The sequence below is a fragment of the Macaca fascicularis genome, chromosome 2, assembly GCF_037993035.2.
Source record: "Macaca fascicularis isolate 582-1 chromosome 2, T2T-MFA8v1.1".
Classification (NCBI taxonomy): Eukaryota; Metazoa; Chordata; class Mammalia; order Primates; family Cercopithecidae; genus Macaca; species Macaca fascicularis.
This window is the reverse complement of record NC_088376.1, coordinates 100,899,750-101,030,399: the sequence shown is the minus strand read 5'-3', so window position 1 is coordinate 101,030,399 and position 130,650 is coordinate 100,899,750. Positions and strand designations below refer to the sequence as shown.

Here is a 130,650-nt window from a genome sequence, read left to right as displayed (position 1 = left end):
AGTAATATATATATATATCACAATTTCTTTATCCACAGTTTATTTAATCACATAGTATTCATATATATACATATATATACACACATATATATATATCACAGTTTTTTTATCCACTCATTGATTGATGGGCATTTAGGTTGGTCCCATGATTTTGCAGTTGTGAATTGTGCTGCTACAAACATGCATGTGCAAATACCTTTTTCGAATAAAGACTTCTTTTCCTCTGGGTAGATACTCAATAGTGGGATTGCTAGATCAAATGGTAGTTCTATTTTTCGTTCTTTAAGGAATCTCCACACTGTTTTCCACAGTGGCTGTACTAGTTTACATTCCAACCAGCAGTGTAGAAGTGTTCCCTGTTCACTGTATCCATGCCAACATCTACTGTTTTTTGATTTTTTAATTATGGCCATTCTTGCAGGAGTAAGGTAGTATCGCATTGTGTTTTGATTTGCGTTTTTCTGATCATTAGTGATGTTGAGCATTTTTCATATGTTTGTTGGCCATTTGTATATCTTCTTTTGAGAATTGTCTATTCATGTCCTTAGCCCACTTTTTTTCTTTTTTTTTATGGAGTTTTATTCTTTCGCTCAGGCTGGAGTGAAGTGGCATGGTATCAGCTCACTGCAACCTCCACTCCCTGTGTTCAAGTGATTCTCCTGCCTCAGACTGCTGAGTAGCTGGGATTATAGGTGCCTGCCACCATGCTCAGCTAATTTTGTGTTTTTTGTAGAGACGGGGTTTTGTCATGTTGTTCGGCCAAGGTCTCGAACTCCTGACCTCAAGTGATCCATTGGCCTCAGCCTCCCAAAGTGCTAGGATTACAGGTGTGAGCCACCGCATCCAGCCCTTAGCCCACTTTTTGATGGAATTAAAAGAAATCATAGATGACACAAACAAATGGAAACACATCCCATGCTCATGGATGGGTGGAATCAATATTGTGAAAATGACCATACCACCAAAAACAATCTACAAATTCAACACAATCCCCATCAAAATATCACCATCATTCTTCACAGAATTAGAAAAAACAATTCTAAAATTTATATGGAACCAAAAAAGAGCCCACACAGTGAAAGCAACACTAAGAAAAAAGAACAAATCCGGAGGCATCACACTACCTGATTTCGAATTATACTATAGGGCCATAGTCATCAGAACAGTGCTATAAAAATAGGCACACAGACCTATGGAACAGAATAGGGAGCTCAGAAATAAACCCAAATACTTACAGCCAACTGATCTTCAACAAAGCAAACAAAAACATAAAGTGGGGAAAGGACACCCTTTTCAACAAATGGTGCTGGAATAATTGGCAAGCCACATGTAGAAGAGTGAAACTTGATCCTCATCTCTTGTCTTATGCAAAAATCAACTCAAGATGGATTAAAGACTTAAACCTAAGGCCTGAAACTATAAAAATTCTAGAAGATAATGTTGGAAAATCCCTTCTAGACGTTGGCTTAGGCAAGGATTTCATGACCAAGAACCCAAAAACAAATGCAATAAAAACAAAGATAAATATCTAGGACCAAATTGAACTAAAGAGCTTTTTCACAGCAAAAGGAACAGTCAGCAGAGTAAACAGACAAACAGAGTAAACAGAGTGGGAGAAAATCTTCACCATCTATACATTTGACAAAGGACTAATATCCAGAATCTACAACGAACTCAAACAAATCAGTAACAAAAAACCCCAAACAATCCCATTGGAAAAATAATATTTTTAAAGAGTCTACATTTTAAAAGGCCAGGGCTCTTTAAGATAATGGATTTAGAGGTCTCTTACCTTTTTAAACACACATGTTGCATTTATGTAAACAGTGCTTATTAACTCTAAGTACCTCTCTTATTCTTTGGTCTTCTCTTATTCTGTGAGTCACTGTGAAACCAGACAAGGGCTTAGAATTTCTGATCCCTGCTTCAAAAAGCCAAGCCATATGCTCCATGCCAGGCCAGATGCTGATCCCATGTCTGTGGTTTCAATTCCTCTCCAGAGGACCTGGGTGTTGGCTTAGTAGGGGGAGAAAAGCAACCAGGCATTTTTCCTCTTAAAAATCCACAGATACTTCAATGTAGTGTTTGCTGAGTGTTTTTAGAGCTATTATCGCATTTGCTTCTTAACAGTAAAAAGATTTGAAAGAATTATCATATTTAACACGGAGAAAACTAAGGCTCAGGAAACTCAGTGATCTGTCCATTATCATGCAGCTGAGAAGTGGTGGAGCTGAAACTAGTATTCAGCGCCCCTTGTGGCGGCACCAAAATTTCCTATTTCCCATCCTGCACTACTTTTCCATCCCATAAGCACCTACTTCCTTGTGAACACTCACCCTGTACCCTTTATCTCAGCTGATTGTCAGCTAGTCTCCTGAAGGTGACAATGGCTGATAATAGCTTATGGTGTGATACTTTCCAGGGAGAGTTAAATTTTCCCCAGGAAAAAAAAAACACTAAGAGCTTACTTGGGGGAGTTTTGGGTTGGTGACAGGTCTGCTGTGGAGTTGCCTGGATGACCAAAAGTTCTTCTTGGTACCCCGGTGGCCACCACATAAGCATGCATGTTATTTGTATTTTTCTAGTTCTGAACCCTAAGGTTGATGGCACAAGAGAAGAGAAAGGAGGAGATGCCGAACGGACACCCTGTGAGCAATTCCATATTGTACGGGCCTCAGTGGGTCCTGTGGGGGGTGAGACCCCAGAACCCTGGGTTAGGAGGCCTGCAGCTTAAGTTGAATGCGGAAGCACAATATGGCTTTTCACACAGACTTTTCTGTATTCCCTCACCCACTTGGATGAGGCCATAGGAAAAAAAACAACAACCTGTTTCTTTATTAATGATGCTTTCTGCAGAGTTAGATTAAGCACTGATTAAAGGCAGATGCTTCCAAAGTATAAATGTAAGTACCCTCTCAGTCACTTCTCCGGTTACAGGGTTTCCTACACAATTCTTTAGAATCACTTTGGCTCTCTTCCTATTTGCCTTCCTCCACACTCTCCACCCAGCTTCCAAGCCGCTCCTCCCAGAAGGGCTCCAGACAGCTGCCAGGAGCAGGAGCTCGAACTCTGCTGAGAGACTTGCTCTGGGGAGAGCTTCAAGAAGTATCGCTGGGATTGCTGTCTGGAGCCACCTTACCAAGAAGTCAGGTAAGTCCTCTGGGCTGGGTGCAGGCCTGTTCTGTTCTTTCAAGTCTGGGACCTGCCACCTGGAACTTGGTTGTTTTTCTCATCAGGATAGAGTACAGGACTTTTGTGATTATTTCCTGATCGAATTAGAAGCAGAGAGCGGGTATGAGATATATGGCTCAGCTGGTGGAGCCCATCGGGTTGTTTTTCCTGCTGTCAAATGCACTGAGAGGTCATGGGCTCACAGGGACAGGAGATGGCCAACTGGCCTAATAGGTGCTGGCAACCCTGGACTTTGTGTCAGCAATTGGACCTTGCTAGAAAAGGTCATCTCAAATCTTGTCTCCATCTGAGGCGATGGTAAAAATCCTCCAAATATTTTATGAATTCCCCGTGGCCAATTTATTTAATCAGAAATTGACATGCATGATTTCTTTACTGAAGAGCTAGCAAACTAATCTTGGGATTAACTTTGAATTGAGATCAATTTCATTAAACTCTGATCATGTTCGTTTGCTGTCTGATTTTCTTATGGGATCTATGAAAAGGGAAAGAGAGAAATTTTTTTGGTAACTATGTTAATAAATATGGATTATGTGTCACCAAAATTAAGAGCTTGTTCATGTTACACCTAAAATGAATGAGGAGGCTTTCTATAGGGCATGTCTACCATTAAGCTGTCTGACTTGGGTGGTGGGTGAGAGTGTCATGGTGGGGCCAGTGGAATTCCTGTAGGACTGGCATGTGAATGAGGAGGTGGCAGCGGGCTGAGGTCCTGGGAGGCCATGTCACACATAGTGAGGCTGCCATAGATGCAGACCAGCCCAGTTAGAAGCTTGTGAGGCTTTCTCCTCTTGCCTCCTTTCTCCTATCTCCTTGGGGATATCTTAGTTTTAAGTATGAAGAACTAGGCACGTAGGTGGAATTGCATGGTGGCTAAGAGTACAAGGCCTGCAATGGGATTGTTTCAGCTTGAGATTTTCCAGCACTTATTTATGTGATCATAGGCAAGTTTTCTCAATTTCTGTAAGACCTAATGTCTTCTGCAAAATGGGGATGATGTAATCATGCCCACCTTGTAGATCTGGGGAAATTCTGAAAGATAATCCATTTAAAGCATTTGCCCCTTTGTTTAGCCCATAATTAATAGCTCTTATTAACCTCAGTGTGGACCTCTGGCATTCCAGATTGTGTGGACCACATCTATGCTGAAATGTTCCAGGTGAGCAGTTGCAAACGTCTTGCGATTTCCCTTACTGGTTAGGATAAAATATGAGAATCAGGGCGTCAGTTTGCTCTTTGCTAAAAGAGAAAGCTAGAAACATCAGGCAAGGAAGGTATAAGGTTAAAGACTCTGACCTTAAACAGAAGGCCATAAATAATCCACCTTAATTCTAGATGAACATTTCTTTCAGAAATCCCCAAGAATAATATTTATCTCATAAAATTGTTTTGAGGGTTAAATGAGATAATGTATGTTAGCTAACACACCCCAAATTTCACCTGGAACAGCATAGACACTGAAATGTTAGCTTTCTTTATGAAAATGTTCTTGTTATAGGGTTTAGTGAAAAAGTCACCATTTAAAATTGTTATACAGGACAATGACAGTCATGTGAAATATATGGACAAAAAGACTACTGCAAAGAGATACACCAAAATGTTAAAACTTGCATGTATTAGATGGCTATGGCTTGTGAGTAATAATTTCCTTTTCTTGATTTCTAAATTGTATTTAGTGAATGACTCTATCAGCCAGAGCCCCAGCAGGAAACAACACGTTCAAATTGGACATTGTGAGGATATTTTATTAAAGGGACTTTTTACAAAGGTGTGGGCAGAGTACCGTAACAGAAGCAGGTGATGGTGCATTTCTCAGGTTGGTGAGAGTGAGGTGCCATTACACCCCACAGCAGAAGAGGCCAGGGAAGGGAAGTATGAGTCCTGTAGATGGGCACCTCACAGCGTTGTGGCCCATGGCCACCATCAGGGGAAAGCTGGGGGAGAAATCCCTGCCCTCGTTTTCCTATCATATTCTGGGTCACTTGCTGGATGCCTCTCACCAACCAAACCCAGCCATAAGCCAGAGTGTGAGAGATCCCATGGGGGGCTACATGTGGGTCAGCTTTGCATCACTGAGCAGGGTGGGGAAGGATGGAGAGTGAGCTGGAGGGCACAGTGAGGCTACATGACTTTTATAACTACAGGCGAATTCATAAATAAGAGCCAGGAGCCGGTGTGCAACCCTCAGTGTTTTCACACTACGTTGCCTGTTGTCCAGGTCACCTCCCTCTCTCCTCCCAGCTAAATGACTTCTGATTCCTCGTCACCATGCCCCACTCAGGGCTCCCACAGTCCCAGACAATTGCCTCTGGTGCAGCCGTACACATGGCGTGGTTTCATCCTCCGTCTTTTCTTCACCTGGTCCCCCCAGATTGGAAGACCCTGGAAGGCTGGTGTTTTACATCCCTTTGCATCCCCAGTGCCCACCACATGAATGAATGAACCACGGGAGGTCAGGTCTAAATACTTCTTTTTTTTTTTTTTTTTTTTTTTTTTTGAGACAGAGTCTCGCTCTGTCGCCCAGGCTGGAATGCAGTGGCGGGATCTCAGCTCACTGCAAGCTCCGCCTCCCGAGTTTACGCCATTCTCCTGCCTCAGCCTCCCGAGTAGCTGGGACTACAGGCGCCCGCCACCTCGCCCGGCTAGTTTTTTGTATTTTTTAGTAGAGACGGGTTTCACTGTGTTAGCCAGGATGGTCTCGATCTCCTGACCTCGTGATCCGTCCGTCTCGGCCTCCCAAAGTGCTGGGATTAGGGTCTAAATACTTCTATAAAGCTTGCAGCTTTGGAAAGTGAGGTCTTAGTCTTCTCTCCTAGGTGAGTGTTTGCTTTCTGTCTATTCGGCGGGAGTAGGCCAGGCCTCAAGAAGAGCGGTTGCAGAGTTCCCTGTGACAGGCAGCCCTGGCCACCCTGCAAGACAGGCCCCTTGGCTCATCAAGGTCTTGCAGGGGCTCCTCACCGCTCTCCCAGGCTCTGTCATTCCCCACATCAAGTGGTAACCTACGTGTAGCCGGCCTCCCAGTTTAAGACTGCATGCAAGTTGAGATTCTGCTTGTTTCCTTCATGGCCCAAGGGGATTGGGAGTCTGTCGTTGTGCTTGATATCTCGTCTCTCTAGTTTGAATCAGAAGACTTTTTGATCCCCTGAAGGGTTTTCACAATCCTTTTGCAACCTATAAAAGTAACACAAGCACATAATTCAAATAGCTTAGAAGGAAAAAATGTTGAGAAGGATATAACGTGAAAAGTAAAATGTCTCCACTTTCACCTCTATGCTCAGTCCCACTTCTAACCATTTTAGTTTTTAATTCTGGTCATTGTCTCTTTTTCTTTATGTAATTTTTTTTTTTTTTTTTTTTTTTTTTTTTTGAGACGGAGTCTCGCTGTGTCTCCCAGGCTGGAGTGCAGTGGCGTGATCTCGGCTCACTGCAAGCTCCGCCTCCCAGGTTCACGCCATTCTCCCGCCTCAGCCTCCCAAGTAGCTGAGACTACAGGCGCCCGCCACCACACCCGGCTAGTTTTTTGTATTTTTAGTAGAGACGGGGTTTCACCATGTTAGCCAGGATAGTCTCGATCTCCTGACCTCGTGATCCACCCGCCTCGGCCTCCAAAAGTGCTGGGATTACAGGCTTGAGCCACCGCGCCCGGCCTATTTAATTTTTTTAAAGTTTTATTTTATTTTTTTCTTTAGACTACTATGCCCAGGGACTATTTTATTTTCAACTGACAAAATAATCATCGTATATATTTGTGGAGGGTCTCTCTAACTTTAAATTAGCTTATACTGCTATTTCTTGATTTATCAAGTTTGAGTAGAAGTTTTTGAATTGTCCCTATAGGAGATGGGGAATTTAGCTTATTGTTGGTAATTATTCTGGGCTCCCCATGATTCTTCCAGTTTTTGTTATTTGTATTTAAAATTTGGTTTTGTACTTATCTTTTTTTTTTTTTTTTTTTTTTTTTTGAGACAGAGTTTCACTCTTTTTGCCCAGGCTGGAGTGCAATGGCGCTATCTCGGCTCACCGCAACATCTGCCTCCTGCGTTCAAGTGATTCTCCTGCCTCAGCCTCCCGAGTAGCTGGGATTACAGGCATGCACCACCATACCTGGCTAACTTTGTATTTTTAGTAGAGACGGGGTTTCTCCATGTTGGTCAGGCTGGTCTTGAACTCCCGACCTCAGGTGATCCACCCGCCTCGGCCTCCCAAAGTGCTGGGATTATAGGCGTGAGCTACCGCACCCGGCCGGTTTTGTACTTATCTGTGTAATTTTAAGGAATAAGCTTATTTTTGTATGGCTTGACCAACCTTTCATAGAGTGCCTTGACTCTCTAAATGTTTAAGGTAAGAAAATTGGTATCCTTAATCTTCCCTTCACTTTTTCTCTCCAACTTCAGCTTGCAGTAAAATTTTATAACATTTATAGCATTTGTATTCTACTCTATAATTGTATTAATTCTGCTTTATCTTTATGATGATTGTGAAAATTAAAAACTAATAGATAACCTGAATTATATAATAATTTTGTAGTTACTATTCTCCAAAAGCAAGAACTGTACTATATTTGGACCCGTAATAAAGGTAAAAGGATGGACTCTGGTGTTACTGACTGTCTGCTGCACATTCAATGTCAAGGTCAAATGAATGCTCTCATTTTTCCTATTATACTGAAGGATGGTCCTTACTAAGGTTCCTGTCAAAATGGCAGGGTATAAGGGCTCAAATCATTTAGTTGGCTTTATCTGTAAACTATGACTTTTGAAGTATGTCTTATTTTGATGGAATTTCTCATTGCCTTTCTTTTAACATGTGGAAAAATCATTTTCTTAAACATATTCTTTGTTACTTAAAATTTTCTTTATAGTTTAAAGATTTTTCCCAGGATTCTCTGACTTTTCTATGCAGTTGGAGCAATTGCTTGTTCTTCTTCTTCTTCCTCTTCTTCTTCTTTTTTTTTTGAGACAGTCTCCCTCTGTCACCCAGGCTGGAGTGCAATGGCACAATCTTGGCTCATGGAAACCTCCACCTCCAGGGTTCAAGTGATTCTGCTGCCTCAGCCTCCTGAGTAGCTGGGATTACAGGCACACACTACCACACCCGGCTAATTTTTGTATTTTTAGTAAAGATGGGGTTTCACCATGTTGGCCAGGCTGGTCTCGAACTCCTGACCTCTTGATCTGTCCTCCTCGGCCTCCCAAAGTGCTGGGATTACAGGCGTGAGCCACCATGCCTGGCCAAGATCCCCAACTTACAGCTTTTTTTTTTTTTTTTAAATTAACTTTAAGTTCTGGGATACATGTGCAGAACGTGCAGGTTTGTTACATAGGTATACATGTGCCATGGTGGTTGAGCAATTACTTCTTAAGCCTATTGATGTGTGGTTGACCGGAAATATTTTATTGCACTCTTGGATTAAGGACACAATGTCTTGGATTCCATGCATCCTGTTTTCTGAATTCTCTTTTCATTGTTTGAAAGCATATACTCAAGTAACTTTTTTTTGTAAAGAGTCATTCAATATCCGAAAATTTTACCTTCAAATTTGTTAGCAGGACTTGGAAAATAATTGCACCTACCTAATTTAATTCTTTGATCAATTTTCTAGTAACGCAATCTATTTTCTGTACAGAAAACTTTCAGAATTAAGTATTTCTGTACAAATTTCACCGTAAAGATTTGAGTCATTTCAAATATTACCAATTACAGCTCATGATTTTCTATTAATTTATCTATTTTATCTATTTTGTGGATGCAGCCTTGATTTTCACAGTCTAATTTTCTTGAGTTTACTTATTAAAGAATACTTGATTCTTCCATTAATTTTTTTTTTTAGTAAATAAGGAAATTTTACTGCATACTACATGTGATTTTGTCAGACTTAATTTGAGTTGATGATTTTTATTCAGTTTTCCTTTTCCTGGGTCAATTTTTGCAGTTTTCAATGTTACTTTCTTTTTTTGCCCAAACTCAAGGGCAGTAGCGTGATCTCAGTTCACTGCAACCCCTACCTCCTGGTTCAAGTGATTCTGGTGCCTCAGCCTCCGGAGTAGGTGGGATTACAGGCACACGCCACCACACCCAACTAATTTTTGCATTTTTAGTAGAGATGGGGTTTCACCATGTTGGCCAGGCTGGTCTCGAACTCCTGGTCTCAAGCAATCTGTCTGACTTGGCATCTCAGTGTTGGGATTACAGGTGTAAGCCATTGCACCTGGCCTCAATGTTACTTTTTTCTTTTTTTCTTTCCTTTTTTTTTTTTTTTTTTTTTTGAGACACAGTCTGACTGGGTTACCCAGGCTAAAGTGCAGTGGCATGACCTTGGCTCGCTGCAACCTCCGCCTCCTGGATTCAACCGATTCTCTTGCTCAGCCTCCTGAGTGGCTAGAATTACAGGCACACGCCACCGTGCCCAGCCAATTTTGGTATTTTTAGTAGAAACAGGATTTCACCATGTTGGCCAGGCTGGTCTCAAACTCCTGACCTCAGGCGATCCACTCGCCTTGGCCTCCCAAAGTGCTAGGATTACAGGCATGAGCCACCACACCTGGCTAATGTTACTTTTAAGATGTGGTTCTTCAGGTGTGTGTGTGTGTGTGTGTGTGTGTGTGTGTGTGTTTTATCATCTATAACAAATTTTAATGTGTGCACTTTCAGGGGTTATCAGTTTTATTTTGTGTTATTTATTTTTAGCAAGTTTCTCTTTCTTAAGAACCCAGGCAAAATATCTTCCAGGGTCAAAATGGCAGGGCGATAGTGTCCGGTTGCTTCTTTAATCGCCACATTAGAATGGCAGCACCCGCCACTGGACTCCTTGCTGTAACTGAGCATAGGGTCCAGGTTTTGCCATCCAGGGTCTTTCACAGAGCATCTGTTTTATAGGATTGACTAGCATCCATATGGTGTTCACTGCAAAAGACTTATGCTCTGAATAAAATTTATTTCTTGAGCTCTAGAATCAAATGCAGCAGAGTCTCATTATATGCCCACTTCATTCATACAAATTCAATTATACATGTTCATGAGGAGGGAGGAATTTAAATAGTGTGGGAAATTCAATCATCCAGACCTATCAGTAATGAACTTGACTCTGGATGAGTGTGAGATAGAATGTGATGAATCTACAGTCCTACATTCAGTTTCAGCTGATATATGGCTCTCACAGTATTATCATTGCTTGCCCTAATCATGCTTGATCTAATCATACTTGATTACTATGATAAGTAATTATCATACTTGCCCTTCAAGTATATTAATCATAGTATACTTGACGGGTCGTACATTGCTTTTATCACGGCCCTGAAACACAATCCAACTACTTTGTTTGGGGCTAACCTGAAGAAAGAGTGCCTGGTTCTGGCCCTGGAAGAAAAGCTGGTTGTATTGAACTCATTTAAGTAGTGAGTTGGAATGCCTCTTTAGTATGCTGCCTTCCTGAGGGAGTTTCAAGAGAAATTTTGACTACTTTTCTTTGCTTTCACACTGTTTTCAGAGCCTGGCATGTGTGAACTGTGATTTCCCTATATTTGAGAGCCTTTTAGTTCTCTCCACTTGCAGGTGCCTCAGGCAGCTTCAGCTTCATGTGTTGTAAATCAAATTTATTCCCTCGCAGCACCCTCCTTTTCTTGCACTTTCTGTCTCAGTGTGTGACCATGCTGTCCTCCAAGCTGCCCAAGCCAGGAATCTTGGTAAGGACCATCCCTCAAGTCTCTCTTCCCATTAATCACGTGTCAAGGCTATTTATTAACTCTCAAATCCGTCCATGTCATTGGATCATCCCCTGTGGTTTGATTTGCTGCAACAGTTTCCAAGCTCACTTCTCTGATTTTAGCCTCCCCTTTATCCTCCCATCTCAGGCCTTTTCAATCCCCAACAGTTAGAGGGACTTTTTTTTTTAACTTGTATTTTAAGTTCAGGGGTACACATGCAGGTTTGTTACACAGGTAAACTTGTGTCATGGAGGTTTGTGGTAGATTATTTCATCACCCAGATATTAAGCCTAGTATCCATTACTTATTTTTCCTGATCCTTTCCTTCCACCCTCCACCTTCCCATAGGCCTCAGTGTGTGTTGTCCCCCTCTATGTGTCCATGAGTTCCTATCATTTAGCTCCCACTTATAAGTGAGAACATGTGGTATTTGGTTTTCTGTTCCTGAGTTAGTTTGCTAAGGGCCTTCCAGCTCCATCCATATCCCTGCAATTCCCAATAGAGTGGCTTTTCTTTTTCTTTCTTTCTTTTTTTTTTTTTTTAAAAAAACCAAATCTGATAGCGTTTCTCCTCTATAATAATAATAATAGTAATGAAAAGCCAAATCTTCAGTAATTCCCCATTATCCTCAGGGGAAGTCCATGATCTTTATCAAAGATTATAGGCCTGCCCACTCTCTCCCTCTGCTGAGTAAAGCCCTATTAGCCGTTCCACTCCATGAAATCCCCATTCCTGGCAAACAGAACCAGTTGCTGGACATCATGTTCTTTCTCAGCTGAGGGTTCCTGTACACACTATTTGCTCTCCCTGCAGCATCCTAATGCCCCCTTTTTCTCTTGTCCTAAGTCTTACATCTCCTTCAGGTCTCAATTTAGACATTAAAGCTTTGGACAACAATCCCTGATTCCCTGATGAGATGCCTATCCTATGTTGAGATACCTGTCCTATGCATAGACATAACCCCACTACTTCTCCTTGTAGTAGCATTTGTTCTATTTTAATTTCCTGTCTTTGTCTTTTCTACTACTCCAGGACAGTGTAACTGTTGGACTAGGGACTGTGTTTCTTCACCATTAGTGCCTGGCACCATGCCTACATAGACACAGGGCACATAATTGTTGAACGAACAAACTGGTGATATGTTGGGTTTCTTACTATAATTTCCTGGAGTGGGTGTAAGAGTCAGCCCTAGATTAGCATTCAGTAAATAAGAAAGAAAGAGGATGCCTGGCATGGGGAATATAGGCATTCAACCTGAACACTACTGCTTCTTTTCAGTGTTTAGCTTGAACCTTAGGGCTGTAGAGAAAGTCCTCAAAGGAGCGATTATCCTGTGGTAGAGTAACCCTATTAACAAACCCTTTCCACTTTCTTAGGGTCAGAGTCCTAGAAGTGAGAGGGCTGGCACGGGGTCGCAGTTCATGCCTACGTTTATGGCTCTTTTGTTCCCGTTTTATCACATTGTAAGAACTTTACTGACTGGATGTGAGAAAAGACCCATGCACTTACAGCTTTGCTTTTGCAGCCCATACCTATGGCCCAGTCAATCCCCTATTCCTTTTCCTCTTGTTTGGGCCATGGTGGCCACTTGCTGCTACTTGTAGGTCCCATTTCAGCAGTTCAGCCGGCTCAGCCTTATTGTCTTGCTTAATGTCTGGGTTTCAGTTTTAGAGACGGGGCTTCTTCTGCTCACTTGTTCCTGAACTCAACTTTCCATCTCTTGCCAGGTCCTCCAGGAATGATGCCCTGCTTTGGTTTTGTCTATGCCAAAAGTTTTTGCTATACCCACAGTGGTGGTCATCTCTTCTGATCTTCACAGCCAATCAGCTCGCAAGGCCCCTGACCTCAGCTCAGCTCTTGTAGATCCTTATGACATCATCCTTTAAGAGTGGAGTCCTAGGGCAGGCTGTTTTATTCCTGCCTCCTGAGGCCTTTCTGAGGATCTGTGGCTTATCTCTGTCCTGAGGGTGAAGATGGATGACAGATGCTACCCAGTAATCTTTCCAGATGAGCGGAATTTCCGCCCCTTCACTTCTGACTCTCTGGCTGCAATTGAGAAGCGGATTGCCATCCAAAAGGAGAAAGATAAGTCTAAAGACAAGACAGGAGAAGTACCCCATCTTCGGCCTCAGCTTGACCTAAAGGCCTCCAGGAAGTTGCCCAATCTCTATGGCGACATTCCTCGTGAGCTCATAGGAAAGCCCCTGGAAGACCTAGACCCATTCTACAGAAATCATAAGGTACTTCATGAGGAGGTGGGGGTGTTCTAACCATGTAGTTATAACTGGTGTTATGGGTTCTCCAAACACCACTCTTGGAGTTTACAGCAGGCAGGCTGTGCCTCTTCTTTGCTGTCATCCCCTGGCATTGCCTTGCTAGTCCTGAAAACCCTTTTCAGTCCTCATTTTTTCTCTGCAATGCATGTATTAGAGGAGACGATGAGGATGAGGGACTGCAGAAGGATAAAAGGAAAACAGAGAAAACACAAAATGAAGTCTGGAAAGAGGACTGGACTAGTAGTCCCAGAAGTTAAGTACAGGCCATTTCAAGTGATTGGCTTTATGACTCTGGGCAAGTCACTTTACAAATCTTCACTTTGAAAATCTGTGTAACAGAAATAATGCCTGATGTTCCTACCTTAAAGCATAGACATGCTGGGAAAGCACTTTATCACTGTAATGCATTACACTGATACAAAGGATTAATATCATGGTCCAGAAATGCTCATTTTAGTGACAAGATTGTACCTTAAAAACTCTTGGATAATAGGCTTTCTAGGCTATTAAATGAGACTGATAGGGTTCAAACCAACACTTGATGCATAGTAGGAGCTCAGTAAATGAAACTTAAGAAAATGATAACCAAGTGGGCACATGCAGATTGTGTGTAAACTCAATGCAAATATGTGAAAGCCTTGCTATTTTATCTGCCTGGATGCAGTTCTTGCAGGGAAAGTCTAGTAAAGGTTTCTTGAAGGGGCTCCTGAGTGAGGAAATGTAAACTTTTAGCTCCCACATGACTGTTTTAGAGCCTGAGGCTGTGAGCACACTTGTCCCTTTCAGGAAAGTCTCAGAAGATTTTGCCATCATCACTTCGCAGTGTGATCCAGCAGAGGTTGGAAACACCACCTTGCCATACTGAGGTTAGAGGCCTAGGAGGCTGGGAGCTTTGGGGAAGCCCAAGAAAATATGGGATGCTGAGAGCATCTTTGGCTGGCATCCATAAGAAACTGATCTTTCAAAGAAAGATTGCCTGATTTGCATGTCCTTCAATTGGGACAGACTTAGGGTCATCAGGCCAAATGAGGACCACATGTACAGAGGAAAGCAGAGTATAAGTAGGAAGGACAAGCAAGGGGAAAGAAGTGAAGGAGCAAAAACACTCCAATATTTCTCCTTTTTCTGATGCCCCAAGATTCCAGGGTCTTCTTGGAGGTGTAGCTGTTGGAGGTGAGTTAACTGTAGAGGTCTCCTTCTGCCTCAATGCTGGAGAAGAGGCCCATGAGTCAGGCAGCAGTTTGGTGTGCAGCTGACAGTCCTGGGAGAACAGGACTATTCCAGCCTGAGTGGTAATTCTAGGACCACCACTTCTCGGCCTGGGGCCTCCCTTTAAATCAGAAGACATGATATCTGTTTAGAGCTCTGCACACCCATGAGCTCACATGACCAGTGCCCTCAGCAGTCATGTGAGGTATGTGTGATCATGATTAGCACTCTGCCTCACAGATGAGGAAACCAGAGCCCAGCTGGGAAAGCGGCTTAAGCCAGGTCAAGCAGCCAGTGAGTGGTGGAGCTAGGATGCAAACCCAAGGGTGCTTTTTATTGTCACAGGCTACTTCTCTTTAGAAGCCCCATTTTGAAGAGCAACAGGGGAAAGAAGTAGAGAAGTGTCAGCAAGCAGGCAGGAGGAGCTAGTGCCTATCATTTTAATCATTAAAACCCTGGCACATAGAGTTAAATACACCATTAGTTAAAATATTTAAAGCAGTAAGAAGAGGCATCAATAAAACGTCAAAATCAAAGGGCACAGGAGAGCCATATTGTACCACTTATTAATGTGGGGTAACTTACCTCAAAGAGAGGTTTGTTTCTGCCCTAAAATTGTCTGTCTGTTCAAAGGAAAGGCACAGAATTTCCAAAGCAGGTCTTGGGGTCCTGGCTCATATTTTAAAAAAAAAAAACCCTGTGGCTCATTTCATTATTATGGGGGCAAAGAAAAATATCCTAGCACAGTTTTCTCTGCAGCCAGATGACCATCAGACCAGTCAATCCCAGCAACTCATTAAAGGAAGGTTGATGGTTGGCAGTGGCTAACGTTCTGGCACCTGAGCCAAGGTAGCACTCACAGTGCTGACATTGGGCCTGGGTGCCGAGGTCTGTTTTTCTTGCCTGAGAACATGCTGTATTACATGGCCAAGTAGTACTTTTTTGCAAATCTGAAAGGAGTCACGAGTTGGAGAGAAATGAATGACTTACTTTCTGAAGGCTTTTGTAACTGACAGCCATGGGGACAGATATGGGGACAGCTAGATAACAGTTAAATGGAAAGAGGGAGGTCTGGAGGTGGATGTTAGAAGCCTGTTAGTGACAGGTTGTTGTCCAGGGGCTGCTTCATTCCCAGTGCCCAGGGAGTCATGCTAGGAGAAAATGGGCAGAGGTTCAGTGTTCTTCAGTGGGACTCCATTGGACACCTTGGGGGGGCATAGTGTACCACTGGCAACTCTGTCCTGTTTGGCATCCCTGAGTCTTCCCAATAAAGGCCAGTAGAGCCCACAGTCATTACAGCAGACAACCAAAAATACCCACACACATTTCCAAATGCCTTCTGTAGGGGCAATGCCCACCTCTCCTGCTGGTTAAGGACCATGGGCAGATTTGCCCCTATGTCCATAGAGGTAAAGAAAGAGCAAATCCAGGAAACTTGGTGACTTTTTTCTTGAAGATCATCAAGGTTAGAATTGACTGCTTATTTCACACAGTGCTTCTCAGACCTGAGGTAGCAAACATGCACCCTTTAGGTCACTTACTATTCTAAGATTCTTTACAAAGTTTTCATTAATAATCAAAATAATTTAAAATAATCTGCTGAATCTAAATGTCCAAGCTCAATTTCTGTCTCTTCAAGTTCTCTCCTAGTCCCTTTCCCCATTGATACATACCATGGAGTACAATATTAAGGATTTTGTTTTCCCCAGTTATTACTCTATACTCCTAATTTTGGTATTTTCACGTTTTCCATCTCTGATTCCTCTGGAGTATCCCATTGGATAAATATTCCACAACCCAACAGTTACATTATAATTTTCTCTGAATGAATTCATGATAAATATTGCTTTGTCACTGCGTTTAATTCCTGTTGTGTATGTGTGTGTTTTCTTGTTTTGTTTTGTTTTGCAGACATTTATGGTGTTAAACAAAAAGAGGACAATCTACCGCTTCAGTGCCAAGCGTGCCTTGTTCATTTTTGGGCCTTTCAATTCAATCAGAAGTTTAGCCATTAGAGTCTCAGTCCATTCATATCCTTTCATTGCACCTTTTACTAAGTCCAGATTATTTGAAAAGCACACGTGCCCCACGATGTTCATGTTATTGAATGGAAGCAAATAACTAATTCTTTCTACAAATACTGGCTGAATGCCTACTGCTCAGGCAGGGACTGTGCTGGATGTGAGCAAGACGTCATCTCCTTCTCTGGGGTGCTATGACCTCAGAAGGGCATGGACTAAAAGGCAGGCAATTTCTTTAGTGAGATTGGTAGTGTGAAAGTTCAGTGTTCTTCAGTGGGACTCCATTGGACACCTTGGGAGGGGTGTAGCAGGGAGGGGCACTGCTCTGCTTTAGAGGCATCAAGGATGGCTTCTTAGAGGAAGGCACATCTAAGCTGACACGTAAAGAGTTCTAAGCTGGCAACCTGTGCACCATATTGAGTTGATAATGTGTTGTGTTGGACCTACACAGTACTTAAAACTTTATAAAACACTTTGTAATGTGAATACTCCAGATTTCCAGCTTTTCTTGAAAGATGGAAACTGGCAAGGGTAGGTTCACATTTCTGTTAATACCTGGCAAAAATCGGTAGAGTAAGAAATTGCTGCCTCTTTGGAGGGGGCATGTAAGCTCTGTCTCATCACCTCTGCACCCCTCTTGTGGCTGAACACCAGCCCATTTTACCCATTTATATGCCTTTTCAGGCTCTTAAAACTTAGGGTTTGCAATGTCAGTCTTAAAGCGTAAAGGCAGGTAGGAATTATGAAGCATTTCTGATGTATGCAAGGGTTGGGGGAGACACTAGGAAGTTTTAGACAGGGGAATGAGAAAAAGATATGGGTTGATAGATTTAGTAAAATGTTGAGGAGAATGGCAATGAATAACTATTTGGGTTTGGTTCCCTAGAAGCAGAGCCTGATGTGGGCATTCTTATTTAAGTGATTTAACAGAGGAGTGCTTTCTGGAGAAGGAGAAAGGGAAGCAGAACGGGGAGAAACAAAGAGCCAAGCAAGGATATGGTCTCAGCTGAGTCAGCTTCATCCTGATCCCACGAGGAACTCTGGAGCATGAATTGCACCACAGAATTGTCCCACTTTGAAGCAAGGGCCTGTGTCAGTCAGACATGTGGAAGGGGGTGCGTAGCTCTCCAAGTGAGAAGGCTACCATTCAGCAGGGGACAATTCTCCACAGGAGGGGACAGTTGTGAGTTGTTCTCAGTCAATACTCACAGTCAGAAGATAGATGCACCTGCAGAAAAGGGGACCAGCAGGGGTACTCCCAGTCTTACCCAATACCTAATGGCTCATGCCATCCTACAACATATCTGCCTTAATGGATGCTGGCCACATTGTTCAGCATGTTCATAATCGGCACTGTTATCATCAACTGCGTGTTCATGGCTAGAGGGCCTGCTAAAAACAGCAACAGCAACGATACTGACATCGCAGAGTAAGTATTTTTCCTTCACTCACCTATCCTAAGTTTTTAAACAACTATACCTAAGACAGTTAATGATTACACTGGAGGGAAAGAAAAAGTCGCTGATAATTCTAACACACATGTTGGCAGAATCAGTTTTATTTTTGTCCTTTGTTTTTTTACAATTTGTAATAAACAGCACACATATGTTCACATTTTAAGTGGTTTTCTTTGTGTTTACATAAGTTTTATAGGTGTCCATTTTGATGGTTATATAATATTTCATAGGTGAATAAACCATAATGTACTCAACCACTCTAGCATTTTAGTAGATTATAACATTGTCATAAAAATTTTTGAAGGGGAACATCACACACCGGGGCCTATCATGGGGAGGGCGGAGGGGGGAGGGATTGCTTTGGGAGTTATACCTGATGTAAATGACGAGTTGATGGGTGCTGACGAGTTGATGGGTGCAGCACAGCAACATGGCACAAGTATACATATGTAACAAACCTGCACGTTATGCACATGTACCCTAGAACTTAAAGTATAATAATAAAAAATAATTAAAAAAAAAAAAAAGAATAGCAGGTCCTAAAGATGAATTGTAGCTCAGCACTCTTATCAGGATCAATAAATAGCGACTTTCAAGATAATTCAATACAGTGAGTTGCTGTTGAAATAAAAAAAAAATTTTTTTTTTGCATAAAGCTACATTTATGTATTTATTTATTCTTTGTTTTTGTTTGTAAAAAATTTTTATGCCAATTCACTCTGCCAAAAATAAAGCTATTCTTTTTTAATTTTAATTTTTTTTTAAATTTTTTGAGACAGGGTTTCGCTGTTGTTGCCCAGGCTGGAGTGCAATGGTGCTATCTCAGCTCACTGCAACATCTGCCTCCCAGGTTCAAGCGATTCTCCGACCTCACCCTCCCAAGTAGCTGGGATTACAGGCGCCTGCCTCCACACCCAGCTAATTCTTTTGTATTTTTAGTAGAGACAGGATTTCACCATATTGGCCAGGCTGGCCTCAAACTCCTACCTCAGGTGATCTGCTCACCTCAACCTTGCAAAGTGTTGGGATTACAGATGTGAGCCACTGCACCCAGCCCTATTCTTAAATTATTATTTTCTTGAGATATTCTCTTAGAAATGGATTTTCTAGATAAAAAGGTACATTTTAATGCTTTTAATAATATATATAGACAAAATATTTTCCAAAAAGTTTGTATCAATTTTCTCTGCCATCAGCAGTGTATTTTAATAACCAATTATATATCACATTCTTGCTAGCATTAAATTTTTTCCTCTCTAATTTATGGAGTTAAAATATTTGCATTTCTTTAATTTCCAGATGAGTTAGACTTAAGAAAATTTTAATTGACACATAATAATTGTACACATTTATAGGGTACATGTGATATTTTGATACGTGCATACATTGTGTAATGATCGCTCACAGGGTAATTGGGATATCAATCCCAATTGGACATTAATTATTTCCTTGTATTGGAAACATTTCAAATCTTCTGTTCTAGCTATTTTGATATATGCAATAAATTATTGTTAACTAAATAGTCACCCCACTGTCCTATTGAGTACTAGAATTTATTCCTTTTATCTGTTTTTTGTACTCATTAATCAACTTCTTTTCATTACCCACCTCTTGCCCAATCTTTCCCCATCTCTGGTAACCACCATTCCACTCTCTACCTCCATGTGATCCACTTTTTCAGTTCCCATATGTGAATGACAATATGAAATATTTGATTTAGACTCTTTTGATGTTTTCGTTTCTGAATTGTGTTTCCATCTTTGTTTCTGTATCATTTTTATTTTCTAATCAGTTTGAATGAGTTCTCTGTATAACTGAAATGTTAATTTTTTTATCATTTGTATTGGCTTTTCAGACATGTAAATTAGTTTTTTAACTTAGAAGTTCTATATTTGTATAAATACTTTCTTATCAAAATTCCAGTTTTTCTAGTTTAACATATTTGCTGCTTTAATCTTTCAGGAACATATTGAATGCAAATTGAATAAATGAGACCATTTTTTCTAACTCCTATTTAATTATGCAATATAAACCACTGCAATCAATATATAGAACATTTCAATTACCCCCCAAAATGTCTCATGCCTCTTTGCAGTTTATCCCCAACCCCCACTCCCAACCCCAGGCAAACATTGATCTCATTTCTGTCATTCGAGACTTGTTTTGCCTTTTTAAAGAATTTCACATACTTTTCATATGGTATGTATGATACTATATTTTTGTATCTGGTTTCTTTCATTTAGCATAATGCTTTGAGATGCATCCATGTTGTTGTGTATATTTCTACATTTTTTCTTGTTTTTGTTGCTGAGTTGGATTCCATTGAATGGGTATACCACATTTTGTTTTCCCATTTATCTATTGCTGCACATTTGTGCTGTTGTCAGTTTAGGGCTATTATGAATAAAGTTGCTGCGAACATTTCTGTATAAAAATCTTTTGTGGATATATTTTTGCGTTTCTCTGGGATAAATACCTAGGTGTGTAATTGCTGGGCCCTGTGGTAAGTATATATGTAACTTTCTAAGAAACTGCTAAACCTTTTTCAAATTGACAGCATAATTTTACATTCATACCAGCAATATATGAAAGTCTCAAAGTCTTTATTAATTTTTTCACTCAATTTGCTTTGATTTTAATTTGCTGTTCTATTTCTAGCTTCTTAAGTTGGAAGTTTAAATAGTTGGTTTTAGATTTTTCTTCTTATACAATTGTATAAAGCTATACATTTCTGTCCAAGAACTGCTTTAGCTGCATTCCACAGATGTCAATACACTGTGTTTTCATTACCTTTTGGTTCAAAATATTCCCTACATTTTCTCATGATTTATTCTTTGTCCCGTATGTCATTTAGAAGTGTGTTTTTTAATATTTCCAAATATTTTATGCTTTTCTAGTTATTTTCTGGTTGTCTGATTATTATCTAACTTCAGTTCAGTTATGGTCAGAGAATATACTCTGTAAAATTTCAATCTTTTGAAATAAAGAGAAACATCTTTTATAGTCTGTCTTGGGAAATGTTTCACATGCACTTGGAAAGAATGTGGATTCTGCCACATTCTTAAATACTCCTTAAAACGTCAGTTAAGTTAAGGTGGTTGATAGTGTCATTTAGATCTTTTGTACCTGTACTGAGTTTTACCTAGCATTTTTGTGAATTACTGAAAGAGAGGCTTGAAATCTCTATCTATTATTGTGGATTTGTCTATTCTTTCTCTCTTTTTGTCAAATTTGGCTTTGTGTATTTTGAAGCACTATTATCAGGTACATACATATTTATGATTATTATTATCCTCTGGATGTATTCATTCTTTTATTATTATGGAATGTCTTTTTTGTCTCTAATAATACTCATTTAAATATTTATTTTGTCTAATATTAATATAGCTACTCCAGCTTTCTTATGCTCTTTGTTTGCATGGTATATCTTTTTCCATCCTTTTACTCTCAACCTTTTTGTGTCTTTGTATTTGTAGCATATATCTTGTAAACAACATATAGTTGGTTTTTGCTTTTTATGCAGTCTATCAATCCAGTTGCAGACTCTTGATGGACTAAAGTTCATTTACATTTAATATAGTTATATAATTGAATTTTGCTCTGCTATTTTTCTATTGGTTTTCTATTTATCTCATCTTTTTTTTTGTCATTGTTGTTATTCCTTTGCTACTCCATTATTTCCCCATTCCTGTTTCCTTTTGTGTTAATCAAGTATATTTAGTATTTCATTTTAATCCTCTATTGGCCTTTTAGCTTTACTTACTTGCATTTTTTAGTGGTTTCTTCAGAGATTAAATTAGGCATTTTTAAATGGGCAAAATAGAGTTAATGTTGAATTCCTTCAAGTAAAACAGAAACCATGCCACAGTTCAGTCCTGTTTGTTTTTTGTCATATATTTATATTAATGTACACAATAAACCCAACAATACGGTTTATCATTTTTGCTTTAAATGGGCACATGCCTTTTAAAGACATTTTTTTTTTTTCCTGTAGATCCAAGTTATCTTTTGGTATTATTTCTTTTTAGCCTGAACAACTTCCTTTAATATTTCTTGTGGTTCAGTTCTGTTGGCAACACATTCTCAGTTTATATTGATCTGAAAATGTCCTTATTTCATACTCATTTTTGAAGTAGAGTTTCATTGTATATAGATTTAGTGCTTGACAATTTGTTTTTCTAGCACTTTAAGTATGTCCTTTCCATGTTTTCTGCCCCTGTTGCTTAGCTCTCTCTTGCTTGCTTCCAGGATTTACTCCCTAAATTTCCAGCTGCTCTGCCAGCTCTGAACTCCACCCTCAGCCACCTTAAATCTTCAAGACTGCAGCTGTTTGCTAGTGTTGGGGTGGGAGTGGGGAAGTTGGAAAACACTCTCAGACCAAAACGTTAAACATTTTTATAATTCTTATGCATTGCAGGTACCTTCTTTTAAGAGGAACATCTGCCCCAGTTTCTGCCTCCTTTTGTTCATCTTGCAGGTCCTTCAAATAGTTGTCCTTATATATATATATATTTCCAGTTTAATACTCGTTATCTGTGGGAGGGTTTGCCCAACCACTTCATGTCTTCATCACAATTGAAGCAGGCATTAATGGTCTCTTAATTTTGCTTATTATTTTTTTCTTTTCCTGTATTAAATTTAACAAACTTTCCTCTATGCCTGTGGATTTTGATTTATAGTTAGAAATACTTTCTCTAGCCTTAAGTTATAAAAGGATTCTCTCATATTTTCTTATAGTGCTTTTATAGTTTCCTTTTTTAAAAATTTAAATCCTTGAATAATTTGGAATTCATTCAAGGGTAGAGTGTCATAAATAGATCTGACTTCATATTTCCATCCCAGATGTCTATCCATTTGTCCCAACACCATTTGTTAAATAGTCCACATCCTATCCTCTAATGTGAAATGTTACTTAGGTATTCAGATCTATTTCTGGACTTTCTTTTCTCTTCCATTGGTCTTCATTTTCATATGCCAGAACCGCACTTTTTAACTATCAAGATTGTCTAATATTGTAATGTTCAGGAGTGCTAGAGGTTCCTTTTGAGAATTTTTATGGTTCTTGTTGGTTTATTTTTTCATGTAAATTTTATAGTCAACTTGGCTGGTTTTACTGACATGATGAAAGGATTTATAAATGAACCTGGAGGAAATTGACATCTTTATGAGGTTGGAATTCATTGAGAACATGACATATTTTTCATTTGTTAAAATCTTCTTTTGTGTTCCTCTAATTGCTTTAAAACTTTCTTCATACAGATCTTCCACAATTCTTGCTAAATTTGTGAATTTTACTGTTTTTTGTTGCCATTATGAATGTGGTCTTTTCTTTCATTATACCTTGTAACTAGTTGCCTTGTTATATAAAACTATATGTATATATATGTATGTACATCAGTATTATATTTTATATATATATACAATTTTGTGTTATCTTTGATAAAATTTGTTGTCAGCATTTGTTTACTCTCTTGATGACTCGTATGGCTCCCCATCTTTCCCATGTATTGAAATTTTTTTTGTTTGTTTGTTTTGAGATGGAGTTTTGCTCTTGTCACCCAGGCTGGAGTGCAATGGTGCGATCTCGGCTCACCGCAACCTTCTCCTCCCGGGTTCAAGCAATTCTCCTGACTCAGCCTCCGGAGTAGCTGGGATTACAGACATGCACTGCCATGTCTGGCTAATTTTTGTATTTTTAGTAGAGACGGGGTTTTGCCATGTTGCCCAGGTCTTGAACTCCAGGACTCAGGTGATCCGCCTGCCTCAGCCTCCCAAAGTGCTGCGATTACAGGTGTGAGCCACGGCACCTGGCCTTAAATTCTATTTTAAAATATAATATTTTTGGCCGGGCACCGTGGCTCACCATCTATAATCCCAGCGCTTTGGGAGGCCGAGGCAGGCAGATAACCTGAGGTTGGGAGTTCGAGACCAGCCTGACCAACATGGAGAAACCCTATCTCTACTAAAAATACAAAACTAGCCGGCCGTGGTGGCACATGCCTGTAATCCCAGCTACTCGGGAGGCTGAGGCAGGAGAATCACTTGAACCCGGGAGGCAGAGGTTGCGGAGAGCTGAATTTGTGCCATTGAGCTCCAGCCTGGGCAACAAGAGTGAAACTCCATCTCAAAAAATATATATATATATGTGTGTGTGTGTGTGTGTGTGTGTGTGTATAATATTTTTCCCTCTACCTTCTTTTATTTTCTTCCTTATACATTCAATAGGACATAACGTATTCTAAAATATGAATTTGAATGTTTAGTACATGTATTTTCCTTCTTGTTGTAAATAATAAAAATGTTTATAGGGACAATGCTTGGGGTACAGGTTTGTCTCTGTCTTATAGGTTTTAATATGTGGCATTTCAATTTTTAATATCTTCTAAATGTCTTTTGTATTCTTATTTTCTCTTCCTCTTTGGTTCAGTTTCTTGCAGATTCTTCTTTAAGGATGTTTGTAGTAACATTTGTGGTATCTGACTTGGCAAGTTGCAAGTATTGTACTACATCTCTCACATTAGTTAATGTTTGGTTCAGTTTCTTGTAGATTCTTCTTTAAGGATGTTTGTAGTAACATTTGTGGTATCTGACTTGGCAAGTTGCAAGTATTGTACTACATCTCCCACATTAGTTACGCTTGAGCTGTACATTTCCTTTCAGATCCTCTAGTAATTCAAAGAGACTCACTCAGGTTCAGGCAAATATAAGAAGCTTCTTGTGAATGGAATGGCTTAGCTAATATTTCTAAAATGACTGGAGCAATGACTTACTGTTTCTAAGGCTTGAGGGACTTGGGCACACAGGCAAAAAATCACTCCTGCTAGAGGTATGACGGTGAAAGCTGACTAGCAGCTGTTTGTGCCTCTGGTGGGGAGTAGGACTGGGGACTTCCAGACCTTGCAGGCACTTATTAGGGAATACAACATCATCAGGAAAGGGGCTACGTGAGCAAGGTTGGATGCTCCAGGGAAAGATGGACTAATGACCCTGAGAGGCTTTCCTCCCAGAATCTGGGTGATGCTCATTCTCGTCATGCTTCTTTAGAACATGTTTTTATTTTCACATGTTTTCACAGATTTTAAACGGGAATTTGGGAAGGCAGTCTCCAGTCACTTCCACCCTACTTTTTTTCCTGGAATTGTTCTCTAAATCATATTCACATCTATTCTCATTTACTTGGCTCTAGTGGTTTCTGGGACACTGGTTAGAGGTCAGACTTTGAAAACTGCCCTTTCTTTGACTTTAAGTTCTGATTTGGTCTATTTGTCTCTGGAGAACTCTTCTCTCTCCTAGGTGGTGTCTTTGTAGGGACCATCTGTCTCTGTTGCTGGGTGGAACCTGGAACCTGGTTAAGTCTGGCCAGCGGAGGGTCTATGCCTTGAGGAGGGCACAGGTAGCACCAGGAATAGATGCCATCCTGGCAGTGTCCCTGGGAAATGTGGTCTCCCCTTTGGAGATTTGGCTGTTGCATGAGGTGCTAACTTGAGTGCAGGTGCTGCTACTCGTTACTTACTGCAGCTTCCCTAGAAGCCTTTGTGATCAGGAGGGTAGGACCTATGGAGGAGACAGATCAGGAGAGTGCATTGTTTCCACAGCAGCAGTTTGCCCTGCCTAGCCTTTGTGGTGAGATGCAAGGAGACTTCTTTCTCTATTGGGGAAGGTAATTTGCTCTGAGGCCATTTTCACTATTAAAATACCCATAAGGCAGGGAGGAAAACCCCTTTTTAGGCCATAGAGAAGCAGAGAGGAAGGAAGCAAGGGTGGGGGAAGCTGCTGCTCTCCCCTGGCAGTTCTGAACAGTGGATACATGAATGTGGGGTGGAAGGAGGCTGTTAAAAATGTCTTCATACAAAGAGGCATGTAATTTCCTCCTGGTGGGCATGGCTTTATTCCGTATCAGATGTCATTTTGATCTGCCTGTCCCATCATTGGTCAGGCTTCCTCTGGAAAAGAGAGAATGATGGAAGTAAGAGGTGGGAGGCTAGAATGTCAGGCCGAAATAGCAGCGATGGTCTGCTGTCTCATTTGCTTGAGATCTGTATGAAGACTTGAAAAATCCCACAAATATGCAATTACAGATTTTTATAAAAGCACCTATAACTTTATAATTTAAAGTTGATATTAAAATATATTGCCTTTTTAAACTCTTTTAATGCCTGTTTACATGAGGACATTTTTAACAGCCTCCTGCAACCCTACATTCACACACACATAGTTTAGGACAGACATTATTTAATCTGATATGCTCATTTGTCACACAAAAGGTGAGCAGCTCGGAAAAAGCCTGAAGCAAGGAGGAGCTCTTGCCTGTAGCAGCCTCATGACCATTTCTGCTCTTGGACTTGGCTACTTTGAGGTTTTTCAAGTCCTCAAGGCCTTTGTTCTTTAGTTTTCAGGGCTACTATGGCTGGATAGTTTACCAGAAAAGGTCCACTTCTTCTACTTTTAACGGTCAAGTTGTTTAACTGAATTGCTTGTTTCTGTCCCAAGTGAGCGTGTCTATGTGTTTGCGCTTGCAGACCCAGTATTTTTGCAGCTTGGGATTATAACAAAAGATACAAGATTTTTTTTTTTTTTTGAGGCAGAAGAGAAAAAGGTAAATAAATTAGAGAATTGTCTTAGCCAATTTTATGTTGTGATAACAGAATACCACAGACTGGATAATTTGTAAAGAATACAGATGTATTTCTTACAGTTCTGGAGGCTGGGAAGTCCAAGATCAAAGGGTCTGCATCTGGTGAGGGTCTTCTTGCTGCATCATCCCATGGCAGAAGGCAGAAGGGCAAAAATGTGCACATGAGAGAGCAAGGGCAAAGAGGCCTGAACTCACCTTTTATCAGGAAAACATTCCTGAGATATTGGCATTAATACCTCACAAAGGCAGTATCTTCATGGCTTAATTACCTCCTAAGGGTCCCCCCTCTTAATACCATGATAATGCCAGTTAAATTTCAACATGACTTTTGGAGGGAACATTCAAACCATAGCAAGGATAGCATATGATGGAAGATTCAGGGAAGAAAAAGGAAGGGCCAGTTTTTATTAAAATTGTGATAAAGTACATATCACATAAAAGATACCATCTTAACTATTTTAAGTTCAGTGGAATTAAGTATACTCACAGTGTTACACAACATTATCATTATTCATCTCCAGAACACTTTTCATCTTGCAAAACCGAAACTCTATATCCATGAAATACCAACTCCCCATTTCAGTCTTCCCCTCAGCCCCTGCCTCATAAAAGTGGATCACACAGTATTTGTCTTTTTATGACTGAATTGTTTCACCTTGCATAATGACTTCAAGGTTTATACATGTTGTAGAATGTGACAAAATTTTCTTCCTTTTTAAAGCTGATTAATATTCCATCACATGTAAATACCACATTTTACTCTGAACTGACAGGTTGTTTGACTGAATTACTTGTTTCAGTCCCAAACGTGTGTGTGTGTTTGTGTGTGTGTGTGCGTGTGTGTGTACAGACCCAGTATTTTTGACAGCGTAGGAATATAAAAAAAGATATAAACTATTTTTTTTTAGAGATTGTCTACTTATCTGGCAAATGGCATTTGGGTTGCTTCCACCTCTTGGCTGTTGTGAATAGTGCTGCTATGAACATGGGTAGGCAAATATGTCCTTGAGAACCTGCTTTCAATTCTTTTATACATATACCTAGAAGTGGCTTTGTTGGATCATATGGCAGGTCTATTGTTAATTTTTGAGGAGTCTTCATACTGTTTTCCATAGGGATTGCACCATTTTACAATCTCATCAACAGTGCACAAGTGTTCCAATTTCTCCACATCTTCATCAACATTTGTTATTTTAGGTTTTTTTAAAAAATAGTTGCCGTCCTAATGGGTGTGAGGTCATCTCTTTGTGGTTTTGATTTGCATTTTTCTAATGATAAGTGATGTTGAGCATCTTTTCATAGCTCATTGGCCATTTATATTTCATCTTTGGAGAAATATCTACTCAAATCCTTTGGTCATTTTTTAATTAGGTCATTTAATTTTTTATTATTGAGTTGTAGGAGTTCTATTTTATTTCATTTTATTTTATTGTAAGTTCTGGGATACATGCACAGAACATGCAGGTTTGCTACATAGCTGTATGTGTGCCATGGTGGTTTGCTGCTCCATCAACCCATTATCTAGGTTTTAAGCCCCACATGCATTAGGTATTTGTCCTAATCCTCCCACTCCCCTTGCCCCCCACCCCACAACAGGCCCCAGTGTGTGTTGTTCCCCTCCCTGTGTCCATGTGTTCTTACTGTTCAACTCGCACTTATGAGTGAGTGAGAACATGCAGTGTTTGGTTTTCTGTTGTAGGAGTTACTTACATATTCTGGATGTTAACCCCGTGTTAGATATATGACTTCCAAATTTTTCTTCTATGAGTTTTATGTTTTTCAGATCTTACATTTAGGACTTTAATCCATATTGAGTTAATTTTTTATATGGTGTAAGTAAAGATTCTAACTTCATTTTTTCAAGTGGAGATTTAGTTTTCCCATTACCATTTGTTGAAAAGACTGTCCTTTTCCAAGGACATTGCCAAGACTATTCCATAGTCTTGTCACCCTTGTGGAAAATAATTTGGCCATATATGCAAAAGTTTACTTCTGGGCTCTCTATTCTATTCCATTGGTCTATATGTGTCTTTATGCTAGTACCACCTTGATATGCTTTGTCTGTGTCCCACCCAAATCTCATCTTGAATTGTAGTTCCCACAATCCCAACATCTGGTGGGAGGGCCCTGGTGGGAGATAATTGAGTCATGGAGATGGTTTCCCCCATGCTGTTCTGGTAATAGTAAGTTCTCATGAGATCTGATGGTTTCATTAGGGGCTTTCCCCTTCGCTTCACTCTCATTCTTCTCCTTCCTGCTGCCATATGAAGAAGGACATGTTTGCTTCCCCTTCTACCATAATGGTAATTTTTCTGAGGCCTTCTCCAGCCATGCTGAACTGAACTGTGAATCAATTAAATCTATTTCCATGATAAATTACCAGTCTCAGGTATGTCTTTGTTAGCAGTGTGAGAATGGACTGATACACACCTATTTTGATTACTGTAGCTTTGTAATAAATGTCAATATCAGGAAGTATGAGACCTCACAATTTGTTTTTTTTTTTTTAAGATTGTTTTGGCTATTTGGGGTCACTTGAAATTCCATCTGAATTTTAGAATGGATTTATATATTTTTGTAAAAAATGTCATTGGGAGTGTGATAAGGATTGCACTGAATCTGTAGATCACCCTGGGTAGTACGACATCTTAATAATATTAAACCTTTCAATCCCTGAACACAGGTATGAAAAAATTCAGCTATTTGCTTGTCATTTACTCTCTTCATTGTCCTGTTACCATTGTCTCCTTCTGTACATCAGAGTGACAGCTCTAGAATGGTGGTGACAAACTACAACCTCCAGTACTTGGGCCTCATGTTACCTGAAACTATTCTCAAGAATATGGACATAAAGCTGGGTCTTGAAATGTAGTTTCACAATTTATCTCTAGGCCTGTTTCTCTGAAACTCTAAATACCAGAACTTGCTTAAAAAGCTTGCGTTTTTGAACTCTGGTTTGCTGAAGACCAGAATGTTAAATGTCACATTGAAATGGAAAAAAAAAAATCAAGGCCAGTAAGATAGAAGGGCTCTTTACTTTTCATATTGTTCATCATGTTTCTTCCTGTTGTAAATGGTTTGCTTTTTAGGTGTGTCTTCACTGGGATTTATATTTTTGAAGCTTTGATTAAAATATTGGCAAGAGGTTTCATTCTGGATGAGTTTTCTTTCCTTCGAGATCCATGGAACTGGCTGGACTCCATTGTCATTGGAATAGCGTAAGAATGTTAAAGATGTTTTTGAAGAGACTTGGGTGGGAAAGAAGCCCCTTTGCTTCCATCAGAGCTCTGTGTGGATTCATTTGAGTGGCTGAGTATGCCCTAGTAATGCCTAGAGCTCTGAGTGCTGTGTTGGTTGGCCCTGAACAGCACATGCAGCCAATTGACCAGATGCCTCCACACACAAACCCATTTCTAGGTCAACACTCAAGTTCTTGTTCCTTCAGCCATTTACTCACCAAAACTGGCCTGTTATGGGCCAGGCTTTATGCAAGATACAGAGTGTGCCAATGAAATACAAAAAAAAAAAAAAAAGACATGTTTTTCTATCTTATGAAGCTCACAGTCCAGAGGGGAAGAGTGACAATTAATGACCCTTAAAATATAGTATGATGAGTACCAGGATAGGGGCTGTACATGTATTAAGCTGTCAGAGGATATAGGAAGAACAAAGCAAAGCAGTCTAAAAAATCTTTGACTACTACAAGGTTCCAAAGAGCTTTACTCCTGTTTACTTCTAGAAGTTCTGTAGTTTTGGCTTTTATGTTTCAGTCCATGGTCCATTTTGAGTTAATTATTATGTATGGTATAAGGTGTAAGGTGAAGGTTGAGGCTCTTCCTGCAGGAAAGACACTGATTTGGAATCTGAATGATGAAATGGAGTAAGCAAAAGAAAAAACGAGAAATGCAATGACACATTGCCAGCACAACAATAGTAAACCTAGCATCATTTAATCTGTACCAGGCATTATGTTAAGCACTTTGCATATTTTTTCCTATTTAATATTCACAAAAGCACTTGGAGGTAGGTGCTAGTAATTTCAGTTTGATATTTGAAGTTCAAAGGTTGTGTGCTCTTAGTTATTGAAAGGTGGTGAAGCACAGTGGTTTAGAGTGTGACTCTGGAGCTACACTGCCTGGCTGCACATTCAGGCTTGACCATGTAGTGGCTGGAGACTTTAGTGAAGTGCCTTGGGGCATGGAACTTGTCAGCCACTCAGTAAATATTTGAGAGGACTTCTATTATTCATTAGCCACAACTACATGGACTATTTCAAGGAGTCTTCATCTGTGTCCACATATGAAGGTAAACTGAGAACAGCCTCCTCTGCAGTTCATATCAAGAACAGTGGTATGCCAGATCCTAAGATAAAGGTGAGGCTGGAAAGGTGAGGCTGTCGATTTCACCTCGGAAGTCACAAGCCCCAGGCTGAGCTTACTTGTGGCTTTTGTGGAGATGTGCAGTGCAGCTGCAGGACTGAGCAAGCCCATGCTTTCCTTGTGCTTTCTCTTGTAGGATTGTGTCATGTATTCCAGGAATCACCATCAAACTGTTGTCCCTGCGTACCTTCCGTGTGTTCAGAGCTTTAAAAGCAATTTCAGTAGTTTCACGTAAGTCACTCTCACTTTCCACACTGGCTCCTATCTAGAAAGAATGTTAATTTGTATTTAAATTTTTTCAAAATGTCATCATGTAAACCAAAAACAAACAAACCCTGCTTTACAAATTTATCTGATGGCCCAACTGATAATTATTGAGCACCTAATATGTCCAGGCACTGTGCTAACTGCCTGAGATCTAGTAGTAAGCAAATGGATACAGACTCATGGAGTTTTACCTTCTAGGGTAGGGGGTGGGGACACAGACACGAAACAACAACTATAATAAATAAGTACATTATGTAGCATGTGAGCAAGTGCTATGTGCCAGGGAAAATATAAAGAAAAAGTAGACACCATAGAGGCTATGGGAAGTCACAGGGTATAGGGGAAGCAGGTTGCAGTTTTAAACAGAGTGATCAGGATAGTTGTCATTGAGGTGAGACGTGGCAGAGATTTGAAGATGGCAAGGGAGTGACACAAGCAGATATATGGGAAAGAGTATTCGGAGCAGGGGAAACAGCCAGCACAGAGGTTGAGTAGGAAGGATGAAGATGGGACTGGAGGGGAGACAGTGAGGGGCCAGGTAGAGGTGAGATCATAGAAGTGAAGGGGGGCCGGATGCAGTCACTCACGCCAGTAATCCTAGCACTTTGGGAGGCCAAGGCGGAGAGATAACTTGAGGCCAGGAGTTTGAGACCAGCCTGGCCAATATGGTAAAGCCTTCTCTCTACAAAAATACAAAAATTAAGGCCAGGCGCAGTGGCTCACGCCTGTAATCCCAACACTTTGGAAGGCTGAGGCAGGTGGATCACCTGAGGTTGGGAGTTTGGTACCAGCCTGATCAACATGGATAAACCCCATCTCTACTAAAAATACAAAAGTAACCAGGTGTAGTGGTGCATGCCTGTAATCCCAGCTACTTAGGAGGCTGAGGCGGGAGAATCACTTGAACCTGGGAGAGGGAGGTTGCGGTGAGCCTAGATTGCCCCATTGCACTCTGGCCTGGGGAACAAGAGCAAGACTCCGTCTCAGAAAAAAAAAAAAAAAAATTAGTCAGGTGTGGTGGTGGGTACATTTAATCCCAGCTACTCGAGAGGCTGAGGCAGGAGAATTGCTTGAACCTGGGAGGAAGAGGCTGCAGTGAGCTGAGATTGTGCCATTGCACTGCAGCCTAAGGTAAAAAAAAAAAAAAAAAAAAAAAAGAACAAGAAGAAGAACTGAAGGGGAGTTTTGTAGGCACAGGGAGGATCTAGGCTTCACTCTGAAGAAATGAGAGCTGTGGTGTGGAGAATGGAATGTAGGGGAGAAGATGGGAGAAGCAGGAAGACCTCCTACTACAGGGAGCATGGTGGACTAAAGATCCCGGCTTCCACCTCTCTGGATTCCCTACTGCATCCATCCACATGCCAAGATCATGCCTGCCCTGCACAGTGTGTGTGGGTTCTAGTGCTGGCCTATTCCTGAAGTATATGGGATTCTTCTAATAGGAAACTTTGGCTCAGGGACTCTCCAGTGACCTGGCTGAGACTCCGACAGCTGAACTGCAGTCTGAGGTTCTTCCTATCCAGTCCTCCTCCCTTGTCTCTCTCTCGGACGTCAAACCTGAGCTGCAGTCTGAAGTCTCTCCCTGCCACTCCTGCTCCCCGCACTCATCTTTCACAGGCATCCTCCCAACCCCCACAAATCTCTTGCACATCTGATCTCAGAATATCTGCTCCTCAAAACCCAAACTGACACAAGAGACCGTAATCGAAGCAAGGGATGGCGGTGCTCTCTGATCAGGTAGTGGTAGTGGAGTTGGTAGACACTGGTCTGATTCTGTGTCAATCTGAAGGTAGAAACAATAGCATTTCCTGACTGATAAATTGTATACATGGTGTGAGCAAAAGAGAGGAGTCAAAAATGACTTTTATGTCTGATGTCACTGATTGAGACAGAGAAGGCTGTGAGAGGAGCAGGCCTTGGGGTCAGATTACAAGCTAGCTTTGAACATGTTGTGTTTGAGATGGCTGTGAGACCACCAAGGGAAAGGATTCAGTAAGCAATTAGGTGTATATGAGTCTGGGATCCCAGGGATGAGTCAGAGCTGGAGATACCATTTCAGGCATCAAGGGTCTATAGATGATATTTAAAGCCATGAGATCTGAAGAGATCACCAAGGAAATGAGCATTGATGGAGAATAGAAGAGGACCAAGGCCTGAGCCCCAGGGCATTGAAACATGAAAGGGAGAAGAGGAGAAAACAGGGAATGAGATGAGCAGCAGGCACCTGTGAAGTAGGAGGGAAACCAAAGGTGGTCTTCTGGAAACCAGGTGAGGAAGGCACTTTAGCCCTTCGGATCAGGATGAAGCCAAGGTTGGGTGTGAATATGAATTTCAGTTTCTGAAAAATAAGGTTATTATACACACCTTTTTTCTCTCCTCCCCCTTTCCTCCCTTTTGTTTACTAAAACAAACAAACAAAACAGTTTGTTATCTTCCCTCTCTAGACTCCTTTCCCCCCACCTTCCCCCCTTCCCTTCTTTTCTGTTCTATCAGTGGCTTTGGCAAACTATAAAAAGACATGGGAACTATTTAGTTGTGCTGATGATATAGACATAAACTATACCATATGGCCCCAATACCTAAACTCCAGGCAATTAGAGTCCTTTCAAACAGAAGCAGTAGGTTATTTTTTGAAACTTCATGAAAGCAACTGAATAGTGATAAAGAAACTGGTAGTCAGAGGACACTTTATGTATAATTTATGTCTTTTCCTTCTCCTCCTTCTCCTTCTCCTTCTCCTTCTCCTTCTCCTTCTCCTTCTTCTTCATTTCAAGTAGGGCTTTGTTTTCCCAGGTAGATTTAGGAGCTTTCTGCATGAGCTGAGCCCCTTTTATTTTCACGTAAGTAAATACACATTCTGGCAGTCATTTAGCAGCTTTCGTGTCCCCTTCATTATCTCCACACAGGTGAATATGGTCTCTATTTTGGTCCATGAAATGCACTGAGATGCCTGGATGCTTTTTGGAAGTAAGGGTGCAAGGTACAATCTTTTATGAGACTATGAAAAAATGATCCAGGAATCACAATCATCACTCATCCACATTTCTTGCTTTGGAGAAGCCTCTTGTTATAGGTTAAAATCTGCCTTGGGTGATGCTGTAGTAACCTCTAGTTTACCTTCAATTGGTGATATAGTAAGTGTCCCAGCTTAGCCTCCAGGTTCCTGCTATCTGGTGTCATACTTTGTGGGAAGCTCATCCACTGAGGGCTTGGCCTCCCACTGTATGCTGCCATGGGCTCTCACCTCTACACTGATGAAATGAAATTTTGTCACTTAGTGTCATTCCATGCATTGCAATCACATCTGAGAGTTTATCTCTCCAGCTATCTTGAGAGCAAAGCCCATGACTCAGTGGATTGCTGAAGTTGACTCCTTCTTTTTCCAGCTCTGTTCCGTGACATCATGTTGGTAGCTTGAAATCTAGCATGGTAGTGAGTGGGGATCAGGATCTAGACCACAGAATTCAGAAAACAAGGAAACCTATACATGCCATAGATCAGGGCTCTCCTGCCTCCCGCTTGAAGAGCCAGTTTTAAACATCTACTAGCCTGCCACAAGATTATTTATTTTGTAACTTTGGCAGCTTAACAGTGTGCCATGGACATAGTAGGTGCTTAATAAATACTTCTTGAATGAATGAATAAATGAAAAGAAAACACCCTATTCTAACTGGTAATCTGAGTTTTCCCTCCCAGGATACCCTTATAATTTGGGTTTAGACAAAACTCCTTCTTCATCCCCTATACCCCACAATTTAGCTGTGTTTCATGGTACTCATGTACTTTGACAGTAGACAGTATCTACTAAATGTTAAATACAGGTCTTTCTCATTCTCTAGTGTGGCCCCAGCTTAGGTGGTGTCTTTGCAACTGTCCTCAACCTATGCCTTCTTGAGTCCGTGTGGCATGTTTCTACTCAAAGCCTCCTTGCTCCTCATAGCAGCACTGAGGCAGGCATAGGGCAGCAATAGAGAGATTGAGTCTCAAACTTGTTGACTACTTTGAAGACACTCAGCTTCCAAGGCACAGAGTTGGAGCGCACACTAAAGGTATCAGAATCATAGGCTAGGCTGGAGTCCAGTTCCAGCCCGCAATTTGACAGTTTCCGAGACCTCAGTTGCTCCTTCCTTGGCCTTTGTGAGTGTCTGGCTCAGGGGGATGGGCTTCTCCCCATGCCTGTCCTCTTTCTCAGGTCTGAAGGTCATCGTGGGGGCCTTGCTGCGCTCTGTGAAGAAGCTGGTCAATGTGATTATCCTCACCTTCTTTTGCCTCAGCATCTTTGCCCTGGTAGGTCAGCAGCTCTTCATGGGAAGCCTGAACCTGAAATGCATCTCGAGGGACTGTAAAAATATCAGTAACCTGGAAGCTTATGGTAAATACCCAACCTTTCACTCCTTAGTTTTTGCATGGTTAACTTTTCCTTATCCTCACTTGTCCTGCCTTCACACCTCCCTTACAGAGTCTCTTAGGAGCAAGGGAGGACTTCATCCACCCAGGGTGTTCCTGTGGGCAGATGTATTTCCTAGAGAATTGCCTTATTCTTTGGGTTGCCATGGAGAAGGAAAGTCTTGAAACTACATCCACAAGAGCAATTCTATGCTGTCCCATCCCTTTGCCATTTAGATCTCTGCTCACTTCTTTGTAATGATTTGCGGAAGTTTTCAGAATACTTGGATTTGGCCAACGATAATCAACAGCTTCCCAGCCCCGCTCCTCAAGTATTTCTTCAATGACTCTTTTTTTTTTTTTTTTTTTTTTTTTTTTTTTTTTTTTAAGATGGAGTCTAGCTCTGTCACCAGGCTGGAGTGCAGTGGCACGATCTCACCTCACTGCAACCTCTGCCTCCCAGGTTCAAGTGATTCTCCTGCCTCAGCCTCTCGAGTAGCTGGGATTACAGGCCTGTGCCTCCACACCCAGCTAATTTTTGTATTTTTAGTAGAGATGGGGCTTCACCATGTTGGCCAGGATGATCTCTATCTCCTGACCTCGTGATCTGCCCACCTCAGCCTCCTAAAGCTCTGGGATTACAGGTGTGAGTCACCATGCCTGGCTAACAACACTTCTTTCAATGCCCACCCTCTCTATGCTGAGGTTGACCCTACACCTACTCCATCTACACTCTCTTGAGGTCTGTCACAGGATGGGTCTCTGTCCAGCTTCCCCCAGGGAGGATTTTCGGTTCAGTATTATTTACTGAGAGGCAAAGTGGTGGTGGTGATGTCACTGCTTCCTTCTCCAACTTCTGCTTCCTTCTTCTTTTCCCTCCCTTTTTCTTGCTCCTTCTAGAGGTCTTGGGCCCCAGTTTCTCTCTGGACACACCCCCTTTAATCATTTTAGAAGATGTAGAAACATCCATTTTCAAGCATAGTCTGCATACTTACTATTCTCTTTCCTTTCGATTTTTTTTTTCAAATCTGAATTTATGATTTTTTCCTCTCTCAGACCATTGCTTTGAAAAGAAAGAAAATTCGACTGAATTCAAAATGTGTGGCATCTGGATGGTTAAGAGGTAAGAGGTTTATAATCTTCATTTTCCTCCCAAGAAGAGTACCTCTAGACCTTTTAGAATGGTGTGGCAAATAGTCTTTATCTAATGACTGGTGGACACAGTGATGATAGTTCTCATATAATTATTTCATGTGTCTAAACAGGTTTAGACTTGTGTTATTAAATTAAAAAAACATTTCCTGGTGTTTAAGGCAGCTTTCCTCCCTAGTTATGTTAAATTGGAAGCTTGTAAGAAACCTACTGAAACAGTGATATTTCAACTTTATGGAGTAGGTATTCAAGACTTTCAAAGCTGAGAAGGGATGTTATGACTGAGAGCCCTGTGAAGCCCTTGTTTCCTGTTCAGTGGCATTCTCCTGCTGCAAGAGTATCTGAACATGCTTCTTCTCTTTGTTGACCTGTTGACAACTATTGCCTTTAATTACAAACACAGTTGAACATACATCCATGCACACTTGCCCCAACAGCTACTGGCCCTCTGGTCCTATGGGGAAACTCTTTTTCCTTTCAGGATAGCAGTGCTTTCTGTGGTGAAAGATTCAATTCAGTGAAGATTTATTGAGTGTATTTCAAATTAAGATAATATGCAAGGTACTCTGATGAAACAGATGACATTCATTCCTAAATTACAAATAGATAAAAGAATCTACAGAGTGTCAAGCCCTGAGTTAGCCTCAAAGAATGCAATTATGAACAAGGCAGCTCCACGCTTTTGGAATTGATGTCTTCTAGGGAAGACAGATGCACAGAAAATGCAGTTATATGTTGCATAATGACATTTAGGTTGATAATGGATGACACATATGATACTGTCCCTATAGAATTATGATACTGTATTTTTACAGTGCCTTTTCTGTGTTTAGATACACAAATTCCTACCATTGTATTACAGTTGCTTACAGTATTCAGTCCAGTAACACACTGTACAGGTTTGTAGCCTAGGAACAATAGGCTATGCCACTTAGTCTAGGTGTATAGTAGGCTATACCATCTAGGCTTGTGTGTACACTCTATGGTGTTTACACAACAAAATTGCCTAACTACACATTTCTCAGAATGTGTTCCTGCTGTTAAGCAATGCATGACTACTAGAAAGTGTGATGAGTGTTATAAGGGTGATGTGCAGGTACTGAGAGGTATGATGGGGGTGTGACCTTGTCTGGAGAATTAGGGAAGGCTTCTCTCCATTTGCAAGACACAATAGGCTTTAATCTAATATGAGACTTACTGAGTTTTCTAGAATGATTCTCAACAGAACGCACTGCATTGAACTTGCTGAGGATCATTCTAGAAAGAAAAACTGTCTTCCACGAAACTGGTCCCTGTTGCCAGAAACGTTCCCAACATTTTGGCACCAGGGACCGATTTCATGGAAGATAATTTTTTCATGGGCAGGAAGTGGTGGTGGTTTTGGGATGAAACTGTTCTACCTCAGATCATCAGGCATTAGTTAGATTCTCATAAGGAGCATGCAACCTAGATCCCTCACATGCACAGTTCACAACAGGGTTCACACTCTTACGAGAATCTAATGCTCACCACTGATGTGACAGGAGGTGGAGCTCAGGCGGTAATGCTCACTCGCCCGCTGCTCACTTGCTGTACAGCCCAGTTCCTAACAGGCCATGAACCAGTACTGGTCTGGGGCCCGGAGTTGGGGACCCCTGTCTTAAAGGGAGCCCAACAGCTGCTGCGTATAGCACTTCTTTTACCCCTCACACAGGCAGACAGGTGTGGTTACCACAGGCAAAATCCAAGGTGGGGTGTATAACCTAGTCGTGCAGAAGCAGCAGCCTTGTTTCCAACTAGTCCTTTTTTTTCCCCCAAGTCTTTTGCCTCCAAAGTCTCTTATTACAATACTATACTGCTATCAAAGGTCCAAAAAAACTATTTTAGCTGTTGAAAACTCAAACAACACCATGCACAAAATGAATCAAGTGTGATATGTATATGACAATAGAGAGTGGTGGGGAAAGTAGAGAGGCAGAGGACACATGCCATGCTTAACAGCAGTCAAACTTGAGGGTTTTTTTTTTTTTTATTTCAATAGGTTTTGGGGGAACAGGTGGTACTTGGTTACATGAATAAGTTCTTTAGTGGTGATTTCTGAGATTTTGGTGCATGAACTGGTCTTTTTAGCTTTTATTTTAAGTTCAGGGCTACATGTGCAGGTTTGTTATATAGGTAAATTTGTGTACAGATTATTTCATCACCCAGGTATTAAATCTAGTACCCATTAGTTATTTTTCCTGATTCTCTTCCTTCTTTCAACCTCCACCATCCAGTAGGTCCCAGTATCTATCGTTCCCCACTGTGTGTCCATGTGTTCTCACCATTTATCTCCCATTTACAAGTAAGAACATGTAGTATTTGGTTTTTCTGTTCCTGCATTAGTTTGTTAAGGTTGATGGCCTCCAGCACATCCAGGTTCTCGCAAAGTAATAGAACTCTTTCTTTTTATGGCTGCATAGTATTTCACGGCATACATGTACCACATTACCTTTATCCAGTCTGTCACTGATGAGCATTCAGGTTGCCTCCATGTCTTTGCTATTGTGAGTAGTGTGGCAATGAACACTCACGTGCATGTGTCTTTACAATATAATGGTTTATATTCCTTTGGATATATACCCAGTAATGGGCTTGCCGGGTCAAATGGTAGTTCTGTTTTTAGGTCTTTGAGGAATTGCCACAGTTTTCCACAATGGTTGAGCTAATTTGCACTCCCAACAACAGTGGATAAATGTTCCTTTTTCTCCGCATCCATGCCAGCATATGTTATTTTTTGACTTTTTAATGTAGCCATTCTGACTGGTGTGAGATGGTATCTCATTGTGGTTTTGATTTGTATTTCTCTAATGATCAACGGTGTACAACTGATCTTTATAGGGCTCTTGTCTCTAAGTTTATGTGCCAGGCACATCTCTCTCAGTCTAGGTACAATATAAATGCTCCAGAGTTTTATGGTAAACCAACTCCTAGTACACAGCATTCCACACTGATCACAACATGCTCGCTTCTGAGGAAATGGCACTCTGAGAAGGCAGGTCTGTGATGATCTTCCCAGGCAGGCTTTGGTCTGTTCAGGGCCCAGACTAGTCTTCACCCTCCGGTCACTGCTTCCTCCCCTGTTGACTAATTCATAGTGACTACAACTCAGATCTGAAGTCTAAGTAGGAGGTTCCAGTAGATAAAGAGAAAGAGTGAACAATTCCAGACAGCAGGCACAGCAAAGGTGAGCATAAGGTCTTGGAGCACAAGAGCATGTAGGGAATGATAAGAAGCCCAGCAGCTTTTTGGGCAGACAGGCAAGAGAGCAGGCAGGAACAGAGACAAGGGCCAACCATGAAGGACCTGATAGCTCATCAGTGCCAACGATTTTGGTCTTGATCACAAAGGAAGCAGGAGACATGGAAAGGTTTTAGGGCAGGCAGATGACCTGGGCAGATTAGACATATTTTAAATGCCACCATGGCTTCTGTGTAGAGAATGGATGCATAGAATAGATGAGGAAGCCAATTACAAGACTGTGGTAGAAAGAATAAGGAAATGGGCTAAATGCCCCACTTGAAAGGCACACAGTAGAAAGCTGGATAAAAAAGCAAGACCCAATGGTATGCTGTCTTCAAAAGACTCATCTTACATGTAATGACACCCATAGGCTCAAAATAAAAGAAATGGAGGAAAATATACCAAGCAAATGGAAATCAGATAAAAAGCAGGAGTTGCAATCTTAATTTCAGACAAAACAGACTTTAAACCAACAAAGATAAAAAAAATAGATAAAGAAGGGCATTACAAAATGGTAAAAGGTTCAATTCAACAAGAAGACTTAACTAATCGAAAGGTATATGCACCCAAGACAGGAGCACCTAGATTCATAAGGCAAGTTCTTAGAGACCTACAAAGAGGCTTAGACTCCCACACGAGAATAGTGGGAGACTTCAACACAGCACTGACAGTATTAGACAGATCACTGGGGCAGAAAATTAACAAAGATATTCAGGACCTGAATTCGACATTGGACCTCTACAGAATCTCCACCCCAAAACAACAGAATATACATTCTTCTCATCACCACATGGCACATACTCTAAAACTGACCACATAATGGAACATAAAACAAGCCTCAGCAAATGCAAAAGAACCAAAATCATACCAAACACACTCTCAGACCACAGCACAATAAAAATAGAAGAAAAAACTAAAATAATCACTCAAAACCATGCAATTACATGGAAATTAAACAACATGCCTCTGAATGACTTTTGAGTAAATAATCAAATTAAAGCAGAAATCAAGAAGTTTTTTGGAACTAATGAGAACAAAGATACAATGCCAGAATCTCTGGGACACAGCTGAGGCAGTGTTAAGAGAAAATTCATAGCACTAAATGCCCACATCAAAAACTTAGAAATAACTTAACAGTGTCACATCACAATGGAAAGAGTTAGATAAGCAAGAGCAAAGCTAGCAGAAGACAAAAAATAAGGAAATCCAAATAAACACAATTAGAAATGACAAAGGGGATGTTACCACTGACCCCACATAAATAAAAATAACCATCAAAAACTACTATAAACACCTCTAAGCACACAAACTAAGAATACCTGGACACAAACACCCTGCCAAGAATGAACCAGGAAGAAACTGATTCCCTGAATAGACCAATAACAAGCTCCAAAACTGAATCTATAGTAAATAGCCTACCAACCAAAAAACTCCCAAGACCAGGTGGATCCATACCCGAATTCTACTAGATGTAGAAAGAAGAGCAGGTACCATTCCTACAGAAACTATTCCAAAAATTGAGGAGCAGGGACTCCTCCCCAAATCATTCAATGAGACCAGCATCATCCTGATACCAAAACTTGGCAGAGGCACAACAAAAAAAGAAAACCTTAGGTCAATATCCTTGATGAACACTGATGCAAAAATCCTCAACAAAATACTTGCAAACCTAATCCAGCAGCACATTAAAAAGCTAATCCACCACAATCAAGTAGGCTTCATCCTTGGGATGCATAGTTATTTCAACATACACAAATCAATAAATGTGATTCATCAGAACTAAAATCAAAAAACACATGATTATTTCAATAGTTGCAGAAAAGGCTTTTGATAAATTCAACATCCCTTCACGTTCAAAACTCTCAAAACACTAGATATTGAAGGAACGTACCTCAAAATAATAAGAGCCATCTATGACAAACCCACAGCCAACATCATACTGAATGGGGAAAAGCTGGAAGCATTCTCCTTGAAAAGTAGTACAAGACAGGATACCCTCTCTCACCACTCCTACTCAACATAGTATTGGGAGTCCTGGACAGAGTAATCAGGAAGAAAAGGAAAATAAAGGACATCCAAATAGGAAAAGAAGAAGTCAAACTATCCCTATTTGCAGGTAACATGACTCTATATCCAGAAAACCCCATAGTCTCAGCTCAAAAGCTCCTTCAGCTGATAAACAACTCCAGCAAAGTTTCAAGATACAAAATCAATGTACAAAAATCACTAACATTCCTGTATACCAACAGCCAAGCCGAGAGCCAAATCAGGAATGCAATCCTATTCATGATTGTGACAAAAGAATAAAATACATAGGAATACAGCCAACAGGGAGGTGAAAGATCTCTACAGTGAGAATTGCTAAACACTGCTCAAAGAAATTAAAAATGACACAAACAAATGGAAAAACATCTCATGCTCATGGATAGGAAGAATCAATATCATTAAAATGGGCATACTGCCTAAAGCAATTTACAGATTCAATGCTATTCCTATCAAATTACCAATGACATTCTTGACAGAATTTTAAAAATGCTATTTTAAAATTTATATGGAATCAAGAAAGAGCCCAAATACCCAAGGCAATCCTAAGTAAAAAGTACAAAGCTGGAGCATCACATTTCCCAATTTCAAAATATACAACACGGCTACAGTAACCAAAACAGCATGGTACTGATACAAAAACAGTCATATACATCAATGTACAGAATAGAGAGCCCAGAAATAAGGCTGCACACCTACAACCACCTGATCTTGAACAAAGCTGACAAAACAAGCAATGGGGAAAACACCCTATTCAATAAACGGTGCTGGAATAACTGGCTAGCTATATGCAAAAGATTGAAACTGGACTCCTTTCTTACACCATATACAAAAAATCAACTCAAGATGGATTAAAGACTTAAATGTAAATCCCCAAACTATAAAAACTCTGGAAGACAACCTAGGCAATACCATTCTGGATATAGAAATGGGCAAAGATTTCATGATGAAGATGCCAAAAGCAATCAGATGCCAAAATTTGACAAATGGGATCTAACTAAACTTAAGAGCTTCTGCACAGAAAAACAAAAACAAAAACAAAGAACTATTAGCAGAGTAAACAGATAACCTACAGAATGGGAGAAAATATTTGCAAACTATGCATCTGTTAAAGGTCTGATATTCAGCATCTATAAGGAACTTAAACAAATTTACAATAAGAAAACAACGCCATTGAAAAGTGGGCAAAGGACATGAATAGACCTTTTTTTTTTTTTTAAGAAGACTTACATGCAGCCAATAAGCATATGAAAAAAAGCTCAACATCACTCACCATTAGACAAATGCAAATCAAAACCAAAATAAGATACTATTTCACACCAGTCAGAATGGCTATCATTAGAAAGTCAAAAAATAACAGATGATGGCAATGTTGTGGAGAAAAGGGAACACATACACTGGTAGTAGAAGTATAAATTAGTTCAACCATTGTGGAAAGCGGTGTGGCAATTCCTCAAAGACCTAAAACAGAACTACTGTTTCTGGATTCATCCCAGCAATCGCATTACTGGGTAGGTACCCAGAGGAATATAAATCATTCTACTGTAAAGACACACACACGTGCATGTTCATTGCAGCACTATTCACAATAGCAAAGACATGGAAGCAACCTGAATGCCCATCAGTGACAAACTGGATAAAGAAAATGTGGTACACATACGCCATGGAATACTATGCAGCCATAAAAAAGCGCGAGATTATGTCTTTTGCTGGAACATGGATGGAGTTAGAGGCCATTAGCCTTAGCAAACTAAAGCAGGAAACAGAAAACCAAATACTGCATGTTCTCACTTGTAAGTGGGAGCTAAATGATGAGAACTCATGGACATAGAGAAGAACAACAGCTACTGCAGCCGACTTGAGGATGAAGGGTAGGAGCAGCAAGAAGACCAGAAAAAATAACTGTTGGGTATTAGGCTTAGTACCTGGGTGATGAAATAATCTGTACAACAAACCTCTGTGACATGAGTTTACCTATATAACTAACCTGCACATGTACCCCAGAACCTAAAATAGTAGGTAAAAATAAATAAATAGAAAAAATTGTGGAGATTGAAGAGGGGGTGTTGGTTTGTATTTGTGTGTACAAAGCCATGTGTAAGAGAGTGGTGGGAAGCACAAAGGAGAGAAAACTGTTACAAATGTTTCTCCTATCGGTGTGAGTGAGTGATAACGTCATTAGCTGAGATAGGGATGCTGGCAGAGAGGCTGAATCACCTGTATAAGTTGATGAGAAGGTGCCCCCAGAGAGGAGCAGATTGAAAAAAACAGGCTTATATTTTGAATGGTGACCAAGAAATGAGGGAGATTAAATACGATAGGTCCATCCTCAATAGACTCCTAGAAGTTAGAGGGCACTGGGACTTCACAGAATTTCCTCCAGGTCTGGTGAGAAAGAGGGCACAATGGATGCCCTCCTCCTCAGTCACCCTAAAGCAAAACTTACCACTCACAAAGTCCCACTCTGCCCACCAGGCAAATTCCAATCAGCTTGTCAGGTCCTCTGATTAAAACACATGAACAGCTCAGGCTCACCAGGCATCTGAAAAAAATCTTGGGTAAAAAGGAGGCCAAGATAAAGCCATAGAAAATGTGGCCATGAACAAAACAAAGGAACCAGAAAGGGCTCCGAAAACTTTGAATAGTGTCCTTGGTGAAATTAAAAGAGATAATACATACATAAAACAAAAAGCAGCTTGTTGTGAAAAAACAAAGACAAAAAGACAAGAAACTTATTAGAAATTAAACATTATTATACAAAAATCAACATTAGAACTAAAAGATGAAGTTGACAAAATAGCCTCCAAAGTAGGAAAAAGACAGAGAACAGAAAATCTGAGAGTAAATGTCAATCCAAAAGTTCCAATTTTTGACTAAGGGAATTCTAGAACGAGAGCACTGATTAAACTAAAGGGAGGAAATTAGTGAAGAAATGATGCAGAGAATTTACCTGGGACTAAAGATGCAAGTCCCTCAGTGCTCCAGAAAGTACCCAACACAGTGAATGAGAAAGGATCATGCCGAGGACATTATCATGGCATTTCAGAACTTTCTGGAAAAAGATTTTAAAACTAAAGGGCAAAAGAAGGTCACCCACAACGGAACAAAAATCAAACTGGCGTAAGAATTCTTTTTTTTTTTTTTTTTTTTTGAGACGGAGTCTCGCTCTGTCGCCCAGGCTGGAATGCAGTGGCCGGATCTCAGCTCACTGCAAGCTCCGCCTCCCGGGTTTACGCCATTCTCCTGCCTCAGCCTCCCGAGTAGCTGGGACTACAGGCGCCCTCCACCTCGCCCGGCTAGTTTTTTTTGTTTTGTTTTGTATTTTTTTTAGTAGAGACCGGGTTTCACCGTGTTAGCCAGGATGGTCTCGATCTCCTGACCTCGTGATCCGTCCGTCTCGGCCTCCCAAAGTGCTGGGATTACAGGCTTGAGCCACCGCGCCCGGCCAAGAATTCTTAATAGCAACACAGGATAATAGCTGAGCAGCGCTTTCATATTGCTAAGGAAAAATTTGCAACTCAGAATTCTATTTCTGGCCAAACTACCAATTGATTGTGAAAATGGAATAAATATATATTCATATATGCAAAGATTACACAGTCTTCTTAAGAAGCTAATTGAGAGGTGCTCCAGAAGAATGAGGGAGTAAAACATGAAAAAGCAACATGAAAAAGCCAAGAAAAAATGTCTACCATAGCAAGAAGTTAATCAACACGAACTACAATTGATAAATCAAATATCAGTGTAAGCACTATTTAGACATACAGAGGTAGAAGAGTTAACAGTGGTTGAATTTGGGGTATATAAATGACAGTTAAAGAATGATACAATTGATTTCATTATAAACTTTTTGGTGCATGTAATTTTTAAGCCATGTGCATGTATTACTTTGATTAAAATACTATTCATAAAAAAACTAAGAAATATATACCCTTAGTACATTTTATAGATACACTCAATAATGTGTGTTTTGGTAATATGGGAAAAGACCTATATTCAAAGATATTCATTGCCCAAATGTTTGTAAGAATGAAGGACTGTCAATTACTGAAACCTACATATTCATCATTAGCAGAGCAGTTAAATCATAGAACTATAGACATGAAAAGAAATAAGATATCTCCCTGTATGGTGATATGAAAAGAGCTGTAAACTATATTGTTCCACTAAAAAAAGCAAGATGCAGGAGAGTGTGCAAAGCATGTTTCCATTTTTGTGTATTATAAAAGTTGTGTATAGATATAGATGTGCTGTACAGCCATAGCAAACTTCTGGAAATTTACAAAAGTACCTGTTAACTATTGCCTCTAGGAAGTGGGATCAGGAGACAGGGAAGAGAGGAAGACTTAATATTCATTGTATGTGCTTTTTTACTGTTCATTGTTCACGTGTTACTGTACTCAATTTTTCAATGAAAAACTATCTTATATGAATTTATTGATCAGTTCATTAGCAAAAGAGTCTTGTCAGACAGGGCAATGACCACTTTACAAATACTGCCTCTAGGGCTCCTGGTGTGAGCCCATCAGAAAAACCAGTGTTGTTGGAAGGAAAGGGAAGCTTGGCTGTGGCATATATAATTATTTCTCTGTTTCTTTCCAATATCTAGTTCCTGTTCCAAACAATATGAATGTAACCACACCAAAAGTAATCCTGACTATAATTATACGAATTTTGACAACTTTGGCTGGTCTTTTCTTGCCATGTTCCGGCTTATGACCCAAGATTCCTGGGAGAAGCTTTATCAACAGGTTATCTATTTATAGTCTCTCTTTTTCCTCTCTCCCTCCATCCTTTTCCTTCCCCCTCTATCTATCACTTATCTGTTTATCTACCATTTATTTATAACTACCATTCATCCCCCACTTTTATCATCTGTCTCATATTTAACAGTCGTACTGTTAAATTCTGCCTTACTAATTCTGTTAGAAACTTCAAGAAAATTGGCCGGGCACGCTGACTCAATGCCTGTAATCCCAGCACTTTGGGAAGTTGAGGCTTGAGGTCAGGAGTTCAAGACCAGCCTGGCCAATATGGTGAAACCTCATCTCTACTAAAAATGCAAAAATTAGCAGGGCGGGGTGGCAAGTGCCTGTAATCCCTGCTATTCAGAAAGCTGAGGCAGGAGAATCACTTGAACCTAGGAGGTGGAGTTTGCAGTGAGCCGAGATCATACTACTGTACTCCAGCCTGGGTGATAGAGTGCAATTCCGTCTCAAAAAAAAAAAAAAAAAAAAAAAAGAAAAGAAACTTCAAGAAAAATTTAAATGCAATATTTGGAAGAAGACTCCAAAAAACCCCTCCTCTTCCTAGAAATATTAGTCCCCTCCAGATTCCCTACTGCCTGAAGTTTTGCCACTAGCACTCTCTCTCTTGCCACTTTTATTTTTAAAATGCAGATACTCTTGAGAGAGTTATAGATAGTAAAGTCACTGAAACTTCCATATGAAGGTGTGGATAGTATCTCCCCACTGAGAGACAGGGCATCAGGAATTCCTGGGATATTAGGGAAGCTATGGATGATTCTGTGGTCAACTGAGCCCACCAGTGCTGGGGAAGATCAATTTTCTGCTACTGTGTGATCCTTGCTTGAGGTGATGGTCACCCTCCTGTGGAAGAAGGTTTGAGATGCAAGAACATGCTCTGTCCTTTGCAGACCCTGCGTACTGCTGGACTCTACTCAGTCTTCTTCTTCATTGTGGTCATTTTCCTGGGCTCCTTCTACCTGATTAACTTAACCCTGGCTGTTGTTACCATGGCATATGAGGAGCAGAACAAGAATGTAGCTGCAGAGATAGAGGCCAAGGAAAAGATGTTTCAGGAAGCCCAGCAGCTGTTAAAGGAGGAAAAGGAGGTAGGGACATGGGGTCAGACAGTGGGATCTGGTTTGGGGAGGGGAAGAGGTCCCCAGAGGCAATGTGACCTGAGACTCAAGGCTGCCACCCTTGGCCTGGTCTCAGCAGTTTCTCTCCTGGTGCTTTTCTGAGAATATAAGTCCCTTGCAGAATGACTGTGCAGCTATCTTTCACAAAATTGTCCAGGCACCAGGCCCTTGAAAATGGGGAACTCTTGACCTTGATGCTTTTTGACCTTCTGAAGCCTAAGCCTTCTAAGACATGCCCCAAATTACTGACTAGACGATACAACATAAGTTTATGTAAATCCAGACTGTGATCCAGGCTTTCTTGTGGAAATCTGGAGATGTTTGTGTTCGGGGTCTTTGCTTGAAGTGGACTCTAGAACAATGATCACCTCTCCCTGTTTGAAATCCTTGTCATATTTATAGGCCATTCTAATAGTTTCCGTGGAATCTTTAGATTCTTCCAGCTCAAGTCTAGGATTTTCAGGACAGGGACCATGTTTTATACTTGCACCAATCCTCTCTAAGATTTGTCAGAAGGATGCCCATCATAAGTGCTTAACGTCTGCATTATCAGGCATAAGTATTTACTGAGTGCCTAGCACATACTGGACACTGTGGTAAGGGGCAGTGACACAGAGATATGAAAGAGTCAATGCTGCTTTTGGTGGCTGCAATTTCTGTGCAAAAACAGGACATGTTTCCCCAGATAAATAATAACAGAGCTAGCATAGTCCAGATAGATGATGAGCAATTTAAATGTTTCAGAGCTACCAGAAGAGAGATTTTCACCACTCTAAGGTCGGGGTCATTTGCAATGTTTCATGAGGAGGTGTAATCTATTCTTTAATTGCTTTTGTTCAATTTGAAGGCTCTGGTTGCCATGGGAATTGACAGAAGTTCACTTACTTCCCTCGAAACATCATATTTTACCCCCCAAAAGAGAAAGCTCTTTGGTAATAAGAAAAGGAAGTCCTTCTTTTTGAGAGAGTCTGGGAAAGGCCAGCCTCCAGGGTCAGATTCTGATGAAGATTCCCAAAAAAAGGTAAGTCTTATCCAGTGCATTAGTGATACCATAGTGCTGTCCCGGGGACAGGTCTAATTGCCAATCACATTGAAATAATTCATTTATTCATTTACTCACTTATTCATTCATCCATTTGCACATACTTTCATGCATCCATGTGTCTTTTCAATTATCCATTTATTTGTAAACATCAATTTAGAGTGTTTACAGTGTGTACTATCTTCTTGGCACTGGGATAGCTACTAGGGATACATGATTTATACTCCACAGAGTGTACGGCTAATGATGAAGACATACTGATAAGAAGGCAGTTACGAGTCAATGTGATGACTGATGTGCTGATCACTGTGGGAGAACAGAGGAGGAACTATGTGTCAGTGTGGGCGCCCTTGGAAGCAAACCCAAAGACATTACAGTGCAAGTAGATTATTTGGGAAGTGATCCTAGGAAGCACTGGGAAAGGAGGGAAGAAACGCTATATGGAATGGAAGGTAACCAGTGAAGATGCATTATCAAGCCAGTTACCACTGAAGCCAGGTAGTTGGAGTTTAATCCTTTTGAAGTAAGGGCATCAGAGTGTGTAATATATATATGTGTGTGTGTGTGTGTGTGTGTGTATATATGTTGGTATATATACCAACTTTCGTCCATCATAGATTAAAGATTGCTGAAGACTGAAGACAATAATTTCCCTCTAATTTCCTACTTGCCGTGCACTAAAGAAGCGGGGATTTGAGTCATCAGAGAAAGTCCTCAAGTAAGGACATATGGGTGGGAAAACCAAGAGCATCCAGAATTCATGGGGCCTGGGGGAAAAGCAGTAGATAAGAAAAGGGTCCCCAGAAGATGCAGGGATGTTGACTGGATGTATCAGTTGAAAGGATGAATTCACCAGCAAAAGGAAAAAGAAAGCATTACCTGCAGAGAGAACAGAATGTGCAAAAGCCTAGAAGCGAAGGCAAGCAGGAGAACATGACCCATTAGAAAATTTGCAAGTGCGTGTGTGTGTGTGCATGCGTGCTCATGTGTGCACATGTGTGATGAGGCTGGGGGAGAGTGGGTGGCACGAGGCTATAGTGATCAGTTGGGGAAACACAAAAGAGTTTACCCTTTGCAAAGAGGGTAAAGAGCATTGAAAGGTTTATATAAGAAAGAGATATGACTGGATTTATGAAATCTTGGATGCATTGAAGACAGGGGATTGGAGGAGGGCAAGACTGGAGGCAACCAGTTAAGAGGTTGTTGCGGTAACCAAATAAGAGGTACCTGTGGCTTAAACCAAGGTTAGGGAAGTGAGGATGAAGAGCAATTAACAGACAACTGTGATCTGCAGAAGATGAAATTTAGCAGTTCAGTTGATGGACAGCGTGGGGATAAGGCCTGGTTTCTGACATGATTAGCTAACTTGATGGAGGGTAATTTATGGAGACAGGAAAGGTACACATTTTGGGAGTGGAAAGATAGCTCGTTCAGTTTTGAATGTGCCAATTTCGAGATGCTTATGGGACCTCCAAGCAGGGATGTTGATTAGGCAGCGTGATGTGCAGAAATGAAGCTGGCAGGGGCGGTTGGGGGGCGGCGGGGAGGGATGGGCCGCAGAAAAAGTTATTCTTATCATTAAGGTGGGGGATGTTCAGACATATTTTAATTGTCCAGAGAAAAGTCAGAAGAGAGGAAGATGCTAAAGATATAGGTAAAGATGGCAAGAGCCACTTTCCTGAGATAGAGGGAGATGCAGTAGGTAGAAGGTGGATATGTATGCCTGATAATGCGGTGGGGAAAAGGAATCGAGGGGCCTTTGCAGAAGTAGGTAGAAGGATCCCATCCACTGCTATGATCAGTTCTCTGCTGTAGTAATAGGGAGAGAGCTCATAGAAAGACTATCTAGATTGACTTATCACAAAAGGATAGTTCCCTCTGGGGCCCTGGTCAGTCAGAACCCTTGGAAAATAAGCCATTAGGAAAACCCAAATTTTCTGGATAACTGGAGGTTTGCATTCTTTAATTCCAGTAACTTTAGAATGGAGGTGGATGTGAGACAGTCAGCTAACCCTTGGGCACAGCTTGAGAGTGTGCTTGAGGTTTGGGATATAGATTTTGTGATATTTAGTGGGATTGTTCTTTTTAGTTACTGATCGTTTTAAAAATCAGTGTAGGCAGTTGTTCACTTCACAACTGGAGCCAGCACTTCACAATCTGGCTCCAGTCCACCTTTCTAAATTTATACTCCACTTCTGCCCCTTTAAACATTGTTTTCAAATTGGATTCTATATTGCTTTCACACCCTGAACCATTGCTTACTAGTTTTTGTAAAATTTTGTTTGCTCTTTGTTGGAAGTGAATAAAACACAGAGAAAGTAAAATCTCTGTAGATAGGACCCTAGAAATGTGCATGCATAGGAAATATGAATGATCAAACCAGATTTCTCTTATCTGTTAAAAATGAAATAAGAAAACTGAATATTTGGCATGCTGTAAAACAAGGTGAGTAGACCTATAGAAAATGTTGAGCACTTTTGTTATATGTAGCATTGGAACAAAGTAGTTAAGTTTTGAGGAGAGGCAGCCCCTGTCTTTAGAAGGTGCGCCATGCCTTCTCTTACAGCCACAGCTCCTAGAGCAAACCAAACGACTGTCCCAGAATCTATCACTGGACCACTTTGACGAGCATAGAGATCCTCTCCAAAGGCAGAGAGCACTGAGTGCTGTCAGCATCCTCACCATCACCATGAAGGGTAAGTTCCACCTTCCAATCCAAGGGAAAGCCTACTTCAATGACGTCCTTCCATTCTTCTTCTTCCCAATCCCCTAGAAGCCCTCTGCAAAGGAGGCTGTTTTGGAACCAACCCACTCTACTGTCCTGCAAAGAGTGACTTTCTTTGCTTCTTTGGAGCAAGTAAACAAAGTGACTCACAAGAAACAGACCTTTCTTGAGGGCCCACTCTAAACTGGCACTTGGATAGTGGTGGAAGCTGGCTAGACTTGGGATGGGACTTCAGACCAAATGCGTAAACAGGGCCTCACAACCAGGCCAGGGAGTCATAAGAGATCCAAGTGACAACAATAGTCAGTCAAAGAACAGAAGACCTTGGAGTCTCCAGGAGGTGGCAGTTGTTATTGAAGTTAGAGTCAGAAACCCCACTTGGGCAATTGAAGACCTGTGTAGATAGGCTGGAACCATCTGATGGACCAGATTAACAGCAGGTAACAGGACCCCACCCCAGAGGTTGGTGTTCAGGAGCAGAATCAAGTCCCTGAAAGGGGAGTGGGTGTCAAATAGGTCCTCTAGCACTTTTAAGCCTACTGCATCATTTCCTTTGCCTTGCATGTGTCCCTGCAGTGGTGCCAGGGAAATCAGTGGTGTCAGGGAAATCAGGGGTGGTCTGAACTCAACTAGTGGATAGAGCCCCTTTTACTGTTTCAGTGCTTACAGATGCCCCTTCCCTTGAGCCCTGGTTGCTCCTTTTGCCTCTGTTATAGCTGACCTTATGGTCTGTCTTGAATGGACATAACTTGGGCCTGTATCTCTCTCTCTCTTGGATTCACAGCCAGCCAATATTGACTTCCACATCTATATATCTAACAGCAAAGCCCAGTTCCTGGATGCTCAGTAAGAGTGTAAATATTTGATGGATTTGACTGTGCCGCATGCTAGTTGTATGTGGAATATTGTCTCTTCTGCACTATGATTGGTGGAAAAACCTTTCTGGCTACACAAATCAAAGTCTTTCACAACTGATCATGTATCAGGAGGCCCTGGGAAAGAGGGAGGAAGGAATGCAGTCAGGCAAAGGGCATCTGGATTGCTTCAGAGCTAACTCCTCAACCTCTCGCTCATTCTCCTCCAGAACAAGAAAAATCACAAGAGCCTTGTCTCCCTTGCGGGGAAAACCTGGCATCCAAATACCTCGTGTGGAACTGCTGCCCCCTGTGGCTGTGCATTAAGAAGGTCCTGAGAACTGTGATGACTGATCCATTTACTGAGCTGGCCATCACCATCTGCATCATCATCAACACTGTCTTCTTGGCCATGGAGCATCACAAGATGGAGGCCAGTTTTGAGAAGATGTTGAATACAGGGAATTTGGTAACATTATGCTTTTTAAAAATAAAAAACAAATTCCAAACTTTAAAGTATAACTCTTCAAAGTCTAAACATTTTGTGAATGACCTAACCTAACCTAGGTTTTTGGTCCCCTTCAGTGGAGTATAGGGAAAAGATGGCTGTTGCGGTTTTACTTTTACCCAGTTCATTTCAGAAATTGTCCATGTGTCCTGAGTTGGCCCTCTGGTATGTTCAGGTATCTCTTTAGTCATTCAGTGGTAAGCCAGATGCAAGCAGACATCCGAAAAGGTCAGCTCTCTGAGATAATCAAGAAAATGTTAACCATATCCAGAGAACCATGGTAATGACTGCTGTGGTCCCAGTGATATTCATGCCATCATTTGTCACAAAATAATGTGACTACCATTACTAGGTGTTATTCTCCCTGGAAAGATGGATCAGGGCCTGGCAGCTGTGGGAGGTTCACTTTTCTGGGAGGGGTTGTTTAGGGGGTGGTCAGGGTGAGGTGGGGTGAATTTCTAGACTTGAGCCTGCTTCAATATGTTTCTCATTGGATAGATCTAGTCTCAGTTAAATTGGGAAAACTAAGGGGAGCAGACTTTTCAAGGACTGTTCACTTCAGTTTATGGTTCTTGTGGAGGGCATTTTTCTCAAAGAAAAGTTAGTCCCTCGAATATCAGAAACAATAAGTAATTGCCCACCAGATGATCTACCCTAATTAGCTGATGGGTTAATGAGCTAAAAACCTTACCAGAATATCTAGCCTTTTCTTCTTAAACTTTTGTTTTATTTTTCTAATTTAAAAAATAATAAATGCTGTTTTATTTTTTTAAAATAAAGAAAAATATAAATAAGGGAAATAGAATAAACTCATGTCCCATGTACCTACTGACAAAGATGATCATTTTTAGCATTGCAGAATATTTCCAAGCAATATGTAAGCATGTGTGTATGTATGTATTTTTATTTAGTTTTTTTCTCCTTTTTTGGTATATTTTTTGTTTGTGATGTCTTTTTACATGTCTTTAAAAAAATTGTTTTACATTGTTAAGAACCCACTGCGGCCAGGCACAGTGGCTCACACCTGTTATCCCAGCACTTTGGGAGGCTGAGGTGGGCGGATCATGAGGTCAGGAGATCAAGACCATCCTGGCTAACATGGTGAAACCCCATCTCTACTAAAAATACAAAAAATTAGCCGGGCGTGGTGGTGGGCACCTGTAGTCCCAACTACTTGGGAGGCTGAGGCAGGAAAATGGTATGAACCCAGGAGGCGGATCTTGCAGTGAGCCGAGATCCTGCCACTGCACTCCAGCCTGGGTGACAGAGCAAGATTCCATCTCAAAAACAAAAAACAAAAAACAAAAAACAACCCACTACACCTATTGAATTATTGAATCAGGAGTTCATTCACAGAGCACTTTTATGCATCAAGTTTATGATGGTGTGGAACTAGAGGCAGGTCCTGTCATCCTCAGCTCCACATCCCTCCACAAGGAGCAGCAATACAGTGGAACTGTAGTATAAAACCAGGGTGGTTCTCCTCACAGGCAGTCTGCACATAACACATAAATTCCTTTCTCCATGCTGCCTTTGGGAATAAATGCCTTGTGGGTGTGAATGGGTTAGACTAGATTCTATGGTGCTTGACAAACCTAACACATAGTTCCTTTTCACAGATCAGGGTCTCCTGGCCATGTATTCAGCTATCCTCTGCTGAGGCATCCCAGAAATAAGCTGAAATTGTTTCAGTTGAAGGCAGAAAGCTGTGTCCACAGGGGTATGGTCAGCAGACTCCACCTTTCAGCACCTCCTGGTGGAATGGAGTTACTGAATAAGTTCTAGAGAATACTCAAAAATCCAGTCATCTCCGTGGACAGGGCTTCCCAATTGCAGAGGTGATTGTTTTCATCTGCTGGTCCAAATTTAGAAAACGAGAAATACCCCCGTCTCAGATTTCCCACTGACTAGACATCCTGAGTGTGGAGGTGAAGCTACATTTTGCAGTTGGAAACTGAGTGATTGACATTCTTCTTCATTTCCTCCAGAGCAGGAGGAGCCACAGGACCACAGGGACATTGTTGTTTTTCAAGTACACAAGCAACAGCTGCACCCTAGCTCCTAAAAACTGGCAGGAAATATGTAGAACCATATACATAGCTTGTGTTTCCATTCCATGTGCCTAGTCCCTGGATATACAATACCAAAATGGCAGCCACACTATGTATTGCTCCCATGGTAGTAGTGGTGGTGAGAAGCCTTGGAGTCCTGAGTTCCAAGGAACATATCAAAACTTCCCTCCTCTGATATATGGGCCAGGATTAAGTCACTCTGTGGAGTTCTGCAGGACTGGACTAGAAAATTAACTCTCTAGGATAGAGATTGCTCTAATCGGAGGGATATACTGAATGCCAAGAAGACATAAAGAAAAATTGGATTGAATTGACAACACTAATGGTCCCAAGGTATCTGGGGATGCTGTAGAGCTTGATGCCTAAAGCCTAAAGAAGATACAAGAAGGAGGAGTGAGTCAAAAGAGGTGGGGATGACTACACAATTATCTAGGACAGGCATCACTGAATGCTTTTAGATACTGGTGGTGACATTGAGCAGGAGTAGATAGCAGTATTTAAAGGGGGAATATGAAAATAAACTTGAATTTTCTTTGTAACTCTTGATTTATTTTTATTTTTCTACCCTGTATTTATCTTTGCTATCCTTTTGTCTTTAACTTGTGCCATTTTATTTTAGGCATTTTAAAAAATAAATAGGAAATCATTGAATCATTTATAAAAACAGATAATCCATTATTTTTAATAATCGAATTTAGTCATTTATAGGTTCCCCCAGAATTGTAGTAGACAGTTTTATAAAAATCTTTGTAAAGACTTTAATCCTTTGAATATTACCTTATTATTTTTATATTCTTGCTTTTTTCATTTCTATTTATTTGTGTTTGTATGTGATAAGACTGTGCTATTTGCTGTGAAGAAATGATTTGGTTTATTTTCTGCAAAGATATGGAAGACAGATTTAGTTTTTAATTGGCTACTACATTCAACATTTTTACAAATTTCTTAAGCCTTATTTATCTGATTATTGAAGACAAAGACAAAACTGTTTTGCCCATGGAAAATACAAAGTTCAGTACTTTTTGTAATTCCTGCCTCTCCTTTTTATTCTTTGATATTTTGTTCTGGAAGTGTGAGCCCTGCATTCTGAATGAGTTTTTAGGATTGTATTCTAAATCACTAATTCTTCTTTCAACCATAACCATAACCAATCTAAGGCTTATCCCATATATTGAGTTGCTCAAAGACAGTTTTTTTGTCCCTGGAAGTGTTTTCTAATTCTATGATCTGTGCCCCTTTTTTGTTTTTATTTTTAATTTTTTTGATCAAGGTGTTGAAATTAGGTGGTCAGGTGAACTCCTCCTGGATTCTAGTTTATGGGGGATAGTTACCCTTAGTTTTCAGGGCTATTGTATACATTCCTTCTCTCCCTATTTTAATTGTTTTAATTGGTATTCTAAAGAGAATTCATAGGAGAAATTGCCTGACACTTTCTGTCACCCTGCCATCTACCAGTAATACCATTTTGCTTTATCTTCAACAGAATGAGGAGTAATATTCATTTTCCATTCTGGTGTCTTTGAGCTTGGTTACATTGCTCTGGGCACCATGGAGAGGGATGGAGAGAGGAGCAAAGTCACAGTGAGGTTCATGCTACAACAGTAAATGTTTCTATTGCATGAACTTTAGGGTATAGTGTAACAATCATTAGAATACTTTTCATTTCTTTGTAACCTCTGTACTTCCCTTGGGCCATTCTTAAAAGTGTGTCTCTGCAGCTTCCTTCTCTCATTCTTCTTTGTCCCACTCTAGGTTTTCACTAGCATTTTTATAGCAGAAATGTGCCTAAAAATCATTGCTCTCGATCCCTACCACTACTTTCGCCGAGGCTGGAACATTTTTGACAGCATTGTTGCTCTTCTGAGTTTTGCAGATGTAATGAACATCTTTCAAAAGAGAAGCTGGCCATTCTTGCGTTCCTTCAGAGTGGTAAGGCACTTTCTTATTTTACTGCATAAACGTAACCGACTAAGTGGAAAAAAAAGCCTTGAGAGAATTCAATGGTTATCTTGGACTAAACTTTAATTTATCTTACTTTAACCCCAGAACCAAAACTGCACTCCTCTTCCTGCACAGATCTTTGATAGCCTTGCAAGTCCCTGGGGGTCTTCGCTTAACTGAACCCTTATACCCTCAGCCCCTTCCTGCCAGAGATGACCCTTTAGGCAACTGGGTACAAAATTGTGTCTCCCAGTGTGGGGACTCTGCTCCTTGCTCTGTGCACAACCCTTCCAACACTCTTTTTTCCCATGGAGCTCTGAGGCAATAAATAAATAAGGGAAAATATTCCTATCTCTCCGGTCATATTGGGCTCACCGAGGGGGGGTGAAGACTGTAGAATGCATGGGAGGAATGCAGGGGAGCTGACGGCAGGTGCTATCTCACAAGTTTCCTTCTCACTGCTGCCAGTGCCACATTCCTGTTCTGTAGTCTTTGCCCTCTATGCAGTTTGGAAGCATTCTGGAAACCTTTACAGAGTGCCTAATATAAACTGACATGAGGGAAGGAACAAAGATGAGGAAATCAGTGTCTTTCAGAAGTTCGCAGCACAGGAGTGATACGAGACTGGGCTACATGCACAGTACAGTGTGACAGAGTCCAGGAAAGGTATAGACAGAGGACTACAGATAAATCCAATCTGAGAGGGGAAACTAGAAAACCTCCAACGTGGGATTTCGTCCCCTTTCAAAGATATTTACCTTTTCTTTTTTAGATAGGATTTCTAAGCCTATAGAGTAAGATACTTAATTCAGTTACCTAAGTGTACATTTTATTTTACTTTATTTTATTTTATTTTATTTTATTTTTTTGAGACGGAGTCTCGCTCTGACTCCCAGGCTGGAGTGCAGTGGCCGGATCTCAGCTCACTGCAAGCTCCGCCTCCCGGGTCCACGCCATTCTCCTGCCTCAGCCTCCCGAGTAGGTGGGACTACAGGCGCCCGCCACCTCGCCCGGCTAGTTTTTTTTTTATTTTTATTTTTTTAGTAGAGACGGGGTTTCACCGTGTTCGCCAGGATGGTCTCGATCTGACCTCGTGATCCGCCCGTCTCGGCCTCCCAAAGTGCTGGGATTACAGGCTTGAGTCACCGCGCCCGGCCATTTTATATTTTTTATACTTGGGATATAGTAAGAGGTTACACTGCTCAAAGTCAAGTGTTATTAAGCTTTTCTACTAATGTTTTATTAGCACTCAGGTAAGCAAAATTGCGTTTGCTTTATCATTGTTTAGGCTTATTACAGCCAGGCTCTAATGCACGGAAGTCTGTGGCATTGTCTCTGTATGAGAATGGAACCACAGTTTCTTCCTGGGATGCTCCTAGCTCCCCTTTGAGCAGACAATGACCGTCCTCTTCAAGCAGAAGCCTTACTGACCTGCAATATTTCCATCCCCAAATAGGGGATGTGCTTAACAAAATTGTACTTTGGAGTAAAACCGTCAGTTTACATCAAAAGTTAATATAAGAAACAACCTATAAAACAAGTTGCTATGTTTTCTTTAATGTTTGCTATAAAGTCTGTGAAGATCTAGGATAAAATTTATCTTTGGAAAAAGTATACAAGTCTTGAATAGCTGGTTGCCTTTTCTCTCCTGACTACAAATGTCATATTACTGTAATCATTCTTATGAGGCTTAGATTCAAACTCGTGGCCTGAATTATATAATGCAGAAGTTAGCAAACTTTCTCTGTAAAGGGCCAGATGGTAAATGTTTTCAGCCTTACAGGCTATGTGGTCTGTGTTGCAACCGTTAAGCTTTGCCATTGTAGCATAAAAGAAGCCATAGACGGCCGGGCGCGGTGGCTCAAGCCTGTAATCCCAGCACTTTGGGAGGCCGAGACGGGCGGATCACGAGGTCAGGAGATTGAGACCATCCTGGCTAACACGGTGAAACCCCGTCTCTACTAAAAAATACAAAAAATTAGCCGGGCGAGGTGGCGGGCGCCTGTAGTCCCAGCTACTTGGGAGGCTGAGGCGGGAGAATGGCGTGAACCCGGGAGGCGGAGCTTGCAGTGAGCCGAGATCGCACCACTGCACTCCAGCCTGGGGCACAGAGCAAGACTGCGTCTCAAAAAAAAAAAAAAAAAAAAAAAAAAAAGAAGCCATAGACTTTCAAAAACCAATGAGCATGGCTATGTTCCAATAAACTTTATGGATACTGAAACTTGAACTTTACATGATTTTAATGCATCCTGAAATATCCTTTTGATTATTGTCATTTTCTTTTTTGAGACAGAGTTTGGCTCTGTCGCCCAGGCTGTAGTGCAGTGGCGTGATCTCAGCTCACTGCAACCTCCACCTCCCAAGCTCAAGCCATCCTCCCTCCTCAGCCTCCCGAGTAGCTGGGACTACAGATGCATGCCACCACGCCTGGCTAATTTTTGTATTTTTTGTAGACATGGTGTTTCACCATGTTGCCCAGGCTGTTCTTGAACTCTCTGGTGCTCAAGTGATCACCCACCTCAACCTCCCAAAGTGATTATAGGTGTGAGCCACTGTGCCTGGCCTGATCATTTTTCAATCATTTAAATGTGGAAAAGTATTCTTATCTCTGAGGTCATACAAAAATAGGCAATGGACTGGATTTGGCTCTCAGACCAGAGTTTGCTGACACTTGGTATATTATATAGAATTCCAAAACATTCATTTTATATAACAATTATGTAGCTCTGTTACCATGCTGATCCCAAAGTTCTTATGATTAAAAAACTGAGACAAAATATTTCTGTGTGTGTGTGTGTGTGTGTGTGTGTGTGTGTGTGTGTATGATGGAGTCTTGCTCAGTCTCCAGACTGGAATGCAACGGTGCAATCTCGGCTCACTGCAACCTCTGACTCCCAGGTTCAAGCGATTCCCCTGCCTCAGCCTCCCGAGTAGCTGGGACTACAGGCATGCACCACCATATCCGGCTATTTTTTTTGTATTTTAGTAGAGACGAGATTTCGCCATGTTGGCCAGGATGGTCTCAATCTCCTGACCTTGCGATCCACCTGCCTTGGCCTCCCAAAGTGCTGGGATTACAGGTGTGAACCACTGTGTCCAGCCAATATTTCCATTTTCAAATAAGAAAGTAGATACAGGTGAGCATTAGATTATGACAGAGAGTTGATGGCTATGTTCAGGATGGATTTAACTTTGAGAAGAGTTTTGGATGTCATAAGTTTGGGTATATGTCATTTGCTTTATAGATGAACAGATGGAATTTGTCCTTAACTGACTTTTCTTCCATTTTTGTTTGTTGTCTTTTTCTACAGCTCAGGGTCTTCAAGTTAGCCAAATCCTGGCCAACTTTGAACACACTAATTAAGATAATCGGCAACTCTGTCGGAGCCCTTGGAAGCCTGACTGTGGTCCTGGTCATTGTGATCTTTATTTTCTCAGTAGTTGGCATGCAGCTTTTTGGCCATAGCTTCAATTCTCAAAAGAGTGCAAAACTCTGTAACCCGACAGGCCCGACAGTCTCATGTTTACGGCACTGGCACATGGGGGATTTCTGGCACTCCTTCCTAGTGGTGTTCCGCATCCTCTGCGGGGAATGGATCGAAAATATGTGGGAATGTATGCAGGAAGCGAATGCATCGTCATCATTGTGTGTTATTGTCTTCATATTGATCACGGTGATAGGAAAACTTGTGGTATGTTTCTTAGATTTTTTTTCAAAAAAATAAAAGACCCTACATGCCTCTCAAATGCATTACTTCATTTGCAAAACTTTACTAGTAAAAATTATTATTCTCAATATAATGCCAAATAAATATTTAAAATATTCATTCAAATTTTGCTTGAAAAAAGTATGATAAGCATGAAAAAAAAACCTATTTGACACATACTACTCATTTGACTGATGCCCCAAAATTTATTTTATTCCCGATGATTCTTCTACGACAATAGTATTCTCTTCCCCAGTGATTGGCTGAAGTAGGAGTTTGTGAGTTTATATGGTCAATAGGATGTAAAGAGATGTCCACTGGAGAAACTTGGGAACAATCTTTTGTTCTTAAGAAATATATGTTTAAAAAAATGATCCTTTTACTTCCTCTGGACTTTTTAATGACTGTGACCCCTGGAAAAGCCAGATCATGAGCTTGGAACTGTGGTGGAATTGCCCACAGGAATTTGGATCTGACATCCAGGACTGCTGTGCAATCCTCTCCTGTTTGCACAAATTGAGAGACGGTGTACTTTGTGCAGTTTCCTTAGGTCCTGTTCCCCTAACTTCAATGAGGTAACGGTGCCTAGCCAGAGGGGTTTGAACCAAACCTGCAAGCATTATGCAACCATGAGAAGAGCCAGCCTAAAACAAAGCCAATACTGAGGCAGGTAGAGTGAAAAGAGAGAACAAACCTGTATTTGTGTCATAATTCGCCCCCTGTTCTATTTTCAAACTTCTTGTTATGCTAGAGGTTTTTGTTATATAAGCTGGCTTGAGTGTGTTACTTGCAGCTGGAAGCATAGATATTTATGAGGAGGCTAATTAAGTGCACTTCATTGCCTTACTGCACAAGATCTTCAGGATCAAGTTGGGGCTATAGTGCAATATAATTAACTCTCTACACATGATAGCTTTATCCTAAGTACCTAATAAATGGTGTACCTAGACAGTAAGTGATACATACAAAAGCTCAGAAGAACAGGGCATCACCAGTGGGAGTGGGAGGAGAGCACTGAGAAAGGATTTGTGGAAGATTACAGAACTTGAAAAGACCACTTACAAGGTAAGGAGAACTTAGACAGATAGAGGAGAGCTTAAGCAAAGATCCAGAGATGGGAATTCTCACAGTGCAGCTGAGGAACTGTGACTAGACCCATTCACACCCACCGGGCACTTCTCTCCAAAGGCTGTCTATTGCTGAGTTGAAGAGAGCCACAAACAAAGGAATTTGAGGAGGTAAAGACGATGAATTAGAGGGTGTGTAATTATGAGCAAAGAACCCAGGAAGAAGCTATTGGGATTACATGAATTTGAAGTGATATGTGGTTCAACAGAAGAGTTGCATATTTGGTCCAACCCCGTTGGCTTGGCCTCAATACATTACTAAGGTTAGGGCAACAGGACCTAAAGAAACTGTAAAGTACATCATCTCACAAATATGCAAATAAGAAAGGACTGTACATTGGGCTTGAATATCAGATTCATCTCCTTGTGGGAAATTCCAGGAAAAATCAAAGCTCACTATCCAGCTGTTCCTCAAGAAACGTACACTCTTAATTTTGCCATATGGTTATCCCATTCTGCTTTACCTTGGTGAGGGTCTACTCATCCATGTTCTTTATATGTAGGGAAAGTGGACTTGGCTATTTGTACCCTCTAATTTCAACTTTTATTCTGTCTTACTGTTTCCATTTCTTTCTCAATCTTTTATTTATTGGATAGATGAACTTTCTTAGGAGACAGTGGGACATAAAACTCTCATTTGATTCTGTTTTTAGTCTTGGGAAAAAGTTGTCCTGGAAACCCACTATATCTTTTCCTTTGCTAAACTTTCCTTTCTTCTTGCTACCCACCCCATTCCCAGGTGCTCAACCTCTTCATTGCCTTACTGCTCAATTCCTTTAGCAATGAGGAAAGAAATGGAAACTTAGAAGGACAGGCCAGGAAAACTAAAGTCCAGTTAGCACTGGATCGATTCCGCCGGGCTTTTTGTTTTGTGAGACACACTCTTGAGCATTTCTGTCACAAGTGGTGCAGGAAGCAAAAGTTACCGAAGCAAAAAGAGGTGACAGGAGGCTGTGCTGCACAAAGCAAAGATATCATTCCCCTGGTCACAGAGATGAAAAGGGGCTCAGAGACCCAGGAGGAGCTTGGTATACTAACCTCTGTACCAAAGACCTTGGGCATCAGGCATGACCGGACTTGGTTGGCGCCACTTGCAGAGGAGGAAGATGATGCTGAATTTTCTGGTGAAGATAATGCACAGCCCATCACACAACCTGAGGCAGAACAACAGGTATGAAGGTTCACACATTCACACATAGACTTAAAGGTCATACAAAGCTGGAGTTACCACAGGGCACTGGTTGCCTGCCCTTTTCTAGGCACTATGCAAGGATAATAAGGGTACAAAATGTGGCTGCCCTTTGATACCCATGTGCACATCTCAGGACAGGTTCTTTATTGTGGTCCTGCAAGTGTGGCACAGATAGGAGGTGTCAGAAGAGTTCAGAGGGGAACAAAATCAGAATGGGCTGGGATGACAGGGGGAGTTCCTTTGGTTGAACTCTACAAGAAATGTAGAATTTGGATTGGCTGAAAAGTGAGGAGAAGGGATTTGGGAAGTAAACTGAATCTCATGTTTTGTTTGTTGGTTGGTTTGTCTTTTTTTAAAAAAAAGGCAGTGCTGGGAACAACCTCAGTTTCTGCAGAGACCAATCTTGTGGGTGAGGAGTGGTGGGAGATGGGGGCTGTCAGGGAGTGTGAGGGCAATGGATACTGTATGAGTCTGTTCAGGCTGCTATAACAAAATATCATAGACTGGGTAACTTCTAAGCAACAGAAATTTATTTCTTGCAGCTCTGAAGCCTGGGAAGTTTCAGATCAAGGCAGCAATAGATTTGATGTCTGGGGAGGGCCCATTTACTGACTCATAGACAGCACCTTCTCGCTGTGCTCATATAATGGAGGAGTGAACAACTTCCCCTGGGCCTATTTTATGAGCACATTAATAGAAGTCCACACATCTTAATGCTATCATCTTGGGGGTTAGGATTTCAGTATACGAAAATTGTGAGGAGTGGGCAGAAACATTCCAACCTTAAAAAATACATAAAATAAACAAGGGACTTGTTTTGGATGCAGCAGGGGCTGTGTACTTGTTTCCTACCATGGTTGTGACATACTGCATTCCCACCAGCAACCTATGGGCATTCCATTGGCTCTGCATCCTGGCCAGTGTTTTTGTTGTCAGCCTTTTAAATTTTAACCATTCTAGTGGTTTTGTAGTGGTATCTAACTGTGGTTTTAATTCTAATTTCACCAACAAATAATGATATTGTATTGCTTTTTATTTACATTTTGGTCATTTGTATACTTCATTGGTGAAGTGTCTATTGCCCATTTTTATTAAGGGATTTGTCTTCCCATTATAGAATTGTAAGGCAACTTTCCCCACCCTTTTTGGCACCAGGGACCAATTTCATAGAAGACAATTTTTCCATGGATCAGGGTGGAGGGAGAATGGTTTTGGGACGATTCAAGTGCATTACATTTATTGTGCACTTTATTTCTATTATTATTACATTGTAATATACAATGAAATAATTATACAACTCACCATAATGTAGAATCCGTGGGAGCTTGTTTTCCAGCAATTAGATAGTCCCATCTGGGGGTGATGGCAGACAGTGACAGATCATCAGCCATTAGATTCTCATATGGAGCATGCAACCTAGATCCCTTCCATGTGTAGTTCACAGTAGGGTTCATGCTCCTATAAGAATCTAATGCCACCACTGATCTGATGGGAGGCGAAGGTCAGGCAGTAATGTGAGCGATGGGGAGTGGCTGTAAATACAGATGAAGCTTTGCTCACAGCCCAAGACAAGTACTGGTCTCTGGCCTAGGGGTTGGGGACCCCTGTTGTAAAGAATAATTGTGTATTCTGAACACAAGTCCTTTTTCTGACATGTATATTTCACATATTTCCTACCAGTCTGTGGCTTGCATTTATTTTCTTAAGGGTATTTTTCAATGAGTATAAAGTTTTAATTTTGATAATATATGATTTAACAAAATTTCTCCTATGGTTCATGTGTTTTGTTTTCATTCTAAGAAATCTTTGCATAACCTAAACTCACAGAGGTTTTCTCGCATGTTTTCTTTTAGAGTTTTATAGGTTTAACTCTCAGGTTCAAGTCCATGATCCATTTCAATTTAATGTTTGTGTATGGTGTGAGTTGAGGTATTGTTTTTCCTCAACTCACACCATACACAAACATTAAATTGAATTTTAGCCATATATTGAAAAGACTTATATTTAGTCTTTTGTATCCAGTGATTTCAGCCATATATTGAAAAGACTACTCTTTCTCCATTGAATTAACTTGGTATCTTTGTAAAAAAAAAAAAAAAGCAATTGACCATATATGCATAGGTCTATTTCTGAAATATTACTTCTGTTTCATTGATTTATATATGTGTCTTTATATGAATACCACACTGTCTTGATTGCTGTAGATTTATATTAGATTTTGAAAGCAAGGTGTGTAACTTTGTTCTTTATTAAATTTGTTTTGTGTAGGTTCTTTGCATTTTTGTATGCATTTTAGAATCAACTTATCAAATTTTCACAAAAAAATTGCTGGAATTTTGTTTGGGACTGCATTGAATATATGGATCATTTTGTAGATAATTGGCATCTTACCAAAAATGAGTGTCCTGATTCATGAACATGTCTACCTCTCTACTTATTTAGATGTTCTTTAATTTCTCTTAGCAATGTTTTATGATTTTCATTGTACAAGTCTTGACATATTTTGTTAAATTTGTACTGAAGTAGTTAATGTTTTTCATACTATTGTAAATGTAATTTTAAGATATTTTAATTTCCATATGTTTATAGCTAGTATAATGAAATTGTCTTTTGTCTATTGACCTTGTATCTTCAAACCTTGGAAAACTGACTTATTAATTCTAAATCATTTTGTGTAAATTGAGTAGAATTTTCTGTTTATACAGTTTTTTTTTTTACCTGAAGAGAAAAACCGTTTTACTTCTTCTTTAAAAAAAATCTATATATTTTTTCTTCCTTTATTATACTGGCTAGGATCTATAGTATAATCTTTAACAGGATTGGTGAGACAGGATATATTGCCTAGCTCTTAATCTTAGATAGAAAGCATAATCTTTCACTATTAAACAAGATTTTAGTTGAGGAAGTTCCTTTTATTCCTAGTTGTTGAGAGTTTTATTTTTAATTACAAAAATATGTTGAATTTCTGAAATGCATTTTTTGCATGTATTAAGATGATCATTGTGTTTTTTTCTTATTTATTTTGAATGTTAAATCACCTATGCATTCCTTAGATTATCCCTACTTGGTTACAGCATATTATCCTTTATATGTATCTAGATTCAATTTGCTAATATTTTGTTAAGCATTTTGCAGGCAGAGTTTCTCCTTTGTAATGTGTTTGGCTTTACAAAAATTAACATGGGCCTCATTAAATGAGTTGAGAAGTCTTCCTTCTTTTCTATTTCTGAGACACTGTGTGTATAACTGGTATTATTTCTTCTATTAATGTTTGATAGAATTTACCAAATATTCATTAAAGTGGGCATAAGTTGTCTTTTTTGGAATTTTTAAATTATGAATTCAATTTCTTTAATAAATATAGGACTATTCCAGCTTTCTACTTTTTTTGTTCCAATTTGGTTAATATGTATGTTTTAAAAATTAGATAAAGGAATTTATGGGTATAAAGTTGTTTATAGTATTTTCTTATTCTTTTAGTGTTTGTAGAATTTTTATAGTGTCTGTAGATTTCTAGTAGTGTCTGTAGTGATGTTTTTCCTCATGCATATTGATAATTTTTATCTTCCTTTCTATTCAATATAGTTAGAAGTTTATCAACTTCATTGATATTTTCAAAGAATCAGCTTTTGGTTTTATTTTTCCTTATTGTTTTTACATGTTTTTATTTTATAGATAGATTCTCTTTTTCTTATTTTTTTCTTCCTTTTGCTTAGTATGGGTTTAATTTGCTCTTCTTTGTCTGGATTATTAGAGTGTACACTTAAACTAGGGTCTGGCAAACTACAACCTATGGGCCATTTCTGGCTCACCCCTTGTTTTCTTTTTTAAATAAAGATTTATTGACTCACAGCCACGCTAAATTGTTTACCTATTATCTCTGCTGCTTTAATGCCACAACAACAGAGTTAAATAGTCACAACAGAGACTTCATGGCCTGCAAAACCTAAGATATTTGCTAGTGGGCTCTTTAAGGGTAAAGTTTTTCAACCCCTGGCTTAGATTATTGATTTAAGTCTTTTTTTCTTTATTATTGCAAACATTTAAAACTACAAATTTCTCTTTAAACACTGCTTTAGCTGCATTCTACTAATTTTGCGACGCTGTATTTTCCTCTTAACTTGTTTAAAAATATATTCTAATTTCTCTTGTGATTTCTGCTTTTGCTCATCAATTATTTATGAGTGTTGTTCAATTTTCAAATAATTAAAGATTCTCCTGATATACTTGTTATTCATTAAAGTTTTATTTTTTTTGTGGCCAAATAATGTATTTTATATGCTTTAAACCTTTTAAAATTTCTTGAGATATGTTTTATGATTTTTTTGTTTTTTATGTTCCAGCATATAGTCTGACTTGGTGAATGTTCAATATGCAATTGAAAGGAGTATGCACTTTAAAAGAATGATTGGGTGAAGTGCTGTATTTGTGTCAATTAGATCAAGTTGGTTGTTAGTGTTGTTCAAGTCTTCTATGTCCTTATTGATTTCCTCTTACCTTCAAATATTAGGACACCAGTGTTGCAATTTTTAACTGTAGTTGTGAATTTGTTTGTTTCTAATTTTAGTTTCATTAAGTTTTTTACTTCATGTATTTTGAAGCTCTGTTATAAGGAGAACACATACCTAGGATTGTTAGGTATTTCCTTTATCCTTATTAAATGTTCCTTTTCATCTCTGATAACATTCTTTATTCTGGAGCCTACTTTGTCTGATATTAATATATCCACTCCAACTTTCTTATGTTTAGTATTTGTATGGTATCGTTTTTCTTCTTTTATTTTAATCTATGGGTGTTTTTATATTTAAAATGCATTTTGTATACACATCATATTGTTAAATCTTGCTTTTCTCTTGCAGGTAATCTTTTTATTTTAGAATAATTTTAGGTTTACATGAATATTGTATAGTAGAGAGAGTTCCCGTATACTCCACATCCAGTTTCCCTCTCATTAACATTTTACATTGGTATGGTACATTTTTTACAATTAATGAACCAAGATGAATAATTGTTAACTAAAGTCCCTAGTTGATTTATATTTCCTTAGTTTGTATCTAGCACACAGTTTTCCTACCCCAGGAGTCTACTCAGGATACCACATTACATTTAGTTGTCGTATCTTCTTAGGCTTCCTCAGTTTTTCAGACATTCCCTGTTTGTGATGACTTTGATATTTTAAAGTGACATTGGTCAGGTGTGTTGTAGAATGTACCCCAATTTGGATTTGCTCTAATTTTTCTCATAGATTGAGATTACAGGTTGTAGGGAGAAATACCACAGAGACAAAATGCTCTTCTCATCATATCATATCAAAAGTGCATGCTATTACTATTTATATTAACCTTGATCACTTGGCTGAGGTAGTGTTTGTCAGTCTCATCCTCTGTAAACTTACTCTTCTTTACCCCTTTTTCCTCACCATACTCTTTGAAAAGTAGTCACTATGTTTAGCACACACGTAATGAATGAAGAGAAATTTTATTTTCTTATCCAGTCTGATAATTGCTGCCTTTTAATTTGAATGCCTGGGTCATTTACATTTAATGTAATTCTTGATACATTTGAATTTAACTATTATTTGTTCCCTTACCTCACTTTTCCCTGCCTTATTTTGGATTGAGTATTTTTTCAGTATACTATTTAATCTCCCTTACTGGTTTATTCTGTAGAAACAGATACCAAAGTGTGGAGTTTCTCCACACCAAGCAACACTCCAACACTCTGGACACTAACTGAATGTACAACAGTTCAACTCAATTCTTGTTTTGTTCTGGATCTTGGAGAAGAAGCATTCAGTCTGTAACCATTTAAATGTAGTGTTGAATATGCCCTTTAGCAAGTTACAGAAATTCCACTCCATTTGTAGTTTGCTGAGTGTTTTTATTACAGTGTTTTCTTTTGTCAAGTGCTTTCTCTAGATGTATTTAGATGATAATGCTTTTGTCCTTATTTCTATTCACTTTTCAGATGTTAAATCAACTTTTTATTCCCAGAATAAATCCCGCTTGGTCATGGCATATAATCATTTTTATATATTGTTGGGAATTCAGTTTGCTAGTGTTTTGTTAAGAATTTTTTCTTCTATATTTATAAGAGATATTAGTTTATAGTTTATTTTTCTTGTGATGTCATTGTCTAGTATTTATATCAGGGTAATACTGGCCTCAAATATTGCCCAAATGAGTTAAGTGTTCCTTCTTCTATCTTTTTCAAGTCTTAGTGAAAATTTGGTATTAATTTTTCTTTAAATGTTTAGTAGAATTGACCAGTAAGGCATTTGGGTCTGGGCTTTTCTTTGTGGGAATTTTGGTTTTCAAATATAACATTTTTTAGAGCAGTTAAAAATGAGCAGAAGGTACAGAAATTTCCTACATACACCTTCACCCTACATATGAATAGCATCCCCCATTATCAACATTTCCCCCCAGAGTGGTACATTTGTCATAATTGACAAACCTACTTTGACATGTAATTATCACCCAAAGTCCATAATTTACATCAGGGTTTAGTTTTGGTATTGTACAGTGTGTAGTTTTAGACAAACATATAATAAATATATCCACCATTATAGTATTATACAGAGTGGTTTTACTGCTCCAGAAATCCTCTGTGCTCCTCCTATTTATCTCTTCAACTCCCAACCTCTGGCAAACGCTGTCCTTTTTATTGTCTCCATAGTTTTGTCTTTTCCAGAACATGATATTATTGGAATCATATAGTATATAGTCTTTTCAGATTGGCTTTGTTCACTTAGGATTATGCATTTATGTTTCCCCTGTGTCTGTGCATTGCTTGATAATTCATTTCTTTTTGTTGCCCTTGTACTTTTTCCTATTTTTGTTTTCCACTTCTTTTCTGCATTTTGTGGTTTAAATCAAACATTTCATATGGTTCCATTTTCTCTTCTTTCTCAGTATATCAGTTTTACTTTTTCTTTTTACTTTTTTTAGTGGTTGTCCTAGAATTTTCAATATATATTTTCAACTGATCCAAGTCCACTTACAAATAACATTACTTCATGGGTAGTGTGCATAGCTTATAATAATAAAATAATCCCAGTTCCTCCCTTACATTCTTTGTATAATTGCAGTCATTTATTTTATTTATTCATTAGTAAAATAACATATTTGAAATATATATTTAAATACATTGTTGTTATTATTATTTTGAACAAAGTGTTCTCTGTTAGATAAATTAAGAATAAGAAAAATAAATGTGTTTGTCGGGTGCAGTGGCTCACGCCTATAATCCCAGCACTCTGGGAGGCCAAGGCAGGTGAATCACCTGAGGTCAGGAGTTTGAGACCAGCCTGGCCAACATTGTGAAACCCCGTCTCTACTAAAAATACAAAAACTAGTCAGGCATGGTGGCAGGTGCCTGTAATCCCAACTACTCAGGAGGCTGAGGCATAAGAATCTCTTGAACCCAGGAGGTGGAGGTTGCAGTGAGCTGAGATTGCTCCATTGCACTCCAGCCTGGGTGACAAGAGTAAAACTCCATCTCAAAAAAAAATGTGTTTTTATTTTGCTTCACTTATTATTTAGTCCTTATCTTTCTTTCTTTATGTAGATCTGAGTTTCTGACCTATATCATTTTCCTTACCTCTGAACAACTTCATTTAACATTTCTTACAAGATAGGTAAGGCAACAAATTTCCTCAACTTGTTTGTCTGAGGAAGTATTTATCCTTTACTTTTAAAGAATAATGTCACAGGGTACAGAGTTCTAGGTTGGTGGATTTTTTCTCTCAGTTCTTTAAATATTTAACTCTCTTGCTTCACTCTTCTTGCTTGCATGATTTCTGACAAGTCAGACATAATTTTTACCTTAGCTCCTGTGTAGGTAAAGTGTTTTCTTCCTCTATCTTCTTTCAGGATTTTTTATCTTTGATTTTCTGTAGTTTAAATATGATATGTCTGTCTAAGTGTAGTTTTTTGGATCTTTATCTTGCTTAGTCTCTCAGCTTCCTGGATGTGCAGTTTGGTTCTGATATTAAATAGAGGGAAACTCTTGGTCATTATTGTTTCAAATAATTCTTCGATTTCTTTCTTTCTTCTCCTTCTGGTATTGCCATTACATGTATCTTATACCTTTTGTAGTTGTCCCACAGTTCTTGAATATCTTGTTCTGGTTTTTAGAAATCTTTTTCTGTTTACTGAAAAGTTTCTGTTTACTGAAAAGTTTTTGATATTTTCATTGAGATATCCTCAAGCTCAGAGATTCTTTCCTTCAGCATGTCCAATATACTGATAAACCCATCAAAGGCATTCTTTATTTCTGTTAAATGTTTTTTATCTCTAGCATTTCTTTTTGGTTTTAGAATTTCCATTTCTCTGTTTACATTGTTAATCTGTTCTTGCATACTGTCTGCCTTATCCATTAGGGTCCTTAGCAGATTAATCATAGTTGTTTTAAATTCCCTGTCTGATAATTCTAACATCCCTGTTATATCCGAGTTTGGTTCTGATGCTTGCTCTGGCTCTTCAAACTGTGGTTTTTTTGTTTTTTGTTTTGTTTTTGTTTTGTCTTTTGGTATACTTTTAAATTATAGCCAGACAGGATACACAGAATGAAAGAAACTGCTATGAACAGACCTTCAGTAATGTGCTGAAAAGGAATGGGGGAAGGGGAAGTGTTCTATAGTCCTATGATTAGGTCTCAGTCTCTTGGTGAGCCTGTGCCTCTGGGCTGTGAACTTTGTAAATGCTTCTTAGTCTCCCTTAGGTGGGATAGGATGACTAGAGTGGGCTCGATAGGTACTTCTCTTCTTTCACAGGGATGGCTAGAACCAGCTGGAGTTGGGTATTTCCCTTCTCCTAAATCAGTCAGTCTATGATAAACCCCAGCAGGTTAGGCTCTAGTTAAATCATTTCTCTTGAAGGCAGAACTTGTTGGAAAGAATGTAATCCTGTACCAAACATTAAAATGGTTCCTTTTTCAGTCCCCCTTCAAGCCAGAAGCTTGAAGGGATGTTTCTCTGGTATTCTCAGTGAGAACCTGGGAGAGCTCCAAGAGGTAAACCTCACAAAAGTGTGGTGGCCTCCCTCATGACTGGGTACCCTTGGAGGTTTTTTTTTTTTTTTTTTAATCTCTTAGACATACTGAGCCTTTAGCAATTTGTCAGTTACAGTTCAGGTTTTCTTTACCCGGCACTGGTTCCCATTAAGGTTTTGGCTCCGTAAGTTGTGATTCTCTGTATTTGCCTGCATCTCCAGTTTTAGAGGCAGTGTTAGCTCCGTAACTTCACTTCTCTTACATATCTAGGAAGAGTTGTTGATTTTTCCATTGTTCATCTTTTTATTTGTTGTTAGGATAGAGTGGTGACTTTCAAGGTTCTTACTTGATGAACCAGAAACCAGAAGTATCTACACAAAGTTTTTATATTACAAAATCAAGCTCTTTACTTGTAGGGCTATTCAGATTTTCTGTTAATTCTGCTTGTTATTTTATATATTTCTATGAATATGTTAATTTCATTGAAGTTATTTAATTTGTTAACATACAATTATTCATAATATTTTCTTACAATCCTTTTGATTTCTGTAAGGTTAATACTAATCCCCTCCCCACCTTTTTTTTAGTAATTTAGATCTTTTGATTCATGGTTAGTCTAGTTCACATCTTGTCAATTTTGAAAATCTTTTCAAATAGCCAACTTTCAGTTTTGTTAATTTTCCTCTAATATTTTTGTACCCTCTATTCATTAATTTCTGTCAAATATTTATTATATCCTTTCTTCTGCTTCCTTTGATTTTACTTTTCTCTTCTTTTTTCTGTGTCTTAAATGAAAGATTAGGCTATTGATTTGAAATTTTTCTTGCCTTTTTATTGTAGGTTTTTTTATAGCTATAAATTTCTAATCAGTGTTTAGCTGTATCAAATACATTTTATTTTCATTTTTATTTTCTATATATTTAATTGTGTTTTTATTTTATCTTATTTTCTAATTCTTCTTATGATTTCTTCTTTGACCCACTGCTTATTAAAAAATGTGTTGTTTAATATTTATAAATTTCTCAAATTTCTAACTGTTATTAATTTCTAATTTCACTCCATTGTGATTAGAGAACATACTTCATACAATTTCAGCCCTTTTAAATTTTTGAGGCTTCTTTTGTGGTGTAGTGTATTGTCCATCCTGGAAATGTTCCATTTGTACCTGAGAAGAATGTGTACTCTGCCATTTGGAATTAAGCGTTCTATAGATGTCTGCTAGGTTTAACTGGTATATAGTTTTGTTCAAATCTTCCGTTTCCCTGTGGATCTTCTATCTAGTCGTTATTCATTCATTTCTGAAAATGAGGTATTGAGGTCTCCAATGTTTACTGTTGAATTATCTGTTTCTCCCAACAATTATGTCAGTTTTTGCTTCATATATTTTGGGGCTCTTCTGTTAGGTGTATATATGTTTATAAATGCTATATCTTCCCAATATTTTGACTCTTTTATCATTATAAAATGTCCCTCTTCATCTCTAGTAAGTTTTTTGTTTTTAAATCTATTTTATCTGATGTTAATAGAGTCATCCCAGCTTCTTTTATGGTTGCTGTTTGCGTAACATGTCTTTTTCCATTCTTTCATTTTCAATCTATTTATATCTTTGAATCTAAAATGTGTACTCTGCAGACAGTGTATAATTGGATCTTGTTTTCTTATCTATTCTGGCAATCTCTGCCTTCTGATGGGATTGGTTAACCCATTCATATTTAATGCTATTGTTAACACAGTTTATTTATCATATTTTCTTCTTTGTCTTCTATATGTCTTCCATGTTTTTTCCTTTATTATTTCTCTACTGCTTCATTTGCATTAAGTGAATATTTTCTAGTGTAACATTTTAATATCTTTAGTTTTTTTTCAAAATCTTTTTGAATTATTTCCTTATTTGAGTGCTCTAAAATTTGACACATACATCTAACTCATCAGAATCTGTCTCAGATTTATATTAATTCCAGTAAGCTATAGAAATATTACTCATATATAGCTCTATTTCCTCTCTCCTCTTTTTGTATTGTTTTTAATTCTACATATTATATTCATACATGTTAAAACCCAAGCAACATTTTTTTATTATTGCTTAATATAACTAGATGTCTACTAAAGGAGCTGAGAAAATAAAAAAAAAAAGTGTATATTTATAAGATTTACTTTAATAATCTTCTTAGTTACTTTTGGCTCTCTTCATTTGTTCCTGTGAATGTGAGTTACCTGCAGGTGTGATTTTCTTACTCCAATGCAACTTTGCTCCCACCCATATCCTTTGTGCTTTTATTAGCAAATATATTTTTTTATTTCTATGTTACATATCCAGCAACACAATTTTAAACATAATGTTTTACACAATTGCTTTTGAAATCAGCTAAAAGAAGAAAGGAAAAGAAATATATATTTTTTACTATATTTGTGTGTGTGTGTTGGGGGTGCTGTATTACCATTTAGCGTTACTTGTTTTTAGTCTGGAAGATATCCTTTAGTATTCTTTATAAGGTAGGGCAACTACCAAAGAATTCTCTGTATTTATCTGGAAACACGATTATTTCATCTTCATTTTTGAAAGACAGCCTCACTGGATATAAAAATCTTGGTTCACTGTTGTTTTTTCTTTCAGCACTTTGAATATATCATATCACTGCCTTTGGCTTCCATTATTTCTAATGCAATGTCAATGTTAATTTTATCAATGTCACCTTGTACATGATGAACCACTTTTCTCTTGCTACTAAGATTTTCTCTTTTCTTTGTGTTTCAGCACTTTTACTATGATGTGTCTAGGTGTGGATCTCTTTGTGTTTTTTCTACTTGGGGTTTCATTGAGCTTCTTAGATGTGGAGTGCTAGGATTTCAATGTGTCCTCTAAAGTTTATGTGTTGGAGAATTAATTCCCAAAGTAACAATGTTGAGAGGTAAGACCTTTAATAGGTGATTAGATTATGAGGGCTCTGGTCTCATGAATGGATTAATGCTGTTATTGTGGGAGTGGTTTAGTTACTGTGGAAGTGGGTTCCTAATAAAAGACTGAGTTTGGCCCCCTTCCCTTCTTTCACTTTCTTGCCTTGTGATGCCTTCTGCCATGTTATGATGCAGCAAGAAGTCCTTCACAAGATGCTGGCCTGCTGATCTTGGTCTTCCTAGCCTCTAGAACTGTAGGAAATACATCTCTGTTCTTTATAAATTACTAATTTCAGGAATTCTATTATAGCAGCATAAATTGGACTAAGACGTGTAGATTAATGTTTTCAATCAATTTTGAGGAGTCTTCAGCCATTATTTATTTAAGTATTTTTTCTGTTCATTTTTCTCTGTTTCCCTTCTGGTCTGTGTGCTTAATGGTGCACCACATTTCTCTGAGGCTCTTTTTATTTTTCTTTCTTTTGTTTTCTCTGTGCTCTTTAGATTGCACAGTCTCCATTGATTCATCTTTAAATTCACTGGTTCTTTCTTCAAATGTACTGTTGGTCTCTCTAGTGACTTTTTCATTTCAGTTATGATACTTTTCAACTCCACAGTTTGTATTTGGCTCTGTTTAAAATATAATTTCTATTGATATTTTGCATTTGATTGTACCTTGTCATAGTATGTTTTATTTCCTTAAGCATTGTACCTTTTAATTCTTTAAATATATTTATAATGGCTTCTTTGCATTCTTTATCTTTTAGCTCTGACATCTTGACCCTTTCAAGTGCAGTTTCTATTACTGATTGTTTTCCCCTGTATGGGTCATGCTTTCTTGTTTTTTGCACATTTCATAATTTTTTGTATTGGACATTTTAAGTAACATATTGTGGAAACTCTATAACTGATTCACTTTTCTCCTCTCTGGGGCTTCTTTATTAAATGGTAATCTCACTAGACTATTTTAGTGGAGTCTACTCCCTCTCCAACCCATCCCCCTCCATTCACACACAATGTGAAACCTTTGGTGTCACTCCTAGGACAGTACGTCCCTGGATGTGCACACAGTCAGTCTAGGATGACTGTTGTTTCAGCAAGGCTATCTTTGACTGTCTCCTGTGATCTCTCTGTTAAGCTGTCTGCCTCTTTTGGTATTATATTTTGATTTTAGGCTCAACTAATTGCTAGATAATTGCTCTATTTTCCTTGACAATGCCATGGGGCATAAATTGCTCAACTGTCTGATTCAATTAAATTCTGGAAGTGATAGCTTTTAAGCGCAGTCTTTGAGATTTGCTTTGACCCCAGGGGGACTCTCCTTAGCTGTTTCTTTTCATAGTTCCTTGTGCTGAGCTTCCTAACCTATATTTTAGTTTGTTGCCTTTATTGAAGGAGAGCTACCAGTCTCTTCTTATTTGCTTACCAACAAAATACCCATTGTTTTCAAGAGCACTTTTAGACTTTTACTTCCCCACACCACTTTGTTTCAAATAAAGCCAGTTCTATGGAGAACTTCAAAGCTCTTTTTTCTTATGAATTGCCTCCCACTCTGGGCAAAATCTCTTAGGCACAATTCCAGGCACTTGGGCAGGGGCAGTAGCCTCTCAACTTCTCAGTTTCCTTCTTCCTTAATCCTCCCCACCCCCAGAGCTTTCGCCCTACAAGTAAGCTGGAATGAGGGTGATTCTAGTATTCTTGGGCTGCCGCTTCTGGGATAAAGTCTCTGCCCTATGAGTGGAGGGCTAGATGGAAAAAGGGAGCCGACATTTTGGCCACACTCACCAGAAATTTAGAGGCCTTAACTCAGAATTGGAAGAGATAAGAAATGCTGGTGGCCTGAAGCTGCTGCTGCTTCTTTTTTTTTTTTTTTTTTTCCCATAACTCATACATTTTTATTGGTAGACATTTCATGGTGTTGTAATCATTTATGTATTGGAAAATGGGATTATTTTTGATGATAACAGCATTTCTTTATTTCAAATGCATTGAATGACCACCATGTGACAGGCCTTGCACTAAGATAAAATAAATATGCAATAAGTAATTTTTTTTTGAGGCAGAGTTTTGCTCTTGCCACCCAGGCTGCAGTGCAATGGCACAATCTCATCTCACTGCAACCTCTGCTTGCCGAGTTCAAGTTATTCTACTGCCTCAGCCTCCCAAGTAGCTGGGATTACAGGAGTGTGCCACCATGCCTGGCTAATTTTGTATTTTTAGTAGAGATGGGGTTTCACCATGTTGGCCAGCCTGGTCTTGAACTCCTGACCCCAGATGATCCACCCACCTCAGCCTCCCAAAGTGGTAGAATTACAGGCATGAGCCACTGTGCCTGGCCTGCAATAGGTAATTTAACATGTAGGAAGTATTTTTTTAAATAAAAGCATTTAAAAAGATTTTCCTTTTATGCAGATATCATTGATGTGCCTTTCCATTCAAAAGGCTCAATGTCTTTTTTTTTCAATTTCATAAAAAAATTTGATTTCAATAGTTTTTGGGGAATAAGTGGTTTTTGGTTACATGGATATTTCTACTTGGGGTTTCATTGAGCTTCTTAGAGGTGGAGTGCTAGGATTTGAATGTTCTTTAGCAATGATTTGTGAGATTTTGGTGCACCCATCACCACATTCCTTGATTGGGAGCTAGGGTAGAGGAAACCCTATCTTTTTGGCCACCTCTGTCTAAAGTGGAGCCTCCATAAAACTTGCTGGAAGGGCCTGGGGGAGACATCAGATCATGGCTTCAGTGTCATCAATTTCTACCATTCTTACTGAATTTTAGTAGATTTTCTTGAATGAATGTTTCTTCATTTGCTGTACACTCTCAGAATAATTTCCAGAGACTTCAAATTATTTTTAAAACAGTTTTCACCACTTACACTTATTTCCCTAGGGAGAACGTTCACAGAGATTCTCATGCTATCATCCACAGAAGTGAAACTCTATGTGACTTCTTTATTAAATTATAAATGTATTCATTTAAAGACATTTTCCGATTATTATGTTACTTTCATCTTTTTCTCAAGTGAATTCACCTCCTTGTTGTTAATTTTAGGAAGTCTACTGATTTTATGTTTGTTTCCTCATACATTTTGGAATGTTAGCTTAAAAGCTCATCTTTAGTGGGAGGATCTGTCATTCTCTTTGCAGTCTAAGTTCTATGATTGTCTGTAATAAATCCTTCTGTGGCATCCATTTCAGATCCATGTCTTATATTGCCAACTTTGGATTGTGGTCTAATAGTGATACAAGTCATATTGCAGATCAAGTCACTGAACCAGTGGGTACCTTTGCCCAGGTCCTATTTCTGAGGTTGTACTTCTTCCTGTCTCACTAGGTATGCAGCTTTGTACAATTGTAATTATAAGCATTTGCTACAGCATTTTTTTTTTTTTTTTTTTGGCTTTTTTTCTTAAGTGCAAGAACTTTACCTCAGCCCATAGTTTCAAGTCTTAAATATAGCTCTGGTTCCCTTCCTCGTCTTAGGGTACTTTTAGACACCATTACCTGCTATCTTATTTAAATTTTTACTACTTTATATTTCGTTTCTGTGTCTAGTCCATAGACAGGTTACCCCTTTTTGTATGCATATGCTTGTGAGGTATATTTGTGGCTATATTAGTGAGGTGACAATGCTAGTAGCCCTTGCTCACTCTCAGCACCTCCTCAGCTTCGGAGTCCACTCTGGCTGCACTTGAGGAGCCCTACGGTCTGCTGCTGCACTGTGGGAGCCCCTCTCTGGGCTGGCCATGTCTGGAGCCGGCTCCCTCTGTTTGCCGGGAGGTTTGGAGAGAGAGTCGTGGGCGGGAACCCAGGATGCGCTTGGCACTGGCAGGCCAGTGTGAGTTCTGGGTGGGTGCAGGTGCAGGCTCAGTGGGGCCTGAATCTCCGCACGGTGGACCCCTGCTGGGCTTGATGGAGGGATGAGCTCCCTCTGGGCTGAGCTCCCTCTGGGCTGCTGGAGTACCCAGGCTAGGTGCCACAAAGTCCCACCCTGAGTGCCATTGAAAGGTGAAGCAGGCTGGGCTTCTGGGTTGGGTGGGGACTTGGAAAACTTCTCTGTCTAGCTAAAGGATTGTTAATGCACCAATCAGCACTCTGTGTCTAGTTCAAGGTTTGTAAATGCACCAATCAGCGCTCTGTGTCTAGCTAATTGGGTAGGGGACTTGGAGAACTTTTGGGTCTAGTTAAAGGATTGTAAATGCACCAATATGCGCTCTGTGTCTAGCTAAAGGTTTGTAAATGCACCAATCAGCGCTCTGTCAAAATGGACCAATCAACTCTCAGTAAAATGGACCAATCAGCTCTCTGTAAAATGGACCAATCAGCAGGATGTGGGTGGGGTCAGATAAGGGAATAAAGGTAGGCTGCCCAAACTTGCAGCAGCAACCTGCTGGTCCACTTACATGCTATTGAAGGTTTGTGCTATTGCTCTTAGTGATAAATCTTGCTGATGGTCACTCTTTGGGTCCTCGTCGTTTTTAAGAGCTGTAACACTCACTGCGAAGGTCTGCACCTTCACCTCTGAGGCCAGGGACACCACAAACCCACCAGAAGAGAGAAATTCTGGACACATTTTCAGACACATCTGAAGATCTGAAGGAACAAACTCCGGACATGCCATGTTTAAGAACTGTAACACTCACTGTGAGGGTCTACAGCTTCATTCTTGAAGGCAGCAAGACCCAGAACCCACCAATTCTGGACACATTAGTATGTGTGTGTATTTTTACATATGCTATTACATGAGTGGAGAAATGTTTCTGAATCATTACCTTATAATGTCACAGTTGCAGGAGTCTTCACATAGATGTTAGTGTAAAACATTCACCCAAGATGTAACTGTAACCTGCAAAAGGGTCTGGCTGCTAGCTGCTTATGAAAAGAATTTGAAATAATAACAAATTATGATAAGAGCAATATTCCCTTACTATCTGTGCCAGCAAGGGGAAGAGCAGAGACTCATTCTACTCTTCAATTTGTGGAAGGAGTGCGGGGGTTTTTAAATAAAGCATTTGAGATAGAGAAGAGGCAAGGGGGGATGAGGGGGTGCTCAGTGGTGTGACTTGCTCCAGTGGCCCTTCTTGAATTGTTGTCCCATTTGGTGAAGGGGCTGGCACCATCATGGATCATGGATCCTGCCAGGTTACACATTAGTTGCAGTCAATCTTGTAGTCAGTCTACAGCCGGGGATAGGTTCCATTCTTGAAGTAATCTTGTTAGAGAATTCTAGAGGTGTCTGGTCCCTATCAGGATCTGACTCTTGAAGCTTCTAAGAAAATTAATGATCACATAAAAGAGCATGGTGTGTGGTTAGAAAGCATTTAGGTAAATAAATGTGCATAAGGTATGGGAATATAGTATGGGAAAGGAAAGGCAGTGGAGGTTCACAGCGCATTCCGAGGCTGTATTTCAAGATAAGAGGTAACACGTAGGCAGTTTGTCTCAAAGTTGTATCTTTGACTTGGAGGAGAAAGAGGAACAGGAAGAGGGAAAAAAGAAAAAAAAGTTTAAAACACGGTTTGAGGCTCAGCTGCCAAGCTGCTCGGTTACATGACTTTACACATTCTTCTTAGATATCCCTGTAGGTCATCAGACCAAATTTATTTTTCAGTTTTATGTAGTGATATATTATTTTTCTTTATGCCTTTTAGTTTCCTATTTTGCTAAGGAAACTCTGTACCCCACATGATAGCAAGTTATTTTTCAAATTTTCCTTTTAAAATGCTTACCCATTTATTTTTACATCAGAATATCATATGATTATATATTTTATTTTTACTGTATAATGGAATTGTGTACCATTTATTAAATAATTTATCATTTAGTCATTGAATTGAAAGGGTATGTTTAAAATATATTAAATCCCCATATAAATTATATTAAATCCCCACATAAGTTTTATTTATGAATTACTTGTGGAGTTTTGTATCAGAACCATACTGTTTTGATTATGTATCTTTGCAACAAGTTCAATATCTGTTTCCTCTAGTAGTTTTCCCAGAATTATGTTGAGTTTTTCCAGGAGCAGTTTTTAAAGAGAAAAAAGAGTAATAATGTCAAAGGCTTATTCTCATGACGAAGAGAAAACGAAATAGCATTCAAACTTCTTTCATCTTAAGTGACATGTCCAGGAGGAATATTAATTCTATCCTGGGCTCTCTGTGTTAGGCCTATGAGCTCCATCAGGAGAACAAGAAGCCCACCAGCCAGGGAGTTCAAAATGTGGAAATTGACATGTTCCCTGAAGATGAGCCTCATCTGACCATACAGGATCCCCGAAAGGTAATTTTCCTAGGATGTCAGAGGAGCTTGTGGCTCATCCACACACCTTCTCCAGGATAGCTATTATGGAAAAATGGCACAGTTAATGCAGAGAAAATTGCAAGAATCGAGTTTTGAGCAAAAGTCTAGGCCAAGTTTCTCAACTTTACTTCTATGACATTTGAAGCAGGACAATTATTTGTTGCGGTGAGCTTTTCTGTGGATTATAAGATGTTTATCCATATCCTTGGCCTCTATGCATTCAGTGCCAGTAGCATCCCCCAGTTAAGAAAATGAAAAATGTCCTAGACACTGCCAAAATATCTCCTGGAGGGCCAAGGAAATAAGAACTTCTGGTCTAGGCCTATTATTCCAGTAGGTGAGACAGTGGAAAATTACAGTCTCAGTGAAGTAGTCGTCTTATCGCTTAGGCAGCATATCAGGGTTATGATCCATAGGGAGAAAAAGTAGAGGTACTATATCTGCATATGCCTTGCCATTCCTCAGCCATAGAGATGAGCTAGAGAGTTCTCTTCTGAAATCAGACTGCTCATAGCACTTAGAGAAGAGCCCAGCAGGAGGGGTGGTTCTTGACACACCTCATCCTAGAAACCTTTGTCTAGTTCATTTCATCCTTAAAAAATCAGACAGTGAGAAACTCCATACTACCATGGTGAAAGAAGGTCTTAGTAAATGGCTCCCCATTCCTTTTTTTCTGATGTGCAGAAGTCTGATGTTACCAGTATACTATCAGAATGTAGCACCATTGATCTTCAGGATGGCTTTGGATTGTTACCTGAGATGGTTCCCGAAAAGCAACCAGAGAGATGTTTGCCCAAAGGTAAGTGGCAGTATTTCTGCATCCAGTTCACATAATCTTTGGATGGGGTTTCTGTTCTTCTCTGAGGCTCTGTGGTTTTAGTAGACAGCATCTTTCTACTTCTATTGGAGACAAAAGCAATGAGAGGGCACCCATAGATTCTTGGGGCGATTGTCAGGTCTAGGCAGAGAAGATTTCAGGAAATTCTTGCTTTAATTGGGCTCCTCTCACATGGCCCAACATGCCAGGTAAACACTCTAGAAAACTTTCTTAGAAAGCCCACTGGGTCAATATGTCTGCCACTTTTTGTGGTTCCCAGGGCATTCAATGTCAGTGTATATTTGAGGTGAAAGACCAAGAAAAGAGTTCAGACATTGTAGTCAGGATCTTTAGCTTAGGAGCAAGACTGCCTGAGCTCAAATTTTGGCCTCGCCACTTATGAACTGTGCGACTTGTTCAATTTAGTTAACCTCTCTGTGCTTTATTTCTAAAATGAGGGTAATAATAGTACCCAAAGCAAAGAGCTGCTGTGAGTATTAAATGAGTTAGTATAAATCACTTAGAAGAGCATCTGGAACAAAAATAAGCAATCAATAAATGCAGCCTTTCCTAATTCCTTGAGTGGATGTAGTGGCTTTTTCCTATGGCTTTTACTATTTCTTATATTCATTGTAGTGAACTTATTTGCACTGGTTTCCCCCATGGGGTCCTTAAAAACAAAGGCAGTGACTTCATCAGCATTGTATCTCTTGTGTAAGAATAGAAGCCGGCCCAGAAATGGGTTCAACAAATGTCAATGAATATATAAGTGACAACAAATTAATGAATGAATCTAAAAAATTATCTATCAGATTAGGACTAAATTGGGTCCAGAAAGAACACAGATAACAGATTTCAAAGTCACATTCCAGGTTGTTTAACAGCTCCAAAGCTGGACAGGAGTTGGATTAAGGATTTCCAGTAGATTGCAGTTCTCCTGATTTACATTTGCACTGGCCCTTGAGGTGTGCATATGATGTCAACAGTGGAGATGAGAAAGAAGGGTGATTTTATCAAAGAAGGGAGGAGTGGGATAAAAGCCAGGAAAAAAGTGTAGTATTTTAGGAAGATGAACCTACTGACATTCTTGGAAGAAGAAAAGAGGCAGAGTGAAGAGAGCCCATAGTGGTTTAAGAAGATGAGGAAAGGAGCAAAATGTTATAATCATCATGAAGTAAGGATCAGCAGAATTTGTATAAGGGGAGGAGGAGAAAAGGTGGAAAGGGCAATGTGGTCTATGCTGAAGGCCTGTGTGTGTTGAGAACAAATGCTCAGCTCTTTGTAAACATCTCGACATTTGATGAAATTCTTTCGTGTATGACCTGAGAGGTTCGCAAAGCCTGTGACCATTCTACCTAATTCCCTGGAGTCCTCCAGACATGATCTCTTTATGATTACCAAAAAAAATTACTGCATAACAAACAACCACAAAACCTCAGTGGCATAAAATAATAAACATGTGCCTGCAGGATTCTGCTGATCTTGGCTGGCTTCATTCATGCAAGTGTTATCTAGTCTGGGCTCAACAGGGCAACATGGCTCTGCTCCACATGTCTATCAGCCTCCTTCCAGACCCAATGGGGTAGCCTGAATATGCCTTTTTTTATGGAGATGACACAAGAGAGCAAATGGAAACATGCAAGGCTTTTCAAGACCTGGGCTCAGAACTGGCACGGTGTGACTTCCATTCTACTCTATTGGCCAAAGCAAGTCACATGGCTGGGACCAGATTTAAGCGGTTAGAAAAAGATGCTGTACTTCTTTAATGGGAGCAACTGCAGGTCACGTGGCAAGGGATATGAACACAGGAGGGGGTGAAAAGTTGCATTTTAATGCAATTTATTACAGACACTAATGATAGTGCCTACCGTTAATTCCTTTCAGGCTTTGGTTGCTGCTTTCCATGCTGTAGCATGGACAAGAGAAAGCCTCACTGGGTCATTTGGTGGAACCTGCGGAAAACCTGCTACCAAATAGTGAAACACAGCTGGTTTGAGAGCTTTATTATCTTTGTGATTCTGCTGAGCAGTGGGGCACTGGTAAATCATCATGGTCTTGTGGAGACATTGGGCATCAGGGCAGCTGGGGAAGCTGCACTCTTACTTGGCTTCTCATGGGACTGTGAATATGGGAGACCAGGCAGAAGTGGTCTCTGGTGCTGCTGGTTCCCGCAGTGGGCAGGGTTTTGCACAACTTCTGAAGTCATGCTCAACTGGGATATCCCCAAGCAAAGATGCTTCGTCTGTGTGGAAGAGTAACTAAAACCAGCACTTTAAAGTGGCCACTAGAGTCTGGTCCTTGATCATCTACCTCTCAATTTTGGGGGATTTCTAGACATTTTCACTATATCCTCCATAGTTCCTCCTCTAGACAGCAATGCTTTTACTCTCCCTCTTACTGTAAACCAAAGTGCTGTTTTCTGAAAGGTAAAATATTATAGGAGGGAGTTACAGGGACCAGATTAGGATATAATAAGTTGCCTTGGTGTTTTCTGTCATTCATGATCCCTTGAAAGAAAGGACAAGGAGATGTTGCTTTATATGCATGATGAAAGTGTGGTATGAGTCCCAATGAAGTTTAGAAATAACTCTGAACCCATCAGCTTCCATAGCCATAAAGCCATCCACTCCTTTATGCTCTCTCTTCACACCTTCTGGTCCTTCTTGTCTCCCTTTCCCCTCTCTGCTAGGGGGATAGTATCTTTTCTCTTATCATCTGCATATTTCTCCCTCTCCTTTTCTATTTTCTGCTTTTTTCTATCATGTATATTCACTTAAAATGATTATACAGTAATGTGGAGCTAAATAATATGGAACCAAACTCTCTTACTGTTTGACATAACAAACAGTTATGAGTTTGTTATGAGAGTTTGGTTCCATATTACTAAACCCAGGAGTCTTGGGTTCTCCCCTACTAAGAGTGACAGAACATTTCACAGTGAGTCATTAGCAAGTGGAAAAGGCAAGGAAGTATCTTGCTCCTACACCCCATAGCTTCTGATGAGTGTTTTACACTTGTGTGATCTCTAGGTGAAAAGAGAGGAATACATACCAGAGGCCACCAGGGATTGTGATCAACATACATCTCCGTTTGTCTACTTATTACAGTGTAAATTATTCTTCAGACAGAAAAGCAGATTTCTCTAAAACCATCCCAGAGGATTCCCTTGATCAATTTTTATTGTTAATCTTGGGTCTAGTGTTACCTGTACACTTGCCGGTGACTACATTTTGACTGGCTGTCTACTCTTATTCAAGTGGTAGGGTTTTTTGTATTTATTCCACAAATGATACTTATGATAGGCAGTGGGAAAGCAGTGATGTTGCTAAAAGGCCACAGCAAAAATGCCCCATGGTGCCATAAAAAGAAAATTTATGATCAGAAATGTAGCAGAGGGCACACAGCCCCAGTTTTTACCTGCCTTCAGAAAGGCAGGTGCAGGCTGGGCAGAACAAAGCTGAATACACGATGCAGAGGGTGCCAGGAGAAGGACCCAGCCCGTATTTCTCTGTACGTATTTGTAGACAATGAGAACAAGAGACATCAAGTCGTTTGCCACTATATATATCTATCAGCAGCATCAGAATCACCTGGAAGCTTGTTAGAAATGTAGATTATTACATTGTAACAAGCAGTCCATTATAACAAGTTCCCTAGGTGATTTGGGGTCCATTAGAGTTTGAGAAACTCTGGTCTAGGCAACTATGTAATAATAAGAGCTTCCTGTGTCAGAAAACGGCCTAGATATAATGTGGAAGCCTCTGAAGCACAGTTGCAGATATAAGCCTGCTCATCCATTGAGCTAACTACTCAGGTCTGCTGAACCATCTTACCGTTAAGCTTCCCAAATAAGGGAGGAAATGAGCACCTAATACCATTCAGATTTGTTTATCCTCAAGAGGCAAACAAACAAAGTCCCTGACCTCCAGGAGCTTGAAGTCTAGTAGGAAAGATAGCTGGAGCGATTATAGACCAGAAAGTATAGATCAAGATAGATAGAGCAATTAAGTGGCCTACTCAGGGAAGCAGTGGGTGACATGGGAGCATGTAGGATGGGAACCTAACCCAATCCTGCTGGAACAGGACAGTTTCCTGTAGAAAATATCAGCTAGGCTGAAATCTTAAAGCCAAAGAAGAGCCGAAAGAGCAGAGGATGAGATAGAGGGCCTTCTCCAGCCAAAAACCCACTTGGCAATTGGAAGTGAGACTGTTTCACTCTTTTGCATTCTTTTTTTCACCCCAGGACTTTGGGGCTGTGGGCTTACCCTAGTCCCCAAGAGGAAAGGTGATTTCCTTCCTGCCTTCAATGTTGGCGTAAATTTCATGGGCAGCTTTAGTAACAGGCCTTCTTCCTTTCTTTCATTCTCAGTAACTCTGTAAAGGCCAAAAGGACAGCTTATACCCTAGTTATATAGACCCTGTAGAATCACATACACTTTGGGTGAGGGAAGTGTTTGGATGTAGCATTAAAAAGGGTTGCTCTGAAAGCCAGAATTTATTTTTTCATAGTTACACATAACAATGTTCAATACTCAAAGTAATTTACACTGGGAGCTTTAGCCCAGAGTGTTCCAAATTTTGTGTGTCATGGCACACATATGAAATGACACTATTTGTAGGGAATGGTAAGGTAAATGGATGAGGCTGTTTGTAGGGGGAGATGAGGGGCATCAGGGTTGGCAGGATTTAGAGGGTGGGCTAAAGCACTTGGACTTCATGTTATAAGCAACAAAGAGACACTGAATTAATTCACCAAGGCAATTGGGAGGATGAGAGATGGTCTGTGCCACTGGGTGGTCCTGGGAATGTTGACAAGACATATTTGGCAGCAGTTGAAAGTATGAGGAAGCCCAGGAAATAATGTGATCCATTGGGAAGAAGTTTTAATATTCAGGGGACCAGTAATAAGAAGTTGAGAAACTATTATGACAACAGAAGAAAGAGGATTTTCCTTCTTCCATTTTTACTTACTCAAGGAATGGATTCCATTGGAAAAGTTTAGCCTTAATATCTTTTGAGCAAAACCTCATTACCAAGAGAGATACCCGTTTTTATTCACATAAGGAAGAAAAACAAAAAGCAAAGTTACCAAGGAGTTCTTTGCAAATATTCAGTCTGGCCTATGGCTATGCTTTTTCGTTTCAGATATTTGAAGATGTTTACCTTAAGGACCGACCCAAAATCCAAGAATTACTAAATTGTACTGACATTATTTTTACATATGTTTTTATCCTGGAGATGGTACTAAAATGGGTAGCCTTTGGATTTGGAAAGTATTTCACCAGTGCCTGGTGCTGCCTTGATTTCATCATTGTGATTGTAAGTTTACCATCTCTGTGTCCCACACAGGCTGGGGTAGTGGTTAAGGCAGGGATCATATGGGGGCTGCTTTTCCTGTGTGCCTCATGTGGGATGTCTGTCTAAAATAGTTTTTCTTATTATCATTGCCTCTTCGCAGTACTTGGAAGTAGTTGTCATTTGTCTATCAGCCGTTGAGCCTTTTCTAGGTCTCACTCCTCATACACTGCACTTTATATGCTCACCACTCCAACCTTTCCCATGATGGGAAAGGTTTTTTCCTTTCCCATGATTCATTCACTTCTCTGCATAAGCACTGTTTATGTATGATATGTACCTAGAATAACTTTCAGTATCCTCGATTTTTTCTTCTTCCAACTGTGTATTTCTTTTCAAGACTTCTCAAAGCTGGTCAGCAGCCAATAGACTAGGCTAATATCCATCTTAATTGTCAAGCAACAAAAGAGGATTGTTCACATACAGTCTCTCATTTAATATGCATGACAATGTTCTGAGTTAAGCAGCATCGTGTGACGCCTCCCACACTGTATACAAGGAAACCTGAAGCTCAGAGGATTAGCAGTTTGTTTCAGGTCATAGAGCTGATAAGTGGTGAAATTGGAATTCACATGTCTAGCTATATGACACAAAAGCTAATAATAGTATTAGTGGATCACATTTATTGAGTGCTTTCTCTGTATCAAGTACTCTTCCATATGTTCCAAATGCCTTGTGTCTTTTAGTTATCATAGCCACTCTGTGGCAGGTACTACTATTTTTGTATATTCAGAGAAAGAAAGTAAGTCATAGAGAGGCTAAGAAACATGTTCAAGATTGCCCAGCTAGAAGTGGTGGTGAGATACAAACCTAGTAAGCCTCACTCCAAAACTCTTGATTTAACATTACATCCTCTTTTTAAGATTAATTTTATGTTTACTGATATATAGTAGATGGACGCATTTTCAGGATACATGTGATTATGTAATACCTTTAAATAATTAAAAGTGGTGGAACCTAGTAAGTCTCACTCCAGGGCCCTTGATTTTAACATTACCTTCTTTCCATCATGATAAAATTAGTTAAACTTTGTCCCTGCTGTGCAAGGAAGTAGATAAGACAAATGCATGAGCATAAACCATGTGGTCAGCAAACCCCACTGGAGAACCATAATGTTGCTGGTTAGCACAAACAGACTATGTGTTCATTTAATGTGGACATCAATATCCTGAGTTCATCAGTATTACATGACATCTACCACATTGCAAACAAGAAAACCAGAAGCTCAGAGGCAAGGAAAGAGAAGCTCATTGTGGTTCAGGCATTTTAGAAAGGCATCAATGCCATAGAAGCTACAACAGGATTCAAAGATGAGAATAAAAACATCCACGTTTGTCAGTCCTGTTAATTTCTAGAGAACAAATAATTCTGTACCTATTATCTTAGTAGATTATAGTAAAAAGAAAACCCTATAAACTATGTGATAAACAGAAGATTGGTATCTCAATTATAGGGACCTGTGTTTTACTGGATACAAGCCCTACACTTAGGAGCCTGGGTCCTAAAGCTAATTGGTCTACCCTCCTTTTGTGTGACCTTAAGCGAAACACTTCCCCTCTTTTGACAGTAATTTTCTCACAGGTAAAAATGAGGATGTGGACTATAAATTGCCCAAACTGACTGAATACAAAATAGAAAACTAGTGATAGTTTCACTAGAAATCTAGGATCGCCATTAACGATATCAAAACAGTAGTCCAAAGCCACACTGTCAAAAGGTACCAGGCCCAGATGGGTGGGTGGGTTTGTTTATTTATTTATTTATTTATTATATTTCAATAGGTTTTCAGGGAACAGCTGGTGTTTGGTTACATGAATAACTTATTTAGTGGTGATTTCTGAGATTTTGGTGCCCCATCGCCTGATCAGTGTACACTGTACTCAATGTAGTCTTTTATCCCTCACACCCTTCTTTCCCCTGAGTCCCCAAAGTCCATTGTATTATTCTTACGCCTTTGTGTCCTCTTAACTTAGGTACCTCTTATGAGTGAGAACATACAATGTTTGGTTTTCCATTCCTGAGTTACTTCACTTAGAATAATAGTCTCCAATTCCATCCAGGTTGCTGTGAATTCCATTATTTTGGTTCTTTTTATGGCTAAGTAGTATTCCATGGTGTATGTGTATATATATGGCATATACTATATATATACCATATATATATATCACATTTTCTTTATCCACGATTTGATTGATAGGCATTTGGGCCGATCAATATTTTTGCAGTTGTGAATCGTGCCTGCTATAAACGAGTGTGCAAGTGTCTTTTTCATATAATGATTTGTTTTCTTCTGGGTAGTTACACAATAGTGGGATTACTGGATCAAATGACAGATCTATTTTTAGTTCTTTAAGAAATCTTCACATTGTTTTCTATAGTGGTTGTACTAGTTTACATTCCCACCAGCATTGTAGAAGTGTTCTCTTTTCACCACATCCACTCCAACATCTATAATTTTTGATTAGGGCCATCCTTGCAGGAGTAAGGTGGTATTGCATTGTGGTTATGATTTGTATTTCCCTGATAATCAGTGAGGTTGAACATTTTTTCCTATGTTTGTTGGCCATTTGTAAATCTTCTTTTGAGAGTTGTCTATTCATGTCCTTTGCCCACTTTTGGATAGGATTATTTGTTTTTTTACTTGCTGATTTGATTGAGTTCTTTGTAGATTCTGGGTATTAGTCCTTTGTCAGATGTATAGATTGCAAAGATTTTCACCCACTCTGTGGATGTCTGTTTACTGTGCTGATTGTTTCTTTTGCTGTGCAGGAGCTTTTTAGTTTAAGTTCCATCTATTCATCTTTGTTTCTGTTGCATTTGCTTTTGGGTTCTTGGTCATGAAGACTTTGCCTAAGCCAATGTCTAGAAGAGTTTTTCCCATGTTATCTTCTAGAATTTGTATGGTTTCAGGTCTGATCCATCTTGAGTTGATTTTTCTATAAGGTGAGAGATGAGGATCCAGTTTCATTCTCTTACCTATAGCTAACCAGTTATCCCAGCACCATTTATTGAATAGGGTGCTCTTTTCCCAATTTATGTTTTTGTTTGCTTTGTTGAAGGTCAGTTGGCTGTAGGTATTTAGCTTTATTTCTGGGTTCTTTATTCTGTTCAATTGGTCTGTGTGCCTATTTTTATACCAGTACCATGCTGTTTTGGTACCTTTGGCCCTATAGTATAGTTTGAAGTCTGATAATGTGATACCTCCAGACTTGCTCTTTTTGGTGAGTCTTGCTTTGGGTATGCAGGCTCTTTTTTGGTTCCATGTAAATTTTAAGATTGTTTTTTCTAGTTCTGGGAAGAATGATAGTGGTATTTTGATGGGAATTGCATTGAATTTGTAGATTGCTTTTGGTAGTAGGGTCATTTTTCACAATGTTGATTCTACCCATCCATGAACATGAGATGTGTTTTCATTTGTTTGTGTCATTCATGATTTCTTTCAGCAGTGTTTTGTAGTTTTCTTTGTAGAGGTCTTTTACCTCCTTGGTTGGGTATATTCCTAAGTATTTTTGTAGTTTTCTTTGTAGAGGTCTTTCACCTCCTTGGTTAGGTATATTCTTAAGTGTTTTATTTTATTTTATTTTGTTTTATTTTCAGCTATTGTAAAATGGGTTGAGTTCTTGACTTGTTTCTGAGCTTGGTCACTATTGGTGTATCACAGTGCTACTGATTTTTGTACATTGATTATGTAACCTGAAACTTTGCTGAATTCATTTGCCAGTTCTAGAAGCTTTTTGAATGACTCTTTAGGGTTTTCTATGTATACAATCATATAATCACAAGACCCAGATGGTTTTGCAGGTAAGTTTCACCAAACTTACAAGGAGCAATTAATCTCATCTTATTCAAATTGTTACAAAGAATAGACAAAAAAGGGAAAGCTTGCAAACTTATTTAGTGAGACAAACATAATATTGATAATAAAATGAATAGAACAGAAATTAATCAAATAAGAAGAAAATAATATTACAATTGTATATCTTTATAAATCGCAGATAAAGAACTCAACACATGTGGTTTACTATTATTATTATTAGCCTTGACAGCATGCAGACTGTGGTGTGGATCTGAAATTCACCACTTATCAGCTGTATGACCTGAAACAAGTTGCTGATCCACTTAGCTTCAGGTTTTCTCACCTATAATATGGTATATGTTGCAAAATGCTGCTTAGCTTGGGATATTGTTGTACAGATTAAATGAGAGAACGTATGTGAACAATTCTATAATATTTATTGTCAATCAAGATTATATAAAATTGCCATCATAATTTTTATTAGAAAAGTATAAATCACAAGAAGATACACAATTCAACTACATCAAAATGTAGTAAAACTTTTATTTTTGTATTCAACAATACTCTAATTACAGTTAAAAACCAACTAGAGCCTGAGAGACAGTATTTGCCACAACAGATCATTATTATTCACAACATATAAAAATTTCCTACAGATTCACAGGAAAAAAACAACCCAAAGTAAGAATGGGATAAGTATACAAACAGCCAGTTCACAAAAGGAATAAATGTATGATGAAATATACACTAGTTCTATCACCAGTTAGCATAGAAGTGCATATTAAAATGAGAGGCCTCTTTTTACTCATTTGATTGGAAAACAAAATATATTGTTTTGAAACATGGTCTCACTCTGTCACCCAGGCTGGAGTGCAGTGGCAACCTCTGCCTCCCAGGCTCAATTGATCCTCTTGCCTCAGCCTCCTAAATAGGTGGGACTGCAGGCGCCTACCACCATGCCCAGCTAATTTTTGTAATTTTTGTGGAGACGGGTTTTACCATGTTGCCCAGGATGGTCTCAGACTCCTGAGCTCAAGCTATCCTCCTGCCTCGGCCTCCCAAAGTGCTGGGATTACAGGCTTGAGCCACTGTGCCCAGCCATGGCAAAAATTTTAAAGTTGGATAACATCGATATTTAGAAGGATACAGGAAAATGCGATCTCAAACCACTGCTAATAATTTAATTGGTACAGCCACTGTAGGGAACATTTTGCACTGTTAAGTAAAAATCACAAATGACCCAACTCACAATCCACAAATATCACTTGTTATAGATCCAAGGAGAACTCTTGCCTATGTACCCAAGAAAAATGCACACATCTGTCCAGTGTACAGTTGTGCATAATACTGTCCAGTGTACTGTTTTGCCTAATAGCAAAGAAATGGAAATAACCTAGGTATTCACCAAGGAGGAGTGGATCCATAAAATATGAAGATTTATATGCTGTACTATTCCTCAATAGTTACAAGGAGCAAACCATGAGAATATAATCAATATGATGATTTCAAAAACAGTGCAGAGTGATAAATGCAAGTTAGATTTAAAAAATAAGATAAAACTAGTAGATGAATTCTCACTTGAAGAGTGAGTACAGTAGGATGGGAAAGAATATGGGTGCTTCTCTGTGTCTCACTGATACCTGCAAGTCTGATGGAACAGAAACTGGGGTGAGATTTCAGGTAAAGAGGTGTGTAAGGTCCCTGTAGGAACATATCTTCTCACCAACTATGACAATGATTTGGTAAAACAGAAGAATTGCTAAACTTTGCCATCTGTTTTCATCTGGCTAGGAACAAATGGAGTATTTACGCGAAAGCTACTTAAATAACTCTCTAAAAGTGGTGCCATTGTAAACAAAAAGCCCATTAAAAACATTATAAATACACTATAAATTGATTATAAATTTCAAAATCTTAATATTCTGTCATATTAACTCAATTTCTCTTCACTGCTACAATGAGGTTGGCAAGATTTGTGAGGAATGTTTTTAGTTAATAGTGAACTCTGACATCAGCTTAGTCAGGACTAGCCTGATTCACTTTCTATCCAGCTGAGCAACTCTTCTTCCAAGTTGAGCCTCTGAAAACTCTCCATAATAAGAATGGCTGAAGATCTGCAGCAAGCAGCCTCAACTCAAGCTCAGCATTGATTCCATTGTGATAACAGAAGCAAATCCTAATTCCTCATATGAAAGCCAATGCCTTCTGGAATTGTCCTCTACTGAGCATCTGTAAATATTGTTAAGATTTAATTTGGTATACTTAACAGAGCTTTCTAATACTCAATTCTGTCCTATAGAGGAGAAGTGTATTGGGAGAGAAAATAGCATTTAATTCCCCAATAAGGAGTGATTTGGGTTAGGGGAACTATTAGCAAATAATTATTTTTTTCCATGTAACTTTTTATTTTGATATCATTTCAAACTAAGAAAAATGTTGCAAGAAATAGCATAATGAAATCCACATATTCTTTCTTCAGGTTCACCAATTATTGTCACCCATCTGCTTTGTCATTTTTTCTCTTTTTTTCCCCCCTGAACTGCTTGAGATTAAGTTGCAAGCATCAAACCTGTTACCGCTAAACATGTCAATGTATATTTCCTAACAAGGACAATGTCTCACATGATTACAATACAGTGATCAAAGTTAGGAAATTTAACATTGATTGAATTAAAATCCACGTCCATTTTCAAATTTTTCAAATTCACCATAAAGAGCTTTTTTAGGGCAATTGACTGTCATAATAAAGTTCAATTGACTGGCTGGGCGCGGTGGCTCACACATGTAATCCCAGCACTTTGGGAGGCCGAGGTGGGTGGATCATGAGGTCAGGAGATCGAGACCATCCTGGCTAACGTGGTGAAACCCCGTCTCTACTAAAAAACACAAAAAAATTAACTGGGCATGGTGGCGGGCACCTGTAGTCCCAGCTACAGGCTGAGGCAGGAGAATGGCGTTAAACTGGGAGGCGGAGCTTGCAGTGAGCCGAGATCGCGCAGCTGCACTCCAGCCTGGGCGACAGAGCGAGATTCCATCTCAAAAAAAAAATAAATAAATAAATAAATAAATAAATAAATAAATATATTTATTTCAATTGACTGCCATAACAAGATTCTTTATGGTTAATTCCCTCTATGCATCCACCTCCTGCCCCCACTCCAATCCAGGATTCAATTCAGGACCCCATATTACATATGATTGTTATATCTCTTTGGTTTCCTTTAATTCACAACACTTTCTGAGATTTTCTTTGTCTTTCACTAAACAAATAATGTGAGTGCATTGTCCCCACCTTTATGGACTGTAGCTTTGGTAGATAAGGAGAAAAATGGACTTTTGAGCTGGACACCAAGTCAGGTGCATTACCTGTGGCTTCTCTTCCCATCAGGTCTCTGTGACCACCCTCATTAACTTAAAGGAATTGAAGTCCTTCCGAACTCTGCGAGCACTGAGGCCTCTTCGTGCGCTGTCCCAGTTTGAAGGAATGAAGGTACATTCTGCAGAGGAGTGGGTGGAAGTTCAGTTAACAGGGAAAGGTGGAAAGACCAACAGTTCTTTCTGGGCTGAGATTTCCTTAAATTGCCAAGCTTTCCCTGGGTTATTTCCCAGCCTGCCCACTGCTTAGAATTTGAGAGGTAGGGAAAAGCCTAAGATAGTACTTTCTACCCTAAAAGCTTCTGTGACAGCCAAGATGAGTTCTAGCTTCCCTTCAGAATCCTGGGGTAGGTGTCCATAAGTCTCTAACACTGTCATCACAGGGCACTTCTCAAGGTATCCTTAGTGGCAACAGAGAGGACCCATTATGTAGGTAGCTGAGAGCAGGGCTTGTCATGGGGGTGGGGCGCATGTATGTGGAGATTAAGGACAGAGCTCCAAAAGATCCAGCCCTGCGCATCAGGCCCATCCTGAGAATCGAAGAGCCTGGTGCATCCTACCAGTCTGTTATGGTTTTCTCTGGTTTTGTTTCCATAAGGTGGTGGTCAATGCTCTCATAGGTGCCATACCTGCCATTCTGAATGTTTTGCTTGTCTGCCTCATTTTCTGGCTCATATTTTGTATTCTGGGAGTACACTTCTTTTCTGGAAAATTTGGGAAATGCATTAATGGAACAGAGTCAGTTATAAGTTATACCATCATTGCAAATAAAAGTCAATGTGAAAGTGGCAATTTCTCTTGGATCAACCAGAAAGTCAACTTTGACAATGTGGGAAATGCTTACCTCGCTCTGCTGCAAGTGGTGAGTACAATCAGTATGTTTTTCACTCTGAGGAGAAAATACTTCAAATAATCATGAATTGTTTCTCAGCTAAAAAATGCAGTGACTCCATTGTGATAATAGAAGCAAATCCTGATTCCTCATATGAAAGCCAATGTCTACTGGAATTGTCCTCTACTGAGCATCTGCAACTTCATTGACTGCTGAGCCTCAGCTTCCTAGTGATGCCCCTTTAAGGATCTGTACGTCTCACCTTGTCCTGTATGGCACCTTTGCTGGCTCTCCACATCTCCAGGCAGAGAGGAGTGGAGCCTTGGGTGTAGGTCATGACACTTTGAACAGTTCCCTGTTTAAACCACAGTTGCCAGGTCTTGAACAGGCAGTGCAAATAAATATGGCATCAGAAAAGAACCCTTAGCCAGTCTCTTTTCAGCTGTTGGGCCACAGCTTCAGCTTCTCTGGTAACTTTTAAGGTGGAAATTTCTTGTTTTTAAACTTTGTATCTTGTACAAATGAAGAAGAAGAAAAAAAATCCAAGACACACATCCTTGAGTTCTCTTCTACTGTTCTTTTATTTGAGCATCCTGTCCTAGAAAGTTGGGGTATCATCTTATATATTCAGCCCACTGGACCTCACCTGCTTTTCCATGCCACGTGTCTGTTGATGGCAAGTCTACATTTGTATTATTCATGTTTTTCTGCTTTTGCTGCAGGCAACATTTAAGGGCTGGATGGATATTATATATGCAGCTGTTGATTCCAGAGAGGTGAGTCAGTGTTCTACCATGTTCTGGAGTGTTAGGGTCAAGTCAGAGATACCACGGCTACATGGACAGTCCAGAACTTATGGCATCATAGTTCCAGCAGCCAGGGTTCTCTGCCTTGTTTTCTTTGGAACAAAACACCATGAGATACCACCGCCTGATACAAAGGGTTCTTACACATCCTCTAGTGAGTATCTGATACCCACCCAGTATTTTCTAAAATCCAATCCTCTTTCTCCATGGTGGCCAAGGAAAAACCACTCATATAGGAGATGGAGCCAAAAGTGGCCGAATCACAGGATGCCTTGATTTTCCTCTTACCTCTTCTCCAAATGGTTGTATAAGCAGAAACCAAATTTCAAAGAGTATCTGTCTTAGACTGTGGAAAACCTTAAGACTGCACTAAATTTGCAAGGGAGACCCTTCCATAGCTCCAGACTCCCTAGTGATGGCCAACTGGAATTTTAGTTAAAGAAAAAGATAATCACGGACTCCCAAAGTTGGAAGTGTACTCAGTAATCTAGCCTAGCTTCTATTTTCCAGCTTGGAAATTTGAGGGATAAAAAGAAAGAGTTTCCCAAAGCCATAGAGTGAGCAGATGGTTAGCTCAAGAATGGAGTCAATGGCAGAAATTACTGTTTTCTATTGCAGCATATGTGTGTGTTTTGACCTGTTTGGGAGTCAGCAGAGTTGATGCCTAACACCGTATTCAGTACCTGTGAGCTGGTACAGACTGAGTATCCCTTATCTGAAATGCTTGGGACCAGAAGGGTTTCAGATTTTGAATTTTGTAAGATTTGGGAATATTTGCATAATACTTACAGTTGAGCATCCCTGATCTGAAAATCCAAAATGCCACAGTGAACATTTCCTTTAAGCATGACCTTTGCATGTTATGTCAGCACTCAAAAAGTTTCAGATTCTGGAACACTTGAGACTTTGAATTTTCAGATTAAGGATGTTCAACCTGTAGTAGCAGTAGAGGTGGTTTGAGTAGTGTTATAGCAGCACCAAGAGATGAGAATGAATCTTTATGGTGATTCCAGTTGTCATAAATTCACAGATTGGCATTATAAGTTAATATACAGATGATGCATAGCAACAAATCTGAGTTTGCTTACTTCTGTGGGTGTGTTAATAAAATCAACTTTCTGGAAAGGCGGAGCTAACAGTAGATACTTAACTGTTTATAACAATTATAGTTTACATTGTAATGTTTATATATATTTATATGTAATTACAAATTAATTACATATAATTTTTATATGTAATTATAAAATTATGTTGTGTATATAATTATAAAATGTACTTTTATAATTTCATAATTTTAAAATGTAATTTTATAATTATATACACAACATAATTTTATAATTACAATTTATAGCAAAGGAAATATTTTAAAAATACTAATGTACTCATTTGTCTTTTTGAGTACATGACCTTCACTCTAGTTTGGCTTTGACATCCATCTTCGTGGAGGTGGAGATGGGGAGTGGGGAGGAAAGGTTTTGCAGATGTGTAGCAGACAAGGTGTGTGGCTTGCAAATGCTCCCAGAGTGAGTGACAGGTGGGTGGAAATGTGTGGAGGGGTGCCTGTTTTGGTGCTGGTCCTGCTATGTACTGGTTGTTGTATGCTGGCTTCTAGCCTGATGACTCTTGTCTATGTAGTCACCCAGCACCCTGCTGGCCTCAAATATTGAAGTTGTGATTGTTGAAACTGCGGGCATTCTCCCCATCATTTCCTCCTGGCCTTAAATGCTGGTTCTCTGCCATATCCTCCACAGGGTCCTTGGCAGTCTACTCCCATCCCTTGCTACAAGGCCCAACATGACAAGCCCATAGCTATGAACTCCATGTCCAAGCCACATGAGAACTGAGAGGTTCAAGAGACTTCTCTCTGTTCAATTATGTTACTCTAATCTCTTAAGTCAGCCTGCCTGCCTAATATATCTCAGGCCTTCCTACTAGTAATTCCTTCCAGAAAAATGCAGAAGTAAAGCGAGAATACCCTCTCTGCCTTCCATTTCCCTCAATTTACTGGATCCCAACCCCTCTTTCCAGACCCAAAGAGGGATAATCAGGACAGATATCTTGTAGCTCTGATTTTCTGTCTCTGTTTATTTTTCCTACATTTCCTATGGACAAATTGAGTAAGCTTTGATCATTTCATATTCTTGTCTAAACCTCCCTCCAATAAAACTCTCCACCTTCAAACCCTTGATCTAACAAAGAGGGACATGAAGGAGTGTAGACATTCCTATATCTCAAAGCAATAACCTAACTTGCAAGACTATTAGCCTACTTGGCAATTTTATTTTAAATGTCCAATGCTGAATATTCTTTCCATTACATTGTTTCTGTACTAATGTCTACCTTTTGTTCAAATAAATGGATGCCTCAAGCAAACCTGGACTAAGGTCAGGTAGTCTTTGTAGCAAAAGAGAGAAATAATATTTTCAAATAATTAACTTCATTACACTAGTCTACATTGTGAGTGTTGAATAACAAATACCATAAATACATTCAACATTAGTCAGAGCTATCAGCACTTACGTCTTTGATGTGATAGAAGGGAAAAAAGTGAAATTCTTTTGCTACCTGCCTAAAAGTGCTTGACGCCAATAACAATGCGAAGGACTTGAATGAAAGGGATCTCAGATGATTTGGGCGGTACCTCGAACTAGGAGAGCTTGGTTGAAGTCAATTTGTATCCATTTTAGAGCTTGATCATTCATTCATTCATTTAGATATTTATTCCATGTGTGTCAAAAATCTACATATCAGAAGGTATGCTAGGCACAAGGAATTTAAGAGTGAAAGGACATAACCACATATTAAATAAAGCAGTGGGCTCTATATGGGGGACATAGTAGTTTGACAACATTTAGTAGTTTAGTCACCTCTGCCCAAGGTGAATGTGCCCCTCCTCTGGTGGCCTCACTTCCAGTCAGGTTCCCTCCAGTTACATATCCATATGGACATTCCATATGGATGACTTTTTAAAAACACAAATGTGATCATACCACTCCTCTCCCTTACAATCCCTCAATGATTCTCCTTTGCTTAGAATAAAAAGCCCAATTTTCCACCACCCCAGGTCCCCACCACATGCCACCACTCAAGCTGAGCTGGGAAAACTGAGAGACAGGCTCCCAACAGGGTCCATGGCTGTTAGGAAGAGGCTATGTGGTCAATGCTGCTGTAAGAAACACCTTGGTCTTCTAGATAAGGCAGTTCGATGCTTATATTTTTCTCCAGTAATTGTTTTTTTCTCTTATTAAAAAAATTTCTAACAGAAAGAACAGCAGCCAGAGTTTGAGAGCAATTCACTCGGTTACATTTACTTCGTAGTTTTTATCGTCTTTGGCTCATTCTTCACTCTGAATCTCTTCATTGGTGTTATTATTGACAACTTCAACCAACAGCAGAAAAAGATAAGTATCCGAGTTGTCTTGATTTGGTAATTTTATCTCTGTCCTCCAAATGCATTGAAACATAATTCTGGCCTAGAATATTATACAAAGTAGCCTTTATGATCTGCACAATAACAAGGAGGGAGCCTCCCATGTCTGCCTGGAGATGATCCTCAAAGATGAGGCTGAAAGAAGACTGAAAACATCTGGGTTTAGTTAAGTCATTGCTTTTATTCTCTTTTACCTTCTTAATCAATGGACATTGTTACTATTGAGATGAAACCCATTAATAATTGAACCCTAATAGAACAACCACCACCAGGATTAGTATTTATTAAATATGACAGGAGGGTCATATTTTAATAATCTTTCAAATGCACTTTATTACCACAATAAAAATAATATACTCTCCTTTTTCAGCCAATGTATCCTGGCCCCCAGCCCCCAAGCCTCAGCAGATCTATCCACCCTACTTGGAAAGAAGATGATTGGGGAAGAGGCAGGGCTAGGGAGGTTTCCTTCTCCATACACTATAATAAACACATATTTATTTTGCTGATTCTAAAATCCACAGGAGCTTTATAGTGAATGTGAAAATTAAGGAAGATAAAAAGAAATTTTAAATCACCCTAAAGTGGCCACCAAATGGTAATCACTTTAGACAATGCCTCTTATGATTTTGGTATAATCCATTTCAGTCACTTTGTATTACTTTTACACAGTTAGAATTACCTTATAATTTTAATTTTGTAGTTTTGACCTCATTAGTTATAAGCTTATGTCGTAAAAGTATCTTTGCTATAAGAATTCTCAGGGCCGCTGGCAGGGCGTGGTGGCTCATACCTGTAATCCCAGTACTTTGGGAGGCCGAGGCGCAGAGATCACTTGAGGTCAGGAGTTCGAGACCAGCCTGGCCAACATGGTAAAACCCAGTCTCTACAAAAAATACAAAAAAAATTAGCCAGCTGTGGTGGTACAGGCCTGTAATCCCAGCTACCCGGGAGGCTGAGGTAGAAGAATTGCTTGAACCCGGGAGACGGAGGTTGCAGTAAGCCGAGATCGCTCCACTGCACTCCAACCTGGGCAACAGAGCGAGACTCCATCCCAAAAAAAAAAAAAAAAAAAAGAAAAGAATTCTCAGGGCTGAATTACATTGCATATTATGGATAGATCATAATTTATCCTGATCATTCCCCTCTTTGGACATTTATAGGTTGTTTTTAAATTTCATGCTAGATATTTTGCCCTCAAATTTCCAGATGTGAGAATCCTAGCTCATTTTTCTGTTCTTTCTTGCTCAGTAGTGAAAATAGTTAGAACTTTTTTTTCCCTGAGAGTGGCTCTGAACAGATTTTATGCAGCTTTGTTAGTAGTGTTATGTGTATTCATTATTTAAGAGAAATCCAGTTGCCCTTTATGAGATTTTTGTCTAAATTTTGGTACTAATTTCTGTTTTTGTTGCATCATGGTTTGATTTATGCAAGCTGAAATATATCAAATTTTTGTAAAGATTCTGTGTATATTTGCAAAGATTTATAACCTTTCTGTTCTAAAAAATGAAAAATAACTGATGAAACCTTATTTCTCTTGTATACCTTAACTTAAATCTTGTTTCTTTGCAGCATTTCCCTATAGTCCAGTCTCTTAAGCTTACCATTGGAATTTTAGGAACTGTTAATAGAAATGTAATGTAACTTTAAAATTGTGTCAAAAAATTCAGAACTAGATTCCAAAAAAAAAAAAAAAGTGTTAAAGGTAATTAGCTCTTATCTTTTCCATATACTTAGGTGGCCAAGACATTTTTATGACAGAAGAACAGAAGAAATACTATAATGCAATGAAAAAATTAGGATCCAAAAAACCTCAAAAACCTATTCCACGGCCTCTGGTGAGAGCACTTGAATGACTGTAAATATGTAGAACTGTTGAGTTATTGTGAGGAACTCACATTTCTGCAGTGCCATCCTTCTTTATTTTTAAAATTTGCAGGCATTAAGGACTCAACAGAAGTCAAGACATATTCAAACACTTAGGAAAATTAGATACTCAGATTCAAAAGTAAGAGCCTGGACAACAACTTAAATTTATTTTTTAGTGAGCCAGGCAATATGTGCTTAAGTAAATACTTATTGCAACCATATGAACTTAGTGGTCTGTTTGAACTTAATTTTGACCAGTTTTATTTTATTTCATTTCAGTAGTTTTTGGGGAACAGGTGGTTTTTTTGTTCCATGCATTAAGTTCTTTAGTAGTGATTTCTGAGATTTTGGTGCACATGTCACCCAAGCAGTGCACACTGTATCCAGTGTGTAGTCTTGTATTCCTCACCCTCTTCTCACCCATCTCCTTGATTCCCCAAAGTCCATTGTATCATTCTCATGCCTTTATGTCCTCACAGCTTAGGTCCCACTTATAAGTTAGAAAATACAATACTTGATTTTCAATTCCTGAGTTACTTCACTTAGAATAATGGTCTCCAATTCCATCCAGGTTGCTGCAATTGCCATTATTTCATTCCTTTTTATGGCTGACTAGTATTCCATGGTGTAGATATACCACATTTTCTCTATTTATTCTTTGGTTGGCAGGCATTTAGCTTGGTTTCACATTTTTTCCATTGAGAATTGTTCAGCTACAAACGTGGTGTAAGTGTATTTTTCATATAATAACGTATTTTCCTTTGGGTAGGTACGTAGTAGTGAGATTGCTTAATCGAATAGTAGTTCTCCTTTTGGATCTTTAAGAAATTTCCATACTGGTTTTTATGGTGGTTATACTTGTCTACATTCCCACTAACAGTGTGAAAGTGTTTCCTTTTCACCACATGCCAACATCTATTTTTTTTTTTGATTTTTTAAATTATGATCATTCTTGCAGAAGTAAGGTGGCACCCCACTGTGGTTTTAATTTACATTTGCCTAAGAATTAGTGATGTTGAGCATTTTTTTTCTATGTTTTCCTGGCCATATGTAAATCTTTTTTTGAGAATTGTCTGATTATGTCCTTTGCCTACTTTTGGATAGAATTGTTTTTGTCTTGATGATTCCTTTGAGTTCCTCATAGATCCTGAAAATTAGTCTTTTGTCAGATGCAAAGTGTGTGAATATTTTCTCCCACTTGGTGAGTTTTCTCTTTACTCTGCTGATTATTTCTTTTGCCATGCAGAAGATTTTTAGTTTAATTAGGTCTCATTTATTTATTTTTGTTTTTGTTGCATTTGCATTTGGGTTCTCGGTCATGAATTATTTGCCTAAGCCAATATCTGGAAGAGTTATATTCTAGAATTTGTATGGTTTCAGGTCTTAGAGTTAAGCCTGATCCATCTTGAGTTAATTTTTGTACCAGGTGAGAGATGAGGATCTAGCTTCATTCTTCTACATGTGAATTGCCAATTATCCCAACACAATTTGTGGAATAGGGTGCCCGTCCCCCAATTTATGTTTGTTTGCTTTGCCAAAGATCAATTGGCTGTAACTATTTGGCTTTTTTGGAGAGTTCTCTATTCTGTTCCACTGGTCTACATACTTGTTTTTATACCAGTACCATGCTGTTTCAGTAACTATGGCCTTGTAGTATAGTTTAAAGTCCAGTAATGTGATTCCTCCAGATTTGTTGTTTTTGCTTAGTCTTGCTTTGGCTATGCAGGCTCTTTTTTGGTTCCATATGAATTTCAAGAATTTTTTTCTAGTCTTGTGAAGGATGATGGTGGTATTTTGTTGGGAATTGCATTGAGTCTGTAGATTGCTTTTAACAGTATGGTCATTTTCACAATGTTAATTCTACCTATCCATGAGCAGGGGATGTGTTTCCATTTGTTTGTGTCATTAATGATTTTTTTCAGCAGTGTTTTGTAGTTTTCCCTGTAGAGATCTTTCATCTCCTTGGTTGGGTATGTTTGTAAGTATTTTATGTTTTTCTGCAGCTGTTGTAAAATACATTGAATTCTTGATTTGTTTCTCAGCTTGGTTGTTGTTGGTGTATAGCAGTGCTACTGATTTATGTACATTGAATTTGTATCCTGAAACTTTACTGAATTCATTTATTAGATCTAGGAGTTTTTTGGATGAGTCTTTAGGGTGTTCTAAATATACAGTCATATCCTTGGCAAACAGCAATAGTTTGACTTCCTCTTTTCCAATTTGAATGCTCTTTATTTCTTTCTCTTATCTGATTGCTCTGGCTAGGACTTCCAGTGCTATGTTGAATAGAAGTGGTGAAAGTGGGCATCCTTATCTTGTCCCATTTGTTATGGGGAATGCTTTCAACCATTATCTGTTCAGTATGATGTTGGCTGTGGGTTTGTCACAGATGGCTTTTACTACCTTGTGCTATGTTCCTTCTATGCCAATTTTGCTGAGGGTTTTTTATCATAAAGAGATGCTGATATTGTCAAATGTTTTTTCTGTGTCTATTGAGATGATCATATAATTTTTGTTTTTAATTCTGTTTATGTGATGTATCACACTTATTGGCTTGTGTATGTTAAACCATCCCTGCATTCCTGGTATAAAACCCACTTGATCATGGTGGATTTTCTTTTTGATATGCTGTTGGATTTAGTTAGCTAGTATTTTTTGAGTTGGATTTAGTTAGCTAGTATTTTTTGAGTATTTTGCACCTATTGTCATCAGGGATGTTGGTCTGTAGTTTTCTTTTTTGTTGTGTCCTTTCCTGGTTTTGGTATTAGGGTGATACTGGCTTCATAGAATGATTTAGGGAGGAGTTCCTCTTTCTCTATCTTTTAGTGTCAGTGTAACCAGCCTTGCCCTCTGCCTAGTCAGAGCCAACTTATCAAGATGGGGGAATTGCAATGGAGAAAGAGTAATTCACACAGAGCTGGCTGTGTGAGAGATGAGAGTTTTATTATTACTCACATCAGTCTCCCCGAGCATTCAGGGATCAGAGTTTTTAAAGATAATTTGGTGGATAGGGGCTAGGGAAATGGGGAGTGCTAATTGGTCAGGTTTGATATGGAATCATAGGGGGTCAAAGTGAGATTTTCTTGCTGTCTTCTGTTCCTGGGTGGAATGGCAGAACCAGTTGAGCCAGATTATGGGTCTGGGTGGTGTCAGCTGATCCATCCAGTGCAGGGTCTGCAAAATATCTCCAGCACTGATCTTAGGTTTTACAATACTGATGTTATCTCCAGGAGCAATTTGAGGAGGTTCAGACTCTTGGATCCCAGAGGCTGCACGACCCCTAAACCCTAATTTCTAATCTTGTAGCTAATTTGTTAGTCCTGCAAAGGCAGCCTGGTCCCCAGGCAAGAGGATGGGGTCTTTTTGGGAAATATCTATTATCAATTTTGTTTCAAAGTCAAGCCATGAATTGAATTCCTTCCCAAAGTGAGTTCAGCCTATAGCCAGGAATGAACAAGGACAGCTTAAAGGTTAGAAGCAGATGGAGTCCATTAGGTGTGATCTCTTTCACTATCATAATTTCCTCAGTTATAATTTTGCAAATGCAGTTTCATAAGTAGGATTGGTACCAATTCTTCTTTAAATGTCTGATAGATTTCAGCTGTTGATCCATCTGGTCCTGGACTTTTTTAGGTTGGTAACTTTTTTATTACTGTTTCAATCTTGCTACTTTTTATTGGTCTGTTTAGAGTTTCTACTTCTTCCTGATTTAATCTAGGGTGGTTGTATATTTCCAGGAATTTATCCATTTCCTCTGGATTTTCTAATTTGTGCATGTATGTGTTTGTAGTAGCCTTGAATGATCTTTTGTATTTCTGTGGTATCAGTTGTAATATCTCCTGTATCATTTTTAATTGAGCTTATTTTGATATTTCTTCTTTTCTTGGTTAATCTCACTAAAGGTCTATCATTTTTGTCTTTTCAAATAACCAGCTTTTTGTTTAATTTATCTTTTGTATTTTTTTGTTTGTTTCAGTTTCATTTAGTTCTGCTTGATCTTTGTTATTTATTTTCTTCTGCTGGGTTTGGATTTGCCTTTGGCTTGTTTTTCTTTCTCTGGTTCCTTGAGATCTGACCTTAGATTGTCTGTTAGTGCTTTTTCAGACATTGTGATGTAGGCATTTAATGCTATACACTTTCCTCTTAGCACCACTTTCACTGTATCTCAGTGGTTTTCATAAGTTGTGTCACTATTATCATTCAGTTCAAATAATTTTTAAATTTCCCTCTTGATTTCGTTGTTAACCTAAAGATCATTCAAGAGGAGATTGTTTAATTTCCATGTATTTGTATAGTTTTGAAGGTTCCTTTTGGAGTTAATTTCCAGTTTTATTGCACTGTGGTCTGGAAAGATACTTGATATGATTTAGATTTTCTTAAATTTATTATGACTTGCTTTGTGATCTATCATATGGTCTATCTTGGAGAATGCTCCGTGTGCTGATGAATAGAAAATATATTCTTCAGTTGTTGGGTAGAATATTCTGTAAATATCTGTTAATTTCGTTTGTTCTAGGGTATAGTTTAAGTCCATTGTTTCTTTGTTTAATTTCTGTCTTGATTATCTGTCTAGTGCTGTCAGTGGAGTACTGAAGTCTCCCACTATTATTGTGTTGCCTCATTACTTAGGTCTAATAGTGATTGTTTATGAATTTGGGAGCTCCAGTGTTAGGTGCATATATATTTAGGACTGTGATGTTTTCCTGTTGGACTAACCATTTTATCATTATATAATGTCCCTCTTTGTCTTTTTTAACTGTTGTTGCTTTAAAGTCTGTTTTGTCTGATACAAGAATAGCTACTCTTGCTCACTTTTCATTTCCATTTGCATGGAATATCTTTTTTCACCCTTTACCTTAAGTGTATGAGTCCTTATGTGTTAGGTGAGTCTCTTGAAGACAGTAGATGCTTGCTTTGTGGATTTGTATCCATTCTACAATTCTGTATCTTTTAAAGGGAGCATTTAGGCCATTTACATTCTACATTAGTATTGAGATGTGAGTTACTGTTCTATTCATCATGTTAGTTGTTGCCTAAATACTTTGTTGAGTTTTTTGAAATTATGTTGCTGTTTTATAGGCCCCATGCTTTAAGGAGGCTTTGTTTGTTTGGTTTTGGTGTATTTCAAGGTTTTGTTTCATAATTTAGAATTCCTTTTTGCATTTCTTGTAGTGTTGGTTTGGTGGTGATGAATTCTCTCAGCATTTATTTGTCTGAAAAAGACTTTACCTTTCCCTCATTTATGAAGCTTAGTTTCACTGGATACAAAATTCTTGGCTGACAATTATGTTGTTTATGGAGGCTAAAGATAGGACCCCAGTTCCTTCCAGCTAAAGATAGGACCCCAGTTCCTTCCAGCTGGTAAGGTTTCTGCTGAGAAGTTAACTGTTAATCTGATAGGTTTTCCTTTATGGGTTATCTAATTCTTTTGTCTCACAGCTCTTGACTCTTTCCTTCATCTTGACTTTGGATAACTTGATGACTATGTTCCTAGGTGATAATCTTTTTCTGATGAACTTCCCAGAAGTTTTTTGAGCTTCCTATTTGGTTGTCTAGATTTCTAATTAGGCCAGGAAAGTTTTCCTCAATTATTTCTTCAAGTAAGTTTTCTGAACTTTAGATATCTCTTCTTCATCAGGAAGACCAGTTATTCTTAGGTTTAGCCATTTAACATAATCCCAAATGTCTTGGAGGCTTCATTCATTTTTAAAACTTTTTCTTTGTCTTTGTCTGATTGGTTTTTAATTCAAAAGCCTTGTCTTTGAGCTCTAAAGTTCTTCTACTTGTCCTAGTCTATTGTTGAAACTTAGCATGGCATTTTGCATTTCCCTGGGTGTGTCTTTCACTTCCAGAAGTTGTGACTATTTTTTTCTTTATGATATCTATTTCTCTGGAAAAATTTTTTATCCATCTCTTGTATTGTTTTTTAAATTTCTTTAACTGGGTTTTCACCTTTCTTTGGTATCTCCTTGATTAGCTGAATAATCAATCTTCTGAATTCTTTATCTGGAAATTCAGAGATTTCTTCTTGGTTTAGATCCATTGCTGGGAAGCTAGTATGATCTTTTGGAGGTGTTATAGAACCCTGTCTTGTCATATTACCAGAATTACTTTTCTGGTTCCTTTTCACTTGGGTGAAAAATTGTTACTTATTTTATTACTTAAAATTGTTCTTGGATTTAATTTTAATTGAACTTTAAAAAAAATTTTTTTTTAATTTAAAATATTTCCCTCTTTAACATCAGTGTGTATTTTAGCCTAATTTGATTATTGGTACTTGTAGGAGTAAAGACTGTATATGAGATCCTTAGTTATAGAGCGTCATTGTGAGAAGTGACAGTGTGCTGGCAGCCCTTCCTTGCTCTTGGCACCTCCTCAGCCTTGGTGCCCACTCTGGTCATGCTTGAGGAGCCCTTCAGCCTGCTGCTGCACTGTGGGAGCCCCTCTCTGGGCTGGCCAAGGCTGGAGCCGGCTCCCTCTGCTTGCGGGGAGGTGTGGAGGGAGAGGTGCGGATGGGAACCGAGGCTGCACAAGGTGCTTATGGGCCAGTGCGAGTTCCAGGTAGGCGTGGGCTCGGTGGGCCCCACACTTGGAGTGGCCGGCTGGCGCTGCCGGCCCCAGGCAGTGAGGGGCTTAGCACCCCGGCCAGCAGCTGCAGAGGGTGTGCTGGGTCCCCAAGTAGTGCTGGCCTGCTGGTACTGCGCTCGAATTCTCACCAGGCCTTAGCTGCCTCCCCATGGGGCAGGGCTCGGGACCCACAGCCCACCATGCCCGAGCCTCCCCCCCACCGTGGGCTCCTGCATGGCCCCAGCCTCCCCTATGAGCACCGCCCCCTGTTCCACGGTGCGGGGTCCCATCAACCGCCCAAGGGCTGAGGAGTGTGGGCACATGGCTCAGGACTGGCAGGCAGCTCCACCTGTGGCCCTGGTGCAGGATCCACTAGGTGAAGCTGACTGGGCTCCTAGGTCTAGTGGGGACTTGGAGAACCTTAAAAGTCTAGCTAAGGGAGTGTAAATACACCAATCAGCACTCTGTGTCTAGCTCAAGGTTTGTAAACACACCAATCAGCACCCTGTGTCTAGCTCAAGGTTTGCAAATGCACCAGTCAGTGCTCTGTATCTAGCTTATCTAGTGGGGACTTGGAGAACTTTTCTGTCTAGCACTGTGTCTAGCTAAAGGTTTGTAAACACACCAATCAGCACTGTGTGTCTAGCTCTGGGATTGTAAACACACCAATCAGCACCCTGTATCTAGCTCAAGGTTTGTAAATACACCAATCAGTATTCTGTATCTAGCTAATCTAGTGGGGACTTGGAGAACCTTTATGTCTGGCTAAAGGATTGTAAATGCACCAATCAGCACTCTGTGTCTAGCTCAAGGTTTGTAAACACACCAGTCAGCACCCTGTGTCTAGCTCAAGGTTTGTGAACACACCAATCAATACTCTGTGTTTAGTTAATTTGGTGAGGACTTGAAGAACTTTTATGTCTAGCTAGAAGATTGTAAATGCACCAATCAGCACTCTGTGTCTAGCTCAAAGTTTGTAAATGCACCAATCAGTGCTCTGTGTCTAGTTAATCTGGTGAAGACTTGGCTAACTTTTATGTCTAGCTAGAGTATTGTAAATGCACCAATCAGCACTCTGTGTCTAGCTCAGGGATTGTAAATGCACCAATCAACACCCTGTCAAAACGGACCAATCAGCTCTCTGTAAAATGGACCAATCAGCAGGATATGGGTGGGGCCAGAAAAGGGAATAAAAGCAGGCTGCCTGAGCCAATAGTGGAAACTTGCTGGGGTCCCCTTCCACGCTGTGGAAGCTTTGTTCTTTTGCTCTTTGCAGTAAATCTTGTTGCTGCTCACTTTTTGGGTCCACACTGCTTTTTTGAGCTGTAACACTCACCGGGAAGGTCTGCAGCTTCACTCCTAAGGCCAGCGAGACCACGAACCCACCGGGAGGAATGAACAACTCCTGACATGCTGCCTTAAGAGCTGTAACACTCACCACTAAGGTCTGCTGCTTCACTCCTGAAGCCAGCGAGACCACAAACACACCAGAAGGAAGAAACTCCAAACATGTCCGAACATCAGAAGGAACAAACTCCGGACACACCATCTTTAAGAACTGTAACACTCACCGCGAGGGTCTGCGGCTTCATTCTTGAAGTCGGTGAGACCAAGAACCCACCAATTCCGGACACAATTGTGCACTGGCTTTCCCTGATGCTGGTTGTAGTAGTAATAGTCTTAGTATGCTGGCAAGTTCACTGCCTCCTATGGGGTTGGAACGGCAGGGATCTCTTGCAGCTTATCTGGTTCTCTCATGGTGTACATTTTTATTTATTTATGTAATTTTCTCCCAGTGTTTTATTTACTGAGTTGATTCAGGCTTCAAGCCAATAGGGAAGGTATTTCTAGGTAGGCACTGGCTATGGTTAAGGCAGGTGGGTAAATGTAGTATCCAACAGTGGGCTGAGGTCCCAGCCATGATGAAGGTGGCTGTGAGAGCTCTCAGATGTGCTGTTTTATCAGGGTGAAGAGGAGAAGCTACCTCAGCTCCTCTGCCAGGTCAGCCAGAAAGCTATTCACCTTATAGCCTCACTCCTGTCCCAGTGTTTTGGCTCTTCAGATCAGACAACCACCTCTTTTCATCTGTAGGAATGTTGATGTTCCAAATAGGGAGGAATTGTGACTCTGCCTCTCACACAGACCTGAATCTGGAGTGCGCTGCTTCTGTGGGGCCACACTCACCCTGGATTGTTCCAGACAGGCTGTCTATTGATGCCTCCATACTGTGTTCCTGTGGGGGAAGCCCCAGCTGTGTCTCAGTGGAGTGCCAGGGGAAAACAAGGACCTCTTCTCCAAGGCCCTTCACAATCACAGAGGATACCTGCCCACTGGGGTAGGGGCGCAGACTTTCCCTACTGTGCCAGCACTGCAATTGTGTTTCTGCTGTGAGAAACTACTCACCAGCAGAAATATCTGGAATTCAAGGCCTGCTCTTCAGATTCTTTTGTCCCACAGGGTAATCCCCTGATGTGGTGCACTCCCCCTTCCCTAGGGATGGGGCTTCCTGAAAGCCAGACTGCAGTGATTGTTCCTGCTCTTTTGGGTCTAGCCACCTGGCAGGGCTACCAGGCTCTGGGGTGGTGCTGGGGAGTGTTTGCAAAGAGTCCTGTGATATGATCTGTTTTCAGGTCTCCCAGGTGTGGATACCAGCACCTGCTCTGGTGGAAGTGGCAGGAGAGTGAAGTAGACTCTGAGAGTCCTTGGTTGTAGATACAGTTAGTATGCTGGCTTTCTCGAATGCTGGTTATACTAGCAGTGAAGTTGTCACGTGGACAGACTCAGGACCTCTGGTTAGCCAGGATGTTGCAGGCAGTAGAATTAGCTGTCGTCTTCCCCTTCCTGGGATCAGGGCTATTCTGTCATGAATTGCAGTCACGTCCTGAGTTGGTTGACCTCCAGCCAGGAGGTGGTGCTTTCAAGAGAGCACCAGCCATACTATTAGCAGTGGGATATATGCTTGCCCTAAGTTGGCCAGGGGAAGTATTCTGACTTTTCAGGTGATGGGCAGAGTCGTAAGGGTTTATGTTTTTTGTGTGCAGCTACCAGGACAGGTAGAGAAAAACCGTCAGGTGGGGGCAGGGTTAGGCAGGTCCAAGTGCAGACTGTCCTTGAATGGGGCTTGCCATAACCACTGTGGGGGATGAGGAGGTGGTCCTCAGGCCAATGGGGTTATGTTCCAGAGGGGATTATGGCTACCTCTGCTGTGCAGTATAGTTCACCAGGGAAGTGGGGAATAGTGAGTAGTGAAAGGCCTTGCCCAGCTCCCACACAGTTAGTGAGGCTGGTCTTGCTCCTGCAGTGCCCTACTAACTGCATGAAGTTTAGATCCAGGCAGCCTATGCAGGGATCTCAGACCTGCCCCAGGCCATAAGTTTCCCTGCTGACAAAGCAAGAATGGCTTTCAGGCCACATCCCTCCCTGTCTGCCCACGATGTCAGCAGCTCGTGCACTTGTATCTGGAGCAATTCCCGTTAGCCCCCTGGATTCTGCTCAAGGAAGTTTGTGCCCAGTCGAAATTATCACAAAATCTAATTGGAAGTTTCTTTCACCCTATGGTCCCTCCTTTATTTGTCTGTCTGCCTTCTCAGAAGGCCTCTGTGAGATACAGTCAGGAATGGCATTCCAGGGCTCAAGCTGGAGACTGGGAGTGCCTTCAAGGTTCCTGCTGCTGCTTCTACTTTTGCACTTCATACAGCTCCCTGAATTCATTTCAGCTCTAGGTAAGGTTACATCCTTCTCTCGTGATCTGGATTTTCAGATTCCCCAGTGGGGATGTGTGTTCGGAGGCAGGTTTTCCCCCCTCTCACTCACACTTTGGGAACTCACTGCTTTTCACCTGTCCTGTGCAGTCTGCAGTCGCGTGTCGCTTCTTTCAAAGGATCTGTGAATTCTTCTGGTTTTCTTGTTACGTTCCTGCGATGGTTCTTGAAGCAAAAGTCCACAGTGTGAGTCTCCACACACTGTTCTCTCCATCCAGGTGGGAGATGCACGTTAGCCTTGCCGCCTGTCTGCCCGTCTTCCTGTTTTTGCTTTTTTCAATTTTGACCAGTTTAAAATGTACTTATAACACTTTTTACTAGTTTTTTTTAGTGTGAGGTTAAGGTCGTGTATACTTCCACTTTACAAGTATTTATGACAAACTTTGTATATCAGGGATTGACAGACTTTTCCTTAAAGACACAGATAGAAAATATTTTAGTCTTTGCTGGCTATTTGTCTCTGTCATAGTACTCAACTCTGCCACTGTGGCACAGAAGCAGCCATAAACAATATAGAAGAAATGAACATGCCTGTATTACAACACAAGTTTTTATGTAGGTACATGAAAATTTGGATTTTATATAATTATCATATGTCACAAAATTTTATTCTTCTTTTGATTTTTGTTTCACCAAACATTTAAAAATGTAAAACCCATTCTGAGCTCATGGGCTGTACAATAACACATAGGTCACTGGATTTGTCCTATAGGCCATGGTTTGCTGATCCCTGCTCTCTATGAATCCTGCTTTGTCAGGTACTATGGGACAAGATAGAAGCAGCATCCAGGGCAGCTCTGTGCTTACAGTCTAACTGAGGAGCTGAGATGTTGTATACATACTTGAGAGCATTGGATTATAAAGTAGTACAACAGGCACAACAAAGTTGGTAGCTCTGACAAGTAAGTTTGAAAGCTCCAAACCTGAGCAGGTCAGTGGAGGCTGAAAAGTCAGGGAAAGCAGTATGAAAGAGGGGCTTGCAATCTGAAGCATGTAGATAATTTGGAAATTCCCATTTGAACATGAGATCCCAAATAATGAATGCAGTTCACCCACTGTTATTCTCAGCACTCAGAATAGAACTTGGCATAAAACGTGTTCTCAGTAATTATTTATTGAATAAAAAATATGCTTTAAGGCACAAACAGAGTCCATCACACTAAAATGAAGTATTTGTGATGCACTAAAAATGTCAATGAATGTCAGGGCCAAGAATTTAGAATTTGTCTTTTACGTAGTGAGAGATTTTTGATCACAGGGTTAATGATAAAATTTTATTTGGGGAGGTTTAACCTGCCAACGGTGTATGGGACTTCAGTTTACCTAAATTGAATCTAGTTTTTAAATACCACCAACGGTTTATGGGACTTCAGTTTACCTAAATTGAATCTAGTTTTTAAATACCAATCTCACTTTCTAGTACTAATTTCACTTTAAAGTTCTTACTTGAACTTGAGCCAACAACAAGAAAAGAGAATTTTTCTTCACATATGCATGCAATACAACCACTGATTCATTACCAGTTGGTCTTGGGTTTGGCATTAACTAAAAGAGTCACAAGACACAATATGTTCCCACATATTTATCAGTGTATTTCAAGCAACGCAGCACACAGCCAAACAGGAGTTGTTACAACATAGATGCACTGCACAGAGTATGCTAGGCTGCAAAAGATGAACTGAAAGTGGGTGCAGACTATGTTAGTATAGGAAAGCTGTCACCTCCATTCCTTAACCATCTTTTATAGCATGTTTTTCACATGGCTTATCTGGGAGTAGGTGCAAAGTCACAGCTCTCCCTGTGTAGCTGCAACTCATGAATCAAGCCTTCAATGAATGATTCTGGTAATAAAACACAATCTCACCACTTAACACTGCATGTTTATCTTGACTTTTACATTCCAGAGAGTAGTGCCGCATGAGATAAATCCAACATCATATCACCAGAAGTCCCTGAGTCTGGGCTTAGACTTCAACAGTTAGCCATTGACCCACAACTTAATCTCCCCAGAGATTTTTTTTTCCATCTCTAAAATCCAAATATTAGCTTTTGACCCTTAAAACAAATGAATAGCAATTGCATAGGAGGAAAACATAGCTGTTTTAGCCTGAGCATTGATGCATTTCATTTCCAGTAATAGAACAAGGGGTTTGGAATCACTTCTGATTTCTCTTGAAACATCTTCACAGGGTGACTTTATTTCTTGGTTAAAAATTCATACTGAAGTATAGGAGTCACTATACGTTCTGAAGTGATGTAGAATGTTTTTTCGATCATCCAACACTTTAGGTAGTCCAACACTTTAGGTAATTTATGCTCTTAATCTTCTCTATTTGTCTTGATGTTAGAGTTAACTATAAAACCAATACTTACCCTCCCTCATATTTCTTTTTGGCCTTCATTCCACTTCCCTGGAGTGCATCCTTGAAAGTGTCTTTTCTCCAGCTCCTTTCTGACTTCCAAATTCATGCTCAAATAGGAAAGGCACTTGACTTTCTAGTGTCTTCTGGCTCTTTGATAAAAGCTTTGGGGCTCCCAGCGCATGGCTTGAAAGTCGCAATGGAAATGTAGTGTCTTCCAGTGTTGTCCCTACCCTCCTTCCTCTCATTGCCCTTGCTCTCCCCGAATGATGTATCATTCACTCCTGTGGTTTTAATTCATATCAGTATTAATGCCATCTGTATTGTAGCTTCCAAACTCATACTTCTACCTGCCATTGCCCTTGGATCCCCCACTGGCACCTGAACTCAACATGCTCAGGTCAGATCTCACCATCTCCTTTTAATATTCCTCATCCTCTGCTCTCTGGCTGGTTAAATGGTTTCATCAACCAGAAACTATATTCTCAATCTTAACTTTCCCAAAGCCCCACTACATTTGAATTCTCTGACAGTTCTTGCTTCTACCTCACATTAGCTCTTAAACATACATGCTTTTATCTTTATCTGCTGTCACCACCACAAGCCAACATCATCTTTGCCTGGGTTACATAACAAATCCCTAGGGTGTCTAAAGATGTATTCTTAGGGGTATATGAGTTCTCTAAAGATAATAATGTAGCCACTTTGATTAAATGATAATATAATATAAAATAATATGTACACAGATTGTATGTGTACCAACGTATAGTCAAGAATGCTGTAAAATGTCAATTTCTGAGTTTGTAGTTAGGAATAGTTTTCCACTAAGTGAAGAACTAAGTAGTGCTTCACAGCAGTTGTATTAAAGAAAATCATGGAATAATTGAGTAATTTCACCACATATGGTAGACTTGGCATGCAAACTTGAGTTAGAACCTGTGCCAGACCAATCACCATATACACACTTTTTGGGCAGTATAGCCATCTATATACAAACCGCATGTAAATTCACCCTCCATTGTAATATAAATTAATAATTTTTTCTGTTTTCAGTTTTAGTAATTATTGGATTCTAATCTCATCTATTAGCTTTATCTTTAAGTGAACAAGAATTTTTAAATTGGCATTGAAGAATTATTTGAATACAGAATTTTGGTTAAGTTCTGATTATTTTGAATTGGTAAAAGGAGCATTGAAGATATTAATTCCATTTTTTCCAACATACTCATGTGAGCAGGTATTCTCTGTACTAATATTGTTGAAGTAAGAATACAGAAAGAGATAAAATATAGACCAAGATTCATCTTTTTATTATTAAATCCAACATGCACTGTTTTATTTCAGCAAAGCACATCATCAATCACATCAGTTATTTTGTTACTAAGACTTTTTAATATTTTTTGTTTTAAAAAATATTTTAATATTAAATGTTTTAATATTTTTTGTTTTAAAGCTATAAGCCTAAGCACTTAAAACCAGTTACTAATTACATTTGAATGAAAATATATAAGGCAACACTGGGGATATATAGGAATTTCTTGCCCTTTGAAAAGGGTCTGTATATTTTTCAAGGAAGTGCTTCAATTGTAAGGAAAAACAAATTCTGTTGTATTTATGTTGTTTTTTATTGTACATAATTTTATTCTTGCATTCAAAATGATTTATAATTTCTTTTTTTTTCTCAGAACAAATGTCAAGGTCTTGTGTTCGACGTAGTCACAAGCCAGATCTTTGACATCATCATCATAAGTCTCATTATCCTAAACATGATTAGCATGATGGCTGAATCATACGACCAATCCAAAGCTGTGAAATCCACCCTTGACCATCTCAACTGGGTCTTTGTGGTCATCTTTACATTAGAATGTCTCATCAAAATCTTCGCTTTGAGGCAATACTACTTCACCAATGGCTGGAATTTATTTGACTCTGTGGTCGTGCTTATTTCTATTGTTAGTAAGTAAAATCAGCAGTCAGAGGGGCTTTAAGAACCAGAAGTAAGTTTGTAAATCTTACTATTTTTTGAAGTTTGTTCAAACTATCCACAAAGCAGAAAACTGGGCCTAGTGTAGTTTCTGAAAGAATAGACAGGGTTACTAATGCCATTCTCTACTGGGAAGTTGCTAGAAGATAGAGAGTAATTTCCATTCCCTGAACTCGCTACACAACTGAGATAGAGTTAAATAATTATGCAGATAATATATTCAATGGAAATAGACAAAATTAAAATGACTCAGAAGTTTTTGGGGTGGTAACCTAATTTATTCAGATAATTGAGTCAAAGTTCCACCTTTCCTGTGCAACTATAAGCCCTGTGAGCATTTTATAGTTTTAAGGATTTACTGCCCATGTTTTTCCTTTGTTTAAAATCCACATGGATGCCAGATCACAATTATTGTGCCCCTGTGGCACTGCTGTGCCCCCTTTCAACCCCTATTCAAGGCCCCATGGCCCACTCTAGATTGGGCTTCCAAGAGTATATCATTCAGACAATCAAAGCTTTTTTTTCTATTCTATATCCCGTGTTAACTTAAACCATAGTGTGAACTATGCTTGTCTCAGATTCTTTGATCCCATTTACTAACCAGCCTCATTCTCTAATCAGTATATTTTTCCTAATCACAGACAGGGTTAACTAAAAGGTTTATAAAAGAATACAAAAGAAAGAAGGTTATTGTCATACACCTTCTTATAAAACACACACATACACACATCATCTTTAAAATTAAATTATTCATGGCTAAATCATAAGTGCTTACTCTGGGTGTTTGAAGTTTGGTTTTAATTAAATTGTTAACTTTTTATAATTATGTAAAACTGTCCAGGAGGCCTTCTCATAGTTCAAAACGCAATGAAGACAAAGAAAACTGATTTTCCAAGTGGACGCTTTTGTGCGATCTCAGAAAGAATGCATCAAACAGATATATTGGATTACGATATTTTGGTTCCTAATGCTACTGCAGCAATGCAGATGTTTCAGAGAACAACAACAAATATGCTACAGTTCATAGTGTTTTCTGGTTTTTAAGCCATGATGTTAATGTAGATAAAGCTTAGCAATAGATTATTCCATGAGTTTACAGTTAAGTAGACCTTTAATTTTTATTAGTCAGTTCCAATCACAAGTCCTGGTGAAACTGACAGCAGCAAAAAAAAAAAAAAAAAAAAAATGGTGGTCGGATGTCTGGGGCAGACCCTCTAAGAACTCAGAGAGCCCTTCCTCTGATGAGTAAAGAGCAGCTCATTCATTCCAAAGTTCCTTCCATGCAATGCCAAGCATCATGCAGTTTGTTAAAATGTTTCTGACTTTTGTCCTTTGAACAACTGCTAAGCAATTGCAGTTATACATGCTGTCTGGCATTTGCTCCAGTGGATGAGAAAATCCACATATTAAGCCAGATAATACTCAGCAGTCGGATTAATCCATATATTAATCTTACTCACTAATGTGGACGGAGTTTTATATGCCTTTGCCAATGTTTCTGCTGTCCAACGCTTAGCCTCAATACTTTTCCAAGCTCTTTCCTAAGTTTTTGGAGAAATGCAAAATGAATGTGAGTTGAAATGAATCTCTCTCTAGGAGTTAACAATATAGTTGAGGTATTACGGCTTACTCATCTTAAAGTGCCAAAAAAAGATAGGGAAATTAATTGAACACCATATCACATGGTGCAAAGCAGAAATGAGCTCAGAGAAAGAACAGATTACTATGAGCTTGATCAGCCCAAGAAATATTCATAGAGGAGGTAAATCTTAAATGATGGGCCTCCTCCAGTTGTTGCTGAATTGGCACTTAATAAATTTTACATCTTTCCGGGTTGACTTCCCAATTAAGGTATGAATTAAACTTCTTTGGCACAATTGAGGAGTCAGTGAAGTATATAATCAACTAGCTCTCTTTAGTCATTAGGTGACAGCAGAGCGTTCCGCTGCCCATAACCCCTAATAGACCCCTAGTGACCTTAGAGGACACTCAAGGTCATTAGGGTCATCGGCACTCAAAGACTGCCCATGACCCCTAACGACCCTAGAAGACTCTCAAAGCAAGAACAAAGCCATGTCTACACAAGGCAAGTATGTTCCAACCATTCTATAATGTTTAGGCCAAAATGTGAGTTGTCTTAAATCCTTGCATCACTTGCCTGCAGAGCAGACAATGGAAGAACAGGGCAACATTTTAGGTCACATATTCAGCTGTTTGATCAAACCTTTGAAATGACATTTATGGGGTTTGCAGCAACAGAGAAAGTATCTCCAAATTGTGTTCCCTTGAGCTTTTTGAGTTTGGGTCTCAGAAGTCCTTGGAATGAGGATGACAAATAAGAACAATCCACAGGCAGCTTCAGCCTAAAGTTGGGCATTCCAATGCTACCATTTCCCTCGAGCCCTACATACACTGTGGCTCTTTCAGCAGATAAACTGTCCTCACCTGTAGTAGGGCTGTATTTAAATTCTTCTACACAAATAAGGACCTGTCCCTTTTAAGGAACTTTGGGATTGGGGATTCTACAATTTCCACTGGCAGCTCAGGCTCAAGGCAACCTTCTGTAGCAGAAATCTCTCCTTGCACTCTAGTCTAAAAGACTCAAGCTGTAGTTTATCTGTTTTACATTCTATATTCTATATATTCAATACATATGGAAACCTGTTGTATTTATTCTTCCTGAGTGGCTTTAAAAACCCAACATAGACAATACACTTCAAGTACATAACTCACAAAATAGGCTTTCATAAACTGCATTCCTTTCCTTAGTTGTCTCTAATATTTTAGACATCCGATCCCATCTAAAATTGTATGGCCCTTGGAAACTTATTTTCTGAATTAAGACACAGATAAGTATTTTCCCTGATAGTGGTAAAAGAAATTCTTAGTTTTGTACATGAGCTACAAAGTGTTGATAAAAAGTTGGCCCCCGTAGGATTCTGAGGCAGGAGACAGGCTGGAGCTGAAACCAGTGTGCCTTCTGGAAACTCATTGACTTTTCTCCTTCTTCTGAGGTACAATGATTTCTACCTTGGAAAGTCAGGAGTACATTCCTTTCCCTCCGACGCTCTTCAGAATTGTCCGCTTGGCTCGGATTGGCCGAATCCTGAGGCTTGTCCGGGCTGCACGAGGAATCAGGACTCTCCTCTTTGCTCTGATGATGTCGCTCCCTTCTCTGTTCAACATTGGTCTTCTACTCTTTCTGATTATGTTTATCTATGCCATTTTGGGTATGAACTGGTTTTCCAAAGTGAATCAAGAGTCTGGAATTGATGATATATTCAACTTCGAGACTTTTGCCGGAAGCATGCTCTGTCTCTTCCAGATAAGCACATCAGCAGGTTGGGATTCCCTGCTCAGCCCCATGCTGCGATCAAAAGAATCATGTAACTCCTCCTCAGAAAACTGCCACCTCCCTGGCATAGCCACATCCTACTTTGTCAGTTACATTATCATCTCCTTTCTCATTGTTGTCAACATGTACATTGCTGTGATTTTAGAGAACTTCAATACAGCCACTGAAGAAAGTGAGGACCCTTTGGGTGAAGATGACTTTGACATATTTTATGAAGTGTGGGAAAAGTTTGACCCAGAAGCAACACAATTTATCGAATATTCTGCCCTTTCTGACTTTGCTGATGCCTTGCCTGAGCCTTTGCGTGTGGCAAAGCCAAATAAATATCAATTTCTAGTAATGGACTTGCCCATGGTGAGTGGAGATCGCCTCCACTGCATGGATATTCTTTTCGCCTTCACCGCTAGGGTACTTGGTGGGTCTGATGGCCTGGATAGCATGAAAGCAATGATGGAAGAGAAGTTCATGGAAACCAATCCTCTCAAGAAGTTGTATGAACCCATAGTCACCACCACCAAGAGAAAGGAAGAGGAAAGATGTGCTGCAGTTATTCAAAAGGCCTTTCGAAAGTACATGATGAAGGTGACCAAGGGTGACCAAGGTGACCAAAGTGACTTGGAAAACAGGCCTCATTCACCACTCCAGACTCTTTGCAATGGAGACTTACCTAGCTTTGGGGTGGTCAAGGGCAAGGTCCACTATGACTGAGCCGTCACCTCCACGCTTACCTCACAGCTTCACAGCCTTGCCTCCAGCCTCTGAGCTCCAGGGGTCGGCAACTTAGTGTATGAACAGGTAGTGGATTCACCAAATTAGCCATTCCATTTTCTTTTCTGGCTAAAAGAAGTGATATTTCAATTTCATTTTAAATGATACAGAGATATAAGATAAAGCTGCCTGACAACCACTGGTACTATGTGAATAAGGAAGAAGACACCAGGAAGGACTGTAAAAGGACATACCAATGTTAGGATTGGAATAGTTCAGGCCGGGCGCAGTGTCTCATACCTGTAATCCCAGCACTTTGAGACGCTGAAGCGAGCAGATCATGAGGCCAAGAGATTGAGACCATCCTGGCCAACATGGTGAAACCCCATCTCTTCCAAAAAATACAAAAATTAGCTGGACATGGTGGCGTGCACCTGTACTCCCAGCTACTCGGGAGGCTGAGGCAGGAGAATCGCTTAGACCTGGGAGATGGAGGTTGCAGTGAGTCAAGATCGTGCTGCTGCACTCCAGCCTGGTGACAGAGTGAGACTCTGTCTCAAAAGAAAAACAAAAAAAAAAAAAAAAAAGGAAAAAAAAAGAAACATGGTTGAAACATGGTTCAAATTATATCTAAATAAAAAAGAATAAGACACAAAAAACACATTAAAATTTTAAGTTGTATTTTCTATGTTTCTAGGTACATCATTTTTGTTTGATATTTTCCTGATGCAAGTATGTGGTTTATCACCTGTAGCTCTTTTGCATGCTAAATGAAAATTCAAAACTTGCCAATAAATGAATAGCTTATTGCAGATTTTTTTACCAACATTAATTATTTTGGGTTTGTTTAAGACCTAGAGGCATAGGCCGGGCGCGGTGGCTCAAGCCTGTAATCCCAGCACTTTGGGAGGCCGAGGCGGGTGGATCACGAGGTCAGGAGATCGAGACCATCCTGGCTAACATGGTGAAACCCCGTCTCTACTAAAAATACAAAAAACTAGCTGGGCGTGGTGGCGGGCGCCTGTAGTCCCAGCTACTCGGAGGCTGAGGCAGGAGAATGGCGTGAACCTGGGAGGCGGAGCTTGCAGTGAGCCGAGATCGCGCCACTGCACTCCAGCCTGGGTGACACAGCGCGAGACTCCGTCTCAAAAAAAAAAAAAAAAAAAAGACCTAGAGGCACAATCTTGACTTGTCAATTACTACCCTTTCACAAGTTACTGTCATACATATATATTTTTTTAATATAATTTTCTGTTTGTGTTTCTTTCAGATAGTACACTAATATTCCCCTTTTGTTCAGTGGTTGTGTGAGTAGTGGTTTAAATGTGGTGCTTTGCTTGCAATTAAAGACTAGAGCCAGTGGTGTATCCGACAAGTGTTTTAACAACTGGCTCTTCAGGAAAAAAGAAAGCCATGCTTTGTAGCATTCACTAATCTCTGTGGTGTGAGTACTCCCATTATGACTGATTTCGAGCTATCAACATAATATTACTGGACGTGGAGTTGAGAAGAGATGCTCGTAATAAGTTGAGAGCTGGCTCAAGCTGACTGCAGCACATCACTTGCTGAAACTGATAAGAGCCCCCCACTTGACGGGTTAAAATATTTGCAGTGGGCACCTGGGGGAGAGAGAGTACCCTCTTAGCAACACCTGGGGCACAGGGTGAGAGATCCATAGACATACTGCTTAACCAGTGATCTTAGCCATTTGATGAGCCCTACATACAGTTTTGGCTGAATGTCTATTTCAAAGAAACACCCAGACCTATCAAAAGGGCTTGGGAGCAGGAGGAGCCCGGGAGTTCCCTAAAAACTGGAGATGCCAAGAGGTCAAACAGGCATTAGGCTTTCAGTCCCCCAAAAGACTGGGCGAGGACAAAGAACCTACATTGTGATCATTGAGGTGTGGAGGAAAACCTCATAGAAATAGCTCTGGGACCCTGGATCTCAGACAGGTGAGAAGAACTGATGTGTCTGTCGGCAGCCTGCAGTCTGAGGTCGGGGCCTCTGACCTGCCCCACATTGCCCAGCAAAGGGAAGGGCAGCACTGGATCCTGTGGTGGGCTGAGAGGTGATTATTTTCAGTGTGTAAGATCTTACCATGACTTGATGTATTCATTTCAAGGACCTGAGTTTTGTAGGCAGCCTTGTGCTCTGAAGCATTGGTAAAAATAGTGATAATATCATTCTCTAATATTTATTTAGTGGTTGCTGTGCATCAGGCACTGGCTAAGCATTTGCCATGAATGATCTCATTTGTACCTCATACCAACTCAATGAGGAAGACATACCCCATTTAAAAAGGAGAAAACTGAGACTCAGAGAGGTTGAGTGACCTGCATACAATCATGCACCTGGTGGAGCCTGAGCCGGTGTGCCACGCTGGGAAGGGGAAGTGGGTGGGCTCAGGACCAGGGAAGGTTTGAGATGGGCTACCAGGGCTCCTGTGCAGGACTGGGAGGGCCTCATGGAAATCACTAGTTACAAAGTCATGGCTACATTCTCCTTAAGGTACTGGGAATAACCTATGGGTCCTTTTTAAAAAGCTCTGATTATGAACTTTAGGTGTTTTATAGATTCTCTATCAAGTTTTCAAAAAAAAAAAAAGATGGCTGGTCATCATTTCAAGAAGGGTACCTTTTGGGTAGAGGTAGGGAGAGGATCTGGAAGGATATGGTCTTGCCCATTCCAGGCTACCATGCAGGAGCTTGAATGTGATCTGTTTTGTATATAAGCCTCACCCTCAGAACATGTGGAACAAAGTAAAAATAATAATAAAACAAGCTTCACCCTCCTCCCTTTCATACACACCTGTATACCCTGACATGCTTCTGTTTAACCAGGGCTGGTTTCTTGGAGCCACCTCCTAGGAAGAGAACAAGATCTGCTTAGCTTTATCAAGAGGTTGGACCACTCTACCTTCACTAGATGGCAGCAAATGTCCAACATGATCTTTCAGAGAGGGCTGCACATCATCTGTACGCAGGCCTGGCACTTAGAAAGCCACAGGGTTGAAGGGAGAAGAGCCCTTAGATAGACCTTAGATAATAGTGAATTATCTAAATGGTGATAGAAAGCTCATAGTAATATCCCTAGAAATATTGCTCGCTGTGAGAGGATCCAGGACACCCTCAGGAGGCAGAGATGTTGGTGTGAGCTCTGTTTCCCTGGGACATACTGATTTTCCACTGCAAGCAGCCCTCCAGGCACATGAATCCAGTCCCCTTACTCTCTGAGTTTTCTTTTCTCCAGGTAGATCAGCCCCCTGCAATTCAATGGGCAGACATGTTCCAAGGATGAATGCAGTGTTTTGTGTAAACTGCTTCTAACCAAATAGACTATAGGACTATAATCTCAAGAGCATATTTGCTGTTTGGCAGGAGAATTAGATGAGTGTACACGCAATGATAATGCAATACAACATAACAAGTGCCATAAACAAGAAACATGCCTCTGCTCTGAGGACGTGAATGAAGCAAGCTCACAGAAAGGCTTCCTGAGAGAGGAGCATCTGAGATGGATGCACTTAACTGGGGTGTAGGATTTTGAAAGGCAAACCTGGGTTTGGAGGGCATTTAAAGTTGGGGAGACAGCACAGGCAGCTTGATGGCAATTAGGAAGTGTGAGGAAGTATGAATTACCCAGTTGACTGGACATGGAGTATAGGGAGTGAAGCAGCAGCTACTGAATCTTAGACACATACATTTGTGGAGAGCCTCAAATGCCAGAGTGAGGAATTCTAGCGTATTTAGAAAATAAGAAGGCATTAAAGGTATTTTAGCAGGGAAGAAAAATAACTGGATAGAATGTGCAAGGTGGAATGGAGGAAAACAAGATCTGATCCTGGTGGGGGAGAGGCACTGAGCCAGGAAGGAGGTAAGAGCAATGTGGTGTGATTCCAAGATGCTTGTGCCAGCAGCCTGACCATCAGGGAAGACAAGATAGATGGCAGTAAAGGGTACGAAGTTAATAGCATAGGAGGAACAAGGGTTTGAGTTTTTTTGTTTGTTTGTTTTAATGGCTAATGAGGAAGAAAATCTAAAACGTAATTCAATTTTAAATATTTTGGAAGTTTAAGATCTCAGGTCTAACTGACAATGCCCAGCCAAGACTTGAACTTGAGGACAAGGTGTGGACGAGAGTCTTCGGTGCAAAGGTGATGTCTGAAACCCCAGGAGCAGATGACATCATGGGAGAGAGAGTATACCCAGCTCTAGAAGCAGGCAGGGTACTTGCCCTGAGGGTATGTTTTCAGGGAATGACGGTGAAGAGGAGTGAGACAGTCCAGAGAAGAATGTGGGATAGCAGGTGACAGTAAATACCGTGACTTGTATTGGGGGAAGAGAGCAGGCTTCATTGGAGAAATTCAGTCAACAAGGTGAGATACACAGTCCCACGTTTTCATCCCTTCTACCAAACAGCATGCAGGATCCAGGAAACAATCCCACCACTTACTGCTCTACCTTTTTGTAGGGCGAAGATGAGAGCTTGCCTTATAAACAACTGGGCCAGGGAGCCAGCTATTCCAGGGAGCAGTCTTGGAATGTCAGTTACTAACACCCAATGCCCTTGGGGAACTGAAATTCTGTATAGCTCCTCCTGCTCAAGGAGGGGAAGCCACTGATCCCAGATTGCTAGTTGCCTGGCAACCCAGATAGAACCTCCAGGGTCATTGAATGGGCAATCTTGTCCCTTGATACACAAGGAGTAATCAAAGTGGCACTGAGAAAACAAGAGCTAACATTTATTGAGTGCTTACTCTGGGCCAGGTAGTCACTTTACCAGCATTACTTCTTCACAACATCTCTATTAGGTAGAAACTATTTGTAATCTTCATTATATAGATGAAGAAACTGAGGCATGTAGAGGAAATAAGAGGCTTCTTTGAGAGCCAGTAGGAGGTTTTTTCAGGATTCAAACCCAAGCATTCTGGCTCTAGGTCTCAAGCTATCAATGCTATACTGCACTGCCTCTCAGACAAAAAGAGACAACGTGCTTGATGTTAAACAGAAGGTACGGAGTTTTCTTGGTAGTGTCTGTGAACCTTTTGCATTTATTTCTTTTTCTCTCAAGATAATGCATGTTTTTAAAGTTATCTTTACAATGTGGAAACTCACACTGGGGAGATGCTGTGCTCCCTCTCCAAATTTAATATACTCAGTTCTGTCGATGTATTTGGTCCCCTAATATTTTGACAGAGCTTCCATCCTTTTTCCATTCTCTCCCTTCTTCTCCAGGCAAACTATGGTTAATCTATCTCTTCTAAAACCGGGTGCCCAGGGGGCAATGGAACATCTTTTCCTTTTGGCCAGTAGACTTCTATTAATATAGACTACAATTATACTAGTCAGACTGTAGTGCTACCAAGAGGTATCCCGGGGGTACTAATTTAGCTTCCGTTAATCCGCACCAATCCCCCAATTTAAGACACTCTGAATGAGCATACAGGCTAAGTAAAAACACTGTGTCAGTGGTGCCAATGCAGCTTCAAGTTCCCCTGCCCCATTTCCGTACTCTAAGTTCTTCCTATATTTTAAGTATAGGAGATATATTGGAGCTATAGGACTACAGGAAATATACCTGGAGCCAAATCACACCGATGGCTCATATTCTATTGATTCATGAGTCCTAGTTAGACTTCTAAAGAGTTTTTCTCCTAAATTAATGTTTTAAAGAGCAATACTTGAAAAACATTGCTTTGGATCTAAATGAAGGTCTCAGTAAGGTTCTGTATCATCCATTTTCACATTGAAGTTTGAAAAGAGAGGTTTCTACTATTCCATGGGAGGGCAGCAGAGCCTCAAGGGATGGACCACCAATCAGGGGAGACATCAAGTGAGGGAAATGCCCGGCCTGGAGTTGAGAGTGACCACTCTAGGACTGAGTGAAAATATAAAAAGGTACAGGAGACTTGAACAAAACTATCAGCCAACTTGCTCTAATTGATTTTTATAGAACTCAGTAAGAATAAAAAATACACATTATTTTTAAGTACTTATAGAATATTTACCAAGATAGGACCATCAAATGTCTCAATAAATTTAAAATATTCAAATCATAAAAATATGCTGTCAGATTACAATGGAATTGAATTATAAATCTATAACAGAAAGATACCTGAAAAATCCCTAAAACTGGAAACTAAAAACATGCTCCTAAATAGAAGATATTGAATAATAAAGAGAGAAATTAATGAAATGGAATGCAGAAAAATCAGAGAGAGAGTCAATAAAACCAAAAGCTGGCTCTTTGGGCTGATCAATAAAACTGAAAAATTTCTAGCTAAAAAGGGAAGAGATATAAATGACCAATACCAGGAATGAGAATAGAATGAATCCCTCATTATTGTGTTATTGTCTATAGAATCACCCACTGATTCTATAGACAGTAAATTCTACAGACAATAACACGGTAAGGGATTATCACAAAGAATTTTATTCTGATAAACTGATTCTATAGACAGTAAATTCTACAGACAATAACACGGTAAGGGATTATCACAAAGAATTTTATTCTGATAAACTGAACAACTTAGATGAAGTGAATAACTTCCACAAAAGACATAAACTAGCCTCATTCAAGAAGAAATAACTTGAATAGTACTATATCTAGGTTAAAAATTGAATTTTTAGTTAAAATTCTTTCCACAAAGAAAACTCCAAGAAAGCAAAAAGTAATTCCATTTCTACACAAACTCTTCCAAAAAATTGAAGAAGTAGAAATATTTCCAATTCACCCTATGAGGCCCTGATATAAAAACCAGACAAAGATGTATCAAGAAAAGAAAACTACAAGCCAATAAGCTTCATGAACATAGATCCAAAGATCTTTTACAAAATTTAGCAAATCAAATCCAGAAATATGTTTTTAAAAATACATTACAACAAATGGGATTTATCTCAGAAATATATGAATGGTCTGATGTTGAAAATCAATCAGTGTAATGCATCATACTGATAAACTAACAAAGAAAAACCATATGACTATCTCAAAGATGAAAAAAACTCATTTATCAAAATTTAACATTCATTCCTGATTTTTTTTAAAAATGCTCTAAGATTCCAGCAAATTAGGCATAAAAGAGAATTTCCTCAATCTGACGAAGAGCATAAAATAAAGGAGAGCTAACTATGTAATGATGTACTTTCCCCCGAAGATCTGAAACAAAGCAAGGAAGGCGGCTCATGAAGCTTCTACTCAACATTGTATAGAAAATTCTAACCAGGAAAATAAGGCAAGAAAAAGTAAAAGGCATCCAGATACATTGAAAAATAAGTAGGACTGTCTTTGTTGGCAAATGACATAATTGACTGTGTAGACTTTCCTATGGAATCTACAAAAAAGGTGAGGTTAGGGAGGCAGCAGGATACAAAATCATTATTTTAAAATCAATTGTATTTCTATATGCTAGCAAGGAACAACTGTAAGTTAAAACTTAAAATACTATTTACAACAGCATGGGGAAATATGAAATACTTAGAAATAAATTTGACAACTAAGATGCAAGACCTGTGTACTGAAAACTACAAAACATTGTTGTGAGAAATTTAAACAGATCTAAATAATTAAAGGAAATAATACTATGGTCATGGATCAGAAGACTCAATATTTGTTAAGACATAACTTTTCCCCAAAGCAATCCTAAAGTCCCTGCAAGTTTTTTGTAGAAATGAATAAGCTGATTCTAAAATTTGTATGAAAATACAAAAGACCTAGAATAGCAAAAATAACTTAGAAAAAGAAGAAAAAAGTTGGAGAGGTCAACACTACCTGATTTCAAGAAATATTATATAGCTATAGTAATCAAGATAGTGTATTAGTGGCATAAATATAGACAAATAGCTCAAAGGAAGAGAACAGAACAGAATCCAGAAAAGAAATAGAACCACACATATATGTTCAATTGATATGTAACAAAGATGTCAAGGAGATTCAATGAGGAAACCATTTCCAAAAAATGATTCCAGAATAACTGGATACTCATATACAAAAACAACAACAACAAAAAAGTACATTGATTCTTACTGCATGCCATATATAAAAATTAACCAAAATAGATCACAGACATAAATGTGAGTTAAACTAAAAATTTATATTAGAAAACACAGGAGAATGATCTTGGGTTGGCAAAGATTTCTTAAGTCCAACATATGAAGTACTAGTTTTTGAAGAGGAAAAACAATAAAGTGGACTTTAGTGAAAAGAAAAGAAAAAATTTGACACTATCAAGTTTTGTTAAGGATGTTGAGTAACTAGAACTGTCATATATTGCTGGTAGAATCATAAAATAGCTCAGTCACTTTGGGAAACAGTTTCCTTATTTCTTGTGAAGTAAAACGTACACCTACCAACCATACAACTCAGTCATTCCACTCCCAAGTATTTACCCAATAGAAATGAAACATGCCTACACAAAGACTTGTGCACAAACACTAACGGTAGCTTTGTTTTTAATGACCCAAACTGCAAACAACCCAAATATCCATCAACAGATGAATGAATAAATAAATGGTGATATATCCATCCAATACTATACTACCTAGTAAACATGAAGGAATGAACTATTGATAGTTGATAGCAATGACAGGAATGATTCTCAAAAGAATGATGCTGAATGAAAGAAACTAGACAAAAACAATTATATACTGAATAACTGCATTTATCTAAAATTCTAAACAACGTAAACTAAACAGTAGTGACGAGTAAATCTGTGGTAAGCTGCGGGATGAGAATTGAATTGATAAGAAAGAAAGATAGAGATGCAGGAAGAAGCTTTTGAGGATGTTGATATGTTTGCTATCTTGATCATGGTAATGGTTTCTAAAGTGAATAATATAGGTCACAATTTATCAAGTTGTATTCTTTAAATGTGTGCAGTTCTCAGTATGTCAGCTTCAACAAACTTGTAACAAAACGCCTGCCCTTGAGGTTTGGGGGGTTTAAATGGAAGTCTCAGTAAACCTCAGCATCCCTCATTTTAGCTCTGAAGTCAAACTGAGGGGCTGCAGCTGTTCCAGGGATGGCTGCTGCATCTTGGCACCTGCCCACCTAAGAATGAAGATAACGCCCTCATTAGGGAATAGCAACACTCAGAAAACTTCAAGACATCATCTGGCTCAGCTCATTACACAGATGAGAACACTGATGTCCAGAGATTGGTAGTGATTGAAGCAAGGTTCATAATTGATGGCAGGACAGATTTAGGGATAAACCAGTGAGTGAGATTGGTCAGGAGAGGAGAGGGCTATGTCCTATGAGCAGGGACTGAGTTCTCTGTCTCCTCTTCCCTACCCCTGCAGTAGTCTCTCACTGCACAGAGCATGACTGCTTGATGGCTGTTGGGTGGGTGGTCTAAACCCCTGTCCTCTTTCCGCCTGGTGTTGGAGAGGACAAGGTGGGCACTGAACACTCGGCTTCCTAGCCTGCACCATCTCCTGGGACCTTACCCTTCTTCTCCCTCCCAGGAGAGGGCCACATCCTGTAGCCAGGAGGAGGGGCTTTCCATACAGACGCTGCCCCACGAGGCAGGAAACGCCAGGCACTTTCCCTCTCCCTACAGACCTTGTGTGAGCTCATTCTGGTAAAAGTTTAATGCCTAAACGTCAATTACACTTAAGAACGCTGCGATGAGCCCAAGAGCAGCCTCTTCTCAGAGCCACTGGGGCCTGAAGCTACTTTCCTGCTCCCTCCCTTCGATGCTGAGAAAACCTCCCTGCCTTCCTCACAGTCTGTGCTTTCCCACCAACTTGCTATGTGACCTTGATCAAGACCCATCCCCTCTTTGGGCCCGATTTTGAATTAATAAAACAGAAGGACTGACTCAAATGCTCTCTGAGGTGTGTGCTTTGCTTGTTCCTCCTCAAGAGCCTGTACCTCTGGGTGAGCAGAGCAAGAAGAGGGGACATGCACCAGGTTGGAGGTCTGTAAAGGAATGGCTAAGGGCAGAAATGCCAAAAACCAGAGGTATTGGAAAAGATGGAGAAATACTTGATGTGTTTATGCTCATTTAGGCAGTAAACATGTTACAATCAATGTGCAAATAATTATGCAAAAGTACAGGACAGGTTTAGTGATCTGGCCACCTTTCCTGTATGGCATCCAACTCCACATGCCATCATGGACTTTTCATCAGCTGGCCCAGATGTGCCACAGCTGGCCTTGGGCATAGAATAAATGGCTCAGGCAGCCTCCAGGGAGAAAAAGAAAGAGGCCACTTGTGTCTTCTTTTGCAGGCCATGATGGACATTTTCCCTCTAATCCACCAAACTCATTACTTCCCATTCAGGCTCTGCCAGCCCCCAGGCTGTTCTTTGCATAACCCCTGTGTTTCCTGCCTCCACATCCTCCTCACAACAATCCCTTCCACTGGAATGTCCTCTGCTTCTTGTTTCCTTCTCATTGAATCCCA

General features: G+C 39.7%; 1 protein-coding gene across 1 annotated transcript; it reads left to right on the top strand.

Annotated features, from left to right (window-relative positions):
- The first annotated feature begins 12,625 nt into the window (after positions 1-12,625).
- Positions 12,626-121,040, top strand: SCN11A (sodium voltage-gated channel alpha subunit 11). The gene is made up of 26 exons (XM_065540367.1): positions 12,626-13,135; positions 16,292-16,410; positions 17,729-17,830; positions 29,583-29,711; positions 31,009-31,103; positions 35,332-35,511; positions 36,582-36,648; positions 46,591-46,732; positions 47,638-47,835; positions 48,713-48,886; positions 51,474-51,603; positions 52,717-52,955; positions 56,819-56,995; positions 60,319-60,699; positions 62,581-63,012; positions 81,093-81,206; positions 81,912-82,026; positions 83,929-84,083; positions 87,190-87,363; positions 94,584-94,685; positions 95,169-95,432; positions 96,125-96,178; positions 99,472-99,613; positions 101,376-101,476; positions 115,881-116,151; positions 119,194-121,040. Exons 1-26 carry the CDS (start codon positions 12,869-12,871, stop codon positions 120,240-120,242), a joined length of 5,373 nt encoding a protein of 1,790 aa, XP_065396439.1. The 5' UTR covers positions 12,626-12,868; the 3' UTR covers positions 120,243-121,040.
- The last annotated feature ends 9,610 nt before the right edge of the window (positions 121,041-130,650 follow it).

Excerpts from the sequence above, each read along its gene's own strand:
- SCN11A (XM_065540367.1), top strand. The coding sequence starts at position 12,869 with ATGGATGACAGATGCTACCCAGTAATCTTTCCAGATGAGCGGAATTTC. Across the intron at positions 47,836-48,712 it reads TGTTAAAGGAGGAAAAGGAG|GCTCTGGTTGCCATGGGAAT; the intron begins GTAGGGACATGG and ends TTCAATTTGAAG. Across the intron at positions 99,614-101,375 it reads CCAACAGCAGAAAAAGATAA|GTGGCCAAGACATTTTTATG; the intron begins GTATCCGAGTTG and ends CCATATACTTAG.